The 121896-nt window shown below is 36.7% G+C and overlaps 3 protein-coding genes across 4 annotated transcripts; 2 read left to right on the top strand and 1 right to left on the bottom strand.

Moving 5' to 3' along the window:
* The first annotated feature begins 40776 nt into the window (after positions 1 to 40776).
* Positions 40777 to 41907, top strand: LOC140147529 (galanin receptor 2a-like). Its single transcript, XM_072169311.1, has one exon. It carries the CDS (start codon positions 40777 to 40779, stop codon positions 41905 to 41907), a length of 1131 nt encoding a protein of 376 aa, XP_072025412.1.
* Positions 41908 to 67281: 25374 nt separating this feature from the next.
* On the top strand, positions 67282 to 90022 carry LOC140149234 (uncharacterized). Of its 2 annotated transcripts, XM_072171459.1 has the most exons (12): positions 67282 to 67386; positions 70093 to 70148; positions 72225 to 72337; positions 73404 to 73478; positions 74181 to 74405; positions 77008 to 77159; positions 78096 to 78150; positions 78553 to 78615; positions 81087 to 81218; positions 83764 to 84004; positions 85654 to 85863; positions 86473 to 90022. In XM_072171459.1, the coding sequence occupies exons 1-12, from the start codon at positions 67304 to 67306 to the stop codon at positions 86607 to 86609; spliced, it is 1542 nt and encodes a 513-aa protein (XP_072027560.1). In that variant the 5' UTR covers positions 67282 to 67303; the 3' UTR covers positions 86610 to 90022. The 2 variants fall into 2 exon arrangements, with proteins under 2 accessions (XP_072027560.1, XP_072027561.1); XM_072171460.1 differs by lacking the exon at positions 81087 to 81218.
* Positions 90023 to 91991: 1969 nt separating this feature from the next.
* LOC140149235 (uncharacterized) lies at positions 91992 to 112562 on the bottom strand. Its single transcript, XM_072171462.1, has 2 exons — positions 110464 to 112562; positions 91992 to 93042 (listed from the first exon to the last, which is right to left on the bottom strand). Exons 1-2 carry the CDS (start codon positions 111373 to 111375, stop codon positions 93028 to 93030), a joined length of 927 nt encoding a protein of 308 aa, XP_072027563.1. The 5' UTR covers positions 111376 to 112562; the 3' UTR covers positions 91992 to 93027.
* Positions 112563 to 121896: the final 9334 nt, after the last annotated feature.

Below are 121896 nucleotides of genomic sequence, written 5' to 3' on the forward strand. Positions count from 1 at the left end.
CAGTAACTGCAGTATGTTAGTTTGGAGTTCGACAATGAACCTTCCTAACTTACCTTCAAATAAATTAATGTGGTAAGAACGTTAATTATTACTGGTTGAATGACGCATGACGGGTTTTCCACGGTTTTCCTAAGCAGGCTTTTTAAATGTTAAATGAATGCGGGGGTGAGCACAATTAAGAGTTCAATTTTTTCATTTTCTTCAGAAGTTGACTTCAATTTGTCTTTTAACTGAAGAAGTGTTTTTGTTCTATTCTACATTAAAATGTGATTTTTTGCGCTTCTGATCACAAAGATCAAAATTTTTGGCTCGTACATCGAATTCTATCATCGTAGTTTTTAAATGAATGCCGCGACGAGGATGGAATTTTCCACATGAGGAGGATTGCCGTTTGCAGCTAAAATCTGGATCTTGGCCATATGCCGCAAATCTGTATAGACAGCCTAGTCACTTCACTAAAATGATCATATGAATCATTGTACAACTGAGTCACCTCACTAAAATGATCATATGAATCACTGTCTTTAAAAATATCAAAACGTTTTATTTACGGCATAAACTTAATAACAACAGATGGGGCTATTACTGCACTAAAATGATTGATATGATCATTTTTAAACCAGTTGTAGAATTATTAATATGATCATTTTAATAGGGGACTGGTTTGGTAATAGAGAGGACTAAGTTGGTGGACTGGATAGGACGGAGGCACGATGGAGGTTACTGTTCGTGGCACACGCCGCCTGGAGGGGCCACTATGTATTGACAAGGGGTATCATCCGTGAACATGGATTTTCAAAAAGCACCCTAAACCCCAGCCCTAAACAAGTATTTTTGTCAGCTTAAAAATGCACCCTAAGCAAGTATAATAATCAAAATTGTCTACCCTGAACAAGTAATCGCATTTTTTGCGCCCCTAAACAAGGAATCTGTTTTTTACACCCCTACACAAGTAATCATATTTTTATCACCCATATCAGCATGTTATAACACCATTTATAACTCTGATCAAATAAGATTACGCCCTTGTAAAACACTAAAACAATTTTATTTAGACAAAAAACTGCATGGCTTTCATGTACGCCTATATAATTAACATAAATAAAATAAATGAAATATTTTGACAACCCTAGATACTCAGCACCCTGAATTGGGTATAGTCATTTTATGTGATTTTAAGGGATGGGGTATGAACGTTTGGACAGTATTTATTGTGGGACATTAGAGCACATCAGACATATCGAATTGAATTCTGAATACGAAGAATATCCTTCTGATATCAAATAATTTTGATTTTTTGAAATTCGCAATGTAATACACATTTTATGGCAAATCATTAAAAATTGATATTTTTGATATTTAACAGTACCCGAAGTAAACTTTATCAATTTACTTCAGAACCTCAAGTCAAGTGACCCATCAGGCTGGCATAAGGGAATCCAACTAATAACCAACAAATGCCAGAAAAGGCCAATTATCTCAGTCCTCCAGCAAAATGATGAAAAAGCAATTGCAAGGGCTATAAATGATAATTTTGCCTCAGTCTCACAAAGTAGACCTCCAATCAACCCACAGGCGCTGCCTGCCTTCCTACCTGCAAGATTGCCACCTCAGATCCAGGTATGGGATATGTACAATGCTCTGAAAAAACTGAATGTTAAAAAAGCAGCAGGACCTGTTGGTCTTCCTGGGAGGTTGATTAGAGAGTTTGCCTGTGAGTTTAGCATCCCAGTAACATATATATTCAACTCATCTTTAAAAGATGGAATGGTCTCCAAGTTTGGAAAGATGCCACAATTGGCCCAATTCCAAAGGAAACCCCTGCTACAATCTCAAAACGCCAATCCCTTTTGGCAAAAGTATGTGAGGGGTTTGTTGCAAATTGGGTGCTTGATGATATTTCTAGTGCAATTGACCGCAACCAATATGGTAGTATCAAAGGATCGTCTACTTCTCATTGTCTAATTGAAATTCTTGATGTTTTTTTTCAAAGGTACTACAGACAAAGGAGGAACTGTAGGAACCCTAGTTGTGACGGACTTCTCCAAGGCATTTGATTGCATCGACCATACTTTAGCTATCCAGAGACTCTACGAGCATGGTGTCAGAAGCGAGTTACTGCCGTGGATTATAAACTTCCTCACAGCTCGTCGTCAACGGGTGCAGTAGCACTCTGCCCTGTCAAAATGGGAAAATCTCTCTTGTGGTGTCCCACAGGGCACAAAGCTGGGCCCCATCACATTTCTTGGTGTAATCAACAATGCTTCTGAGGAGTCTCTGACTAAATCTCACCCTTGGAGAGGTTCGTCCTGCTAAACAAGTCAGGCAGATTGGATCTGATGTTCAGGACTTGGATGCTTGGGCAAAAGACCATCATCTCAAGCTCAATCCGAGTAAGTGCAAGGTGATGCAGGTTTGTTTCATGAGGGAACCTCCTGTCCCTCCTAGTCTTCACATTGCTGGGATTGAGCTTGAGGTGGTGTCTGAGACTAAGCTCCTGGGGCTGTCTGTCCAGTCTCAGGTTAACAATATGGTATCAAAAGGCAGTCGAAGGTTGTACATGCTCTCACGTTTCAAACGCTTTGGTGTTCCAACTGGTGACCTAGTCTCTGTTTATATTGGTTATGTTCGCCCAACATGCGAATATGCAGCCCCTGTCTGGCACGGTAGTATTACCAACGACCAGGCACATCAATTAGAGCGCATCCAAAAGAGGGCTTGTCGCATTATCCTTGGTGCTAATTACTCATCCTACACAGATTCCCTTGATCAGTTGGAACTCCAAACTTTGAATGATAGAAGACTACATCTCTGTACACAGTTTGCTCAAAAATGTGTTGAATCTGATAGGTACTCAGAATGGTATCCACACAATATGAGGACACACAATATGACCCTTAGACAGTGCAATAAGTATCAGGTCCCCAGAACCAAAACAAAAACTGTGATTTTATGACAGCATTTTTATCTTGATGTATTCAATTTGTCCCTTATAATTTGGCTGGTCCAATTTATGTGCAATATTTTGTTATGTTATTTATTAATTACTGTTTTATTAAATTAAATTCTTTAGTACATCTGTGGTGTGTGTGGGGTGTGTATATGGAGGGCTGATAGTTTGGGTGTGGGTGTATGTAAGGTGTGTGTGGAGATGGAGGGGTGTGTGGGCTGTATGAGTGTGAGTGCGAGATTTTGCCTCAACAAGTGCAATTAATTTCTTTGAGTAATTTTATGGTGTTTTTATGTATATTTTATATGTTTTTTATGTCTTTTAATGTAAACAATGCAAAATGTAATATTTCATGTAATTTGGCCTACGGGCCACGAATTTGAAATAGATTTAATCTGAATCTGAATCTGAATCTGAATAAAAACAGCTTCTAACAATCAAACTGGGAGACTAAGGGGCTGTGCAGTAATTATGAGCCTGGGAGTAAAATTTTCAAATGGCTTGCCAAAAATTGCTTCCCCCCCCCCAGTTTTATTTCGGACGCCCCATTAATGTGTGCCAAAAATCGCTTCCCCCTCCCCCGCTTGCCATAATTACTTGTACCACCCCACGGCTAGCCAAAAATTTAAAATTTCTAACCCCCTCCCATTTTACCCTCCCACCAGTTCTCATAATTATTGCACAGCGATTGGAATACCATCCATAAATACAGTGTAGGCTACACAAGAATCTGTGTAATTTGCCGCACGTTTATGTTGGCGCAAAAGTTAATTCTACCTTGGTGCATGGACGAACGTCGATGATGAGTGCGTCTCGTACTTCCATGCTTGGTCCTTGTGGTTAGGGTCGGGACAAAGTCCCTGGGCAAAGTCCTGCTCAAAATCCAAAGTACATTTGCGATTCCAAAATCAGACTTGTTCAGTATTAAAAGCATGGTAAGTAAGCCCTCGTTATCATTATGCCAAGATATGTTGCATTCGATAACATACTGAACGTAAACATGGTAAAGGCCTACTTTACTTTTACTGTCACTAATTAGGCCTGTGTAAACTGTTTAGGAATATTGAAAAGGTCCATTAGGGGCGTAGCAAGCGGGGAGACAGGGTGGACAAAGCGAAAATTTAATAAGGCCTGATAATGGAGAGCAGGGCGGGATTTACTATTGGGCCAGACGGGCCAGGACGGGCCAGGATCCAGTGCCCCCAAAATTGCCCTATACATCTTTCTTAAACCCAAATAACAGTATCTGGGGCTAATAGTCTGAAATTGAATTTTGTTCGCGTGCTTTCGTGTCCTAGTAACATCGGAACAAAATATGTTAGTCCCCCTCTATATTATATACGTAAACCAAAACTTGGCCACTGACTTGATTGCGCATGCCTTCCTCGTCAAGTCAGTTCGGGGCCTCCAAAATTTGGCCTGGCCCAGTGTCCCCATAAGGTAAATCCCTCCCTGGTTAAAAGGGCCCGTACTACTCCTTGTCCACGGGCCCCTGGTGCTCTTGCTACGCCCCTGCTCAGAATGTAGCCAGTAGTATCTATAAGCGATTGTCTTATAATTCAATCACAAACCTTGAGTCTATTTGACAGTAAGTTGAACTGTTTGCACACATGCTAACAAATGAGTCCTTCCGGCGTGTCCTACTAAGTCCTTTTAATTCGATGTACTCATTTTGTTTGGTGTTCGTAATCTGAAAAAGTAAATTCGCCTTCCATGTCTGAGCATGTTTCCAGCAGCTTTTCTATGATCTATAAAGTAAAAAGCCTAAAATTACATTAGATGCATTCGGAATTAGACTCGTTCTGTTTTGGAAATATCACGTTCCATTCAGGAATTTTGCGTTAAGTATCAATATCGGTAAATCGGTTCGCTGAATTCGAATCTCTTGTCTGCCAAGCAATATTTTGAGAACGTGACCATAAGACCCCGAAACATGTCAAATTATTCGCCATGGATCCCAGAAATGCTACCGAGTTCACTTAACAGCAAACACGCAAACACACTGTTTATTATATCAAACAACTTATGATTATTTATTAATTACTGCAGTATGGCTGTCAATCAAATTACAAATTTTTTTTTGCTTTTTTTACATCAGAAATGCAGAATCCATTGTCACTTTTAAGAAACTGGTTAAACACCACCTGTTTGGAATTGCGTATAAGCATTAACTTTCGTTGTAATTGTGTATATTTTATATGTATTTTTCATTTGTTTGCATATGATTGCTCTGTGTATGTGTCCCCAGCGCCTTAGTGCAAGTATTCTTGATTTTAGGCGCTATTGATTGATTGATTGATTGATTGATTGATTGAACTAAGCCAGGAGATCTTGATTGGCTGACTTTCTGATGAGATTCCTTTGATGGTCTCAATTCTTGATCCAAGATCTGGCAATGTCCAAGATCCAGTCTACCCAAGGGGAACCCCTGGTCTAGCACAGTCTCGGTCCAAATCCTGAAGACGATGTTTTCACCATCCTAGCTGCTATGCTAGTGTTTTCCAAATAGTCTTCTATGTTGACCGTAAGCTCCTCTCTCGGAAATCACTTGAGCAAGCTATCTGCTCCACTTAACAGTCAGATAACAAACTATGTTAGTCCAGCAAAATATCACAGTTCGTTGATGGAGATGTTTCAGTATGTCACTTCTTTGAGTCGACAAGGCAATCAAGCACTATTGGCTTTCACTACCGCCTTTGGAGTATTTTGAACCGAAATTGAAGACTTCATTCAATTATGGTAACTTTTGTACCGCGATAATATACAGAGTTCACTGTCAAAACTTTACACTGCTGCTGCTGTTTAATTATTCTCCGGACCTTATATTTTACAACACATTACATCATTTCTAAATATAGCCCATTACATAACCACAAGCCAATCAAAATCTTTAATCTGTATAGATGGTTACTGTAATAGCGCCACCACTTATTCTTCCAGAAATTTCTACGTATAACTTAATATGAATATCTTGTTCACTTTACTGAATAGAATTGTCCATGACAAACTATAGGCTATAACTTTCAATAAATATTATGGAATATTTTGACAGTATATAACACAATGAATATCTTCATATCTTGGTATTTAAGGGCTGGGGTATGAACGTTTGGACAGTATTTATTTTGGGACATTAGAGCACATCAGACATATCGAATTGCATTCTGAATACGAAGAATGTCATTCTGATATCAAATAATTTTGGTTTTTGAAATTCGCAATTTAATACACATTTTATGGCAAATCATTAAAATTGATATTTTTGATATTTAACAGTACTCGAAGTAAACTTTATAAATCTGATGATTTATACTTAACGTGTATGTAGGTGGGATGAAATGCCGACGATCAATTGAAAATTTTGACCTTTCGTATAGAAGATATGGATTTTTTTTCCAAAACACAAAAAAAATTAGGTCTTTTTGGGAAAAAAATCTATATCTTCAATATGAAAGGTCAAAATTTTCAATTGACTGTCGGCTTTTCCTCCTGCTACATACACTTTAAGAATATATCATTAGATTTATATAAAATACTTCGAGGACTGTTATATATCAAAAATTTGAAAAATATCAATTTTTTATAATTTGTCATAACATTTGTATTATATTGTGATTTTCAAAAATGAAAATTATTTGATATCAGAAAGACATGCTTCGTATTCAGAATGCAATTGATAGGTCTGAGGTGCTCTCATGTCCCACAAAAAATACTGTCGAAACGCAATAAACGCTCATTTTAGATCCCTTAAACTAGTATTACGCGCATAAATGTTACAACAAAAATGTTTTGTGATCCGAAGCATCAGACGAATGAGTTTGGATCATGTTTAATTTTTGTGTGATGCTATACGCACATTTTAGGGTGATGGGGGTTCAAATACAGCTTGGCAGACAAAATATTCGAATTCAGCATTCCCAAATAACCTAATTACATTGATTGTCATCTTTTACTTAAACTTGCCGAAAGACACATATTTCGGTTTGTCACATGGTTGCTGGTAAGGGGGCTTAGTCTTGGCAGAATTCCAGATATCATGATGTGCGCTGATGGAAATATTTGCAGTGTAGCATTTTAATAAGTGATATCGCCTCGCTTTACAATCCTCAACCGATTCCCATCTGGCTTTCAAAGTGACGTGCTTGAGACTGTCAACTAAACTCAACCCCGAAAGTATCGAAACGATTATAGATGGTCTGATATATCGGGAACTGAAATATATAGCAAAAACTTATTTAATGTATATAAAGCGCAGCTTTCTCCTGCGCATTTTGATACCTTTTTTGTTGCTCTACGATATCATTTGGTCGAGTTATGGGCGCTTGAGTGGCTTCAAGTCGGATTTTGAAAGTTGCACTTAGCTCCTATTCAAGTCAAATGCGTTCGTCGTGTACACACACGTACACCCCTACCCATCAAGAAAAAGGACACCGATGTGCTCTGTTTACTTAACCACGAACTTTACTTTATTTTACTTCTCGACTTCCAACTTCAATACTTGCTACCCTTTACTTATCTCTGACTTATCTCATGAACTCTTTCTGCTGATATCTCAATACTTGGTGTACCCACCATAACTGTCTATCATTTGAATTTGGCGGACAAAAGCAATGGTCATTTATTGTTCACAGTACAACGCATTTGGCTTGAATAGGAGCTAAGCGCAACTTTCAAAATTTGACTTGAAGGAAGGAAGGAAGGAAGGAAGGAAGGAAGGAGGGAAGGATTTATTTCAAACTTTAATGGTGACCCGCAGGTCAAATTGCTAGAATTGTACATTAAACACACCTAAACAGACACAATGCAATTTAAGCAGCAATATTAAGGGGTACTACACCCTGTGGTAAATTTAGTGACTATTTTTGCATTTTTCTCAAAAATAATAACACACTGGTAACAAAAGTTATGTATATTATTGGGGCAAGGAATCCACTGGAATTTCAGTGACTCAAGACAAGCTGTTCGTTATTTATGATAAGAAAAGAGGTACATCCTACCGGTACCTTATTTCTTATCATAAATAACGAACCGCTTGTCTTGGGTCACTGAAATTCCAATGTAGTAATTGGATTCCTTGCCCCTACAATATACATAACTTTAGTTACCACTGTGTTATTAGTTTTTGAGAAAATGCAAAAATAGACGCAAATTTATCGAGGGGTGTAGTACCCCCCTTAATCAGCGCCAATATTGCAACATTGAAACAATCAACTATACAAACATCCAATCCAACCCAACCCCATCCCCCCAGTAGACAATGAGGATAAAGTGCCTTGCCCAAGCACACAACACGTTGGCACGAGCGGGGCTCGAACTCGATCGCAACCTATGGATTATGAGTCGGCGCCTTATCTACTCGGCCACACGTGCTCCCACTCGGCCACACGTGCTTGAAGCCACTCAAGCGCCCATAACTCGACCAAATGATATCGTAGAGCAACAAAAACGGTATCAAAATGCGCAGGAGAAAGCTGTGCTTTATATACATTAAATAAGTTTTTGCCATATATTTCAGTTCCCGATATATCAGACCATCTATAATCGTTTCGATACTTTCGGGGTTGAGTTTAGTTCCTTTACATCAGCCAATGCAGCTCCCCTTTTAGCTTACACTTTCACTGTCCTACCTTTATAAAACCGTTGTTCATCAAAATCAGAATGTTGTTCATCTAGTATCGATTGTACCACATCATGAAGTCAACATTTCATTTAACCATCCCCACAAAATGTACCTTTAACATAATTACTTTCAACAGTGTACCCTCGACATGCTGACCTATTTACTTTCACAATAAATGGTTTGGCATACACAACGAATGCATTACTATCTGACTATAGAACTTGAAAACACTCATTTGGCAGAAGTAGCCAGAGGTGATGTTTAATTAATGGCAGTGACTAATTATGAACTATAAAAAATAATTCCATGCATGTAACGTGCAATACACACCTTAACAACAGGAATATATATCAGTCAATGCAATAACTATTTTAATAGTACATTTAATATGTGTTACATGTAGTGTCATTAATGCTGCCAAATACGAAACATGTAACAGGTGTTAACATAATTAGTGTTTAGAGGTAATTAGCTAACAACCGGTGCACAATATAAATGCACGATTCTTCCACCCGATGATAGTTTCACTACACATGCCCAACGTTTTGTTTTACTGTGTCTACTTACAGAATTAAATAATTTTTATCATTCATTAAACTCTGCTGTAGCGCTAAGTTACCTTTAATAATGAAATCAACACATACACCTCCGATCAACTACCATCCTATACCCATAATACTCGGGACACTGCAGCTGAAACTGATAATAATTATGAACATTTTATGAATAAAATCAGCAGATTAGACATTTTGAGACTGGTAAGATAAATCTCATATGACACTACAGCTACAAACAAGTAGCAGGTATATTTGACAATACAATCATAATGACCTAACTAAAGAACTAACCGTTTACGGTATTTGAAGAAAAAAGGGATCTTTGCATGAACAAAAGTATCATACGTATTTTTCAACATCCTACTGTATATGCTTCATATTTCTGTAGAACATTTGAACGTATTTTGGTGTTAAGCTTAGATGTGCAAAAATAGATAATGTATGCATAATCTTCTTCCCTAAATATGTTATATGACTAAATATTATTATGTTCCCATTGTTTCATCTTACGCATATCTTATATAGATAATTAGCTTCTTAGAGTATGTTCCTCTATTGTATCATTTTAGACATTATCTTAGATAATTAGCTTCTTAGATATTATGTTCCCACTATTGTATCATTTTAGACATTATCTTAGATAATTAGCTTCTTAGACATTATTATGTACCCACTATTATATTATCTTAGACATTATCTTATATAATTAGCTTCTGAGACATTATATTCCCACTATTATATCATCTCAGACATATCTTAGATAATTAGCTTCTTAGACATTATTATGTTCCCACTATTGTTTCATCATACACATTATCTTAGATAATTACTTTTTTAGACATTATTATGTACACAGTATTGTTTCATCATACACATTATCTTAGATAATTACTTTTTTAGACATTATTATGTACCCACTATTTTATTATCTTAGACATGTCTGGTTCAAGTCACTTTAATAATTGAGGTATCAAATGAACCTTGTAAAACAGGTAAGTGATCATTATAATAATAATATTGGAATTAATGATATAATCATCATCGCACCGGAATGCCTCCGAACCATGTCAATTAACCACAGTTGTCACCTGAAGTCCCACTATGATGTTAAGGATTATATGGAGATCAGTATTGTTATTGGGAGACGGCAGTAGTTCCTCAGGGGCTTTGGAATTCACTCTCTGCTTCAATAGGTTTAATATGAGCTCCAAATCCCGCCTGCTCGATATGGGACATATGGACAGACCTTCCGCCTTGTTTGCAATGACAAATACTTCCTGTACTCAAATCTAAAAAGAGTTCCCAACCCGGGCTGTATTAATTAACGCTTTTATTCTACAACTTCCGTCTGCAGAGAGATGTTCAACTAGCTACTGTAGCTACTGTAGATCGTTGCATTTGCGTTAACCAATGTGTTCTGTGTCGTTGAAAGTGGTATATGTGTGGCAACTGAGAGAAAAGGTGACTGGTTCAACATGGTACACTGTGGGCGAAATGTTGATAGATCTTGTAATTGCAGCGGTTATCTGATTCATAGGTAGTACATGAATCGCCTCCATATCTACGTCAACTGATGAACATGATGAACAAAGACTTACTTGTGAATAGTGAAGGTCAAAGGGACGATCATCATAATGCTTATCTAATAAAAGAATCTCTATTAGATTGTCCAATGCGTAGAGTGATCATGGTTTCTTAATGCACACGGATTATTTATCACTCTTTCTGACAATTTTTTGTGATATTGTTCTATTTATCTGGATTTTACCTACTTGAAGTGATTTTATGTACCCCGGGTATACATTGATTTAAAGAACACCCTATTTAAACACGATCAACGCAATGACAGTATGCAGTTTCGATGGACTCTAATGAGCAGCCACTCCGTGGACTTACAGATGATTCTTTGGACTTGGATACTTATCCTTGTTACAATAACAGGCGCAATGAGGATAAGTAATGATGGGAAAGTCACTGCAGTATTTTCCGCTACAGAAGGTGGATCTGTGACTTTAAAATGTCCTTGTAACAAGTACACAGCAGCCTCAAATTTTGCCTGGCTTTGTCCTAAACGGGAGTACTTTTCTCAATTTTCACAACAATTTACAAATGATCGTCAACACATTTCTGGAAATATAGGTAATCACGATTCACACAGACACGGTCGACAACGGATAACAAATGGGACGTTAGAGATCTCAACCGTATGTAGTTCTGATGCTGGTGTTTACAAATGTCTTGCTGAAAGTGAGTGTGTAGATTGTGCAATATGCCAAGCAACTGTACGATTGGAAGTAGCCCGTCTAGGTGATGGTGCACAGGTTGATCTTTCTGCATGTGCTAAGCATCCTAGACAATCATCAGAAACATTACACCATAGTGACTGGACATATGGAGCTCTGATCTTCTCAGCAGGTTTAGTTCTTGGTTTAGCACTTGCAATGTTCATTGTTATATTTAGAAGGCGAAGTCGAAAGAGATTTGGTAGCAGACGAAGTAATGTATCTTCAAAAGATAGCTTTATTGGTACAAGTATTTTAGAAAGACATAAGGCCGACAGCTTAAGGCGAGCTGCGCATTTGTTGCAAAAAACACGGACAATAAGTCATAGGTGGCTGCCAATAAGAGAGGAATCATTTCAAGATTGCCAGTCAATGATGACTGCTTTCGAAGACACTGAATACGGAATGTATGTCAATCCGTTACGTACAAGACAAAATAGTCGTTGTAATAGCATTCCTAGTGGACCACCGCCTCTTCCCCCAAGATTAAAATCCAAAGAGTCTTTATCTGAGCTCTCACATACTACTTCTGATTATGAAGAAGCAGACACTGGTGTGGTAAGAGATGCAGACTTAGAAGAAGAAGATGAAGATAACCTTGAAGACAGCGATGGTTATGTAAAGATGACAATACCATCTCGGCCCAATAGCGAAATGCCGAATTTGGGAAGATGTACTGAGTTCCATCCAAATTCATCTATCTTGAAAGACTTTGCAAGGGCAATGAAAACTCCTGAAGTTCATGTATCGTATATAGAAATGGTTACATGATGTCAACAGTGGATATTTTATATATTATATTATATGTACAATTGTATCGTCTGTGTGTCTTTTTGGATTCCATATTATTTCAGGAATACATCAGCACTCAATATTTGAGTTCATTGTCATGATGTTTCCGGTTACCCACCATTGTTGCCAAATTTGCATGTCGTCTTGATAACTGCAACATTTGTTACTATAATTATGACTAATACCATTAATTTTAAGCTATAATGTATTAGATTTGTTATTATTTCCGTGTTTTAAAATTTTTTAAAGTGAGTCCGAGGTTTCACCATAATCTCTGACATCCATAATTGCAGTATGAAGTACTTTAAAGTCTGATTATTCTATTATGAGAAGCAACTGCTACTGTTACTGTTTTAAAAAAACGCATATTTATGCGCATTGCGGCATCTATATTTTGAAGAATATACAATGTATATTATACATTGTATTTGTGTGCAATACCTTAATTACAAAATTAATCCATTTTGTGTGGTGTGTGGGGGTGTGTGCCCATACGGATCCGTGGAAGAACTGATGTATTATGTTGAATCTGATTTTTACCCTATTTAAATAAAGTTTTGAAATGAAATGAAATATTTGAGAATGTTTAATTGTGTCTGGACCGATCAGAAATAGCACTAGGTTTTTCTCCATGTCTTTCTTTGATTGTTGTGATCTTTCAACAGGGTTTTCCGTGAGCAGAATGATGCAATGAATAATTCATTTACTGAAAATTGGTTGAAGACGTAACTTTCAAAACTATTGCACATTTGAAAAGGATATTCAGCAAATAGAATAACAAGCTTCCAAGCTTCTAATTAAAGATGTTTCCAATATGTAATTTTAAATTAGATATGGAGCTTTAAAAGTGTCCCGGGTTTTCTATGACACCCTGAATACAAATAAGTTTAAAAATATAGTGATGTTCCTACGTACTTAATTTCCCGCCGAAAATGTATGCGAATAAGTTTTGTAGATCTGTAGATAACACTGCTTAAATGAATGATTAAAACCAATTAAAATGTTGCTTATTTTAACGTTATCTAATCAATAGTCATGAGAGTACGAGGTTACATTAATCTCCTCATAATCCTTATACTTGCAGTTGTTGGGCTTTTCGTTTTTCTGGATGAAATCCCGGGTAGGGTATGCAATGACTGCCAGATAATGCCTACGCAATGGTAAACCGAGCGAGGCCATTTTTCTTCAAACAGGTGTCTTCCTGATGTCCTATCAGAAAACTGACCAATGTAGGATACAGATCTCATATTGGCGTCACCGAGGCCAATACAGAACACATTGCCATAACTATGATAACAAACAAATACAAACCTACCAGTATAAACGTACGTGCCATCTTGTTTGAAATCTTAATACTGATATAATACTAGTATTTCCTTATACAATCTGCAAATCATCCCAGATGCGTTCATTTCATCCAAAAATGAAAACATCGTGACAATATTTATTCGCGACATTCGCCATCGTAAAACTATTTAGTTGTAACAAATAATGTCGTGAGTGTTTAGGCATATTCAATTCAAGATATTCAAAAGAAATGCTCATTTTCAAATTTCGCTTTACGTTACAAATACATAGATTTACATAGATGGTTTGTGAAAAATGTGATTATTAGTTGTTTTCATTATTAAATCATTACCATTATATATATATAATATCATTGATATTGGCTTGACAAATTGTTTTTGTATTTTGGATATCATGAGTGTGTCTAACTTGACTTGACTGCGCATTGTAACGTAACGTGAAGTTTAAAATGGAATATCTATTGAAAAATAATACAGCTGAAAATAATGCTAATTTAATATAGGCACAAACACCTAGTGACAGGAAGATGTCATTTATTTCATTTATTGCTGTTGTTCCTTGCTGTTGGAATCAATTTCCATCCTACACATTGATAAAAGGTGATTAACATAGGGTGACCCAAAAGCAACCTCTCCGTTTTTGATTTTTTTTTGTAGAAAAAAAGTGGTTTTAACCACTTCTACAAAAAAAAAACACCACCACATTATTTTACTCTCAAACGAAAGCTCAAGCTTGGGAGTTTTTCCCATGGCAAATTGTTGGTTTCAATTACATTTAAGATTTTAATAACTTAGAGTGTACTAACAATCGTAACATTGCATGATTGTACTGTAACATTGCAGAGATGTTGCGTGATCTGACATCAACATATTGTTGCGTGATCTGAATGACACCTTGTAATTGGTCAGTTTTATTTCTACTTTCTCTAATTGTTGATAATGATCGGCCTTTTCAAGTTGTTGGTTCTACATAGGCTTTTTTGTTCAATTATTGAGTTGAACATGTTGAAGAAGCTGTGAAAACCTCTTTGTCATAATTTTTACATTTATTATTCTAAATCAATATATTATTGAAAAATAACACCTTGATGTTTTGCAGAAGTTCAGTCTACAAATCATATGTAACTGGACACTACGAATTAGCCGAAAACTCGGCCCGGTCAATTTTATTTTATTTCGTGTTTAGAAAATATATAATAATCTTTAAAATAATGATGTGGTTTCAGCCCTCTTTACAACATAACTCAAGAACTACCGGACCTACAAAAGCATAACTGTGACATTTGAATCTTTCTACACGCTCGCTATCAAATGTTCAATGCAATTTTTGCCAAAGCTCACTACTATTCGCAGAATGCTGCGAACAACCAAATCGCAACATTTTAAAATAATTTACTAACCTTAATTATAAGGCGCATGAAATTATAGCTCCAAAAACCACACGTCTTTTTTTAACTTTCGGTTTAACTTTTATTATGGTCAAACTCTTATTTTGGTCTCAATAAAAAGTATTGCTTGAGATTTATATTCCTTGTCACGTTTATTGTATTTGAATGTTTAGCTATTGAAAATTTTCTTGAAAGTGTGAAAATGCGAGCCTGTAACATAAATTATGCGAACGTGCCTGACCTTAGTGGTCTGAACAAATGACCATACGGGGACGTGCCGCAATCATGGGTAGCATTTTCAGCCTTCTGGTATATCAATGACCCCTTTTTAAAAGCCTATTTTGGTATATGAATGGGTCATTTTTTCAAAATTTTCTCAATTTTTTCGGAAAACAGCCCAATTTTTCCTTAATCTAGCTAAAATTTTCCCAAAATTTTGGGAAAATTTGTAAAATCTAAGACAATTTTGGTTAAATTCGGCCGAAAATTTTGACTTTTGGTATATCAATGGGTCCAAATTTCTTGAAAAATTGGTATATTTATGGGTCTACTTCCAAAATCTCAGCGGCACGTCCCTACCAAAACCAAACTTGAGTACTTTCGGGGGCCGGACAATGTCTCATTTGACCAAATTAATGTTTGATGACTATGAGTGACACAGTTTAGCTGGATTTATGTTGCTGAATGTCCCGTCTCTAAATAGAACTGAAAATTCCCAAGCTTAGAGGCACTATCGGTCATCTTTGCAAAGGAGTCAACATATTAATTTGTTTAGCAATGCCTAAAGTAAAGGATAAGTCATAAATTGTCATTAAAGGAAGTCTCCGGCAATCACAACATTATTCCTTATATGTTAGAAAAATAATTATCAAGCACGAATCACATGGTTTTATTTTAAACAAACTCATAGTGACCATAAAAACGAATAAAATCATCCGTTTCTCAACACGCGATATTCAAAATTCCCAGGCGCCGAGTGCAATGACGTCCCAGTAATACAATGAAGGCTGACGACAATTGAACACAAATAATCATTACGTCATTGCACTTAGACAATTTCGGCGCGGGAATTTTAAATATCGCGTGTTGAGAGCCGACTGTTTTTATTCGTTTTTATGGTCAATATGAGTTTGTTATAAATAAAACAATGTGATTCGTGCTTGATAATTATTTTTTTAACATATAAGGCATAATGTTATGATTGCCGGAGTCCCCCTTTAAGTGTTTATTCATATGACGAAAATTGTGGAGACTGAATTCAAGGTTGTATAATCCACAACAAAGGTAATGATCAAGTATAGGTGTACATTTTCCCCACCCTCCCTGCAGTGCTGCAATTTCAAGTAAGAACTTGCTAAACAGTATGCTTCAACTATATTTATAAATACGTATAAATACGCATGTGACCTCCGCGCTGACATAACAGCTTGTAGACAGTAAGTCTCGAAGTGACCTTCTACATAGCGGATGGCTTTGCTGTACATTTGAAACAACACGAGAAGTGTCTATTTTGCTCAACTTTGTGATTATATTGTAAACGTTTCCGACGACAAATATTTTTTTCAGTCAGCAAATACTTTCAAAATGTTGTTTTTGATAAAATATTACAAATTCGGAATACCCCACGTATAATAATTTTGCTATTCAATTAATACTTAAATTTGATGATATTCATCTAAAGAATTCCTATCCTTTTCAATGGCATGAGGATTTGGTCACGCTTGCTGGTCTTGGTATGTCGTGCCCATGGGTCACGTGCGAATACGTATTTATATATATATAGTTGAAGGTAGCTGCTAAAACACTTCATACCATTTGCACTTTGAATTTTGATTTCTAAAATTTAGAATGGCCTGTCTCCAAATGATATCCACCAGTATAAATATACCACAGCCATATCGAAGATTTCACTAGCCGTATTTTATAAAAGTTTTTGTTGAATTTTTGAAAGCCAATAATATACTGTTGTAAAGATGAATCTTGTACAAGTTAAAAACAAGAGTTGTTATCTTCATCATATGGTCCAGAAAATAATGAATGGAAACTGTAAAATACATGGATGCTAACCACTTTGAGCACCTTATATTTCACATTGACACTCTGCTAATCAGTCGTGCTAATAACAGCGAGACATTCACTAACTTTTTGGCATCGTTTCATTATCCATATAATGAAATTACGCCATATTTTAAATAATAATTTTACATAATTTCACCATAAACCATTGACGGGTTGACATATAATGTTAAAGCTGCATAATGCAAATTACTGATTCATAAACAGAAGACAAGAGACGGACGCATGATATTCTCTTTATTAACAGATTGGTGCTATTCAGTGTTTTAATTTGCTCCAAAAACCGATTTTAAGTGCGCGTTCTTTTTTGCATAAGTACCTGCATGTTGAAGTGAATAGGTGGACTCAGCTGTATCAAATTCGTTACAAAACCTTTGTCATGCAATACAAAAAAACTTGAACCAAGCACGTGACATGCATAAATGATATGATATTTATTGAAACAAAGCTTTTACAGTAGCTTAAGAAATTACCTTAACCCCCAAGAAAAACTCAATACAATCAATAAGTGACATCCTCGCTTATGAATGTCTGATTTTTTTAATGGGGGGAAACGGCGTTGGGGAGCAAAATATCTCTATTTTTAAGATATGTAAAACACTCAAAATTAATAACCTGGCCAAAAGTGTCTCTTTTTGATATACCACGTCACATTTAGTTAAAGCCATATTATAACATTTGCTGAAAAGAACGCCCTCAAAAAAAATTTAAATTCATGTTTTTACACGATTGTAATGTACTTTAGTAAACAAAGATTCTCTGCAAAAATCAAGACTTTAGGTGCTGTAGTTTTGTCAAAATCCGAGATTTTCAATAAACCGCCGGATTCAGCGTTTTATTATTACGATAGAAATGTTACTCGAACGCGTATGCGATGTCAACACCCACCTACGTACACGGCGTGCGGGACACACACAAACACGCCACAGGATCGTACCATATTGGCGCTAGTTGTAAATTCCAATTTTCTTTGCTTTACCTCACAAAATTAAAAGGGAACATATCTGACAGTAAATGCTAACATTTTATTGAAAATGAATACTAATCTATTTTTGAAGAAATGTTATAATATGGCTTTAATTGAGCATAGCGTTTGAGCCCAAACTAGAAAGAAACCAAGTCAAGTTTTTCTATGTTACTGATTCCACTGCATATACTATTGTTGCCGTGATCTCTCTTTTTTTTCTAAAAAGCAACATTGCAATTGTATAATTTTCATTGTTACAGCCTGTAAATGAAATATAATGTATAATGTGTGTCTTTGAAATGTCTATGTTCTTGTACAACAGTTTGTAAGAGATAATTTTGGTACTGCAAATAATTAATAAAATCATCATCTTGAATGATCTTCTAATAATGACTGTTTTGAACTTTTTTTTCACATTTCTTGTGAACTTACTTTCTTTTAATTCATTAGCACGTGAGTGTTACTGTATGTGCTAATTACCATAATAATAGACATCCCGGCCCACTTCATAATGACCTCTCACTTATGTTAGGAAATAATGTATTTACCACGAGTGACAGTTATAAACATTTGCGTACATTAACAGAAGTAAAGTGCTGGGATTGAACTGTCATAACATGCTAGTATTGCTCATCAAATTTAAAGTATTTATTACCAAAAAATGTCACAAACAATTATCTCCTTTGGTGCATGATTCACAAAAAATAGGTATTTAGCAGACGGCAATGTCGATATGGATCCAATTATTGTTGAAGATAACCATGATACAGCAGATAAACATTTGTGGCTTTGTTTTGAAGAATCCACGCAACAGCTGCTTTTTTAAATAAAACAAAGTTTTTCTTTATTTTCTGTATGTGTATGGTGTGCAAATTGTGCAAAGTGCATGCAGGGATACAATTTAAGAACACTTCCCTCTAAGCAACAGGAAATAGTGAACCTATATACATGACTGTTAAAGAAAGGCGTATTGATAACTTCCGAAGAGCTTTTAAAATTTTAAAATTTTGATGTAAAGAAATCATAACATAAAAACTGGTATATAAACCATGTGGATATGATCTGACAGTTCACGAGTACCGGTATTTGGGTAGTATCATTAAACGTTACAGGATAATCCAAACCAGTGCAATGAAGGTGCATGGATTCACATTAAAAGGGTTGGAAGTATAAAGGAATATGACCATGAAATTTCGTGAACAGGTGCTTTGCTAATAAGGGAAACAAAATTACAAAACACTAAACAATAATAGCAAGTCACAACATATAGCTAGGATTAAACTTAATCTTAGGTCACTAGTACGAGCCATGTTGTTTCCATCAAGTATGAAGTAAAATTTGGACTTAAAATTGGACTCAATATTCTATTGGTAAGTTTTGTTACTGTGAACATGATTAAGCAGCTACTAAAATCCATGAAGATCATTTTCATTGTGTATGCTCTTAATACCCAGGGGCGCGTCAGGCTCCCTTGTACAATTATGTAATTATCTTGTCTACATCCCTAGACGTAAGGTCCGGAAGTCCTAAGGTTTGCGGGTCGCTACAGTCCGAAAGTGCGTTTACTTTAATCCCAAACCCTAACTCTATCCCTAACCCTAATCCTACACTTTAAATGTAAAAGAGTGAAAAAGTCACTCTGAATTGGGAGTGAATCCGATTTAGCTCTTTTAGAGCTGGATTTCACTCTGAAAGAGCCACACTTTTTTACTCAATGATCCTCGCAATTTCACTCCCGTGAGTGGTTACAAAAAACAGCTCAATTTCTGGAAGCGACTGCTGTGTGTTAGTACTTGGTCACTCGTTTCGAGCTGTGTTCCAGGGTATTCACTCTTTTTGCTAATCTATATTCATTCTCGCTCAGAGCGAATATGAGTCGCTCTTTTGCAGGACGACGTTGACACGTGACCATTCACCGCGATTATTTTTCGTGAAGATGGCTGACGTGTCTGTGACGAGTGCTGAGTCGGGAGTGGAAACATTGGGTAAATGGCTGCGGGAGGCAGGCTTTGACGAGGATGTAGTATAACTTTTAGACTATAACTGGCCCTTCTTATTTTGGGACTTATGAGCGATCAGTCCTCAATTAAATAATGCCGATTAGTGTTCAATACAATAACATAATTATTCGAGCGTTTATACCATTGTAATTTTCTGTTGTCTGACTGAGATATTCCATTATCAGGAGCGATAAGATTTGTTATTCTTAAGGGTACTTGCCCATCAATTTCATTCAGGGGCGTGTTTGAAAAACGGCACAGCGCATTAGTAAAAAGAATAAAAAATACTAAAATTTTCACCGGGGTTCGAACCACTGCCAATTGTACTATGAATGCTAAAGATGTGCCACGGTGACTGTGGTTAACATTCGGCGATTTTAAAAGATATACATATCAACACGTTTCTAGTGTATTGAAAATCAGATTTTGGTAGGAATACGGTCATAGAAAGACATATGACTCTACTTGTCTGTTTGTTTTTCATTTAATACAAATTAATTTTGATGAATTGAACTGGTACGACTCTTAGGACTCGTGATAAACGACGATTAATTTAGTAATAATAAAATGAAAACGCTGGGTCATTCACGACGTCATTTGTAATTCATGTCAAAACCTGGGGAGGACCACACACATCCGTGTTGCATATGTATACGTGCGCAATCGATACTCAATGATCCAGACAATAGCGTTTGAATATACCGCCCTTATGTCACTTGCGGGAAGATATACTATAGGCCTACCCTAATAGCTTACAATAGATACCCCACCGTAAATAGCTCTCTTCATTACCTCGCTGTGCCAGTTTATACGCGTAGCGTACGCACTTTTGAACCATATTTTGTTCAAAAATGATAGGAAGGGACTGTTTTCAGCTAAAATGTTGGTTATCAACAGATGCTTGATGATACCGGGAAGTGTTGCAGAAAGGTAAGCGTACTCTTTATTTTTCAAAATATCACATATTAATGAATTTAAATTGGAAATCCAAAAAGGAAATGTCAGGTCAAAATTTTCACCTTAGAATTATTGTGAAATAAAATCAAACCAAATTTAGGCTCCGCAAACAACGTCCAATTATTCCCATTGGTGTTTGCTACACGTGCATATAATAAATTATGATTTGGGGCTAATTTGAGAAGAGTTAATGCCTCCAGTTTCAAAATACACCGAGTGATGTTTTTTGATCAAAAACATCGACAATTCAAGACACTGTAAAAACAAATCAAGAATTTTCTGGGATAATTGCAACTAAGTATAATGAAAGTTATGATCTAAGCTACCAGATGCATCATTAATTTCCTGACTATGATATTTAGTTGTGGGAAAAGATTACTTTAATGTTTTGGCGGGATTATTTCCCGCCAAAAATTTCAACCAAAAAGAGCCTTAAAATAAACCTACTGTAAGCTCAATCCAAGTTTGCCTGATGTAATTCGTGACGCATTTCAAAATAAGTCTGTATCAATATAATATCTCAGTCATCCATCTTTGCAAATTTGCAAAATGTCAAAATGATAATCTATTTAACTGGACTTACTATAATGACATAGTTAGTTATGAGCACTCATTGATTAAGTGTGAAAATCAACACCAATTATAATTATCAGTAATTAGTCAAAGGACTCAATAAGGGCTTTATTGAATTCCTCATTAGGAATAGAAGCTTTTCACTAGTATTATCGTACCCGTAACACTACCGGTAAAGCCATAATGTGTGATTTGCTCCGCAGCGACGCAATAAATGGTGTACTAAAATACCATGTAAAAACTAAGCCTTTTTTTTCATTCTACCTCATTATTTTACCTTATATTAAAACCTCTATGGCAGTAGTTTCTAATATTATACAATATTTTTTGCCAAAGAATAACAAAAATCAAATTTAACCGAAACCATACGTCATGTACATTATGACTTAATAAGGGAGTTTCGTGATTCTAAAATCCTCATTTATGGTATGGTTTCAGCATGTTCCACGAAAAAAGCTTATCTTTAACATTTCAGTTGATTCCAATTTTGCGTTTGCGAGGGTTTTTTTTATATTTTAAACATGAGTCATCATTTGTCCAAAAAGGTATGGAATTGTTCAGTGAAACGTGTTAAAAAATGGCCCAACAAGAACATTTGTGGAAGGTTGAAGTCCAAGTCCAGGTTTTTGGAAAGTCACGCACCTCCCCCACCCTACCCCACCCAAAACAAATACACCAAATACCTTCACGAGCCTGCATGAAATAAATCTTATATTTTTTTAAGTGCATTACTTCCAAACAATTTGAGTTGTAAATATTTATGGGGACAGTACATCTATTAATAGTTAGTTGTAACGTTTAGTCATGTGTGTGTGGTGGTATTAGACTTAATTGGAGCCAATTTGATCCGGGATAAGACGGTGGTATAAATATATGGCAACATATTAACACCCTACGCATATATCTTATCAATGACTCGATTTAAAAATTTAACAATATTTGACTACGCATTATTTTTATACCGGGGCTTTTTATTATATCATTCACCTTCTGAGATCACTGAATGAATTTTCGTACAAAACGCACCCTACATAGGTCTAATCACTCTTTATCGATAATGATTTCTGTGAGCTAATACTTCCATACTTTGAAGCGATAAATATCGTCAATACATGTATATTTAACTTTTCTATTTACAGAAGACCGTTACTATCAGTAATGGTGTCAACTATTGAAGTATACACAAATATCAAAGGCAACAACTACTTTAAAGTAAATTGGACTTTTCGCATAGACCTGGGGAAAAAGAGAACCTGTCTTCCCATTATTCACAGATGAGTGTACATTATTAGAGCAACAAGTTTTGTTGTCTTTTCATGGTTGAAAATGGTTGGGACACAATGTCCAATCCCTGTCTGCTGCTGCCTGAAAATGCTGAGGGGCGATCTTCTATCCAATTACAAAGCTAATTGAAAACAGTACGGTCTAGTCAACCCTTTCACGCCAATTAAATGTGATAAATTAATTATAACCTTAATAATTGCTCAAATTTTGGTCCCCCAATTAGCTCTTCAAACCTAGTGTAAAAGCGCCCATTAGTTTGCCATATTCTCTTTAAAAACACAAACATCAATGCTATTGTGACCAAGGAGTGTGTATGTTTTTACTAATTTACTGTTTCGTAACAGATGGGGATGGAAAATTATCAAATTACCAAAATTATTTGCTATCAGAAGACATTCCTCATATTCAATATGCAATTCGGTCCCGAATTCGGTGCGTCTGATGTGCTCTCAGATCCCACAAAAATACTGATATAAAATTGGATCGATTGAGCCCATATTTAAATATAAATATTTGGCGTAAAGCATCCAATTTTATCATTATTATGTTTTGGATCCAATATTTTCACTCACTTGGATTCATCAAAACATAATAATGTGCAAAGGTGGGTGACCGAGCCCTTAACAGAGTTGTTTTTACACACAATCATTATGTAGCCAGAGGTTTCAAACGGCATAAAAATCTCACCTTTTGAGAATAAGTAGCTGCTGAGGCTATGGCTCACGAAATGCCCATTAACAAAGTGCAACTTCAGTTTGACAGAAATCATTCTAATGACTAAGGAAATATAAGGAACTGATGATGTAATGCGTTTCTGTCAATTGTCTGCTTTAGAGAAGAAAACCATATGGAAACCTCTTATTCTAAAGTGCTGTGCACCCTTCAGGGCTTCAGCAGTCAGAACCCACTCTGTTCAGCACAATATGGTGACTTACAAATCTGTGTTACTGAAATACACTGCTTTTAATCAGATGTGGAAAAATCCTTATAAAATATTCCATATTCTTCACCAATAATTCACCGACGAATGCTTATTAGAGCAACAAATCTTGTCGCCTTTTTATTGTTCAAAACAAAGGAGCACAATTTTTATTTAGACGTGGGACACAAAGTCCAGTCTCTGTCTGCTGCTGCCTAAAGATGCTGAAGGGCGATCTTCTATCCAATTACAAAGCTAATTGAAAACAGTACGGTCTAGTCAACTGCGATATTCCATGTACGCCAATGTGATAAATTAATTCGAACCTTAGTTATAGATTTTTGGTCCCTAATGTCTTAATATGTCGCATTTGATACATTATAATATTATATATATATCAGACTTAAGCTTGACAGGGTTGAGGCCAAAAAGCGGTACTCCATTTTAATGTCTCGTCAACATGGTCAATCTGAAGCTGGCCGGCTAGATGGGGAATTACACCACCACCTAGAAAATCATTCACTCGCTTTCTGGGAAGAACTCAAGGAAAGGGGTAAAAGCCCGGGGGGAGGCACTCCCTATCTGAAATGGCAGGGATGTGCCTCGGCCATGTTAAAAGTAGGGGGCATTCAGGTCAAATGTACAATTACAAAAATATGGGGTCATTCAGTACACAACCTGAATACTTTGAAAAAAGGATGGTCATTGGGGTAACAAAAAGTAAATGGGAGTCATTGAGTACAGGATTGCCAAAAGAGTATCATTAAGTACACATAAATAAGGGCCAAACTGCGTAAAAACAACTTGGCCACCTTGGAAATGTGAAAAATCTCATTATTTCTGGAGGAAAACACAAATACCACCTAAATTTGGGAATTAAAAGGGGGGTCATTGGGTATGGCAGGAAATAGAAAAAGGGGGTCATTGAGTACATGAATTTTTTTAAGGGGGTCATTGGGTAATAGGTAGGATCATAACACAAAAAAGGGGGTCATTGGGTACAAGCCGAAAAAGTTTGAAAAATGGGGTCTATCCCGAGGCACATGATGCATATCTGTCATGGAAGTGCCCCCCCGGGTAAAAGTCAAAAGAGTCTTGGATCAGCCCCAACCAGTGACCATGAACTGCTTGAAGATTGGAAGGAATATTTTAGCTCACTCTTTAACAACGACAGTGGCACAGCAGCTTCAGAACTTCCTGCACCAGCTGTCGAAGATCTTCCTATTATCACTGAGCCCCCAACCCGTGAAGAAGTAGTCAAAGCAATAGCAGCCATGAAGACCAACAAGGCAGCAGCATTAGACTGTGCTATAACTGCTGAAGCACTTCAGGGAGGAGGGGATAGCATGATAGATATGATTATCGAATTCTGTATGGAAGTATTCTCAACGATGACACCGCCACGTCAATGGGTCACAAATGTAATCATTCCTCTACCAAAGAAAGGCGACCTCTCTCCCATGACAAACTACCATGGTATTTTGCTTATGTCCATTGCCGTAAAAGTGTACAACAAGATCCTCTGGCTTTAGACCAGGTCGCAACTGTGCTCAGCAAATAAACATTTTGGGGAGGATCATGGAAGGCTTCAAGGAGTTCCAACTTCCCATGAAGTCACTTTTGTGGACTTCAAAAAGGCCTTCGACTCCATCAACAGGCTCGTCATGTTTTCAGTGCTGCGGGATTATGGAATGTATGGAAGGTTGTGGTCAATGCCATCCAGGTGCTCTACAAGGAGTCCTAAGGTGCCGTTATGGTAGATGGAAGTATCTCAGAGCCTTTCCAAGTAACAACTGGAGTGCTTCAGGGTGATGTGTTGGCTCCATTCCTGTTCATTATCCTGATAGACTACTTCTGAAGAAATCAACTTCTGGAATTGACTCTGAAATTGTTACCTACCCACGTCAGTCAAACAGGTATCCTCGTAGGATGCTGAATGACCTGGATTTTGCTGATGATATTGCCCTGTTGGCCTGTTGGAATCTTCCATAGCCAGGGCCCAGTCACAACTAGGACTGCAACAGCAGATCTAGGCCTTGTCATCAGCGCACCTAAGACAGAATATATGACTGCAAACTGTAACGCCCAGCCAGCACATCAAGCGTGTGGATCGGATTCCAAATGAAACCATCTACAATCTGACCAACACCACTCTACTGGTTGCCAGAGTCAAGATTCATCAACTCAAATTTCTCGGCCATATACTGCATCTTGAAGACGAGGAGCCTGTGAAAGAATATGCCCTTTATATTCCACCACATGGGAAGAGGAAACCGGGACGGCCGCGCACACTGTACTTACAGTATGTCCTTCAGCACCTCCTGGGAGATACTGAAGAAGAAATGCTGTAGCCAAACAAAATTGTTTCGCTTGCCCAAGATCACAATAGTTGGAGAAAGCTTGACTGATGATGATGAATATTATATTATATTACGAGCCGAATTATCTGGAAATCTATAATAACTCATCTGTTTGACCTCGCACGAAAACCTCATTTGAACCCAGCTCTCCCTCAGTAACTGTTGCCGATGCCTTATTATATATGCAATGAAAGAGCAAAGGCGTGGCGAATCAACAATTGACCTCCCAGTCCGCATCAAATGTCCTCAGGTTTTAAACAAAATGTTACGTTTAGCCAACAGAGGAACGTTTCATTGATAAACCATACAATACCTATTGAAGTATGTTGCTCCATCAACTCGTAAATAATATAAAAATATTGAATGTTTATGAGTACAATGTTAAGAATATTTTCATGAGGTGCAATATGGACTGTTCTATTCAACGAGGCTTTGCCGAGATGAATGCAACAGTTCATATTTCACCAAATGAAAATATTCTTCCATTGAACGAATAAAACATAATTATGTTTTGTATAACTCATATAAAAATTCTTTTTCTTCCACTTTATTTTATAAATCACCAGAAAAATAAAATAAATTAAAAAAAATATTACAAACTGTATTTATTTTAAAAGCGACACCCACCCATATATAATTGGCGAGTCGCGTTGCTATATGGTAGCTGCGTGTGAGCGCAATGGGAAATGGACAATTGCACTCGCGCGGAGTGCAATAAAGTATTTTTATATAAATAGCAAAATCTTTGTATGAATGATTTAAAACATACTTTCAAACAATATCCAAAACCGGGATTCTAAGTTGTCATATATTTTGGTGAAGCCGTGGTAAATGATCTTGTGTTGTACACTGAACTAGCACAAGTTGGCGCCTTAACCGCGGTGTTGGCAATATTGTATTTATTGTATAGCTTTTGTTCTCGGATCGATCAAGATTCCAGTTATAAAAGGATAACTAATATTCCGTGTTCATACAAGCCACGCATTCAACACATGGATGGTGCTTTTGATAGGAAGATGACGATTATAGACAATGATAGATGCACGACAGCGGCTAAAAAACAATAGATTTTTTTTAAATGCTCTAAAACTTCTTGGATTTTGTCGCCAGGTGACTCTGACGTTCTTCTTCGATTATATCTGGCCGGAATATTTGGCCATTGTCTTGCCAATCCGTAATTATTGCTTCTTTCTCTGGATACTCCACAATAAGCGTCTTTAAAATGCTCTATAACGGATTTGTTTGTGCAGTATACTGTAGTTCATTGCTTTAAATCCCATCCAAAGATTACTTTAGCTAATTATAGCTTGGGAGTGTCTTTAACCAAGCTGCATGGTCAGTGACTTTTTATAAAGTGTGTTGAAACCGTGTGTGTTTCGCATAATAGTAGAATCATGGCATTTATGCCAATTCTCATCTTCACCAAAGTCGTAAACTTTGTCCTACTTTATAACGTATATTCGAAGTACATTTATTTTACTGATAATTAGTGAACGTGAGAATTAAACTTTTTACACACAGTGCTTACTTTATTGGGTGTATAATATGGACGGTAATTAAACAGTAATCGTTTATTTCCTTTGTTGACTGTTGTCAGGATAGACATTATGTAACTTCACTGTTCCTACATCCAACTTTTCAAAGGTAACTAAATAAATTCATTATTTTGAGTGAAGAAACGATAACTATAACTATGGCTAATTATCATAATTCTTCCGCACGTCTTACAAATGTGCAAAGAGTCACCACAATTCCATTGATTTACACCAGGAAAGCAACCCAGCAAACACAAAAATGTTCTTAAAATGTTTATTCAAAACGTTTTAATAACATTTAAATGTCGGCTTATATAAAGATCATGAATACGTTTTTAAAACGTTATTGTAAAATATTTTGGACAAACAGTTTGCAAAATATTTTGTCGACAGTTAAATAACATTCTGTTAGACTGATTTGCATCACGTTTTCATACCCTTTATATAACCCGACATTTAAACCTTTTCTATAAAACGTTGTGTGTTTGGTGGGATAGTGCCTCTTTACAGCAAACCTCGTAGACTTGCAAACTAGAAGTCTATCTTTGTCTGTAATAGGCCTAATGTAAGCAACTTCACGACTTCTAAATTTCCAGAGCGTAAAGTTAATAATGTTGTGGCACACCATAATACAAAGTTCCCTGGGCACACGTAATGTTGCGGAAGTTATCAACATTATTTCAAGGTCGTCACATTTGAACATTTGCAGCTGGCTCCATGGAATCCCAGGGAATTCTTGCCATCGAGTGTTTTCAATCATGCCAACTGCTTTTCGAATTGTCTGTGACAATGGGTTATAATCAATGTGTTTGTTCTAAAAGTATTTAGATAATCTTCTTTATCACTGTTTATATAATATTATAGGAACATAATGTATCGATAAATTGAAACGATTAATAAAAAAACCTTTGTACGTTGTTTGTCAAATTAAATCTAACAGCTGTCCAAAAAAACTACTTTGAACCATGGAATGAATTAGTACTACAGGATGTATGAAACTAAAGTATACAGTTCGAAAAATGCCACTAGGTTAATAAGTATGAGGTATTTGGTCAGAATACTTGGATTGGTAGATGAATCAACATCTTGTCCTCCCATAACTGTAAATCACTGGCGTGTGACCATTAATAAGGACTCAGTAGCAATTTTTGTGAGCCGAGTATAAATGCAGTTGCTTGAAATCAATTAAAATCAAAGCAACATTAAAATCACATGTTTAACCACTTTCTTTACAGTAATTAACAATCTTAGTCTTCCACATGGCCACCTGGACATGGCCCTCATTCCTCTGTATGCATATTTCAGTTCTCCTCAACGTGGCATTCACACCACGTCTTATGAGAGGTCTGTCCTGTCTGGGGACGTCAACCATGTCAACTTATGCAATCATGTATCTCTGGAGTTCATCAAGGTCTGCAGGAGGACTTGTGAAAACCTTTGCTTATAGCCCCGTAAGACGAAATCTAGAAGTGTAAGCTCAGGAGATCTTAGGGGCCATTCCACTTGGTGCTTCAAATCATTCACACGATTGCCAAACAATTCAGTAAGGTATACCGTCAATTACTGTAAGGAAAGTGGTGAAACTGTGATTTACGTACAATTTAAAGGCCCATTCAGTGATTTGCTCATCCGGACGATCGTAAAAATCATCAAAATTCAGATTTTGGTACCTTTGTCATTGTCATAGACATGATAGATGTGCTAACATAACCTGTGAGTGGGTCAGTCGAAAGCCGCGTATTTAAGACAAAATAAGACATTTTACACGAATCTGTAATTTAGTAGCTACATGTATTTGAATGGGGCTTCAACTTCGTCAGTACTGCTGTTTTCTTCGTTTTTTGCCAAATTTGTTATTTCAAAAACACCAAATGACAATTTGAATGACTTATCATTCACTTTTAAGCATTTTATAAACAATTTTAATTTTTTACACTTGCGCTGGGATCACTGAATGGGTCTTTAACACGGCTCACAACAATAGCCACTGAGTCCTTATTAATGGTCACACGCCAGTGATTTTATAGTTGTGGGAGGACAAAATGATGATTCAGCTATCTACTTAAGTATTTTGACCAAATACCTAATTTATTTTTGATCTACTGACATTTTTCGAACTGTATACTTTTATTTTGATAGACCATACAAAAACTGCGTTTACTGTAATTAAACAATAATATATCTAAACACATTTCTGCTGAGCATTGATGGAGATATATTTAGCAGTTGAATATTGATGTTAAATAATGTTTAGGTCAAGCAACAAAATTGCTTAGTACTGGTTTTAGAGTGTCATAGTAGATATGATTAATCAGTTTTTGATATCATTTGCGTAAAAAGTTGGGAGGATTTTCAAACTTCCCATTGGCTTCCTGCCTGCCATCAAGTTACAGGCCTGGTTAAACACGCCTCGGCAACGTGTATGCCTACAAATTGTAATTGTAACACCTGTATCACTTCCCCCATAAAACTTGGCAACAGGCTGTAATATTAAGTTATATTATGATGTACTATAAGGGATGTTCCGCACTAAAAGCAACCCTATTAAAGATAAACATTAATGCCGATTCCTTGGATGTCAAAGTTTACAACCTCAATCTGTATTATGGCTTGTTAGTAGATTTATAAATCGTGCATGGTAATGTGTAGAGTTGCATTTTGTGTTAGAAAAGCGACCGACGTCATCTCACAATTCGTCAATTCATTTCCTTAAATCACGAGTGACCCCCATTACAAGTATAGGCATAAATCCGGTCTGCCACCCATCCGCCCATAGAGGCCATACTCCATCCCTGAACATCTAAAACATCAAAGATCCTGCTATCATACAGAATTCATAAATCCCTACGTCCAATCCAATTGTGCGAAATGGCGGTATCACCTAACAAGTTCAAGAAGATCACGAAGACTTATTTTCATCTAAATACCCTTGGAATGTCCTAAATGTCCTTGGAATACTCCAGTTAGATCTTAGTCACAAAACAATGTATTAAACTATTATCCTCAGTCTCATTATGTGTTTATATAAATTATTTTGGTCAATGAATGTGAGTTTCAAAATAAAACTGGAGAATAAAAAAACATGAAAATGGTATAAGAGAGGGCCAGTGTCATATAATTTGACGTTTTGCGCATCGCGCGGATTTTTGCGAGTGTTTTGCCATTACGACAAAATTGCTGAAATGACCAACTTAGTTCTTTTAGTGCTTTTCCCTGCAGTTAACAGCGGCAAAACTTCAATGTATATAGAAGGAAAGCTAAGAAAGTCCCAAGCAACACTTTTCTTCGTGGCAATGTAGATTCGAAGATTGCATGCGTTTGTTGCAAATTACAATAAAAACACGCAAAAACCCTTGGACTTATACCAAAGAAGACTTATCACCATATCACCGCAATGCACCATGATTGAGCATGTACACGAAGGAGGGCTTTACAGCAGCAATATCACTGCATGTCATGATGTGGCTCTTAGGTTTTGGATAGTATTTATGGGTAACTGGTGGTCTCATCATGTCCGGTCTTATGTACTCATTAACAAGTGTTCAAACATTTAAAGTTCACGAAAGTAAGAAAAAAGGGTTGTGAAATTTGAGAAATTTGAAATAAAAAATGGGAACCAGTCATGTTTTGACTTCTCTTTTGATGTTCCCTGGTGTATGTAGACAGCGACTTTCAGCGCGTAAATTTCAGAAGGATATTATAGACGAATCCAACGAGCCAAGTCATGGTCAGAATTCAGTCAGCCATTGCTGGGTCCCGTCTACACCAAACTGGTGTTGTTACTACCCTGTTGGGTGGATTAAATCCGCTTAAAAATCGATGTTGAATGGTATTGTGTTGTAAACTTTCATCATTCATTTGTCTACGTGTAACACAGGTGAAGAAATGCAATTTAATATCCCCGCCAAGGCCACGTCATTTCACATTTAGGTGAGATAGACCTAAGGGGAGACCCAGCTATGGCTGCCATTGAGGTGTAGGAATGCGTGAAATTAGATTCGTCTATAGCATAACAAAAGGGTAGTTCCTGATAGATGCACAAATCCATTAGAGTGTGAAATTGGTTATTTGCACATAAAATAAAGAACATTATAATCCTTTCCCGGCGCATGTGTTTATAAAAGATATGTCATGCTTTTGTTTGGCTGAGTCCGGCAAGGCCCGCAGAGCTGGCATAGTATTTGTTCGCGGGCAACCCAACCCAAACCTCCACGTGGTGTCGGATGGGTAACGCAAACTTGGGCAATGGGGAACAGGCTTGGATGTGAGGAAGTCAAGCTAGCAGAGGATCATGTAAAGTTTTGACCACGTCTAGCCCTTCCTCGGCTGACTCAGCCTGGTGTGGCTCTGAAGAGATACCGTTTGTTTTTTAAGAAGACTGCAAGAGAAGAAGCATATACAACGTGGCAGCAAGCTGAAAGGAAATAACTAAGATGCAGTGAAGCATATAACGTTTTGTGACTGAATGAAGATATACAGGTGCAATTTGACAAAGGAGTGAGTACTGGCGCAAATAACCTTTTGAGTTGAAAGCGCCATTCAAATGTACTAAAAACAAATTCACAATTTCACATAAGTGGCATTTACTAGAGCACTGTGTACAAAGGGTCCCATTACACACCCCATAGCAATGAATTTTTAAAATGAAGAAGGAGGCGGCCTATATGCTTCACCCTAGCAGGGCGTAAGACAATGCGAAACACAAATTAATATATGCGAGGATCGGAAATAAACGATGCAAGCTCGAAAATATTATAATTTAAATGGCGTGATTGGGGCTCGAGCAAACTGGCATATGAAAATATTGAGAGAGAAAAAATCAGGACTCAGCGGTAATCCAGCGACCGGGGTTCAATCCCCGCTGAGTCCTGATTTTTTCTCTCTCAATATTTTCATATGCCAGTTTGCTCGAGCCCCAATCACGCCATTTTAATTTTTAAAATGATTAAATATGCGGTCCATTTTTATTGGAACCACCCTAGTTCGCCCAAATATACTGTGTTGTCTCTTTTTAAGTGATTTGAGGGTAATCCTCATAGCCTGTAAAAATGTTTAGGATTTAAGCGTAATGACAAATCAAGTATCATATAAAAGAATTTCAATTTCAATTTATTATTTCCTTATTAAAAACAATACATCAAAACGATAAACAATTAAAACCTTATGGAGGAGTAAGCTGGAAAGCCAATAAGGCCTGATAAGAAGAACTAAAGTTACACTAACAATCAATAACAGAGAAAAAAGACACAGCAAGGACTGGCTCAAAGATCGAGGATACAAGTAATATTGACATTTTTGTGACATTCCTGGAAAATTGGCTCACTATTTTTCAGGGTTGTGGCAGTGACGTCAACGCGACGAGGCAGCTGTTTCGCGCCCGCCTAATATGCTCACTGATGTCACCACCACATCAGGGTGAACAATGTTACAGCATGTGGAGGCATAGATGTTTAATTTATTAGTAATGTTTAAAAAGTGATCGATTTTAGAACCTGTTTGAGTCTTGTTTCAGCCCCGTTAAACTTCAGGAATAAGTCATAATTGATATTTATCTATGCTACGATGAATTCAATCCGTTGTCGCTTTATATTAGATCAGGAAATGAGATTAGACATGTAAGCACATTGTGTGGAAAGCTTGACGCGATGAAAGACGTCGGGTATTAAATGGCTATCAAATATTATGATCATAATAATGTATATGATTACTCCACCGATGACGATTAGATTCAAATTCTAGACATTTTCCTTAAGGATTCTGATAGCAACGTTTGCACAATATTTTTGTGGGACCTGAGAGCACATCAGACACACCAGATTACATTCTGAATACGAGGAATGTCCTGATGATATCAAATAATAATGTTTTTTCCCCGAAATTCGCGATATAGTACAAATTTAATGGCAAATTATTAAAAATTGACATTTTTTTATATTTTTGATATCTAACAGTCCTCGTACATGTCGAAGTAAACCCCTAAAACTTGTAGGTGGGGATGTATATCTTCAATAGAGGCCTTGCATGTGACGTATCATCCCGTAAATATGGCGGCCTAGTCAAATGCATTCAACAAAAGCATGATTGCAATCTACCGTGACAGTTCGTCCCACACACATAACCCTGCACTACGATCAAATAGGTTGATGACAACATTTGATTGAATGGACAAATCCTTTGTTTGGAGCCAATCGATAATTTGATGCAGGGCCTCTATACGAAAGGTCAAATGATGGACGGCTTTTCCTCCCAAATAAATACACTTTAAGTGCATATCATTTAGATTTATGAAGTTTACTACTAAGGACTGTTAAATGTCAAAAATGTCGGTTTTTAAAAATTTTGCCATATAATTTGTATTATATCGCGAACTTAAAAAAAAAATCAAAATTATTTGATATCAGAAAGACATTCCGCGTATCCAGAATGCAATTTGATGTGTCTGATGTGCTCTCATGTCCCACAAAGATACTGTGCAAACGTTGCTATCCGATCCCTTAAGAGCAACATTATCAACATTAAAGGTCCGCAACCCGATCAACAGCATCATCCCCCCGATTTTTCTCATTGTTGATGAGTTTTTGATATCATAAAATGAATCGTATTTTTCTCATTACCATCCTGCAATTTGACGCTTCGAATCGATGTATTTCCGAAGAAATCTTTAAAAAAAACACCTTGTTACCAGTTGGTCGCATTTTACACGACACGGGAGTTTTGGGTAGTCATAGAATGAAATCGGAATAGATTCGGAAGACTTCACCCCAGTACCAATTCGTCCGCAAAAATACTATAGATGGCGCTATAATGATATAAAACAAAAAACAAAAATAAAGAAATACATAAGAGGCGAAATAAATAAGAAAACATGACCTATATTGTCAAGCATGATACGAGGAATATGAAAAACATTATGAGAGCACCCCCCCATTAAAAAATTAGTTAAAAAATAAAACAAAGAAAAATTATAAATATGTGAAAATGTGCATGATATAGCTAAAAATAAAGAAATAATTAAGCGAAGTAAATACAGCATGGGCTATCTTGTCAAGAATGATAATGAGCGCAGTAATATGTAATGTTTTTAAAGATTAATCAGTATGAATAGAGGGTATAAAAGTGTACAGGGGCGAGCCGGTTTTCAGTGCCAAGGCGAACACTTCCTGTTTCCACCGGGACATGCACTCGGCCGTTGTTTCGGGATGCCTGACCAGAATGCAATTCACGCGTACCAGTGTATTGGCTTGCTAATATGCTAATTATTCACATTAATTATGCTGAAATTGTTCCCGTTTTCTCACATAGATGGATAAAGGGGACAATATTTGACATTGTATGCAAGTTTGAAGAGAATCCATATCCTAAACCGATAGGGTTACCCCTTTTAATATAAGCATCTTTTTGTTGGATAACTTACACATCAACAACATCATGATGATAATCAAACACTAACCCGTGATTCATGTCAACAGTTGATCAACTAAGAATTGTGACTTAATTCAAAATAACACTCGGTCTTTCAAATATTGAGTTTTAGTTTTGGTTTTGGTTTTTTTTTTGGTCATGTGGTTTCATATTAGCCTGCCTAAGCTCTTGACTGACGTCATTATTGATATCTTTGTACCCTTTGTAGCAAGGAGATTCGGTTTTCATTTCAGTTTCTTATATAATCGTGTGAATAACATAATCACTTGGGTTGAAGTTACCTGATAAAGTGTATAAAAGAAACGCAGTGCAATATTCACGAGCAGAGATATCGAGCATGTCAATCTACATTTAAAAACGTGGATTAGAAAATTCAATCAGCCTTGTCTATTCTCGCTGTGAAAAAATATAGACCATCGAAATATTTGCATTCGACATTACAAAAGGGTTGATCGCATGTAGGAGGATCGATATTATTTATTATCTGGATGTAGACATCAGACATTAGTTTTTACTTGTTCTGATATTTATCTCCATTTGTTTGTACATGGAATGTTCTAGAAATTCAATGGAAAATGCTAGTTATGTAGAAATTTCTGGAAGATTAATTATTGGCGCTATTATAGTAACCATGTATACAGATTAATGATTAATTCTGACTAGACTATGCCATAGTCGATGTTATTAATCATGATGAAAGCATTCAGTTCCGGGATTCAGTTGAACTCGAAATTATACTGATATTTATTACATCAAAATACTAGTATAAAATTGTGAAGAAAAAGTTTATATAATTATATTAGTGACAGTAAAAGTATAGTGTACGTAGGCTTATATTATTGAATGCAACATATCATGAATCATAATGTCATAATTATATTGGCACTTCAATACTGAACAATTCTGATTTTAGAATCTACGAGTTAAAAACGACTATGGACATTGCATTTTAAAACGGGACTTTGAACGGGCAAAGTCCCTAACACATGCACTGTCAATCATACTTGTTTATCAATCCAATCTAACCGCAAGCAAATACAAGACGCGCTCATGTACTTACTGAGAGTTCAATGTTCCCACCAACACAAAGGCCGCATACATGTGTACCATGTAGTTATTATGGTAATGGCAGGTGCCCGGAGGATTTAAACCATAACGAGATCTGGGTGACCAATCACAAGCCAGATCCAATTAAAGATGCATTTACATCATGGCCAATTTTAGTTTAAATTAAACTCTCCATAGAGTCCCGTGTTAAAAATGTTAACCGCAAGTCAAAGTCAGTAGTCCACTTGGGAAGCTAACAAACAGAGGGGGTACGGTAACTGAAAAGATCAGTTGTGAAAATCTATCAATTGTGCACACATAAATTAAATCAGAGTTTTAAGCTCAAATACAATATCCAGAGTATGCACAATGGGCAAGTGGACCACGGAGTAGTCTAGATTCTGACTGGCCTGCGTAGAGGTAATGAGCTATATTTTGAAATGATGTAATGTGCTGTAATATGCTATACTTAGAGGGTGATTATTCTAGAATGGTAACAAATTATATATAAAGCCTGGATAATATATGTTTGGGCAGCAATTTTAAGTTACAACAGGGAACTCTGTGAAATTTATGTTAGGCCACTATGTAAAATACCACAGTTCTTTGATGGAGATATTTCAGTATGTCACTTCTTCGAGTCGACAAGACATTCAAGCACTAGTGGCGTTCACTACCACCTTTGGCGCATTTTATTCTCTCCAACACACAACAACAGCGAACCGAAGTATGAAAACTTCAATTGCTATCTGACTGTCAAGTAGAGCAGATAGCTTGATCGAGTGATCTCCAACAGAGGAGCTTACGGTCAACATAACAGATCATTTGGAAAATACTAGTAGGCCTATAGCAGCTAGGATAATCTTCACTCTTCAGGACTTGTGCTGAGACTGTGGTAGACAAAGGGTTTCCCTTAGGTAGACACGATATTGGACCTTGCCGGATCGTGGATCAAGAACTAAGACCATCAAATGGATATCATTAGGAAGTCAGCTTACATAGCAAAAGAAGTCTTTTTAGTAGGCCTACATGTATATAATTGAATACCTGAATACAAAATCCACCAAGTTCAAACTTCCACCAAGGCCAAATTGAGTTAAGCATGGGAAATTGTTGCTTATACATAGGCCTATCATTATGTATAAAAGAACAACTCAAATCCACCCTCTACGTGCATCTATTGAGCATGTGAAATCCAGCATGTATGAACGAAGAACCCAAGTCCGCGACTTCAGACTTGTAACACATGAAATCCAATATGTATGAAAGAACAATCCAAGTCCAGGACTTGTAACACATTCATTGCTGGAGAGAGACTTTTGAAAAAATCAGTTTAATCAAGGAAAGTGTGTGGTTTATATTAAATGACAGTGTGCTTTTCAACATACATATCTGTGTGGTTTATTTTGTATTATCTTACTAGTGGTACTCCCATTTTAACATTGTTGTCTTTATGTGTGATTCAAATAACAACACAAGTCCGGCATATAAAATAACACCCCCCCCCCCCATGTCCCTGAAATCGTCATACCTAATACAGTTTAAATCACTCATTTACATGTAAAACTTGCCCTATTGAACAGGTAAATCTAACTGAAGGTATTACAATGATATTTTTAGTTTTCTCAAAATCACTTTCCATTGGGTGGGTTTTGTATTCATGTATTCAAATGTAAGTTTAATTCCTGTATGATCTTATATTATAATATGATTGACAGCCATACTGCACTAAGTAATAAATTATCATAAGTTGTTTGATATTTAATAAACAATGTGTTTGTGCGTTAGGTGTTGAGTGAAGTCGGTAGCAGGCGATTTTGGCCTGGGTCATTTTAGTGACCATAGCAGTATCCAGCAGCGTATGAATATACCGAGCCGGGATACTGAGGTTTGAGTACATCGTATAGAGGAATCCAAATTCACGCATTCCTACACCAGACTAGCAGCCTTTAGTTGGGTAGCCGTCGGCTACAATGCACTCAAAATGTGAAATGATTCGGCCTTGGCGGAAATTTTAAACTGCATTCCATCATCCGTTTTACACCTTCCGCGAAAACACATGTAGACAAAAGAATGATTAAAGTTTACAGCACAATATGCCCTATAGTTCCCTTCGGCAAAACACACAGCTTCTACATGGTTTATTCGCTGCCCGGATTCGCTGTTGAAGTGACATAATAATCGGATTAACTACACCATATCAAACGCTACAAATGGATGTAAAAGGACTATGTATGAATAGATGCGACAGGATTACCTGCGGAATTATCTCTATTGTATATATTATTCTATTAACCCTCCTAGTCCTCGCATGGGGCGCTCAAAACACCAGGTTGGTGCTAGCGGCTACCCAAAGATGGCCGACCAAATCCTGACCATGACTTGGCTCGTTGGATTCGTCTATACGATAGCCCTTGTATGCGTACCAAAACTCTTGTTGTTTATAGTGAGGCACAGTTACCGCACAAATCATGTACCATCAAACATCACCGAACATGCGCAATGACCCCATGTCACACTTTGAAAGCACGAGGAATGTGTGAATATTGTGGCGCGAGCTTTTAACAACCCGTCCAACAGTGTGTGATCATGACGAACCTACATGTAGCTTCTGTTTTGATAACTCTTGGAGGTAAGATGTGAATGCCCTGCGCGCATCCATCATGAAGAGGCTGCTACTTCCGTTAACTACAGCACACAATTTATTCTCATGTGATTATATTGCAAATATCTCGGACCGGTTGAGAAGGATATTGATGTACGGTACATACCCGTTACGGCTAGTTGTTATAGTAAGCAGGTGTCATGAAGCTGTATTATTAATGTGTGTATGTGAGATTATGAAATTAGTGTATAAGTTGCGAAATTACAAAATTGCTGACCATTGTGGAAATATTTCAATGTCGTTTGCATGTGACTAGCATGAGAGACAGGTGGGCAACAGGAAGGAAATGTGGGAGCCTGTGATTGGTAGAAAGTTAGCTTGACCATGAATGGAGGATTAGGGTGAGTGAGAGGAACAGGTGTGAGGAGTGGTGTGATGTTGGATGTGGCCAGAGGAGGAGAAGGAGAGCAGAGAGAGATCAATTGGAGTTTGGGTGTTAGAAGGCGAACATGCTTCTTATAAATATGATTTTATAGATAGACTAGATATTGTATCACTGGATTCTTACCTAGAAAAGAACTGAGAGATGATTGTTTTATATAATATATACAATGTGTCTGAGTCTGATAAATCCCTATTAACTACTAACTATATACACCCTCCAACTCCATAACAGCAGGTTTCCGGACAATTTCTGACCGGATACAATTTATACGCCAATGTACCATACATCTGCTCCCACTATTAACACGCGGATAGATAAACGCTTTGCTTGCTTGCTTGCTTGCTTGTTGCTTGCTTGCTTGCTTGTTTATTTATTTGTTTGTTTGTTTAACTGGTCGGTCCGGGCGGGCACACGCTTGGGTCCTAATAGGATCAAGCTCAAGCAATGGAAAGAAACAGGATTGAGGAAAGAGAGCAAGGAAAACGAATGCCACTCCGAACCAATCAATTGTACCATTTTGCTCTTAGCCCTTTGGTCAAGAAATAAGGAAATAGGAATTCTTATTCCGTGCCCCGATAAAAAAAAATCAGTTTAAGGGCTGTGATGACTGCCTGGATGGATCTCAATACTATGAAAAGCTTTTTCATAGTCATTGATTCCCAATGCTGTCTATATGCACCCATCTTTTCAACAATTTGGTGACATGAAGGTGATCTAAAGTAGAATAGCCGCCCCGAAACTTGTTATTGTTTGAGACAATGTAGTTTGCATACATATGAATACGTGAATACAAAAACCACCGAAGTCCATATTTTGGGCAAAAAATTGAGTTAAGCATGGGAAATTGTTACTCATACATAGGCATATTATAAAGAACAACACAAATCCACCCTCTACGTGCGTCTATTGAGCATGTGAAATTCAAAAATCACCCAAGTCCTTTTGCACACATATCTTGCCCCGTTTGCCCTCACAAACAGGGCAAGATGGCTGACCTGCTAAATTGAGGTGATAGCAACAGTGATGACGAAATAAGTAGTAAAATACGCAGAAATGAAGCTGAATGGGCACAGAACAAGAAAAAAGACTGAGTGCAAAGAGTAAAGAATACAAAACCACCCACGAGTGTCATACCTACAGTTTAACCCACACATTTGCATGTAAAACCTGCCCTATTTACCAGGTAAATCTAACTGAAGGAGTTTTTTTCTCAAAATCACTTTCCATGAACTTGTGTGGCGTGGGTTTTGTATTCATGTATTCATATGCATCACGACTTACACGCCCTTATATTGCATTGGTGTTACTTTTACACTCACCTCGTTATGAAACTTTTATTTCTGTTTACAAAATATCTGTTCAATTCACACCTGAAATGCATGATTTGGGAATTTTACGTGTTCAGTTACTGATTAGTTTGCGTTCACAATTTCTTTAATTATCATTTTAAATTAATCAAGTTAGGTATCAAAATCCGTACCAGGGCATTCTACGCCTTCTATATTATGCAAATTGATTTCATCAGGGGTAATTATTTTACCGCCTATACGAGCGAAGCAAACACTATCACAGAAAAATTAAACACTATCACAGAAAAATTATTAGCATAATTATCTAATTATTGCTTAACCAGAATATAAAACTGTGGACATCCAATCCTAGATCCAGATGTACTGCGCTTATTTACAACATGGCAGCGGCAAACAATAGCTCCATCTGTACGTCTTTGAATACACTTGTTCTCACTGCTCCTGAAGAAGCATCTGCATGGCTTTACACACAATGGGAAACTATTTTCTATTTAAGTTTATTTATATCAATCTTTACTATTGGTGTCATCAATAACTTTGTATTCTTCTACATGTTAGCACGAGTCCCGAGAATGCAGACTGTAGTTAACATGTACCTAGCACACTTAGCTGTTGCAGATACTGTGTCTTTGGTCGTGAACATTATCTACTATGCTTTTGGTATCCTCAATTCGCCTATCAAAGAAAACTTACCATTTCGTTTCAAGTATACTTGCGTTTTAATGTATGGGCCGGCGTTTCTTACATACTACGCGTCTGTAGTAATTATTACTTTGGTGACTTTTGACCGTTATCTTGCTGTCTGTTTTCCTATCCGCCATCGATTGCTTAAACCCAAAAGGCTTGCTGTTAAGGCATTGTCTGTCACATGGTTGCTGTCCATCATTCCAGCTACATTCTCAACACTCCGCTTCGCCAGACAAGCAGAACTTTGCATCAAGTGGCCACGTCGCGACTTTTACCAGAACCTGCCCCAAACGATGAGCCTTTGCATACCACTTGTTCCTGATACGGACATTAATCTAATCGGTATGAACGTGTTCCTTGTTTTCGGCTTTGTGATAATGCTCGTAAATATCATCATGTACGGTGGAATTATCACTGCTCTTAACCCTAAAAATCGCACAGGAACCATGGGGACTGGCACTACAATGACTCGTGAAACACTCGTACGAAATCAGGTGGCACGAATGTTAGTGATTGCTGGCACCTTTTTCTTCATTTTTCAGCTACCTCTACGTTGTTACACTATCGGTAACATAGTCCGAATACTTGGTGGCAAACCCGTCCTTAGCAGTAGGCAACATTATATGTTGGTGGTCATTGGACGCATTTCACTGTTAATCAATTCCAGTACGAATAGCTTTATATACGGATTTACATCCGAATATTACAGAAAATGTTTCTTTGAAGCATTCCGCAGACGTTCTGTTACCAACCATGCCAACAGACGGCCAAAGCGAGTAAAAACGTCATCTGTGTCTGGACGGTTAGCAGCATTAAGGCGATAGAGACTTTAGAGACTGCACTGATAACCATGACAACGAAGATCTCAAACTAAGCTCCTCAAAAAGTTTGGAAACTTTCCAAAACGGCTATATATCAAAAATGTTTGAAATCTATCTCCATATTGTTTCATATCAATGAAAACATTGTTTTTTCCTGTCAACAATGACACCTCATTTCTTATTCCACGGCTGAGTAACTTTCTTTGAAAGACAGAGAGGTTTCAAAGAAAATGTGCCAAACTGACCATTGTCTGCGCTCATCTCATTGCTTTGAATGAACGAATGAGTGGGTTAAGGGTATATACGATGTATTGTTAGTCGAAGCAGCAGAAAAAAGTAGTTCACAGCATCTTGCGAATGGTAGTGAGCTTTATTGCATTGCTCAATTCATAGCGAGCGTGTAGAAGAATTCAAATATCACAGATATACTTTTGTAGGTCCTGTGGTTCTTGAGTTATGTTGTAAAGAGGGCTGAAACAACAACACTTTTGTTAAACGTACATAACTCATTAACAACAATAAATTAAGCAAGTATAAGATTTGTAGAATGAACTTTTGCAAAACACCAAAGTGTTATTTTTCAATAATATATTGATTCAGATAATGAAAATTGTTTTTATTTTTGGCTGCTTCGACCAACAATACCTCGTATACCCTTAATGCATGAATAAAAGAATTAATGAAAAGTTGTTTTCAGTATACATGTATCATTTTGAATGGAAGGTGCTATGGGATTAACAGTTCCACAGGTGGATCGAAATGGATCAACGTAAGTCAATCTCTCTTGCTGGTCACTTCGTCATAGTGGCCATTTGCAAGAAAGCTCTAATCAACCATGGTTCGATTATTAGATCTGGATAAGGCTCAAGCTGGCTGGCATACCTCAGAATCAGGTTGCGACGACTTTTGGAGTTTCCCGCAGTATGATCTCCAAGTTGCGTTTTGACCGGAGATGTCAAAGACAGACCCAGAAGTGACCACCCAAGAAAAACAACGGCTGAAGAAGACCGGTACATCAGATTGCCAGCACTTCGAAACCGTAGACTAATGAAACAGTGTGATATTCCTTACTCATGTTTACTGATGCAATGGCGCAGACAATGACAGATTTGGCACATTTTGTTTGAGATCTCTTTGTCTTTGAAAGACAGTTACTCAACCATGAAATAAGTTATGGTCACAAATTTGGTGTCATTTTTGACAGAAAAGAACGATGTTAGTATTGATATGAAACAATTATGGAAATAAATGTCAAATATTTCTGATAAATAAATAAATCCAAGATATACATCCAAGATGGTTGAAATCATCCAAAGGTAAAGTGCTCAACCAAAAATGGGAGCGAAATAATTAATTAATTGGATTTGATACAGCTACATAATGCTTTACAAATCTGTTTCGTAAGGCCACAGGGCCTCACTCTTCAGAAGCACATAACCATATGAGGTAATCACAAAATATACACACTGCCTAGCTATCATGGTGTCACATGATACAACTTAAAATTAAAAGGATTGCATAAAGTTACATAACAATAACAATAACCAGTGTACTAGACCATCATATTTTGAATGGACATACTTAACATAATATTTTGAATTGTCATACTTGACATTGCAGACAACTTAATATGACGAGTCAATACTCAATATAATAGATGGCCATAAAAAACACTTGACTGGCAATTTGGCACTTCAGATAATATGATGCCCATTCATGGGAATTATAGAGAGTTTGTAACATTAACAGTCACTTAATCAATAACGTCAATTAACAATATGTTAAAGAAACATTATTTATAATTGCATAATAAGTGTTTTTTCCTATGTCTGCATGCACTCATGAGTTCATTTCTTTTGTTTAATGAGGACAAGTCAGGTCTGCGAATGATAAAGTATTTTTCTTCAATACACAGGTTGCAAAGTTTACGTGATGTGGAGTAAGCCTTAGCTCTGCTTAGCACTTTCCATTTGATTGTATATGGTACATTTGCATCTTTTAGTGATCATACTCACCATTCATGAAACCAAATAATAACCCACTTTATGTCAACAGAGAGAGCAACCACCCCCCAACCATCATCAGGAATATACCAGAAAGTATAAACAAGCGACTTTCTAAAATATCCTCCTCTGAAACCACCTTCAAGAATGCCACGCCTGTGTACCAAGAAGCACTCAACAAAAGTGGATATGCCCATGAACTCAAATTCAAGTCAAACAAAAGGAATAATGATAACAACTCTCGTAAACGTGCCCGCCGCATCACCTGGTTTAACCCCCCATACAGTGAGAATGTGTACACAAACATCGGGAAAAGATTTTTCCACCTTTTGGACAAATGCTTCCCCCCTGGTCACCAACTGCACAAACTAATCAATAGAAGCACTGTTAAACTTAGTTACAGTTGTATGCCAAACATCAAGCAAGCAATATCTTCTCACAACAGCTCTATACTAAGAAAATGTGAACCAAAGACTGATGCCAACCCCAAAACTTGTAACTGTAGAGATGACAACAATTGTCCTTTAGAAAAGAAATGCCTCACTTCCTGTGTCATTTACCAGGCTACAATCACAAGACAAGACAACAACCAGGACGAGACCTATGTCGGACTGACTGAAAATACATTTAAATCCCGTTTTAACGGACATATGTCAAGTTTCAGGAATGATAGCAATAGACATGCCACAACTTTAAGTGAGTATATCTGGACACTAAAAGATGCAAATGTACCATATACAATCAAATGGAAAGTGCTAAGCAGAGCTAAGGCTTACTCCACATCACGTAAACTTTGCAACCTGCGGTGTATTGAAGAAAAATACTTTATCATTCGCAGACCTGACTTGTCCTCATTAAACAAAAGAAATGAACTCATGAGTGCATGCAGACATAGGAAAAAACACTTATTATGCAATTATAAATAATGTTTCTTTAACATATTGTTAATTGACGTTATTGATTAAGTGACTGTTAATGTTACAAACTCTCTATAATTCCCATGAATGGGCATCATATTATCTGAAGTGCCAAATTGCCAGTCAAGTGTTTTTATGGCCATCTATTATATTGAGTATTGACTCGTCATATTAAGTTGTCTGCAATGTCAAGTATGACAATTCAAAATATTATGTTAAGTATGTCCATTCAAAATATGATGGTCTAGTACACTGGTTATTGTTATTGTTATGTAACTTTATGCAATCCTTTTAATTTTAAGTTGTATCATGTGACACCATGATAGCTAGGCAGTGTGTATATTTTTGTGATTACCTCATATGGTTATGTGCTTCTGAAGAGTGAGGCCCTGTGGCCTTACGAAACAGATTTGTAAAGCATTATGTAGCTGTATCAAATCCAATTAATTAAATATTTCTGATATATATATAGCCGTTTTGGAAAGTTTCCAAACTTTTTTTGATTGAGTGATTGATTGATCGATTGATCGATTGATTGATTGATTGATTGATTGATTGATTGATTGATTGATTGATTTGCCTATTAAATTTATTGCATTTAGCTCGAGAGCCGATAATTTGAGCGTGCACGTATTATTTAAAATCTATTGTTTAGCGTGTGGGTTTCAGATAATGCATTGTTAATGAATTATATTAATGGTGTTTATAAAAGAAATGATGTGATTTAATGTTTGTAACACCTGATATACTCTATGTTGAAACACATACATCATTATATAAAGTAGTGTTAGATAATTGGGGAATTATTATGATCAACATGGTTGTGAAATGAAAGTGTTCAAATGTCACCTAATGTTGTGACTATATCTGATCTTGTAAGGAAGGCTATTTGAGCCCACTGCCATCTCCAATATTATGTTAGTTGTATATAGATAAAGTGTTGTTAAAATTAAAAGCAATGTAAAAAAATGCTGTATATTCGTAGTCAATGAATCCAAGGCACAGTGGCTGTCTATATGTACCCATCTTTTCAACAATTTGGTTAATGACATGAAGCTCCGAAATCTGTTATTGTTTGTGGTAATGTAGTTTGCATACATATTAATACCTGAATACAAACCCCACCCAAGTCCATACTTTTGCCAAATTGAGTTAAGCATGGGAAATTGTTGCTTATACATAAGCCTATTATATGTATAAAAGAACAACACAAATCCACCCTCTACGTGCGTTTATTGATCATGTGAAGTCCAGGACTTGGGTGGTTTTTGCACACATATTATAGTGCCCTCGCAAAAAGGGCAAGATGGCTGACGTGCTAAATTGATGTGATAGCAACAGTGATGACGAAATAAGTGGTACAATGCGCAGAAATGAAGCTGAATGGGCACAGAACAAGAAACAAGAAAAAGACTTAGAGCAAAGGGTTAAGCCCAGGGGGGTAAAGAATACACTTACTGTGTTATTAAAAAAAAGTCCGGCATACAAAATGACATCTCACGAAGTCCCCGAAATGCTAATCGTCATACTTAATACAGGTTAACCCACTCATTTGCACTCTTTACCAGGTAAATCTAACTGAAGGAATTTAAATGATATTTTATAGTTTTCTCAAAATCACTTTCCATGAACTTGGGTGGGTTTTGTATTCATGTATTCATATTCATCACAACTTACACGCCCTTATATTGCATTGGTGTTACTTTTACACTCACCTCATTATAAACTTTAATTTCTGTTTTACAAAATATCTGTTCAATTCACACCTGAAATGCATAATTTTGCAATTTTACGTGTTCAGTTACTGATTAGTTTGCGTCCACAATTTCTTTAATTATCATTTTAATCAAGTGAGCTATCAAAATCCGCACCTCTACGTCATATGTTGTTGTCTTGTTTACGGACAAATAATTGTGGCAAGTTATTAAATTTTGCTTTTTAAATTAGATTTTTATGTTGGTGTCCAAACATACTACATGTAAATTATTGCAATATTGGACTTTTAATACCATATCATGTTTAGGGGAAATAAGACTGAGGTAGAAACATTAAAAGCTATTAAACCAAGATAACACTCATTGAAGCAGCTCAACTGATTAAATCAGATCTTCTCTGGTTGTGCACACGTGTCTGTTTTACATGTGCGACATCGCAATAAAGCTGGTATTATAGCTTCAGTTGGGTAACCGATTATAAAGGAAACGAAAGGAAACAATGGTATGTGGACCTTTGTTCACGAAATGAGACAATGACCTGCTTTTTGTTAACCAGCATTCTTCAAAATGAGCAACATAATGATTGTTGACTTAACACGGTTAGGAAATAATTTCTTCATATTTTTGGTGTTATCTGTCGTTTACATATCCTTCCTAAAACACAAAAGTGGGACCTCTCCAAACATCTAAATTAGCTAAAAATTTAGGACATGTTACAAAACTATATTTTCTAGAACCTATTTAGAATAGTTTAAATGTAGCTTGTACCGTTTTTTTGTGGCATCCTTCAGAACGGAGCGGTCCGTTACCAATATAGCTCAATATTTTCGGTCAAATCTCCATTCAATTAACACGGGGAGTTGGCTAGCTATGAGCTAGCTATGCTTTGCCCTCACTCATATTTTACAAAAGTGCGACCATTTCTGAACATCTAACCTAGCTGTAATTTTAGGTCATGTTAGAGAAACATATTTGCTAGAAGTTTGGAGAATAAATTAAATATTGGCTGGTTATTTTTCACACAGTGATGTTAACTAGGCAAGTGTCCATTCTTCCAACATACATCATTTGTAGAGGTCACGCGTCAATGGTGAGAGCACTGTGTATTGTGTATAGGAAAACGGACAGTAACTGCAGTATGTATACTCATGACGCGTCTGTTGCTCTCATTTGACACTTCGTAACTAGATTATCATCAGGACCAGTGGCGGCACCAGGAGTTTTTTTCTGGGACATGGGGGAGGGGGGAGGGCAAAGTGAATTTCAGTGGGGGGGGGTCGACGAATCAATTGCGCAAAATTTCCGTAAAAATTGGAAATGTACGTAAATTGGGGGTGGGGGTGGGGGTGCCTCAAAAGTGGCGGGGGCAAACGGGAGGGGAAAAAAATTTTGGGGGAATGCCCCTTCCCCCCCGTAGCGCCGCCACTGATCATGACAGGGCTAGAACCTGGCCTGTTAGAATTTAATAGTTGAAAGACACCTGAAAACTTGTAACATGGCTATTAGTTGACCAAGTGTCCTAATATAATATAAGTGTCAGGTCTTTATCCTCTCCCAATAATTCCCGGAGCTGCCACGTTGAAAATTTGTTGAAATGAAAAATTATTTTATTTATATGTCAATGGGCCGGCATGTTGATAAAAAGTGTGTGAGCCGAGATGCTGATCAAGATAGCCTACACCCTATACATACATCATGAATTTACACTTTATGAACGTCACAGAACTCCAACATGACCATCTTCTGACTTTAATGACTAATGATTCCACATTTGTAATTATAGCTTAAAGCTTGTTGTTGTTATAGACGATGTTATGAATGGCGTTTCCTTATTGTCACACACATTGTAGCCCGAAAAAACACCATGTTTTGTGCCAAAATATAGTACCATTGCAAACTTTTGAGCGCACTGGCCCATCAAATACCAAAATTCACCTTCATTGTGGACTTAATTAGTTTGAAATTGACATTTTCTTGTGGGCTATCTCGAAAAAACACCATGTTTTGTGCCAAAATATGGTAACAAACTTTCACCTTGTTTGTGGATTAGTTTGAAAGAAAGAACCGGCCAGTCAAACCGGCCAAATAATGCGCGTCCTTCGAAATACCAATGCCTAGTTTCTTTCAAGACAATTGGTAAAGATTTTTTTATTCCGAAAACAATAATTATTCCAAGAAGGTTCGACACCTTCTACATTATGCAAATTGATTTCATCACGGGTAATTATTTGAACACCTTTTCGAGGGTATATAAAACTGTGGACAATCCTAGATCCAGATGTACTGTGCTTATTTACAACATGGCAGCGGCAAACAATAGCTCCATCTGTACGTCTTTGAATACACTTGTTCTCACTACTCCTGGAGAAGCATCTGCGTGGATTTACACAGAATGGGGAACTATTTTCTATATCACTTTAGTTTTATCAATCTTTACTATTGGTGACATTAATAACTTTGGATTCTTCATAGTGCAGTTACGTCCACGGCAAATTCACCGTGACCTTTCCAGCCATAAACCCGCTTATTGAAGATTAAACCGATATATCATGTATGTACGTCATCCACCAGTGGAGCTCCTGCGCCCCTCCGCAGAACTTCCGGTAGTGGATGTTCTGCGCTCGGGGGCGCAGAGAATCCACTGTCGGAGTTGCTGCGCCCGGGCGCAAACCCTTATATGTAACGGTGGATCATTGCTGCGCTCGGGCGCAGAACATCCACTGTCGGAGTTGCTGCGCTCGGAAGCAAAATAATAGATTTTCTTATTATAATAACGGTGGATCATTTCTGCGCTCGGTCGCAGAACATCCACTGTCGGAGTTGCTACGTTCGGAAGCAAAATAATAGATTTTCTTATTATAATACCGGTGGATCATTGCTGCGCTCGGGCGCAGAACATCCACTGACGGAGTAACTGCGCTCGGAAGCAAAATAATGGATTTTCTTATTATAATACTGGTGGATCATTTCTGCGCTCGAGCGCAAAACATTCACTGTCGGAGTTGCTGCGTTCGGAAGCAAAATAATAGATTTTCTTATTATAATAATGGTGGATCGGGCGCAGAACATCCACTGTCGGAGTTGATGCGCCCGGGCGCAGTCCCTTATATGTAACGGTGGATCATTGCTGCGCTCGGGCGCAGAACATCCACTGACGGAGTAACTGCGCTCGGAAGCAAAATAATGGATTTTCTTATTAAAATAACGGTGGATCATTTCTGCGTTCGAGCGCAGAGAATCCACTGTCGGAGTTGGATTTATAGTTATTATACGCATGCCTATTATAATAGGCCTAATACTATTAGTTATTATACGCATGTATATTTATTAATATAGGCCTAATAAGAAAATGTATTATTTTGCTTCCGAGCGCATCAACTCCGACAGTGGATGTTCTGCGCCCCCTGAGCGCAGAAATGATCCACCAGTATTATAAAACGAAAATCTATTATTTTACTTCCGAGCGCAGTTACTCCAACAGTGGATGTTCTGCGCCCGAGCGCAGCAATGATCCACCGTTACATATAAGGGACTGCGCCCGGGCGCATCAACTCCGACAGTGGATGTTCTGCGCCCGAGCGCAGAAATGATCCACCGTTATTATAATAAGAAAATGTATTATTTTGCTTCCGAGCGCAGCAACTCCGACAGTGGATGTTCTGCGCCCGAGCGCAGCAATGATCCGCCGTTACATATAAGGGACTGCGCCCGGGCGCATCAACTCCGACAGTTGATTCTCTGCGCTCGAGCGCAGAAATGATCCACCAGTATTATAATAAGAAAATATATTATTTTGCTTCCGAGCGCAGCAACTCCGACAGTGGATTCTCTGCGCCCCCGAGCGCAGAACATCCACTACCGGAAGTTCTGCGGAGGGGCGCAGGAGCTCCACTGGTGGATGACGTACATAACTCTACTGCATGATATATGCAGTACTAAACCATTATATAGTAATCTATTGTTCAATGCAAATTTATTACCACATGATAATATTAATCCAATGAGCGACCGAATTGTCCGCTACGGACGACTAATCCAATCGATAATGACGCTATTGACATGTACGAGCGGAGCTCCACTGACCGAGTTTTGGGGTATTTTTTGCACTGAAAGGCAGCTGTTTGCTGTCATTTACTCATCAAGGCGGACCACCGTTATTATAAGGACTATGCCAATTATTTAAAGATTGACATGTAGAGAATAAGCCATACTTGATTGACAGAAAGTACTAAATTTGTACCTATGACGGTTTTATGACACCAATCTTCCAAATATGACCAAGCCAGGGCTGCCCGGTGAAGCAAAAGGTGCATTGGAATAACACGGCAAGTTTGGATAGATGGTAGGATTTCTTTTTAATAAAAATGTATGTTCCCACGTTATTAAAGCTTGTACCGGGTTGAAGATTCAGATATTTTGAAAAGAATAAGTAATTGAAATATAGAGCAAGTACTAAAATCATAGTTTTTATACTTTTTGATATATGATGCTAACTAGTTCATCCCCTATAGCTACAACACAGCGCTACCAGTAGGATTCAATTGCCTATTGTGAGTGCCCCTGTGTTGTGTGCATACATGTAGTTAACAATAACTGCATGATGTTTACACTAGCACGAGTCCCGAGAATGCAGACTGTAGTTAATATGTACCTAGCACACTCAGCTGTTGCAGATACTGTGTATTTGGTTGTGAACATTATCTGCTATGCCTCAATTCGCCTATCAAAGAAAACTTACCATTTCGTTTCAAGTATACTTGCGTTTTAATGTATGGGACGGTGTTTCTTACTTACTACGCGTCTATAATAATACTTTGGTGACTTTTGGCCGTTATCTTGCTGTCTGTTTTCCTATCCGCCATCGATTGCTTAAAGCCAAAAGGCTTGCTGTTAAGGCATTGTCTGTCACATGGTTGCTGAATTTGACCTGAACCAATTGACCTATAACCTGACCTTTGATGACCTTATAGCCTTTTTTTAATCTCTTTTCCTAACAACACATTATAGAAGATACATACATGGTGTAGTATTAAATTGTCTATGTGGAAGAGATTAGGCCTATTTAATTTATTCAGTGTTATAATCAGTGAGTACATTTCTATAGATAGTATAACAAAGGATTTAATGTATTCTATTCATGTATTCTACTTGGACATGTTGAATAGAATAAATTATGATTTGTTATGAAACATACTTCTGAGTTACTAGGATAAAGTAAACAAAAAAAATATATAGGGCTAAAATGATTTTCTAAAATGGTTTAAAAGCACTTTGTATGTAGAGATATTTTATAAGTTCAGGACATGAGGTGATGAACATATTTGTATACTTCATAAATTTGCAACAACAAAAAGAAGATGGGTACTGATGAAAATCAGGGTATTATACCCCCCTTAACCCTAAAAATCGCACAGGAACCATGGGGACTGGCACTACAAAGACTCGTAAAACACTCGTACGAAATCAGGTTGCACGAATGTTAGTGATTGCTGGCATCTTTTTCAATTTTCAGCTACCTTCACGTTGTTTCACTATCGGTAGCATAGTTCGAATACTTGGTGGCAAACCCGTCCTTAGCAGTAAGCAACATTATAAGATCTTGATCATTGGACGCATTTCGCTGATAATCAATTCCAGTACGAATAGCTAGATATATGGATGTGAACATTACAGAAAATCTTTCTTTGAAGCATTCTGCAGACGTTCTGTTCCCAACAGACGGGCAAAACGAGTACAAACACCGTCGTTGCTGGACGGTTAGCAGCATTAAGGCGTTAGAGACTTGATTGATTGATTGATTGGTTGATTGATTGATTGATTGATTGATTGATTGATTGATTGATTGATTGATTGATTGATTGATTGATTGATTGATTGATTGATTGATTGGTTGATTGATTGATTCATTGATTGATTGATTGATTCATTGATTGATTTGTCTAGGCCTATTAAACTCTCAGAGCCCTATCCTTTTTAACCAAGGGATTCAAAGTTATGACAATCTATGGACCAGCACTCCCTAATGGTCTATTGCTGACTTTGGGCTGATTGGATAATGTGAGTTCCTATAGTCATGGTAGTGTAGTACGTTCTTTGCATTCTTTGAGTAATCTATGGCCTGTAGTCATGGTAGTGTAGTACGTTCTTTGCATTCTTTGAGTAATCTATGGCCATACTCTCCCTTTTAAAGGGAGTTTTATTCAACTACCTCTATGTTGTTTCACTATTGATAGCATAGTCCGACTATTTCAAACTCGTCCTTAGCAGTTGGCAACATTATATGATCTTGATCATTGGACGCATTTCACTGTTAATATAATTCCAGTAAGAATTAGCTTTATGATGCGCTAGTCCAGAAATGAAAACCACTGCAACAGTCCGACAATGCGCTATAGTCTGAAATATAATTCTGGAAAACACTCCGATAGTCCGATTTTTTTCGGAATAGCGGCATAGTTTTCAGAATTTTAATCAAACACGCCGTTTATATAGCTTGATGGTCCGACAGTCCGGATCTGAAATACACTGCGCTAGTCCACATGCTGCTAACGTCCGAATATGGAAAACACTTCTTCAATTCGACACTGCGATAGTCCGAATCTAAAAAACACGGCGCTAGTCCGAAACTGAAAATCAAAGAGCTAGTCCGAAACTGAAAACCACAGCGCTAGTCTGAATCTGAACAACACTACACTAGTCCGAATATTGGAATAGCGGAGCTGAATAGCGCAGTGTTTCCCAAATTCGGACCAGCGCAGTGTTTTTCAGGTTCGGACTAGCGCAATGGTTTTCAGTTTCAGACTAGCGCAGTGTTTTTCAAATTCGGACTAGCGCAGTGTCGGACTGGAAGCGGTGTGTCGGTCTAGCGCATTGCATTTCAGTTAGCAACTATTTTGCACTAAACTTTGTTCAACCCAAAGACTAACTAGAGCTTGTTGCGCCTGAGGCTGCACTGTTACAGGGCTCTTAACATCTGTCAGTTTTCACCAGTTTTTACTGTGTGATGCACATTGAAAAGTACATCATTCTTTTGATTGAAATGTGGTGATCATTCTGAGCTACAATATATGATATCATTTGGAGCTGTTCTTGGATGATTTATGATTACAGAAATTTCAGATCTGAATATTATAGTATTCAACATTACTGATATTTACTGCAGTACAGGTAGAGTGATTGACTAGTATTGATCTTTTTACACTTGAATTGATTTAACTTCACTTGAACACCCATGGCTGGACTTGCTGTGTATGCCTTGTTTATAGCACCTTTACTTGGCATGACTGGGTCTATTATGGCCCCCAATACATCTTATAGCTATACCCGTGAAGAGTTATTTGGATTCCAACCTGATAGAACTAGTGTTAATGGTCGTGTTTCCCATTCTACCTACAGAACTTTACAACTTGACATATGTTCTGATATCCCTACGAAGCGTGGGTGCAGAGGGGGTAAAACTAGCATATATACCCCTATATCAAGAATCATTGATAATACACCTGTACAGAATAAACTTAACCTCAGCGTGTGGAATGCACGATCTGTTTGTAATAAAACTGATAAGTTGTGTGACTATGTAACTGATCATGATATAGATGTCTTATGCCTAACTGAGACATGGCCAAGGGGGTGACACTAAATTCACGGTTGTTCTATTAGCAACGCAAAATCTATGAAAAATTCAGCTGGTTTACTAGCTAGAAAGTGAGGCCAGTTATCGATCCGTTATAGCTCGTTATGAATAATTCATGTTCGACCCCTTGGATCATGTTAATTGAGTTTGGCAAATAACAACGTTGTTAGTTTTGCGAACTTTGCCTGTTCAATGAGAGTATAGCGCGCCCCCAATACATCTGGGCACAGAACAGGCGAAAACGATCCAGTTTAATGAAATGGCGGACGGGTATTCCCATCAGGCACCAGTGATATGTTTTTTCAAAGAAAGTCTACTAATTTGATATGAAATGACATTTTGCAATAGCAAAGTCAAAATTAGGACTTGCTGTCAATAATATGAAGGAAATATGTGACAGAGGCAAGGTGGGAAATACAAGTAGTATTTAAGTTATAATAACCTTTGATACCCGACCTGACCTTCCATCATGGCGCCTTATTCATCTTTATGTATTTCTATTATGCTCTCAAGTAAAATAAAATACCAATCTGCTCTGAGCAGACAATGTTACTTGGCTCCCAGCATGAATTATTGATTTTTTACGGAAGTAAAGAAATGCACAGTGTATGTGCATGATGTGCAAGCATACTCCAAATATTTACGGTAAATCTGAATAGTGGTCACATGTTAACATATCATGTGTTCGGGAAATCACGTGGCAACATTTTAAGATTTCAGGCTTGTTTACTAGTTAATTGCCATTTGTACTCTTTATTATTTATCTTTGTTAATTAACATATATTTTAAATGCTGATAAATCGTGGTTGGCTACCCATGATATCTGTTAAATTCAATGTTTTATGAATATAATTCTACCACGCAGAGGGGGTCACGCAGCAGAATTTCACATCACCTGACTTAGCTACATTTCGAAGCTCTGCTCTTCAAATTCATGTAAATTTCAAAGTTTATACATTTAATATATTTAATATGATACTAATTTTTTGTTATAACCAACTGGTACACGAAATATACTAGCTTATTACCTATACAGAAAGGTGATTATCAGCCTTCACTCAGCAAATTGACATGCCCGGCATATGCAGCCATTCTCCGTCTGGATAACATGACTGTCGCCCTCAATACGTCTGGGCGCAAATTTAAATAACAATACGCTATTTACATATCAATGCGGCCTCATGCTAATTAAAGCTGCCCCATCCAGGAGTTCATCTATGACATGGCTTAGGCCAGACAGGGTCTAATTCTGCATAAAACCGGGCAACGTTATTTCTATAGATCTGCTGCGCATTCAAATTGCATTGTATTGCATCGTAATTTCATTTGTGTCTATGCTAATTATGTTTACACAACATGAACTCACGTGTTTTCAAGCAAATTCGCCGATAATAGGTGATCAAAAGCGATCGGAATGTTACAAAAGTACAGATCGCATTCAGCTTACTTCATATGAGATGATCTTGGGAAAAATACGGCATAATTTGTCTTGGTGTTTGCGGAATGCCATGCAGTAAAATATTAATACGTTGCGGCAATTCATGATTGACAACTAACAATCGGCGTGTCCTTCGTATCCTCCACTGTCAATTTCTTATCCACTCACTAATCCTCACAAAAGCTTTGTGTTGATTACGTAATGTGTGGAGGCAAATTGCAATAAGTACAATGAAATAATGAGTAGGGCGGGCTCCGAGGCGGGTTTCTTCTTCATCTTACGTAACAGTATTGTTCTCCAAAAAAACCCGGAAGCTTGTCGTTTGGGGCTCTAGCTGAAATACAGCAAGATAATATAAGATAGTAAATGTAAACCTGTATTTTAGCTAGAGTATCTCGAGCTAGCTTAGGCCAGATGATCCTGTGGTTATAGGAGAACTATCTCCCCCTGGCTACTCCTTCATAAATGTTCCCCGAAACTCTGAAGTAGACCATCATGGTGGTTTAGGCATCTTGTTTAAGTCCCAACTACATCTTGGACTCAGTGCAAATGTCCAACTACCCACATTTGAAACTTTTGAGTATACTGTGGTATCCAACACATCTAGAACATTTACCATCATTGTAGTATACCGACCACCACCCTCCAAGGTAAATAAACTCAAGTTAGCCACCTATCTTGAAAACATTGATGAGTTTCTGAGTGGAGTAGACCTACTGCCTGGGAGAATCCTTCTTGTGGGTGATTTTAACATACATTACAATAAGCCAAGCAAGTCTGACGTCAGACAATTTTCTACCATCCTGGCTTCGGCAGGCCTAGTTCAACATATTATCGGTCCTACCCACAGGTGTGGAAATACACTTGACTTAGTAATTACCAGGCAGGATGATCTCATAATGAAGAGATACATTATTGATAGACGTCATTTTCCCAAGGATCATTTCATGATCAATTGTGTCTTGGACCTTCCCAAACCATCGGCTGAAACAGTGACATACACTGTGCGTAATTATAAGCTTATTGATCATGATGATTTTTCTAATGATCTTAATTCAAAGATGTGTCATATCGCCAATCAAGAATATGACAATGTTAATGCTTTGCTTGCTGATTACAACAAGGCATGTTCTGAAGTCCTTGACCGTCATGCCCCTCCCTCCACAAAATCAAGGAGGATTAGACATCGTCCTGCCTGGTATGATGAGTCTGTAGATAATGCCCGAAGAGAGCATCGTCGCAGTGAGAGAAAATGGCGAAAATCAAGATCTGATGCCAACCGCAAAGAATATCTTGTATCAAAACAGGTCGTTAACGATGCAATACGCGCAGCAAAAACTGTTCATTATTCAGACAAACTTAATAACTGTAGTGTCAAGGACATGTTTAAGACCGTAAATGAGCTTCTTAATAACACCAATAAAGCTCTCCCTGATACTGACTGTCCAGAAGATCTTGCTAATGAATTTGGCAAATATTTTGTTCAGAAGGTAACAAACATACGTAACGAGGTGGATGGCTTGGTGTCCAACTGTAATACAAGCTGCAAGTCATGTATGAAGTCAGACCCAGTTACATGTTTGTTCCTGAATTTAAGAGTGTTACTGATGAAGAGTTACTTAAGATCATTAAGAAGTGTCCAAATAAGTCCTGTGCACTTGACCCTATGCCTCACCTGGTTGGTTCAGCAACACATAGATGTCTTGCTTCCTATTTTATGTAGAATTGTAAATGCATCTTTGCTCTCTGGTGTGTTCCCAGATAATCTCCATAAAGCCATTGTTACTCCTGTTCTAAAAAAAGTCCATTCTCAATCGTAATGTGCTTAGTAACTATCGCCCAGTAGCAAATTTACAATTTACTTCGAAGGTGTTGGAAAAGTGTGCTTCCTCTCAATTAACTGAACACACCAATGCCCATAGTCTATCTGAGCCTTTGCAGTCAGCCTACAGGAGTCAGCATAGTACTGAATCTGCTTTAGCCTGCGTCCATAATGACTTCTTGCGCGCCCTTGATGACCAAAAAGCTGTTATGCTGCTGATGCTTGATCTATCAGCAGCATTTGATACGGTTGACCATGGGATTATGCTGCAAAGGCTTCAAGATGATTTTGGTGTAACTGGTTCTGCCCATTGTTGGTATAGTTCTTATCTTGAAAGTAGATCATGTCAAGTTTTTGTTTCTGGTGCATATTCAGAAGACCTTTACATGGAATATGGCCTTCCATAAGGTTCAGTTACAGGACATTAATGGGTTTTGTTTACTATACCCATGTTGTTGGTAGAATATTACGGTATCATGATGTAAACTATCACATTTATGCTGATGATATTCAGATATATCTCACCCCTGATCCCAGCATTCCTGGTGATGTCCAATGTGCCCTTTTTAAACTTTCTAAGTGTGTTGCCGACATTCAGCATTGGATGATTGAGAACAAACTCAGGTTGAACCAAGACAAGACGGAGTTTTTCATCGCTACTTCTCTGCATCATCAGAAGAGATTGGAAAACATCACTCTTCTTCTGGATGGTGTTGAGATATCTCCGTCTATGTCTGTTCGGAATCTTGGGGTTGTTTTCGATCATCACATGTGTATGTCTGATCATGTAACGCAATTATGTAAGTCTGTCAACTGGCTGATAAGAAACATATACAGAATTCGCCCATACATTGATTATGATACTTGCCATAATACTGTTAGAGCTGTCATTATATCACGTCTTGATTATTGCAATGTGTTACTTAATGGTATATCAAAGAAAGATCTAAATCGTTTGCAGAAGTTGCAAAATAAGTGTGCACGTTTAATATGTCTCTAACCAAAATTTGAGCATGTTACCCCTCTCTTGAACCAACTTCATTGGCTCCCTGTCAGTGAGAGGATTGTATACAAGACGCTGCTTTATGTGTTTAAATCTCTGAATGAGCTCTCTCCCCAGTACTTAACTAACTGCCTCACTGTGAAAAGATCATCCCAGAGCGCAATGAAGACCCGCTCGGCAGATAGTATTTCCTTCCTTGTGCCTCGTTCTAAGAAGGGTGCTGGGGATAGAGCTTTTTCAGTGGCAGCTCCACGTTTGTGGAACACCTTACCGGTTCATATCAGAAATGCTGCTACTCTTGAATCATTCAAAACTATGCTCAAGACATATCTTTTTCCATAATGTTGTTTTCTGTATTTGATCATGTTTGTTGTTCTTTTTAATATGCTTGTTGCGCTTTGTAGCCACAGGAAAAGGCGCATTATAAATTATGTTAGTTAAGTTAAGTTAAGTTTAAACTGTTGCGATTTGGTAGTTCACAGCATCTTGCGAATGGTTGTGAGCTTTGGAAAAAATTGCATTGATCATTTCATAGCGAGTGTGTAGAAGAATTCAAATATCACATATATACCTTTGTATGTCCTATGGTTCTTGAGTTATATTGTAAAAAGAGGGCTGAAACAACAACACTTTTGTAAAACGTACGTAACTCATTAACAACAATAAATCAAGCATGTTTTCCAAGTATATGATTTGTAGAATGAACTTTTCCAAAACTTCAAAGTGTTATTTTTCAATTTGTCCTTTAAAAAAAATCACCCCTTCTCCTAATCGCGGATCAGCGCGGATCCGCGTTTGCTTTTCAAAACCACCCTAAATCTACGTTTTCTTTCACGCGGATGCTTACAAGCCCGGGGGAGTTCCCTGGTTGATCATGTTGATGGTATACGGGGATGTGCCACGGTTTTGGGTATATCAATGGGTGAATTTTCAGTGGAGACCAATGCTAACAATTAGGTGCATTTGGGCAAAAGTGCCCTTAAGGTTATACAGGATTTTGAACTCTTGTGTAGGCAAATTGGCTGCACGTAGCCACCTAAAATATTTTGTTTTTCAAAAAATAAACATGGCAGGCCTAAAAATCATACTTCATCTTAAAGTTGATACTCTAATGATTATTATTGTAATACTTTTAACGTCATAGCTCATACACAAATGTACTTTGTAAGTGTTTCAATTTGTGTTCAATTTCATGAGCATGAGGTTTTTTGGGAAAGAGGCCAGGAAAATATGGGGAGAGGGTCCGATTTCATTGCGATTTCGCATATGTGTTACAAACAAACCAATGAAATAATGTACCTATTTATTCTTTCGATAGGTCCTCCTGATTTAAAACAGTAAGCTTACATGTTCACAGAATGTCAATGAAAATGATGGGGTAAATGTCGTCGTTTTTGCAACAACAATATTAATTTAGTGTGCCAATATATTGACACAATTATTCCCTACATTATTTCTTTGAAGTATCAGCTAACACATGCATATCAAAATTTTATGAATCAGCTACGGGAAACATTAAAATAATTTATTTCATCTCAGCATATCAGGCCAAATGGTCCAAAATGGAGTTCTGAGATATCCACACATTTAGTTTCAAGTACTCACATTTTCTGCTATTTCACAGTATCAATTCACAATCCCATAATATTCCAGGTGCAGTGCTCCTGTATTACTACTGATAATCCTTACTGCATGGGAAGTATCAATTGATTTTCACAAAACTTGCAGAAATTGACAAATTTCTGCCAAAACTTCCACACTATCTATTATCATGTTCAAACCATGTGCTAACTTGTTTACAATGCTAGTTAGTGTTGCCAGGGCCAAGGTGATAGTACTTATTTTATTGATTTTGTCTAGTATAGTGCTGGTTGAATACTCATGCTCCACTGTGCATATGCTTCAGTGATTTTAGCAATCAAATGAAAATGATAGGGTTGCCAGTTCATGCACTGGAATAATAATCACTATAAGGGGCACATCACTAAATAAATGTCCCATTGAAATACATGTGAAAATACAATAAAGTAACTAGGTGCATAATAATTATGAGTCCTGGGGAGGGTAGAATGGGGAGGGGGAGCAGTTTTGGCAAACATTTACAGTGCATCTTTATAAGGCTTAGGAAACACTACAGAAACATTCAAATCTGCATCATAATATCTAGGCCATTTAAAGTTTCCACATTGGCAAAGTTAGGCTGGCTGAGAGCAGGGCCAGGGGAGGATGACAGGAAATGTTGGCATACCTTTTAAAATCTAACCCATGGGCCCCCCATGTATATTTGGGATTCCCCTTCCAAAGAAAATGATAGCCCTCACACCTTCTCTTTCTTCCATGAGTTACACCAAATGCGGAAGTATTTAGTGTAGTGCCCCCTTATAACAAGAACTGTCTTTAAAAAAGAATTAGTGCTGTGGGATATCTAGAGCAAATATTGATACACAAAAATAATTTAAAAAATACTTTGTTGATACAATTTTTTCAATCTACATCTCTGAGATGTTTAATATATACATATACTTCATAAATAAAAATTAAAAAACAAAAGACAAGTTGAGTGGAATTTTCACCCTCCGTAACCTTAAGGGTAGACGATGTAGGCCTATTGTTGGTCGAAGCAACCTAAAAATCGATTTTCATCATCTAGATCAATATATTATTGAAAATTAACACCTTGATGTTTTGCAAAAGTTCATTCTACAAATCGTATACTCTGCAAACTTGCTTAATTTATTTTTGTTAATTAGTTATGTACGTTTTACAAAAGTGTTGTTGTTTCAGCCCTCTTCACCACGTAACTCAAGAACCACAGCACCTATAAAAGTATATCTGTGATATTTTAATTCTTCTACACGCTCGCTATGAATTGAGCAATGCAATTTTTGCCAAAGCTCACTACCATTCGTAAGATGCTGTGAACTACCAAATCACAACAGTTTAAAATAATTAATAACCTTAAAAGCGCCTAATTAGGAGCTATTAGGGCAAATTTGTATGCTTTTTTTTTTTTTTGGTGTTTTTTGTGCAAATTGCATACTGATGGGTGACAAATAGAGCAAAAAGTAGGTGTAGAGAAAGTCATCATCTGCAAGTCGTAGCGTGCCACATCCAAGTACAACCACCCCCACCCTGGCTTACAAGTATTATTCTGATTGCCCCATCCCGGGCGGGGGAGGGGGGTCGTGGAGGTAATAGAATATGATATCATAGGCTGTAAAAGGAAGAAGTGTTGAATATTATGTTAATGGTGGTTGTAAAAGATGTGATCATAGACCATGGAACCATGGTCTATGATGTGATTTAATGCTTGTAACACCTGACTCTATGTTGAAACACATACATGTTGTGTACTTCTATAATCTCATGATATATAAATTGATGTAAAATTAAATAAGTGTTAGATAAATGGGGAATAAATTATGATCAACATAGTTGTGAAATGGAAGTGTTCAAATGCCCCTTTATGTTGTGACTATATGTAATCTTGTCATGAATAAAGGAATGCTATTTGAGCCCACTGACATATCCAGTATTATGTTAGTTGTATATAGATAAAGTGTTGTTAAAATTAAAAGCAATGTAAAACAAATACTGCATATATTATATTTTTAATGATAGTTATAAACTTATAATATTATAAAAGAATGTTGATTAACTGCTTGCAGTAATACATTTTTGACAGGTGATAAACCTGGTGTTATCTTTACCATCTTGTGGCGTAAATACTGAAAATAACATTATTTTGTCTATTTTGATCTCATGATATAATGTTGGATGTAAAACATGTAAAATATATTACCCAAATGTTATTATCAAATGAAATAAAACGAAGTATCTAATAGGCGAGCATGCATATATTAGCCTACACTGGCTATCCAGGCTTGTGCATTTGTATGAGCTTGGAACGGTGGAAGCTCTATAGTCCGACGGTTCTTTATTCCGACGGTTCTTTAGTTCGAAGGTTCTTTAATCCGACGCTTCTTTATTACGAAGGTTCTTTATTCCGATGGTTCTTTATTTCGAAGGTTCTATAGTCCGAATTTTAAAAACGGTTCTTTAGCCCGAATATGAAAATAGGCTCTATAGTCCGAATTTAAAAAAGGGTTCTATAATCCGAATATGGAAATAGGCTCTATAGTCCGAATTTAAAAAAAAGGTTTTATAGTCCGAAATTGCAAAAGGGTTCTATAGTCCGAAACGGATACCGTGTTCTTTAGTCCGAAATGGTAAACAGGTTCTATAGTCCGAATTTTATTTTCATCATTTGTTTCAGTGTCAAATCATCAATTGTTAAATACAAATCCGCTAAAGTTTAACATGGTTGCTTTTTCTGGATATTTTACGTAGCATACATTGACGTTTATCTTCATTCTGGTGGTATTTTCTTCATTTTCATCTTTTGTTCATTCTATTATAATATTATATATTTCTTTATATTTTATTGTTTCTTTTATATTATTGTTCTTTCATTTGAACTTCCTTTTAGTCTTTATTCAGTTGTTTCATTTGTTCTTTCGTTTATTTTATTTCATTGTGTCTTTCCTTCTTTTTTCTGGTTTTTTTTTGTGTGTGTGTGTTTTTCGTACTTTTTCATGTTTCTTTATATTTTTGTTCCATTCTTTATTTTTCTTTTCGTTTCTGATGGTCTAAAAATATGTCAACATTTGATCGTATTTTTAGGATCTTTGTTTACAGTAAGTTGGGGGATATTAGGGGGGGGGCTAAAAGTAGTGTTATCCCGTTTACCATAAAGTTTGCTATTATCTAGCTAGAGGGTGCAGTAAATGTTAATGTTATGAACAATTCGGACTATAGAGCCTTTTTACTGATTCGGACTAAAGAAAACGGTATCCGTTTCGGACTATAGAACCCTTTTGCAATTTTGGACTATAGAACCCTTTTTTAAATTCGGACTATAGAGCCTATTTTCATATTCGGACTAGAGAACCGTTTTTAAAATTCGGATTAAAGAACCTCTTTTAATATTCGGATTAGGGAACCCTTTTTAAAATTCGGACTATAGAACCTTCGAAATAAAGAACCGTCGGAATAAAGAACCTCTTTTTAATTTTTTTTCGGACTAGAGAACCTCTTTTAAAATTCGGACTAGCGAATGCTATGAACATATGTTCGGACTAGCGAACCTTCGGACTAAAGAACCTTCGGATTATAGAAGCGTCGGATTATAGAGCAGTCCCCCTTGGAACGGTCCATGGTTTTCCATGGATTAGCATGTGTTCCTCACGGACCAACCTGGGTAAACAAACAAACAATCAAACAAAGTGTTTTAATGTCACCTGATGTATTGTGACTCTATATCTGATGTTGTATGTAAAAAAGAAGATATTATGTGCCAACCATCTCTAGCTGGTATGTTGATATTATAAAATGAAAGCAATGTTGAATATACCATGCACATGTATAATGTTGGTGTAGTCAAGTTAGCTTAATCGATAAGGCGTTCAACTATTGTGAGAATGTGGGTTCGAACCCTGACCGTGGTTCAGTACGCTTCCATGAAAACTTTAGAGAGTTTGCGAAATGAAGTTTGAAAATTTCCTTCATCTTTAACGCCAACTGCACATATATCGATTGGTTTACTACTGCCCAATATTATCTTGTCCCTTAAACTTTTTACATATGCATCAATAGGCGATCAAAAGAATGGCATATGTAAGCGACTGCTCCCTTTTGTTTGGTCAAGTGGGTTATTGGTCACACTTCAAAAGACCTTCAGCGCTTCGTTTGAATAAACATGAATGTACTCGTAAATAAAAGGCGATTACCTCCTTAACATCTAGGGATTATGTCGGGAGCTAGCGCTAATCTCCTTATTTTTAAACTCATATTCTCCCCCTCCCCTCCATCTATCCTTGCTTTGTCAAACTTTACCCCCTCTTATGTGACCCAGCTCCCACTCCTGAGCACTCCCATTTCCCCCTCCAGAATGGCGTTGTCAGGGTTTTTCTTTTAGGATGGCATGGAGGAAGTGACTTTCAATGGAAAACATTATTTAAAACATTGGCAAAAAGACCTAAAAACGTAAAATAGTGTAAAATATAGTGGCGTGTTTTTTACCCAAACCAAAAGAGATTTCCAATTATTGGTCTTTTAACTAGGTAAATAACTAATTTTGTACTGCATGAGGAAATATTAAAACTATTGTTCTTAAATTCGTGCATAATTTTCTTCAAAACATAGATTCATTTCTCACCAAAAAAAAAAAACACCCAGATCCATCCCTACGTATGGCTCCCATCAGTCATGTGACATAGATTTCTTTTTGACATTGGGTGAAATTTGGTGAAATCTGTGAAGTAGAGTAAAGTGAATCAATTGTTTTCGCTCATAGAATAACTTTTCAAGAAGAAATGCGCACAAAATACTTACCAGTTCGAAGGTAAAATAAATATATATGATAAAAAATGGGAAAAAACTAAGCAGCTCCGAAATGCTTTGATTCCAAATGGCATTGCCTATTCGGACATGTCGGAAGGGGCATTTGTCCAAAAATTGTATCGTGCGGGCAAAACCCGGCTGGCTAATGAGTCTAAACTACTGCGCCGCGAGCCGGAGCAAGTCAATCGGCAAAGACCCTGAAGTTATAAAAAGCCCTAATTTTGTAACATTTTAGTATTTTCTGAAGTACGATATTGACATTTTACAGTGGTTGCTTCAAAATGATTTCATTTATAGAATGCAGTATTCAACCTGCAACTTGTAGGTTCATTTTTTAAAAGCAGCTGTATCGCACTTTGATTCTTTTTTATATGAAAATCTAGCAAGTCCTAATTTTTTATGAAGAAAAATATTTCAAAATATAAAAATAGATTTATTCAATATCCTAGCAATGTCGCACCCCAGTCCACAACCCCATTGACCCGTGATAGCGACGGCCATGTGCCCAATGAATACGGGTTGGAATTTTCGATATTTGACACTTACGTTAGAGGGGAGGGGAGGGGGTTAGCCTTTTAACAAAAGGAATCGTTTATAGGGCTTCATCGAACTTTTGGGTTGTTCCCTAAGAATATTGGGAGTGTTCATAAATACTTTGGTGGGGGTTAACAGTAGCGTGGATCATCATATGGGGGGCACCGATCATGATTGGGGGCACCGGGTCTGATGGGGGGAACAAGCCGGTTTTCGGCCATTTTCCTATCATGTGGTGGGATTTTTTTTAAATTTTAGATCGATTGGGGACACGGGGGTAGCCCCCGGGGGGGGCACTCACATTTCCCAGCTATACGGGTATGTGCCGCGGCGACGACCCCCTTTTTCAGAGCCGCTAGCCGTTCCTTAGACCCTCTGAATTCATTGATTGCCCGCTCTGAAGCCCCGAAATTTTTCTAGCCGTTCCATAGACCCTCAGATCATCGATTTCCGCTCTCATTGGCATCTTGACAGGCGTGTTTTCTGTCCTACTGTTTCAAGCCCAAAAGCAACATTTGCGACCCCAAAAACTTCAAAGAGAATTTTCCATAAATTTCTTCCCCATTGAAACACATTGTATTAGGAATAAGGTGAACTTTGGGCGGGAGTTTGGGCTCCTTTAGTAGTGGCAACACTGGTTTGTTTGTAAACAGCACTGATGCACTGCCGAGTGCCTGCTGCCGCGATGCCGATGCCTTCAGCTGATGAACATTTTGCTAGAAATAAATGATTTTGAGATCTCTTTTGGGAATAAAATTGCCAAATATGAGGAAAAGTACCTCAAATAATTGTGTGCACATCCTTGCAGCTGGCCATAACAGTGAATTAAAAGGTAATTTACGATCTACTGGTCTAGTGGAATGGTGTCAAATTCTGCACACTTCACTCAATCATCTCATGCAGTTCAATGTAGTCTGTAGTCAAAATGTTTTTCTTTTCGGCACTCAAAAAAATATTCTTGTGGGTTTGTTTTTATGGTGGGCTTTTTGTAATGCTGCTAGCTGCTGCTATAATTATCAGTAGGCTAATAACATAGATTGTAGGTCTGCAGGGTCTAGTAATTTTGATTCGAATGCTGTTTTGCTTTGCTAAGATTTTCATCGTAATAGGCCAAAACAGACCTATTTTGCATTAATGGTTTTCCTGATTTAATAATTAAATGCACAATTCAAAGTGAAATCGATTCCTTCAAATATCTGTGGCAAAATCGCAACAAAATTGAACCCTGGTTTGGCCTGCATGGTTTAGTTTCCGAGATTTTTCAGATTTTTGCGGCTGATCAGTTCTTAAGACCCCCCCTTTTGGCCGGTCAAATAGTTCCCAAGACCCCCCCTTTTTGACCGGCCGATCAGTTCCCTAGACCCCCCTTTTTGACCTGCCGATCAGTTCATTAGCCCTCAAGTTCGAAACTGGCGGTGGCACACCCCTACCAAAAAAATTTTTGAGTGCCCCCCCCCCCAGCCTACGTGCCCCCAATCGATCTATGACGCTACGCCATGGGGTTCGAAAATGTGTAGCTGGGGAGGGGTCAAAATAATTAGGGTCCGAAAAGGGGGGGGGGTCAAAACAAATTCAGTCCTTAATAGGGGGATCAAAAAAGATTAAGGGTAAAAATCCGGGCAGGCCTACGACAAGAGCTGAAGCACATTCCAATGGTAGCCTATTTCAATTGTGCCTACTCAGGCTTCAAATTAACAAAACGCACTCTTTCTTTTTTTCAGGACATGAAGGGGTCCAAAAAAGTTAAGACCATGAAGGCCAAAAACTTGACCGTCACTAGGAGCTACTAGGGATCAACAAAAATTTGATATCTGAAGTTCCAACTTTTTCAACTTTTCTGACCCTGCTGTCTGCCTGCTGCCTGCTGGCTGCAATGGAAGTGAATACTGCCCTCACTCGTTTGCAATTAGCGACACACAACACTCCCCGAAAATGGCGATCAGCTTCCTGAAACACAAAACCGATTTGGAAACAGCCTGGAAATCAGTGTGTGATGTCGACAATGACATCAACTGGTAGGTTGACGTTTTGGATAAAACAATTACTGCGATAATTGGTATAAATTTCTAACCATTATTTCCTGAATATCTTATAATAACTGTTGGGCAATGCAGCACACATACACAGCACAGGTTTCCAACATGTACACACAGTACAATACAAGATCCTGTCACTTCCGGGTTGTAAATATAATTTTGTTTTTATTTACAATTACAAAATAAGGAATTACTCGGTAGTTCAAACACAGTTATTTAAAATGTTGCAATCTGCAGATAGAATATGATAGAATACAATATTGAACATGCTGTAAATTGCGTTCAATTTTAATGAAACTAATTTTAAGCTTAACAAATAAAAGTCATACTTTTTTTTAAATTATGACTTTATGTCGAACTTTGCTCTGTTGACCTAAAGACAACAAATTTGGCCGATTCCATTTAGGTGCAAGTTTGCATGTGTAAATATTACAAATATTACAAATCAGTTGCAGTTGCATTGTTCATGGCTAACACAAGGTCCTATGCATACACACGAAGGCATAGTTGGCAGTGGTGATACAAACCCACCCTTTTTATTTTAAACCCACCCTTTTTATTTTATACCCTTTATACCAAAACTCCGAAACCCACCCTTTCTAAGCGTGGTTACTAATCATAGATAAGTGGTTATGATGGTCCAGGAGGTGCAGATTTGCATCCAAAGAGAATTACCGGTACTGAAGTTTTAGATGACCAAACACTACAGAATGGGATTTCAATGTTTTTTTTGTGTTTCATTTTAATAGTGTCATTCAATCGGAAATTACAGTAAGCTTTGAGATTGCAATTGTTGATTTCTAAACCCACCCTTTTTATCAGTGACCACCCTTTATATTTGGACACAATTTTAACCAGAAATTTTTCAAACCCACCCTTTTAAACATTTTGTGGACCTCTCAAACCCACCCTTTCTAAAGCGTGGGTTACCAACAGTGCCAGTGGAAGATATAGGTATAAAAGGCGAATTCAAATTGGTCATCAAACCACATCTTTTTATATACCAAATTAAAGCCCTTCAGTAAAGAAAGCCAAAACTGAAAACCATTTTGTCATAGCACTTTCCGTAGCAAAGTTACATAGCTTGTCAAAGATTGACTTTTGTCAAAAACGTTCAGCCAACATTTAATGCATCAATTACAAAGCAAAATTCAGCATAGTCTCATGATAGAGCAGCTTTTTATATATGGAACTGCTATTAAAATCTGTCTAAAATTCTATGTGAGATTCTAAAATACATTATATTTGGGTCAAGTGAAGTATAGACAACATATATTTATAGGTTTCCTTTTAATTAATTTTAATTTTCTATGTAAAGTATTGTGTTTGGGCCAATTTGGCTGACTAGCAAATGTGTTACCGGAACTTACCGGTAACTAAGATTTGCCTTTTGTACATCTAGTTATTTAAAAAGGACCTTAATTTTAGTTAGTAAAGTTGAAGTAAATATCAAAAGTTAGTAACTTCAAGTTGAAGTCAACAAGTCATGCATTATGATATACCGTAACCACTCGGTATAAGCCCAACCCCCCCTAGATGGCAGATTTCACTTCAAAAATGGGGGTGGGCTTATAACCAGGGAAGGGCTAGTTCCTGAATTTAAAAATAAGAACAATCACCCCCATTTGTATATATGCCCAATGTACCAGTAATTTCTATCTTTTATACATGTCAATTTCTTAAAATTATAAGTGTGGAATGTTAATTATCAACTAATATGTTTTATATTTGTTATTAAATATGCGAGCAAAGCATTGATTTGATTTAAAAACTTGGCCAAAATTTAGTACTGGGCTTATACCTGAGTGCACCCTTGTTCCCAGAATGTTTTGAAAAATAGGGGGTGGGCTTATAGCCAAAGGTAGGCTTATACCCGGGTGGTTACGGTAATTCTATATAGTACATTGCAATTCTTTTTCCTTTTTCCACTTCTGTGTTTACGCTATACACGCTCTGTCGCTAAAATGTAAACAAAGTTGTTTCAAAGTTGTTCTGCCATTCTTATCTGCCACAGACTGTAAGTATGGCAAATAAATTAACATCTGTTGGCACATTCCAAAGGTAATACTTATTTTAGGGGTATCACCAACTCCCACATCTTGTGCGTTCTTACTTATGTGATCAAAATTTATGTCTTTTGATTTCAATCTCAATTGAGGATTGAACATAAGATGTGTACCGGTACCGGTACTTTGAGTTACTTGAGTTGTAATGGCTTTCAATATCAACATTTGGTGTGCTTGTGAAAGCCTTTGACATATTGTAATGGTCAGTAGCTTTCTTGTTTGTTTCAGTAGATACGGCAGCGAAAAAACTTAGTGTATTCCCAATATTATTATTTCTGATTTTGTGTTTGCAGGTTATGCAATTGCATGAAACTTTGGATGTTGACTTTTTCTCATATTGCACTGCATGTTTTGGCCTCTCTTTAGCAGCTGCTGCTGTATTTTGAATCAAACAAATTGATCTAAACTTGGGTCATAACTGCACTATGGAAACCTCCATGTAATGATGGAATTCCCTAATCAAATAACCTATTTGTGACCGATGTCGTTGTTTGTTTTGGAACAGAATCTGTCTGATGATGACAAATTGAGTGTGTGAGAGACACTAAAAAGAATTGTGTATGGAGAATTCAACAAATAAAGGACATATGTCTAAACTATTTTTGATGTTATTTTACAGGGCTGTGTTTGGATATGAGGGTAAATCATATGATCTCAAAGTGGTAGACAAAGGAGGTAAGTTTTATTACTTGTTATGAAAACTCATTACAAAGACCAAAGTCTTATGATGTAATCAACAAAAGCATAGTTTGCGATGTCTCGACTAATGTCATCCTTCAGATAGCATTTATTTTACTTCACACTTTAACTGACTGTGGGGATAAGACTAATTTATTTTTGTTCACTCTCTTATTAACAGGTGCATTAAAGTAAAATAGATGATACAAAATCTATCACCACTAGTATTAAGGACCTAAATTTAAGGTGGCTTTATTGGTTTTGATGAGAAACTCTTACTCTAAATTTAAGGTGGCTTTATTGGTTTTGATGAGAAACTCTTACTTGCCAAGTTGTAATTTTGTTCCAAAGAAGCATTTTTGAAACATGATTTTTGTCATCTCAAAATCCCAGGGAAGGTTTTTAGACACTTTGCCATGAATTTCTCCAAATAACCAATTTATGTTTTAAACAAGGTTATATTGAAACTGATTCTTCTCTCCTTTAAAGTTTTTCTCTTTTATAGTTTTCATTTTGCTGCCAATATATCACAGAATAATACAAACCAAGTTTATTATTTAATATATATTTAAAGTGAATGTTGTTACTTTTTGTGTTTACTTAATTTTTTCTAAAAACACTAAATTACCCAAATTCTAGATTTTTTAGCCAACAGGGAAGGTGCTATTGTTTCCAGGGGGGCCGGCCAAGATTGACTGAATTTTGACGTCGTCATTGGTTTTACACGTAAACACGAAAATGTCTCAATTTATTCCAAAAGTGTATGCATGTTATTAAGCACTATTTTATCAGTCTAAATCCATTGAGGTTCGACAGTGAACCTCATTGTAAGTACTGTTTTTTGAATGTTTTGTATGAATAACGCACGATATGTTTATGATATACTAAAAATTTCTCTCATCGTGTATCAATGCTTGCTTGGTCTAGCGGTAAGGTTTTCGCCTCCCACGCAGAGGGTCCCGAGATCGATTCCCACTCCCGGCTATAATAATTTTTTTTCTTCACATTCATTTTGAATCCAAAAATATTTATTTTCATGTGAAAATGTATACATTGCACTGAGAAATATATTTTTCTGTAACGGGGCCACTAGAGCTAAAAACGCACCTCAGCACGGGGCGTCCAACGTCCAGGCAGTGTTGCCGTCATATTATCTGTTTTGTTTACGCTATTGGCTGTTGCCATATGAATAATGTCGGCCACCATCGTCTGATTGTTTCCAAACTTTCAGGGGTGGTAAATGGATTTAAATAAATGTGATTGATTTGGCATATGATCTATTTTCCTGCAAGGGTGTAGTATCCATGTAAGCTACCTTATTAAGGCCTCAATGCTGCCAGCAGATGCTGACCTTGTTGACTGTTTGAACATGGACTGTGTTTCTACAGTCCATGGTTTGAATCTGTTATTGCATGCCCCAATTGTGTAAGACTATAATCCAATGTGCCAACTACATGTATTATTGGGAAAATTTTGGCTATCAACTTATTCCTTCCTATGCAGGAGCTTAGCCAGCTTTAGTAGTCGGGGGTAAAATAATAAAATTCCTGGTTGCATCATTTTGACTTGGGTGTTATCAGTGGAATATATACCGGGTTTTTTACAGAGACTGTACATGTAAATTCTTTGAGCTTCCAAAAAAGGGCTTTATTGGGACATTGTGTATGCTTACCAATAATTTTGATATTTTACACAATTTTGGCTCATGATCGGGGTGAATTTTAGTGGGAAACAGGTTCCTTGCCGCTTTTCTTTTCCTTTGCCTTCCCGATTTTTCTCTTTCAATTTTTTTCTTTTTTTTTCTTCATTTTTACTGCTCATATGCATCAAATGCGTCTTGATGTAATATGTATCTAGTCCATTGGATGCATAAATCAAATCTCATTGAAATATCGGAAGGATAGATCAGCTACTTTCATTAATCCTGAAGGTCATTGCTGCAGACAATTCCTTTATTCTTAAATATATGAGCAGCCAGCAGCAACTTGAGCAAGGTATAAATGTTGAACACCATAATCCATGTCTGTGAGTGCATTTTTATTATTAATTATTAATCTATTTATCATTACACAGAGGATGGCATAGAGGAGATGGCTGATAGTCTATCTGGAAGCAAGGTTCAATATGCATTCTGTAGTGTCACAGATCCAAATACAAATCTTCAAAAATTGGTGCTAATTAACTGGGTAAGTATATAAGCAGTCATTGTGGAGTTTCTATACATTTACACAGAATACCCAAGGAGCTACTCAAGTTTCAAGGTGTACACATTAACGGTCCTTGTCAGAGAATGATTGCGTTTTCAAGAAATAAGGTTTATTTTTAAACATCTAGTTGGTGTATTTAGGTATCGTTTTAGTGTCACTACCGGGTCCCCGTAAATGGGAGCGTTTCCTCAAACAGGAGGAATTAATGAACAGTTAGACTCATAGAAAAGGTGAATTTTATTTTTCTAGACCTGTCCCTTCTTGCATTTCCTTTTTAGCTTCTTTCTTTCTTTTCAGTTTCTTCTACATGGGCCTATTTTGGTCCCCCTCCCCCTTTTTTAATATTTGCTGCTTATAGCTTGTAATTTTTGGTTTCCATGTTATTTATTTAACCCCGTTCCCATTTCTTTCTCTCTTTCTTTCTTTGTTATTTTTGCTTCCTTCTTTCCTCCTGTACCCTTACGATATTTATAGTCTTTGTAGGCCTAACCCCGTTATCCTATCCCGTATACCATAAACCATCAAGTTGGCTATGCGCATCCGTGCGTGCAAGTCAAGTGGTGCGCGTCGTGTACGCCAACATGCTAATGATGGCACAGTTTATGCTAGACATGTGGACGCATTGGTTGGCATAGGCCGTAAACACCTATTGTCATCTTTTGATAGGTGGAACACAATGTAATTCTCTCTGACAGTAGAATACTTTGAATTGAATGCTGCTTATAGATATATTCTGCATTGGGCTATTTCAGAGTACCCCAATAGAAGGCAAACAGATTTTTACAGAAAGTATTGTGATTTCCCAGTGAATTTTCTGAAAAGTGCTTTAAAAATTGGGAATTCCCTGCGGCACAGCATACATTTTGTTTTTGGATTCCCTTGTTTTTATACCATTTCTGAAGAAACATTGCCCTTTTACATAGGAATTCCCACAGGAAAAACTGACTTTTTTTTGGGGGGGCAGGGAATTCCTTTATGTTCTATAGGTGGTGTACCATTAATTTTTGGATTAGCCCATTATAATACTTTGATTTGCCTTTTATAGAGTGGAGAAGGAGCTCCAGTGAGTATGAAAGGCACATGTGCCAGACATGTACCAGATGTAGCCAATTTACTAAGGGTAAGTACTCACAAATCATATTTGTAACATTGAATATAAACTTTTACAAACCAGGTTAAATCTTTATCTGGAGCGAAATTATTCACATATTGCTCTTTGATGACTAATTGCAGCATTGGCCTATTGAATGTGTCGTTTGCATAGTGTTTGCTTCACCAGAGTGGTGTTTCACTGTGGCGTAACTAGGGGGCGCCAAAATGATGGTGGATAAAAAAACCCAATCAATTTGGTGCCCCCTCCAAGTGGTGAAAGTGAAAATTTCAGCACAAATAGTCATTTAATAGATCAATTTAAGACCAAAATTCAACTTCATTGTAACCAAATTTCATTAAAGTGGTGTTTGTGCAAATTTCCGCACACTCCGCGCACAATTGTTTCAAAAATGGGTGCGGGGGGCGCCATTATAAATCCTTACCCCAGGCGCCACAACCCCTAGCTACGCCACTGGTTTTTCACTAACATGTATGATGCATCATACATGCCTTGTAACTCAAATGCATGATCAATTAAGATGTGGTGGGTTTCGGTGGTGTTCATAGGTATTGGTATGAAATCTGAACCAATCAAACTACAGTAAGGCTATGAATGAAGTCCCACTCAGGTCACTCAAATCACTCAAATTTAGCAAATCACTGAGTTTTTGGCCATTTTGGTCTTGTATTTTCTTGTTGACATGTTTATTTGTCCATTTGCTTGTGACAGGGAGCCCATGTAACAATCAATGCAAGGACAGAAGATGATGTAGAAGAGGATGTGATACTGAAGAAAGTCTCCTCCTCATCAGGTTCTAATTATAGCTTCCATAAAGAATCCGCCAAACCAGCAGACTTAGCACCATCAGGACCGGTGGGATCCGTCTATAAGAGAACAAATGCAGCAGCAGAAATTAAAGCTAAAAGGAGTGATGATTTCTGGAATAAGCATGATGTATGTGTGTAATTTAATTAGGAAATATAATTCAATGCAGAAATTCAAGGAATTGTCAAGATTGTGGTTTGGCCTGCAGTGTTGAGGTTATATAATTGATTTGTAATACCAATGATATTAGGTAGTTTTAGAAATGTCAAATGAGCAGATTTTCGAACCAAAGGGCCTTTAATGGCTTGTGAAAAGTTTGGCTATAAATATCTGACACTGCCTCTTGTTGCTAATTTTAATTTTAAGTCTTTCAACACAAAATGCAGATTTTTGCCTTAATATTTTGAACATAATGAGATACACATATCTAGTGATGTTGTGATAGTCAATCAGAGATAGTCACCATCATTATCTTACCATAGTTACTGGATTTCTCTTGCCTCATTTGGTCATTACTGCTCTGCTAATCATTTTAGTCTGTGTTAAAAGTGTGTTAAAACTTCAATGTGATTTGATCAAGCTAGATGAGGTGTTTTAACCCATGACACTTAACGCGGCTGTGTACTCTAGACATTGTTTCTTTCGCGAAATTGAGCTTTTTTGAAATGTATTTACTTTGTTATGTTTTTTATAAATACAAGGAAAGAAAATACAGATTTGTGAACTCTAACTGCTCGATTTTATGGATTTTATTTCAATATTTCACTCGTTTCCGCACTTTAAAAGGAAAGAAAATCTTTGTTGTACCATCGGGGTACACGCGCGCAACAACGCATCGCGTTTTGTAGTCGCGCAATTTGTTAACGCACAGATACGCTACGCATACGCAACGCTTATCTGCATGCGCTGCGCATCTTATGGAAGCATCACGGAAGCACTGATTTCACAAAACCCTAGCGTTCAAATGGCTCCGTTTTAGCTGATAATAATGTGAATTTTTTCAAGTTCTTTCCCCCGATTTAAACATCAAGATATGAATAGATTTCGCCCAAACTTCTCAAGGGGCTGTGGATTTACCCGATGTTCACGTAATGTAAGGTAGACAAACGAGAAATGCCGTATTCTCCTGTGAGCTTTGATCAAAGTGCAAAATGTGACCACTTTAAACTTCAACGGCCTTTATTTCAATGTTCATTTTCTCGGTAAAATGACGATTTAGGTACACGATAACTCAATAAATACAGAATCTATATGTAAGCAATTATGCTCATCATAAAAAGCATGATCGACTTAAGAAACGGTTTTCTAATTTTTTTTATATTTTGGTCTATTTCCGATTCATTTTGTGCAAATAGGCGTTTGTGATTTTTAAAAAGTTAATTTTGATGCCTTATATGGTCAATATCTCAAAAAATAAGGCCAATATCAAAAAACTAAAAAAAAACGTTTTTGGAATGGTGCCTCAAGACTAAGAAAAAACAAAATAAAAATTTTTGGAAAGAGTGTTTTTTTGTTATGATGTACCGAGCAAAAATGGCCAAAAATTCACTTTTTTGTGATTTTCTTCATAATTGTTATTTTTACACCAAATCTGTAATTATATTGAGATTCATTGATTTCTTGCCTTAATAAAAATGTATACTTTTATATGTCTTGCGTGAATAATTGCAAAGTTATGGCACTTTTACTACATGCATGTCTGAGAGTACACAGCTGCCTTAAGATGTGTTTCCTTTAGATTGTATGATGGTATTCCACATGTACTATTCTATAGGTCATTCTAATGCATCCTAATATACAGAGAGCTGCAACAAGTTAATTCAAAACTTTAACACAGAATTGATTATTTTTGTTATAAGCTTTAATGTAAATTCTTAAACACTTGAGAATATTCTTGCAATCTTATTGGTTCTTACCCCTGTGATATGACACATTCTTAAACACTTGAGAACGTTCCTACAATCTTATATTGGTTCTTACCCATGTGATATGACACGATATCACACAGGTTAGCGTGTGTGCATCGACGCGATACGCATACTCGCTATTTGAACCAACCGGAGTTGCATAGCAACACCGGGACTGATCGATTTTAAGCCCTAGGTAATTCCTTGTAAAATGTAGAATTTAATTTGATTAAAATTTGTAATACTTAGGATATTTTTATTTGAATTGAAGTGTTTAAGAATGAGAATAAAGGTATTATATTTAGCCTCTGTCGTGCTCTATCGTCTCATATAACAGGTGACATCATTATTTTTGGCGTGAAACAACTCGGCTCTGCCTCGTTGTTTTACTTAAAATAATGATGACGCCCGTGTTATATGAGACGATAGATGCACTCCAGCGGCTAAAAACAATACCTTTATTCTCTAAATATCACACACTTTAGCAAGTGCGTGTTGATGCGATACTCGTATGCACTATTTGAACCAGTCGGAGGTGCATAGCAACAACCAGACTGATCGATTCTAAGCCCTAGGTAATTCCTTGTAAAATGTTGGATTTAATTTGATTAAAATTTGGTATATTTATGATAAATATATTTATTTGAATTGAAGTGTTTAAGAATGAGAATAAATGTATTGTTTTTAGCCGCTGTCGTGCATCTATTGTCTCATATAACATGCGGCATCATTATATGAGACGATAGATGCACTCCATCGGCTAAAAACAATACCTAGAAAACAGCGATCTTTAAATATCGGTTGTCTTTTGGTTTGGTTGACAGGAAGATGACAAGAGAAGAAAACAGCAAGAACTTAAGAATCGTCAAGCAGAAATAAAGAAACTGGATGATGAAAGAAAACAGAAAGAATCACAGGATGCACAAGCACGAGATAAACATATGTCAGAAAGAATGCACAATGTTTCCCAACAGAAGTAAGTTAATCCTGGCATGCACATTGTCAAATATGTATCTTTCATATCCCTAGCACCTACTGGAACATACTGAAACATAATTTGATAATAAATAAACAAATGCCATTGTGATATGTTTTCTAATGTTGAATTGGTGGAAATAGAAACTCAGTCATACCTTGACATGTTGATTAGTAAAAGGATTGGTTCCTATTCCATTTATTGTTTGTTGTGATTTTAAGTTGGTAGAGCAGATTTCCTTTAATCATACAAGGTACTGCCCAATTCAGTATCAAAGTTAGGTAATGTTACTATGTCAACGGGATCACGCTCTTGAGTAATGAACCACAATTGAAACAATCACTACACAAAGTATATGGCACTCGAAGGCATACCAAAATAGCGTGATCCGGTAACCAAGAGAATTACGTAACCACTTTGATGCTGAATAGTGTTGGGTGTACATTTTTCCAAATTGACTCATTGTAATACCAAATTACAAATCGGTGCCAAATCTACAGGATTACAGGACAATATCACCAAATCAAAATTGGTTCTGATTTAGTAATGCAGTTAAAAATGCATGAGCTTTAATGTTTATTTAACAAAATGGTTTATGATTTGTGATATTATTAAAAATGTAACAGCTTTAGTGCAGTATGATTTTTTTTTCAAGTGAAAGAGGTATGACTTATACTTCCTGGTTGCAACCAGAAAGTGTTTGAAAGAGGAGAAATAGATGTTTTATAACAGCAGAAAAACAAGGCAGGCAGAATTGAATTTGTAATAATTGTACATAATGGTATGAACAAGACCAGATGTGAAGGTATTTAGTAATTAAAAAGATCATTACTGATCATAACTGCTATCCCAGTTGCGTGACATGTGGGGGAAATTATAACACAGTTTAGTATTTTATACATATATTATGTATATTTCTTTTAATCGTTTCTGTAGAATTCAAGAAAAGAAAAGGATTGAACAAGAAAGAGAAGCAGAGCAAGCTAGATGGGTAAGTTAGTTGGTGCAAAGATGTCAGTGGCATAGCATCGAACCTGCTCAATCATTGTGACAAATTGGTGCCCCAATTATTCTAGGTAGCCCAGTTGTCTTTCGTCAAGACCTGATACAACTGATGCCATTAAATAAACCAATAATCAGCAACTCGGTCATATGAGATCTTACAACTTTTCCTTCACATGCATCAAATAACCGGCAATAAAAATGTGAATAGTGCCTTTCCACTACAACCTCCATAATTGCCATGTGCTTGTAAACCATGCATTACCAGCAAAATTAATTGTCAGATGCCATGTGCTTGTAAACCATTATGCATTAACAGTAAAATAAATTAAGCTGTCTCTATATTCAATGTTAACTGTATTCTTTTTCTAAATATCCTATACATGTACAGGAAGCCAAACAGAACCAACAGGAATCACCAAAAAGAAATCCACAAGGATTTGAAAAGAGACAGGTATTGTGTTTTCATTTGATTATGCCCAATCATACATACAAAACTAAAACATTGATAGCTTTCACCACCCAAGATTATTTCATGGTTTTAATATGGTAACAAGGCAGTGATGTTAGTGTCCAACACCTTCAGGGAATATAGTCAGTCAAGCATAGCATGGGATGCAAAAAAGAAATTGATAATTCTAATGAAGATACTGCTGCTCATGAGTTGGTGTACATACGAAGTTAAGTATGATTCATTGGGCATCCAGCCCTCCTGCCAAAAAGCAAAAGCCTAGGGATTCATGGTATGGTACACATTGGCATTAACCACAAGCCTCAGCACACTTCACAGTGGCAGGTAACTCTGCTGTTGGGTGGATACAATTTCAGACCTATGTACCCATCTGACAGGTAACAATTTTAGATTAGTGGGAATAATCCAGTTAGACCAGCAATTTTTTGAAATTGGAGTGGTAACTTTTTTTTAAAAAATGCTGGTCCAACTGGCTTGTTTCCAGAAAATGTACATCCCTGACTTTTTACACACTTTGCACATCACATGTATCAATTAGTGCCAAAGGTTCTTCTTAAAGTACTACATTGACATGCTATAGTCCATATACCTTCATCAAGTCAGTAAAGTAAAATCAAATTTTGAGATTTTTTTCAAAAACTTAATTTTTGCAGGAATCTGTTATGCTAGTTGGATTCCTTGCATCATTTCCTTTCTGAAAATGTATACTTTAATATACTTTTCATCATTTCATTTAGAGATACAATAAAAAAGAGTATCTAAACTACTAACTTGAGGAAGGTATATAGACTATAATGATGGTGTTTGAGTTGCAACAAACAAAGGATTTGGACGCAACATTGAAATAAAATATAATTAACAATCATATAAACCAATATTATGGTTTCATTGTCATAAGAATTACCTAACTGCATGCACACCATCATTTTACTAAATACAAACTCAAGGGCACTTACCTATGTTATTCCCCAATCACACACTCATTAGGCTTCCTTGGTAGTGATGTTACTGCGTGTTTTAGGTTGCATAGCCTTGAAACACGCTTGCCGTTCTCGAAATCACAGCATAATGTACTGATTTGTAAAGGCTGCACAATCCAAACATTCTCTGACATACAGAGACTCTTAATTCACTACCAAATGTTAGTTAGTCAGAGTTCCAGTCCAGACATTTTACATTGGTGTACTTGGATATATGTACATTATCCACCTCGGATAAGGTCTCGGGAATAAGCTGGCAGAACTTTTGAAATATACAAAAAGCAGGTATTAAAAAAGAGAAATGGAACCTAGAATGGCACTTTTACTTCCATGATTATAACCTTTTTAAATATTCTTGACATATGTCTCTGTGGGAAAAATTTAACAAAAACATTGCGCAAACATTTGGTGTATAATTGACATTTAATAGTAACACCAGAAAGACCACTTTTTGTTTGGGAAAGCTTCAAAACAAGATAGTAAACTTTACAAACAAATACCTCTTGCATGAAGCATGTGTCTTTGATTTGGCTGAATATATTTGTTAGTCTATGTCTTTCTCAACAGACTTTGCCAGCTATTTTTCAGTTGTCCTTTAAAGAACACCCATAGGGAAGGTGCATGGTTGTTCTTATAATAAATGGAGCTATTTTCATGACAATATTATGATGCCGATAACATAGTGATCCTACCAGTCTCAATATCAACAATTGTAAAACTGAGTTATTTATATCATCGCAATATAATGCTATTACTTTTTATTTTCAAATGGAACCATATTTCCTTTGTTTTCTAATGTTTATGCCATTTTATTTTTGCATGTATCTCAGTTTCATAATTTGTGATATTAGACTGATTACATGTAGATCAGATCACAGTAGTGTCTGCATCAACTACTCTTTCTTATTTGAATTTTCTACAACTGGACTAAGATTTAAAGATTTGTTTGTGGGTGGTGGCTTTTGATATGATTTATAGGACACACCTGTTTCCAGAGTTTCCAGAACCAATTAAGAACCACCTCTGTCCACTAGCCCACAACATTTGACAAATTTCTGGATTTTCTTATATCATACAAATGATAAATTCAGCACATAAATCAGGTTCCATTGCAGTGTGATTGTTCTGTGATGTGAAGTATGAGTGGTATACTGTTGAGCCTTGTCCCATGGTATTTAGGAGGAATGCACTTTGGGGTATTTTAAATATTTGAATGAAATGTTCAAAATATTGTTGCCCGAATCACCCCGATTAGTGTACATTAGCCTCCAAACATGCCATGCAAAGTAGTGACACTAATATGTTCTACGTTATCACAGTAGCAAAATGCTGCTGCTCTATATCATGTAAACCACTAGAATGTCACATAACACAGAACAATCTCCATCAATCTGAATCAATGAAGGTAGCTCCTTTCTCATTCTCATCAGGGCCATTTGCAAGTTAACATCTTAACATAATCCATGTTTATAGGAAGCAGCAGATTTAGTTTCCAGAAGAAAGAGTAATCCTCGTGACTTCTTTGAGAATAAGTCTCGGGAAGCTGCAGCCCCACCACCACCAATGCCAAGAGGGGGAGCTAAAGCACCAATTACATTACCAAAGGTAGGTTGGATGGATGAATAGCTGCAAGGAGTGGACTGCAGCTACAACATCCAGCCTGATTACTACTGATATCACATCACCAAATGACAGTCTCATAGAGATGTGTAATAAATTCGCCTTAAGAAAACATTATTTTTACTTCACAGGAGCGACTTACTGTAAAAATGGACATTTTTGTGACATTAAATTTTTGCGCTTTGCCAATTTTGAACTGTTTCCCTTGTTTTTAAATTCGCCTTATATTGACCTATACACGAAAGGAATATATTCACACGTTGTTATTTTTGCGGCAGCAGCTTGGAACGTGAAAAGTGCAAAAATAAATGTACCACGAAAATGTCCACTTTTACAGTAGTTCTTAGCAACAGCTATGATGGTTGAATCAGCCCTTGCCTGATCTCTCTGACTAGGGCAAACAAAAGGTTGACTGTCATTATGTTTTCCCTGAAGTCCATGTCTGGGAATTGCATTTTCTCCATGCAAAATCATGCTAGAGTTTCCAGACAGAAAACAGAAGAAAAAGGCTGCTAAAAATGTTTAAAAATGTTTAAAAATGTTTAAAGTCTGTGGTACACTTACAAGATTTAATATTACTAATCGTGACCAATCCAAATTAAACCAAAATCATGCGATTTCTGCTCATTTTAATGTTTAATTTATCTGTGTAATATTTTATCCAAGAATTGTAACAGGCAGTAATATTAAGGGCACTCAACCATATTTATATTTGGTGGTGTGAAATCTACTGATAAGGTGTGTCATTTTAAAACATAGTTGGTCATGTTTCTTTAAATCTAAGTTCAAAATATGAAACCACTTAAGGGCTGGGGTATGAACGTTTGGACAGTATTTATTTTGGGACATTCGAGCACATCAGATATATCGAATTGCATTCTGAATACGAAAAATGTCATTCTGATATCAAATAATTTGGATTTTTGAAATTAGCAATTTAATACACATTTTATGGCAAATCATTAAAATTGATATTTTTGATATTTAACAGTACTTGAAGTAAAATTTATAAATCTGATGATTTATACTTAAAGTGTATGTAGGTGGGATGAAAAGCCCGACGATCAATTGAAAATTTTGACCTTTTCATATTGAAGATATGGATTTTTTTCCCAAAACACCAAAAAAAAAAGTAGGTCTTTTGGGAAAAAATCCATATCTTCAATATGAAAGGTCAAAATTTTCAATTGACCGTCGGCTTTTCCTCCCTGCTACATACACTTTAAAATATATCATTAGATTTATATAATTTACTTCGAGGACTGTTATATATCAAAAATTTGAAAAATATCAAATTTTTATAATTTGTCATAAAATTTGTATTATATCGTGATTTTCAAAAATGAAAATTATTTGATATCAGAAAGACATTCTTCGTATTCAGAATGCAATTCGATATGTCTGATGTGCTCTAATGTCCCAAAATAAATACTGTCCAAACGTTCATACCCCAGCCCTTAATGAGTGAAATTTTTAAGTTTGAGATTTGAAATTTTGTACTTAACAAAGTCTATCCCATTATAAAGATGTGACATGTGCCATTCCCCAAACATTTCGTCATCTGAGGGTGTATGGTTTATCAAATGATCATTGTTGTCATAGATTACATAATGACCTTTTCCTCTTGCGGTTTTGTAATGGAAGTAAATTTTGTGTTATATCAAAAGATTGTTAAATAAATGTTAATTTCTTACCCTTAATCAGATTTTCAATTTTTGATACTTCTTAATGAAAATTTTTATTCAAAATTTATTTTTTAGATAAATTGTTTTTTCCCTTAGAAATAATTTGTTAAACATTAATATTGATACAGGGAAGATGATGGGTTTTGTGATATATGTCAATCAGAGTAACTAACAGCTAAACACGTCCTCTTCAAACCAGATATTAACAATATACCATAGGTCATAAACAACCTGCTTTGTGGTAATTTTACAAGCCTTGATTTATTTTTGAGGGTGTTCTGATTTTAGAGAAAGTTGACACTCTATGACCAACTGAGTGTCCCGGACATGTATTTGGGTATGTATCAAGTTGTGTAGATATGGTAATTATTTTACAAGTTGTGGTTTAGCCTTGGTCCTCACTGATATCATTTCATTAAATGATGGTCAGTGGTCTGTCTTACTTACATTGACCACTAATTTTTATGATCCCATAATTTGCTAATTATCACCACAGACTCTTACATTTACTCATCATTCCAAATCACAGATCACTTTATTTTTTTAACATTTGCAAAAAGATGCATTCTGTTTAAATCAAATAGAGCATTCTGTGTTAAATCAAATAGAGCAGGGCATTACATTGATATAATTATGTGATTGCAATCTTTAGCATTTTCAAATATGTTGCTTCACATAAATGATATTGACACAGTACATGCAATGCCTAATTCTATCTGATTGTAACAGAATGCAGTATGAAATGATTGTAACGAGTGTCTCATATTATATGATAAGAACTCAGAATGAACAGTCAAATGTGCAAACAATTCAGGTTATCAACTTTCTAATATTTACAATGTCAGGCAGTAGAGCCAGAACCTGAGCCAGAACCAGAACCTGAACCAGCTTATGAACCTGAACCAGCTTATGAACCAGAACCAGCAGAACCAGCTTATGAACCAGAACCGGATCCAGAGCCTGCACAAGAACCAGTGGCCCCATCGCGACAACCTGCAATGACTCCTCCTATATCTCAGCCCCCAGCACCATATAGAAGAGATTCAGATGAAGAGGAACAAGCTAATGATGATGATGAATGGGCAGGTTAGTAAGACATCATTATGATAGGGTCTTATAATTATAGGTTAATGAACGCATATTACTTGTTGGGAGATAAATTAGACAAAATAATGCATGTGCGCTAATGTTCCTGCATCTAATGCACAAGCCCCAAAGGAGGGAGTGCATTAGACGCATCAACATCAGCGTAAGTGCATTATTTTGTCTAATTTCTTGAGCAACAAGTAATACGCGTTCATTAACCTATTTCCTATACGAGAAGAAAAAAACAATGTGATTTTTGCTGTTTTTATAACAAAATTATCACTAAATATATTGGAAAATAGAACCAAAATAAATGTATCAGCCCGCCCGAAAAATGAATCAAGCCTCACGCGACATTAAGCGCTGTATGAAAGCACTGCATGTAGTAATGCTGAGTGCACAATATACACAATCAATGCATGGTTTGGATTTTTCTAACGCTTGCTCTGATTGGTTCTCGCTATCTAAGAGTGTATGAAGAGTACTAAAGCTAGTGTTGGAGTAGTTGAACCACTGGTTTGCACTATCTGTGTTTAGAACCATGACCAAAATGATCACCCCCATGATCACATACCCATCACTCTACATTTCTACATTTGTGTAACACAAGATAAATGTAAATAATAATATTAAAAATAGCAACTTATTAGGTAATGTAAATCATTCTTGGGCAATGTGGAACACTGGGCGTATACAGCGGTCCAGAAAGATTGCCTGCATGCACCATACAATCTATATTGGTCAAGAACTATTTAAAATACCTATAGTACTATATGTAGTACTACAAGTCTTTACCGATGTGAGTTATAAATAAGTATAATTTACTATTCATTGATTTATGGTAGGCCACAAACAGGTGGCAATATGTTTTGCTATTTTTGGTGATGCAATCAGCTGGTTATAGGATTGAATTGAAGCATATTATCCATTGTTTCTGTTTTTAGCGGTGCACATGTATTGTATATGGGCACCAGATTTTGGCGGATTACAGATTATTTCCCATTAAATAAATATCAAAAATACTAACCTTCGTATTGTCAAAAAAATAGCCAAAACTAATAAGCAGAAGCGATGAAAATTTTATATATGATATTGAATGTTTAGAAAAGACTTGCTTTCATCGAATAAAATGTTGACAGAATCATCATCATCATCATCCTTTGTCTGCGGAGCAGGCGACTAAAAGTTTCCTCCAGCTACATCGGTCTTGAGCCATTGCTGATAGTTGACCTTGACTCAGCATGCTGTCCATATCCCCCAAAAGACAGTAGAAGTATTTCCAGAACAAGGTTTGTTGCCATCCGGGTTTCCTCTTGCCATGAGTTGGGACATACAATGCATACTCTTTTACTGGCTCATCATCAGGCAAGCGGAGTATATGCCCTACAAATTTCAGTTGACGATTCCTGGCTTTCTCAACAAGTGGTGCTGTCTGTCAGATAGTAGATGGTAGTATTTGGTACTCTGTCTACTCTCTATGTTGACAGAATACTAAAGATTAAAGTTTTCCTTGTTTTGTTGGGGAGAGAAAAATCAAAAGACTTTTCTGACCTGCCTCTGTAAATAGACTTTTTTACCTTACCAGTCTTGTATTCCACAATACTCATATGTAGGCCTATATTTTAAACCAAATGTATTTGTTGTTTTAGATGATGCACAGCCAGCAGCTCAAACACAACCAGCAGCAGCAGTAGATTCATATGAACCAGAACCAACATATGAGGAAGCTGGTTCACCAGACCAACCACCAGCAGAACCAGATGAACAACCTTTGTATGAAGCTGCAGATGGTAGTGTACCTCAACAGACTGGTGGAGGTGGAGGCCAAAAAGCATCAGCATTATATGATTACCAAGCATGTAAGTGATACTCTCAAGACAAGTTATATATTGGTAGAGCAGCACCTTAACCCTAACACCAAAAATCTTACAAGGAAAAGCACTGTACATGCATACATCCCACCTAAGTCATATATGCACAGAATCGCTGGCTGAGCCAGGGAAGCCCCCATGGCTACAGGTTGGTGATCCTGTGCTTGGCACATGAGGGGCCTAAGGGTCAATTCCCGGGGGCAGGGATGTAGATACAAAGGGCTGTGGTAGCTGTAGAGCCCACCATTCAGTTTTTGAGCCCACCACTCAGAGGCCAAAATAGCACAATTTTATTAGATTTTGGCAATAAAATGCCATATATGCAAGATTTTAATTAAATGCCACCCACCACTAAAACTATCTTAGCTACAACCTTGCCCAGGGGTACCAAGTGACTTCTTTGTTTATCTTTTTTCCTCTTTTGAAGGTGAAGCTGTTTTTTTTCTATCAAAAATAAAAGGAAAAATATTGATACTAGATTTTATGCTATGGAGAAAGAGAAATTAGATATGTATCTCATTCTCCAATGCTTGTGTCCAATGTTGAAAGTTTCAATTTATTAACAATTGAATTTATTTGCCTTCTTTTTCTCAACAGCTGATGACACAGAAATAACCTTTGACCCTGGCGATATTATCACTGACATTGAACAAATTGGCCGAAGGCTGGTGGCAAGGTACAGGGCCAGACGGCTCATTTGGCATGTTCCCAGCAAACTATGTAGAACTCATTGAATAGAAAAACAACCAGGAATTACTTCAGTTGCATTCTAAGTGTATTGTCACAAAATGTATTGTCACAGTGCATGTGCTAGAAATAATTTGCATTTCTTGGTCTCACCTGATGTGTCTATCCATCATGTAATCATACATGAAAGTAGCCTATTGTCAAGACTTTATAGAGGGATTTTATTCTATAAGCTGTATATGACTGTCTTGATACTAGGCTCACTCTAAGTATGCATGCATGAAGGTAAGACTCATAGAAAGGTACTTGTTAAGCATAATTGCCACAAAATATATTATTAGGTGTGTATGCTCTAAGGCTTGGAGCAATACACAGATAATTGAATCCCGCTCGAAAATTGTGATACCCAGGAACAAAAACCAGCTGCTCGATACCCGAAGGACATTATTTAACATATTTACAAGCTTTGCTTGCAAAGTTAAATGGGCCCATGGTGAGTTGATAAAACTTTGTCTGTGTGGTCCTAGTAGCCACAAAATCCAATTACAAGAGGCCATAGTTCAATGTTGAACAAAGCTGTTGTTTAACTAGTTTACATTACATATTTTACAGGTATATATTTCAATAAATATCATTGCTACACACACAACTGTTTGGAGACCATTTAAAAAAAAGATAAGTGACTTGATCCCTTGTCATACTTGTACTTGTCAATGAATTACATAGGGTATCCGGGCACAAAATTACCCGAAAATCACAGCCTTAGTATGCTCTAGAAATAATTCATATTTTTGGAGTCTTGTTGCTTTATTGACACATAATGTTTTTATTGCTGTGCATGCTGTAGAAAGAAGTCGTCCTCAGTCTAATTGGAAATTAAGAGCAAAGATCTGCAAGAATGATACATATTATCATACATGGTTGTATAATCATATAGCATGATTGCCACATTCTCTTCCTGTTTTTTTAATATTTTTTATATGTGATATATGTGATTGTTGAAGATCTTTTACTCCCAAATTAGGCTAAGGCAGCTCGCATAGGTTGGCTTGTGGAATTGCAAAATATTTATAAGAAATTTATAAAACAAAAATAGTCAACTAGCATTTGTCAAATATTTTATTTTTCTAATTGTCTCCAAAAACTAAAAATGTTTTGCTGAGGTGTAAAAAATGCTAATAGAGTGAATATCATGACGTATTGTGATTGACATTTTATTGAATTGGTTAAATTTGTCAAAATGCTAATAAATAAGTTACAATGTTTATGAACAATAACAGTAGTATATTATATATGTATAAACTAGAGTAATTAAGAAAAGACTGCATATATTATACTGCATAGTTCCTGCATTCCACAACATGTTTTCTTGTTTGTCTATTTTTCTATTTTGATTATGATAATAGCATGCGATGAATTTATTTGTATTTGTTTTAAGGGGCATTTTGTGATCCACAGCCTCATCCAACCACTTGTCTAAAAAAAGTTGATATTTTTATACCACTGGAAACCTGGCTACATAATATTTATGTACAAAAAATGTCTTGCAGATTCATTCGTTAAGCAAAAATATCACCAAATTTGGATTATGTGAAACACAGTGGCGTATAAAGCAGTGTAATACACATAATCATACATAACTCGCAAACACAAAATCGGAATCAACTTAAATTTTGGGAACAAGCCTTTTCATTGATATCTACTGAATAATGTCATAAAAAGAGGATGCTATAATCATGAAATACTCCTTTAAGTAGATAGGCCTTCGTGACTGGAATTCATAACAAGATAAATTATTTCTAAGAGTTTGCTGTCGGTTATAGTCTTTATACCTTTCTTGAGTCTGTAATTTAGATATTGTATCTCTAAATGTAATGATGAGAAGTGTATAAATGTTTACATTTTCAGAAAGGAAATGATGCAAGGAATCCAATTAGCATAACAGATTCCTGCAAAAATGAACATATTTTGAGAAAATCTCACAACTTGATTTTACTTTACTGACTCGAGGAGGCATACAGACTATAGCACAAGACCGGTGCAGGTGGTCCCTGTTCGAATAGTCAAGCTGATGAAGTCAGAGACACATCTGACAACAGCTTGGCTATTCCTACAGGCACCGGCACCCTGATATTACCAACGTACTGGTAGAAATACTGTAACTTACTGTATTTGTTTCTGATGCCAAGAACAATGATTTAACAGGGTTTTTTTATAGGCTAGGTTATGTTAGAGTTCGTAATCATGTCATGTTTTTAAAAAGTTGTATGTGGTTGGACATCTTCTGACATTCAGAAATGATTGTTTTCATATATGTCAGATATACACAACATACATTCGGCCCACAAATTGATCTGTGACTGAACCATGTCCAAATATGGATAAGACTTTTGTGAAGCCTTCCATATTTATACAGATGCTTTGTTTTTAATATACTCTGCATATCTTTTCCCTGACAAAACTTCTGATCTAATAATGATTTTCTTGGTAAGCTCTATTCCTAGTGTGGTTTGCCATTACCTATCTAAAGCTGAAACTGGCTGAACACTATCCCACAGAGAAAGTAAGTTGTGCACACCCGATGTATGGGCTGGATTATATAATGCACCAAAACACACAAAGATATATCTATATTATATATGCACACAAAAGATTGGTATCAGTAGAAGGAATAAATGTGTTGCAAACCTGTAAGGGAACAAACCAAAATATTGATGTAGTCCTACAAATGAAACCTGCTAGGGTGGGAGAGGGTTAACATGCTGTTTACGTTACTCCTATGCTCTGTTACTTTACAGAAGGGGAGGGGGTCAGCTGTTAAATGAAACTACTTTAATATATTTATATATAGTACTTCATTGATATTTTGGGTTGTTTCCTAAAGATATTCAGACTTAATAAAAAGAAGGATATTGTATAACAAATTATAAATTTATAAAAGGGGTTTTTCTGTCTATGTAACTTATGGGCACATCATAGGTTTTTTTAAATATTAAAATATTGGCAATAAATCACACGAATACATTTTTATGTTATGTAGTTCACAATTTGCAATTATATTCATGGAATTATGAATTTTATTTGTATCGTTGAAAGCCTTACTAATTTTAGGTTGTGATGCATTGTGGATTACAAAAAGAGTTTGAATTTTTCTTACATTTAACACTTAATGTTTGCATTACATCATAATTACGCATATAATATTATTTTATGAAGTAGCGCAATTACATTTAGAACATAGCAGTTTAATTTGAAATTGAAGAAAATAAATTTGAAGGCCGTCTTTCAGTAGTAAAGAATCGCCCAAATATCATAATCGATTTATGATTTTTTAATTATCAAAATCATACTAGTTCATGTAATTTGTAATTAAAGGATTTAAATCATGAAAGGAACTTGATTGAATAATGTGATAAGATGTTTCTTATTTTAAGCCAATAAACTTGATACATTGATACAAGATGTTGATTTCATTATGTGTCGTCTGCTGTCAGTAAACAAGTCCTTTCATCACGGGTTCAGTTCCCATGTTCTATTCTATCATTTGCTTGATGCTACAGGCCTCGTAATATCCGCAGTAACAGTCCAAATGGGTTTTTGTGTAGGTCCTTAGAACACTCAATATCCCAGCAATCTATGCCAAAGGTTTTACAGAAAACGTTTTACAGAAAACGCTTTAAATGTCAGTTATAAAACGTTTTAAAACATTTTTGAAAATGTTTTGGAAAACTTTGTCAAAAACTTAGTCAAAAATATTTTTAAATGCCATATTGACAACTGGTGTTTTAATATCTTTTCATAATATATAACATTTAAATTAAAATGTTATTGTAACATTTTGACCAACCCAAAATACGTGTACAGCGTTTAAAAAAAAATAAGTGTTTGCTTGGATGTAATGTGTAATTCTTGTAGTCAAACCTTCAGAGGGGTTGGAATGTTTGAATTCCATCTTCAAAGGACGACACCACAACTAAATACACGTAATACAATCGGAGTACATTATCACAGTTGCGTTTATTCATTTCAATGAGCACACATTATGACGAACATTATTTATTCTTTAAAAGAATAGAAATCATTAAGTATAATGGGCCAACTATTATGTTCTTTGCACCTAACATATTATAATATCCTTTGTTTTAAATAATCTAAGCTATATGATTCCATATCTCATTGCACTTTTATTATACAAGTATAAAAATATTATATTGTTATATCGTGACTTTACATTCGTTATTTCTTTGGGTGTATTTCGTTAACTTTCTATACATTTAACACCCTTATTGGTCCACCAAATTGCTCAGGCATGCACAGAGGAAAATTTTGACCAGTCGTTTTCCCGAGTCGGTTTCTAGGAAACGTGTTATGCGTTATATAATCTTAGTACCATGTATTTTAAGTATAATTAGCCATTCGTTTTGTCATAGATCGTTAATACCACTTTCACTATTTCACTGTGGCTTCACATTTCAATGTTGAGTTGTTGATACAGCAAGAATGTGACACGTTGGATTTGCACCCGCATGCCCAATCAAGTAATTAACTGCTTCAAATTGAATTTATTTAGTTTATATATAGTTTATATATAGTCTCTTTTTGTATTGTTACCTTTTAAATAGGTTAAATATGGGCCCACGAAACGTCGGGTTGCGAGACATTTATACCCATGAATAAGACGGGCACTGCAATAAAGTAGTTTAGTTAATGAGATTTTTTGATAAATGGTTTTGCATTCCAAAAGGTTGGGAACCACTCTTTTATGCACTGAAACACTTGAACGCATGAGTAAACTTATCACAACACTTACGATTTAAAACAGTTAAACATATTGAACTGGAACATTAATAATATAGGCTAATTCAAGGGTATATGGTGAATGTTTCCGTTGATGTTTTAGTGTTGATAACAGAATGTATGTGTACAGTCAATATACCGATCAAAGTTCCCCAACCTTGAAAGTGTAGAATTAAACGCTTAAACTTGAACATTTGTACGGTACATTGGGCTATTCCAGAAAATAAGTGCACACCCCCTATACTAGAGGAGTACATTTTCAATCCAAGAAATATCCGGATTTCCATGTCTGCTTTCTGAAAACGACTGGAATTCCTGTTGCCAATGACACTTGAAAAAACTTAGAAATCCAATTAAATCGCGTAAAAATCGCGGAAATGTCCAAAATGAGCTCTCAAATTGAGGATTTCGAATTTTGAGCTATTTTTCTGCCGGATATTTTTGTCTTTGGACACTTTAAATGTCTGGATTTCCAACAGTCACGACTGGACAAAAAGTCCGGAAATCCGAACTCCTCTATATAGGGGGTGGGTGTGCATCTATTTTCTGGAATAGCCCATTTGACACTTAGAAATATGGGGTCAAATTTGACCCTTCTTTAGTCGGTGCATAATTGACAGTCGCTTGCAGAGTCAAAAAAATGACCCTTTGTGGGTTCTTTTTGAACCCATGCGCGGTCAAATTTGACTACAAAAGTGATCGTTTGCAATGAAACGGGGTCAATTTATTTTTAGTCGGTGCATATTTTGACCCCGTATTTTTAAGAGTTGATCATTTTCAACCAAATTCAAACTTGCTCATGATATTGCACTATTATTGATGAGAACGGTCGTTCGTTAAGGAAAATATTTTATTTGCGGGAGAAGTCAAATCAAATCAGAAATCCCATCATATCACATTCGATGATAAAGGTTCTTAATTAGATTATGAAATTATGTGCTTATTATACACCAATCCGAGAAGCGTTTACTGTATTTGGCCCTCTATTGACGGCAACACAGATGTACCAGAGCGGAGATTTAATTCGTAATTCAATACTCATGATTGTGTATTGAATATCACTGTTGTGTACAATTCCCGGGTACAATTCTGTATAGCACACAATAAATAATGGATGGAACCCCCGACCTCGGGACACCGCAGTTTTACATCGGGGACACCGCAGTAATGGCGAAGTCGGATAGGTGTATACGCCAATTGCCATAAATTGTAATATTTATAAGGACTCTAACTGGTGGCATGGCGTTCCTTTATTAGAGTTTCTCAACTGTTGTTGGAATGTCGTTAAACAAGTAATCACGAAATTATAATTCTATAGGCATATATTCAAATAAGTTCCAACATTTTATTGTTTTTCATTCTAAATCAGTTGTGGTTGGATCTGTGTTGTCGCCACCTTGAGGTTGCCAGGTTAGCTTACATCGTCTGGTTGCAGTAGCCAACTTGTTACAACGCCATCTAAATGAATTTGACAAAATTACTAATATTGGAATATGAGGGCGGTTGCTATACCGGTAGCCAGACGTATTTGGGGATCACTGACTAGCTCCCAAACATGAAGAAGATCACTTCCAACACCTTTTCGAAGTTCAACCGAAATCATGCGTAATGTTTGAAATATCATTGATGAGTAATGGTTTATTGGTCCTGTTGTGTTCACATCCCGAATTAGTCCAGCGGCACCTGCAGAAAATAATGAAAACAGAAAAGGAAAGTGTAAGACGGGAATAAAGAGTATCATTTTAGAGAAATTTAACTTACAGCATCCAGCTTTTGATACAAGTGCAAAATATTGTAACTGGACCAAAATGTGCGCCGTTGTAATTTACGATTTGGGATTTTAAGAGAGTCGTTCAGAACATGTGTGATAAGAGTGAAAGAGAGCGGGAAGGAGAGAGACTTTCACACGCAGTGTAACGTGAATACAAGTTATCTTTGTAATCTTTGCCGAGCGAGCATCTTTTTCATTTGGCTCACTCACGAGTGCACAGCTGTTTTGTGCAAGAACAAGGTGCAATATCGCCTAGCTTACTGCAGATTTCACGCATGCACGGAATCAGTAAATGAAAAATTACATCGCTATCGCTAGCTGTATACGTCCAAAGAGCTGGCTCACGAGATGCATTAACCTGGCTACCGAGTTGTTCGATTTCATGTCAAAATATCACGCAGTTCTTATAAAAATGAATGCTAACCAAAATGGAGATATTGCAATATGATTTTATAATATACTCCGTTCTTCAAGTTCGAGGTCAAATTATATTGCAATTTCAAAATTAACTCTGTCTCAAATCGAATGTGTCTAATATTTTTTGGTAAATTATTACATTATCATGGTTTTAAAAGTCAAATAAATTGTAAAATACATAGTAATGATTAATGATGATGATGATGATGCGCTGAGGATAATAGTAAAAATGATGATGATCAGAGATGATGATGATCAGTGGCGTAGGTGGGTCATCATATTGGAGGTCTGATGGGGGCACTAGCCGTTTTTTGGCAACTTTTCTTAGAGATTTTCTAAATTTTGCAACCGATCGTGCCCCTATGACGCTACGCCACTGATGATGATGATGAGCTATGGTGATGATGATCAGATGATGATGATTCGTAACAGGCGATCTCAGACACGATTAAGTGTCATTTACCGCATTCTATTCCTCAGTGCTCAGCAGAGCAACATCACATAAAAGAAAATCTAATTTTAAATGATAAAGTCGACCTCTTTTCATTTAACAACACTATACATGCTATATGTAACAAAGCCCCATCGGTTGCTATGGATACTAATGGTACGTCCATATTTTTGACCAAACTGTGATGTGCCTTTTTGTTCGCGCCACTGGTTTATAAAAACGGCTCCAGGACGGGTTGGTTGGATTGCCAGTTTGTCACTCATGGCAATTAAAATCATTGTTTTAAAGTATATTTGTCAATGCTCATGATGATGACGCGGGCGTAATGAAGTCGGAAATATTTTGTTGTTTCACAAAGTCACAGTAGTTCTGCAACACTTAGTAGGCCCTACATCTAATTGGAGAATCTTTAGGAAGTTGATTTCACCATCTCACAGATATATGCGTTTTTGTTATGCGATATGGTTGTGGTCTTTTTACAAATCCTTTTGGGTCCAGATATTTGACCCCCGCCCAACCATACCCCAGCCACTGTCCACACACCCCACACAGTCACAAGCACACCCTACACACCTCCATTCTAAATTTGTAACATCCAGGTTGGAAATATAAGTCAAAAGTCACACTCCCACCCAAACGCACCCCAAAAAGACACACCCGCCCACTCCAGGCTAATGTGGTTCAAATAGTGTACAAATACGTGTTCATGACTTTATCTACATATTTTGTAGAACTAATTTATCCGAAATTATATTGAACCGCGTAATACAAGAACCAATAAAAGAACAGCAACAGCAATGTAGTTTTACCGTTCATTGCGATACCGCGGTCTAATACCTCACTTTCATGACTATCATATGTCGTATATATAATTACAAGCACACAATTTCGACTACTTTTGGAGTAGAGACTGTGCTGGAATGGCTAGGTTTGTCATGGTTTTGACACCACAGAATGTATATACCTGTATATGCATTTGTGTTAACTTGAAATCATGACAAATTATCCGTCTGATGATCGGTATACCCAATGATCGTAAGTGAGGGTATGCTGTGAAACTAGTAGTAACGGTTGCCTTTTCCAGAGGTCTATACTTTGAATTTGTTTCTACGCTCACCTGTAATGGGTTTGAGCACTTTTAATTCCAAAGTTAGTCACCTGAAAAATAATACTTATATTACGCCCCCACTATTTATAGTGGTTGAGCACTTTCGACTACTTTTGGAGTAGAGACTGTGCTGGAATGGCTAGGTTTGTCATGGTTTTGACACCACAGAATGTATATACCTGTATATGCATTTGTGTTAACTTGAAATCATGACAAATTATCCGTCTGATGATCGGTATACCCAATGATCGTAAGTGAGGGTATGCTGTGAAACTAGTAGTAACGGTTGCCTTTTCCAGAGGTCTATACTTTGAATTTGTTTCTACGCTCACCTGTAATGGGTTTGAGCACTTTTAATTCCAAAGTTAGTCACCTGAAAAATAATACTTATAATTACAAGCACATATACTTTCACGCTTTTTTCTGTCAAAAATTTAGCTATTTATCAAATTACTTATACGTCTCTCTTTAAAAAACTTGAAAATCGAATTACTTTTCGATTTTCATAATACGTTAAGGATTTACTTTATATTTTAGGAACCAAATTACGAGACGAACAAAATAAAGACAAAAATATAGACTTGATTTTCAGCAAATGTGCACAGCATCTATAATAGTCACAGGTGCCAGTCTGAATGTCATATGTATAATCATATTGATTTCATCTCTACCTCATCATTTGAGAAATCAAAATTAGCATTTTGCGTTTTTTCCTCCGCATATTTAACCAGATGCAATCAATCATTATTTTCATGGCATAATGGTTCATATTAACAAGAGTAGGAAATAATGTACATCCAACTTTAATGAAAATGTTTCATTTTGGCAACTTGTATGCGCCTGCCTGCCCTGAGCGCTACAGTGAACACAAACAGGTGCAAATTGTGCGTACAAAAGACGCGCTCAAGCTTGGGTGATGGCAAAAAGGGCGTCATTCCCTCTTAATCTTCTATCTGCTACAAAAGTGAAAAAAGATGTTTCTCGGTGGATAAATTATTTGCATTATTTAAAGCCATATCTAGTAGGAAACACTGACGAAACTAAAACAATATGGTATGGATAATCTAATGAAGTGACGTTATCGAATGAAAACGCGCTCCTGATGTGCCTTAAAATGATAGACATTAAGACTTATACTTTTATAATGCTATATAATCGGTGTTAATCCTCCTCCTGATGTTACTGGTAGATACCAGGACTGATTTAAAGTTGTACATAGTGTTAAGGTTAGCAACTATTTTAAACTGTTGCGATTTGGTAGTTCACATCATCTTGCGAATGATAGTAAACTTTGGCAAAAATTGCATTGATCATTTCATCGCGAGTGTGTATATAGAAGAAGGTCCTGTGGTTCTTGAGTTATGTGGTAAAGAGGACTGAAACAACAACACTTTTGTAAAACCTATACATAACTCATTAACAACAATAAATCGAGCAAGTTTTCAACGTATATGATTTGTAGAATGAACTTTTACAAAACATCAAAGTGTTATTTATCAATAATATATTAATTTAGATAATGAAAATCAGTTTTTTGGCTGCTTCAACCAACAATACCTCGTCTATACCCGTAAGTGTTCCCCGTCACTACACAAGACACTTTATAGGACTTGATTAAGTGTTGCAATGAATCAATGCATATGTCTTCCACATCATCGCATAATTAATAAAGATTGCACGACCATTGTTGCATTAAAAATGAACGATTTCATTAGATTTTATGATCAGTGGCAATATAATACTGTGATTTTAATGAACACAATTTGAAAAGGACTTTTAATCTCAAAATATACATTAGGGGTGGGGTTACCAACTGGTTACCAAAGAAATTACGTTTTTTGATAAGGACAAGATTGTTGTTGTCTCGATATCAGTCACGAATGGTGTTTAGGTCATGTGACAGATAAATGACATTATAAAATATAGCTCATCACGTTTGCGTTGTTTTTACTTTTGATATTCTACATTCTGGGTTTAGTAGTGAAGGCATTTTCAAAAATGAAATGATTATATAGTGTATTTCTCTTACCACATTTTTGCTGGTCTCAAAGAGCTTATGATTGTCAATTTTGGATTGCCCATACGAATAATATTATACCAATTTGCTATTTTTAAACATGACTGCGTCAAAGTGACATAAGAGCATCTTGGGGTTACAACATGACGGAAAAATTACACATTAGTTCGAAATGATACTATAGTATATAGCATATGCTTGTAATATGTAATTTCAGAATACATTATCATGATTATTGTGTGTGTGTATAGTGGCATGGGTATTAAACGAAACGAAGGTTCAAAACAGATGGTTTCAAACAAATAACCAGATTTAAATTACCATATTTGTGCTTATGAAGCAATGAGCCATGTTGTAGCGATACTTAAATCACCCCTTATCATGCGTATCCCAACTCGATTGTTTGGCATCAGTTTATAATCGAGCGTATACAGAAAATCGTATATTGCTCTTTTGGAAATAATTGAAAAATTATACACCATGCATGTTATTAATGTCTATTATATGGAGGAATAGTTTGCATACTATATGCACTATATAGCAAATATCTGAAAATATGATTAGAGAGAACACCAAAAAATCGTTTGAGGCGAACGCTCTCGCTCGCCACCCGCTCGCTCAAACGCGATTTCTAGTGAGTGATTTTTCATTCGCCATATAGAAACAAATACTAGTATCGCTCGTTGCGAATCGCCCAAAATTACCTTCAAAATATTAAAATTCTGGATAAAACCGAACTACAATTTTATTAGTTGAAGTCAGATTTAACATACAATTCAGCCATTTTACGGTAATTATTCATGCTAATTTAATTAAAAAGAAATCGCAGCTGGTAACACTAGCAACCCGTCTGATTTCATGTAATATAATGTGGCTTTCAATTTTATTAGTATACGCTTAATTAACAAAAGGATGGTTATTTACTGTGGTATACATTAATACACGAACAAAGCCTCCCAGTTAATGAAGATGAGTAGGTCATTATGGTAACTAACTATAATGTGCCTTGAAAGGGCAAGTTCGAAAAATATATTATTATTGTTCCAGAAAAATCATTCAATTGTAATATCTTCATAATAAACATAATTTTTCACCAGGTTCGCCGACGCAAATAATAAAAGAGACAAGTAGAAAAAGTGATCCCGTCTGGGAATCGAACCCAGGACCTCAGATTTACAAGACCCGTGCCTTAACCATTTGGCCACGGGAGTTTCGCGATTAGGCTGGTTAATTATGTGTGTGGGATGCGAGGCAGTGTGGTCTTTGACACATTGTATTGGGGGATTGAAATTGCCAGTTTGGGGTCAAAAATGTGATAACAAACAACAACAAGGGCAAATTAGGGGGTTGGGCTTTATTTGAGGGATTCAGAAGTTATGGGGTTACCCCACCCACACCCCAAAGATCACACTGGTATGGGGTGTACAAGAGTTGACGGTCTGTTAGTTTGTCGGAGTGTCCGTGGATGTATTTTAATGATGTACCTGTTTGCTTCACAGATGTGCACTGGTTTGGATTCTTTAATCTTTGTATCTTTGTGGCTTAATATAAAACTTACCCACTCTTAAATTATTGCTTTTGAAAATTTTACCAAATACAATTAGGGCAAAATAAGTTGTTGGTCATATGGCTTATGCGGTGCACCATGTATTTTGAGTATGTTTTCCCCATAATGTTTAAAAGTTATTCATATTCTTAACCCACATACAAACTTTAAACTCCATCCGATATGAATAAAGACGTTATCAATGCGATATGATTTTATTTCTCATAAACACGTTCATAACGATAATTCTACCCATAAAACCGGTGTGAGTTTCTGCTGTAAATAAAACATTTGTTGAGTGACTTAGCTGTGCATGTGAAGTGACATCGTCATCCCTCATCCTGGCATACAACCGTCTCACAGGCATTATACTTATGTCATATAATATCCTATCTATAGAAACTTGTCAGCTACATTCGCTCCCAACCCATGAAATTTTAAAGAAACCGTGGCTGAATTTTATGCATGCATTTCTCTATAGAATTATTCAACAATTAACTTCACTTTCCATCTGTAACTTGTTCTTCGTGCATGCAGCTTATTTTCGTTAACGTGTGTTTCGTTTGATCTGATATACTAGTATTATTTTAATTGCAATTTATGAAGAAATATGACGCTCAGAATGGGTATATAAAAATTACGTATATCTTCATTAGAATCGATTAAAAAATATATATATCCAAATTCATATACAAGGTGATTTAAAATGATCTATACCAAAATTTTAAAAAAATATACTGGCTTGCATTTAAATTTGTCATTTTGCATAATAACATAGTAGGCCTACAATAGTTTGCTATTATGCTATTAAAATTTTTTTTAATTATTAAAAATTATTTTAAAAAAAACCACTATTATTGATGAAACATTCGTGTCTAGGCCTATATCTTATCTAATTTTGAAGACATCTATATACATTGATAGAAAAAACACGAAAAACAAGTTGCACACGAATGAGTATTTTGTGGTACGGTATAACCGTGCATTTTTTATTTGAATTCAAATTTCCCGCCACATTTTCAAATCAAAGGGTCCTTTGTTCTGTTATATACAATATGATATAGTCATTATTTTATAGAAGAAATCATGCTGAGAGAGGTTTAGCATACCTATTTATCTTAATGAACATCGGTAATGTGTAAGGAATTCGACGTAGAAGTAGTTACCGGGATGCAATGGGTGCACACTATCTTTGAATATACCGCCCTCGGGTGTCGCCCTGCGCTATAAGCATACAGGTTGCACAACAGATAGATAATACCTAGATAACTAAAGGACCAATCACAGGACGAGCTAGCTAGAGGATGGCGGGTATTTTTTTTTAATGTCTGAACTGTGCAATTAGTAAGTCTTAATGTACGATTTTTTTTCAGAATATACCTTTATTTTTTTCAAAACCGATTTTTGGCATATTTGCAATACTTACACATGTTCCAACTTACATCTATGAGCAAACTGTCAAATTCGCCCTATTTGTAGTAAAACGGGATGATTTTCTGTTGGTACGACATATTATCATAATTTTCAGATTATGATAATATGTCGGAATTATCGCAAATCTTAGTCTCCTACGAAGCCAGTTTGGTTACGCTTCCTCCACAAACTGGCTGCGTAGGAGACTAACTCTGAGGCCGCACTCGGCGTCCTAATCCAAAACGTGCGAGATATTTTGAGTGATAGAGGTGAAGTTTATGATGTTGTTTCTTCGCCAATTTCCACTGTTTTTCGTGTCCAAATGTATTGGGATCTTTCATAATGATTGCACATTAACTATTTTATCATTTTGGAAGAAAAAAAGAACAATCTAAAAATTTAAAAAGATCGTACATTAAGGCTATCCGTGTGATAGCGCTGATGTGCTGGCGCCAAGATAGTTGTTAACCCCGCTTGAAGCTAAGCCGATTCTGGTTGGAGGTAGTTTGACCAGGTAGAGCATTCCACAGGTTACTGAGGATGGAAGGACTGATCTCTGGTGGCTAACCAGGTTGGATCATGGACTTTTGATAGCTTGGTCGTGGGGTCTGATGGAGCGCAGCAGACGAGGATGAATGATCATACGATCTTGTAACAGGTGTTGAAGGAGTTTCGCCATAGAACATCCTATGAAATAGAGTGATGCTCCCACCGCTCTTCTATGTCCCAGGTGTTGTATTTGATAGGTCTTTCCATCTTCGTCTGGGACGCCAATGATCCGTACCGCTCTTCTTTGATAGCATCAAGTTTAGACAGGTGGAGCACCCATCCATGCAGAGCTGGCATATTCCATCTTGGATCGGATCGTAGTCTTATATATCGTTGCTCTCTGAGAAGGAACAAGGTAGGGGCCGCACGACGAAGGAGGCCGAAACGTTGGCTGACTGTTCTTGCCATCTTGTTCACTACAAGAGTCTATGACAAGTCTTTGTTTACAGTAAGACCAAGCAGGTCAACACTATCTACCTCTTCCAAAGTTGTTCTGGAAAATGGAGGCTAGGATGACTAGTTGGAGCATCTCTTCGGTTGGAAATAGTGTTGGTCTTGCACTTCGAGGCTCCAAACAGAACATTCTATGTATTTGCCCATGACTTTATTCAATTTCTTACCTTGAAGTCTACATCCGATGTCCAGTGATGTTGCAGCGCCAATTCTATCTGCCTTGGACATGATAGATGACATCAGGGTTACATCATCTGCATAATGGATTAATGGATTTGTAAGTCCGGTAGGGATGTCGTCAACGAAGATAATAAACAGAAGTGGTCCAAGGATGGAGCCTTGTCGGACACCAGCATTAATAGGTTTTTCAGTTCATGAAATTCCATCCATCAGTGAGATTCTCAAAGAGCGGTTTGTGAGGTAGTCTTTCAACTAATTCAGCCGCTTACCAGTTAAACCAAGAGCAGACAGCTTAGCCAATATGCCGGGGTGCCATGCCCTGTTAAAAGCTTTACTGGTGTCTAGGCAGGCAACTCTACTTTCTTCTCTGTCGTTGATGGAGTTTGATAGCTGCTAGGAGACATATATTAGGACATCGGAAGCGGAATATGAGCTGATGTGAGTCTATATAGGTGGCGTATATCAGTATCTCCATTACTTAGAACAGTGTTGCTGGGAGAATGATTGTCCCCTTTCTTGTGGCATGGAATGACATTGGCAACCTTCCACTTGTTAGGCACATGACCTTTGATAAAGCATATGCGGAACGGGAGGCGGAAGAGACGAGCAAATGTGGGAGCAAGCTCAGTGGTAGCGGTTCCAAGCACAATGATTAGAATACCATCTGGTCCAGAAGCTTTGTTGATGTCAAGTTTCTTCAACTGTTTGACTTGCTTTGGCCAGAATACATGTTGCCACACTTGAAGGCAGTCTTAGTTGGAATATTGGGGACTGGCTTACAATTCTCAGCATGAGGGATGGTTGATTAATCACTGAAAATGTTGCAAAGCATTAAGCTTTAGCCTCTGATGTTATGTAGGTATTGCCATCAAATTTGAGGACTGGTAATTCACTCTTACCCTTTTTGCATTTCCATGAGCCGATGTGCGGTCCACCACCAAGACTTTGCTCCTGTCTGGAGCTCGACGGGCATCTTCTCCTTAACTCTCTGGACTTGTGAGTAGATGCCGCGCTTTTATTGACACAGATGTGTACTTAGTCCTGGCTCTGTTATATTTAAGTCGGGTCTCATGAGTCTGGAGGGATCTCCAACATCTCCACTTGTCGTCCTTCTTAAGTGCAGTTTCACAGCCATCATTCCACCATTCTGGGTAGTTAACATAGGAGTGCACAGATCTCTGTGGTATAAACCCATGCATTGACGCACAGATGACATTGGTCACATTGTCACATGCAGCCTCCGGGTTGTTTTTCGTGAGCAAAGTGTTCCACGGAGCTGCTGCTAAAGCACTTCTGAGTCCGTTCCAATTTGCCTTTTTGTGGAGCCATACTTTACTGGGTGGTGGTTGTTCAGATAGAGGTTGAGCTTGCAATTATTTCTGGGTAAGGAAGTGGTTGGAGGTACCAATGTTGTGATGATGACTCGAGTGAACAGATTGGGGCATCTGTAATGATAAGGTCTAGACGGTTACCAAGTTGGTGGGTGGCTTCTGAAACAATCTGAGTAAGATCGTGTGTACAGCAGAAGTCATGACTGTGTCATCCTGCCCTCTTCATCGGTAGGAGAACTGCTGAAAAGCCATTCGCGATGATGACAGTTGAAATCGCCAGCCAAAATAGAAATGTTGGTTTTGGTTCTTGTGATTAGGCGGTCCATGTTATTATCATACACTCCAAGGTTTTGATGACTTTCTTTTGAGGACAATACAAAAGAGAAAACAGTATTATTCTACTCTTGATTTCCATGGTGAAGACCATTACCTCATGCCTCTTTGGCTCTATGCTGTATTCTCTCACTATTGGCAAGCCATTCTTGTAATAGACTATGCAGCCACCCCACCCACTGTTGTCATTCCTGTCTCTTCTCATGCCAGCTATAAGGAAATGGATGGGCTATCTTTAGGGATTGCAGATTCCAGCTTAGATTCAGTGATGAGGATGAGATCGGGCTTGGACTTTACATCTGATGCTTTGCCACTTAGGACAACCTTTAACCGTCAGTAATCTATTACGTAGGTATAGTCTGTATTAACCAGTCATGGAGTGTTCAAGTGAAACCAAGTGCAGAGAGTTTGACCAGGAGATCAGGATGACAGACACGAGCTCTATTGACGTCAAGGCAGACACCGCGAGCGTCTTCCATGTTGTTGTATTGATGTGGGATTGTGAAATGAATGCATTGAAGGTAGAGTGCCCAGCTCTAAAGCCGAAGTGCCAGTTGGCAGTGTGTTAAATCGGTAACACAATGCATATATTGTTTAATAACTCCTTTTGTATGTAGATGTGTGTGGTGGGTGGCTGGGTAGGAGGTGCCGCGCGTATGGGTGTGCGAGGTTGTTTGAGGATGAGAGTGTGTCTAGTACTGTAGTGTGAGGATGCTTGGACGCGCGTGAGATGTGGGATGGGTTTGTGTGATGTTATGTGGATATGTGCAGTTGCATTTTGGTGCGCGGCTTTGCGTGTGCAGGTCATGAACTGACGGACGGTTACGTTCTGTTCATGACAGGACAGTAGTCCATTGACTGACAAGTGTGAAACTTTCACGGTCAACAACGACACACTCTCGAATCCGTGCAGTATAAAAGCAAGCATTAAGTCAGGCAGCAAAAGGCCAACAATCAGTCATTTTGCCACTGTGACACTTGTAAGTGTTACTTCATTGGTCCAAAGAGACGTATTTCTTACAATCGTATGTCTTCATGGTCTTAAGTTTGCCTGAACCCTTTTAAGCCAAGCTGTGTTCAAATGAAATTATTCTGTACTTCATTCGTAAATTTTGTTCACCGGCATGAAAAAAACAACTTGAACAGATCGATAATATACACTGGACTTGCATATACAATGTACCTTTCCGTTTGTATTAATGACGCCCTTTGTATAATAAGCTTACAGAAATTAAAAGCATGGATATACTATTCTAATATGCCTATTAAACTTGTTTCAATTAATAATATTTTTGACCCCAGTTCATAATACTACATATCGATAAATATCTGTAAGATTTGGCATCGATGGAGAAGGGCTGTTTCCTGCAATTAGTCCATATTGATCGGTATTAAACTTGCTTTAAAAAGGTGGGTATATTATATTGAATTGCAGGTGACACATCAGGTCACTAATGACAAACAAATACACTGCAAACACGGCTCTTACCATAATGCAACTAGCAACTGATGTTAAAAAAATTACACAACTTTGTTTTAAATTTTACCCAACTATTTTGCAACCATTGAAAAGGTTTAGGGTTGTAGTTGTTTCGATTAACAGTGCCATGCCTAGTAAGTTTTGGGATGTGTTAGTCACGAGACATCGATATGCATACAATATCTTAATATTTTTAAGTGATTTCTTAGGTAAATTAATACTAAATTGGGTTACACTGTCAAAACGGTCTAGTTCATTTGACAAGCTGACTGTTTTTATCAAAATAAGTTCAACGAATATCAGGATAACGAAAAGTGACGTAACGTAAAGCTATGACATTAATTTGTTTGTTTTTTTGTAATGAACCCATATATTTGTATCTTTGACTAATAATTATCGATATGCATTAACAGCAATGTCATGTATCATATCTGTTTCGGTGTATTGGATGCCTTCGTGTAAACGAGGTCTGATGTTTAACATTAACAAATGTTACACATTTGCCAAATCTATAGCTGGCTGGCTAGCTTTAATTCAATTATATGACAAAGTTGATGATTCATTTGGGTTATAGTGTTAAAATGCACGGCAAATTTGGTGAATTAATATGCAATAATTATGTAATTTTGAACTAAGAGGAAGTTTTAGTGATTTGTATTCCTTACCAAGTATAAAAGGCGCAATGCGCTATACGTATTTCCTGTGCGTCTTCGCGATGCCGGTACTTTTTTAAGTATTATTTTAAAAATATATGGAAATAGTTGTAGTAATAATATTTGAGTTGTCCTTGTACAGATGTATCGGCATTGATTACATGCCTATTTGTGAATACGTTACACATGTTCTCTCTATATGTTTTTGCAGGAGTTTAATTATGAAAACGCACTGAGGCAGGTGAACCGGATCTTGCAGGAAACAGCTTGCGAGGGTTATGATGGCACATTGATAGATGGCTAGATAGATACTTGGCACATTACCGTAACCAATGACATACTACAGCTGGTTAACACAGTGTATACAGAAAGCAAGCCCCTTAACATATGATTCATGCTCAACTTGCTCAATCATACACTGATTAAATCAGAGAACCTTGTGTTAGAAAAGGTGAAATCAACCAAATGGGGTACAGTAAGCTTTAATAATGTTAACTGCCATGAAACCACTTTTCTAGACTATTCGTATAAAAAGAATGGTCTTTTGGACACATGGTAACAGATGGAATATCATAAGAATAACGATTTTTCACAAGAAAAACCTGTTTAAAATTAGAGGGAGAGCACCCCACCCACACCTCATTTTATTACTTTATTTCTTTATCTACCAAATGTCTCTTTAGCATATTTAGTGAAGTCTCATCTCCCTTTCCAAGAATTCTGAAGTAGTTGTTCTGTTTTATCTCTTCTAAACCTGACACAAAGTTGATCACTCTTCCTAAACCAAAGGAACCATATAAACTCATAACTACTTGCTATCGGCACCACACCTGTCATGTGATATAATAATACTGTACATATATTTAGGTGACATTTGCCCTTTTAGAATAGAGATGAGCTTGTTTGAATCTTAGTCAATTGAGTTAATTGTTACGACTAAAGCAAAGTGTGCCCGTGAGATATCAGGTGGGTGCTTGTATTAATTGGATATTCACCATGATACGCCGTAATACTCTTATTTACCTTCTTAGTGATATAACATAAAAAAAACCACCTTATACTATTGATTATGATTAACACTTTCAATCACTTCCATCTTGGCTCGGTTCAAATATGTGGTAATCAATATTAGTTTTCAAAAATGTTGTATTATTATATATTTGCAGATGTTTTGTTATATCATGTTAATTAGGATTAAAAGTATTTAAGTTCATAATTTCAACTGGAAAATAAAATACAAAGATTTGCTATTTCTTTTGTCTGTCGTTGACAAAATCTATGCGAGAATAATTTGTATGATGGTCTGATGTTTCATGGTTGGTGTCTCGATTTATCCTCACCATCTTACTATATTACATTCCCTTGTTGGTTTATACCAGCTGCTCAACTGTTCTACGCGAATATGATGAACACTCACGATTTAAATTACATTTGCTTGTAGTATCTTACACAGAAGGTGCCCTTGCACTGCAATGTAAAAATCATTATTGATACATGACACTCGCCATCTGCTGATATCATGTACGAGATCATTCTTCTGTATTGGATACAATTTTGTCATGATGTGAATGTCTCATCTTTAACCACATGCAAACTAAAGATAATATTACTCGTGCCACAATATATATCGGGTTGGGCGATATCGTTTCCTTCTTTTCCCGATCAGTGTCTGATACCGGGTTAAACTGTAAACTGAAGTAACCTCAAATCCTCACCTGGTACAAGTATATCGCTTAAAGTGTTTTCCTTTACCGTTTACTTAAATCAATAGAATGACCTACAAAATCCTCCACAAAATCGACAGAATCGAACAAATGAAGTCTTAGAGTTCATCTGCTGAGTATCTTGCATGCGCCGTAAATTTCGATCTTACTATACATATCGGTTGTGGCTATGGGCACTTTAGAGGTGCGCAAGACTATACCAGGAGCCTCACTTGGGGTGATAGAATTATATGAAAAGGTGATGCCATAAATATTGTATCATAGATAGCTATCTATTAAAGGCATTTTGTATGATCATGATGAAAAGAAAAGATCTTTAAAAATGAGGCAAAGCATATTTATCATAACCAAGACATGAAACACATACCTTAGATGGCATGATGTTGAAGTAGAGTGATACAAAATAATTGGTAGAAGCTTTCAGGTGATGTTGGAGCCGGCTCCTTTAGAGACTATTTGACTTGGAGGGATCTTGCGGGTTGGAAGGCTGGCACCATTACAACTGTCAGGTGCATTGTTAACAAGTACTTGAGGCGAGTTTATGACGATGTGTAGCTCAGCTATAATTGATCATTATTCCTTCAGCTTACTTGTTTTACCACGAGGCTAAATCAGATTAAATAATTAGACAACCGTGTTTTCTATACACTTCTTATAATACTAATTGAAAAAGTACTCAAATTAAAGTATGCTATCGTAACTCTATCACGTCATAAAACTTCGTAAAATCAAGATTTTTTTTTCATAATTTCAGTGCTGAACAAAAGTTAGCGTTTTGATTACTTAAATTTCACCCATTTTGTTAAAATGTGCACGCGTCTTTTCATCTAAACGAATATAATAACCATATCTATTCTGAATTTCACTATCTGACGAATGGTCAATACATTTTTCCCCGTTACTCAGTTTTGTGTTGTAATTATAGTTGTAGTTTGCTTGTTTTTGTATGTGATTTGTGCCTGCATTATCAATCGATCAAAATAATCAAATCAAACAATCAAATCAAGCCAATGTTTCGTAAAACAAAACAACATTTTTCTAATCAATACCCATGTTATACGACACATACCCTTTGTTTCCTATAGCGGTTTACCAAATTGTAAGTGTCACAGATTGGATTTTGTGGCTTTGGCTTGGTTCAAATTTTCCTTATTACATAACAATAGTTATTGTAATGTCTATTGTTCTATTGTTAGGTTCCAGACTTGACAGGGCCCATTGATGATTGAAGTGCTTGGATGATGCGTGAAACATCTCAATTGTAACTGCTTTTGTTAAATTCCAAATTTGATTGATACCACTCCATTGTAGATCAGATTTGCTTGTTAGCCCCTTTGGAAATAAAAAGTGAATAAAATTACAAAAAGCTTTATTTAATGAGGCAAAATACCAAAGACCTGAACCAGCAACTGCTCACGATGAAAGTTATTGTAATTGTTAATAATCATGATATTATCAATACTTTGATAATATCAATAATAAATTTTCATCTCCATGACTAAGAAGATAAATAAGAGATTTATCATGGTGAATATCCAATTAATACAAGCACCCACCTGATATCTCACGGGCACACTTTGCTTTAGTCGTAACAATTAACTCAATTGACTAAGATTCAAACAAGCTCATCTCTATTCTAAAAGGGCAAATGTCACCTAAATATATGTACAGTATTATTATATCACATGACAGGTGTGGTGCCGATAGCAAGTAGTTATGAGTTTATATGGTTCCTTTGGTTTAGGAAGAGTGATCAACTTTGTGTCCGGCTTAGAAGAGATAAAACAGAACAACTACTTCAGAATTCTTGGAAAGGAAGAGGAGATGTGAGACACTTCACTAAACATGCCGCTGTGGTAAATGAAGAAAAGACGCTGCATACAAATACAAAATGCATAGTTTGGCTATGATGATGGTTAGGTTGTGTTTAGGTATGGGTAGGGCAGGTAGGGCTGTGGATAATTGTGAGTATATTCATGATAATTATTATTTTATGTTGGTACATTGAGTTTGTGAGTACATGAAGTACGCGTATAGTTTATGTAGCTGAGACGGACCTGGTGTATTTCTCTATTATTATTCGGAAATCTTTAGTGCGCTGGTTCGATACCCACCGGTTCTGATTTGTTTTCTCTCTGAATTTACTTATGTCAGTTTATCTGAGCTTCCCCAGCCCTTCCTGCTCTTTTTATGTAAACCATGTGAACGTGTTTATCATGTGGTACTGATAACAAATACAAGTTAACATATTTTTTTAAAACTTAAGTATCAGTATATTAATGATTATCATGTTTATTATACCAAATGAACATTACGGTAAGATCTAATTTAGTTAGTTATTCAGACAATTATGTATGGAATTATCTGAGGTCCATTTAATTGAATATAAAAATAACTAGAATGGCACTCTCATTGACCAGCTAAATCTAATATATCAATTTTATGAACAGTTTTATAACCAGTGTTTTACACAAAATTAAATATTATCAGACAGTCAAATGATAATGAGTGCGCACAATTTGTGTATAATGGTAATGGTTTAAACTCGTATCTTAAACACAATTACGTTGTCCCAGCTGGTCGAGCACAAGCTCTATGTCAGTCAAACATATTTTAATATTAACAAAACAGTTCATCTTCGCTTGCAAAATGGCTGATGATTGAGCTAAAATAATTAAATTTTACTCTAATGAGACAAAATCCACGCTGTCGTTGTGAAACATCTGCAAGCATAGTGCATGCAAGTTTGTTTGGACTGTATGAACAAATGCATCGCCATATTATATTTAATAATCGAGAAAATCAACACGAGGAAAAGGTTTTAACTGATTTTGAGGGAATTATTGATATTATCTTTGGCACAATTTAGAAACTTTCAAAAAACGGAAATGAACTTACAATGAATAATAATAATGAAGTAAGGCAATACCTTCAAAATACCTCCCCACACTCACCCCACACACTCCCCACCCCACACACACATTTCATACGGGCACACGCTTAAAACGCTTAGACAAACAGACACACCCCACCCACACCCACCCCCACACACCAACTCTTAGACTATCCATACCTAGCTTGGACTCTATTGGATGGATCTAAAACCAAACAAAAACAAATGATTTATGTATCTTTTTCTATCTCAGCACAGAGGATCTGTGATCTCAGTAGGTCATATATTTGTTTTTTGCTTATGTTCTTTTCAGAAAGAAGGATCTAATAGAAGGATCCAACCTCATAAATACCTAAAGAGAGTGACAGGCAGTGTATATAGACAGAGACCCCGGCACACACACCCACCACCCCTACGTACCTCCCCCCTTCCCACACCATCACTGACACCCATTTCTGAGAATTATACTAAACTCCATAGCACAACACCCCCCCCCCCTACTATAGGGCCTTTTAAATACACTATATCCGCTGGGGAATAGCAGTCACAGGGTTTAGCAGTTCTCTGGATATAGCCAAGTTTTATGATTTAGCATGGTTTTGGATCACTACAGTCAAAAGGCCCTATACTAGTAGTAGGGCTACAACACACGAAATACACCACCCGCACACCAAAAAGAAGTGTACTGCACCACTTTAAAAACCACTAGAACTAGAAGCACGCGTGGAATCTTCAGAAGCATGACCTGTATGTAACCATACAATGAAGTAAGTAAGTGGACTTACCTTTCGTCGCTTTGATCTTCCTTCAGATTGCAATGTCTTTGTACACATATCTACACATTCTCCAAAGCTTAATTCTTCAGTTTGATCAGGAGTATAGTCTTTATCCGCCAATTTAGCTAAGGCTAATATATAGCTGCATGCAATCCGTAATATGGCAAGTTTGGAGAGTTTTTGATTGTGTGAATAAGATGGTACAGCACGTCTCAGTCCTTCAAAAGCTGCACTGATAGTATGAACACGATTTCTTTCTCTCGCGTTTGCTACAATACGTCGAGATCGACTCAAATTTTTATAAGATCGTTGTGATTTTTTGGATCCCCGATTTGTTCTGATACCATGATCACCGTCCTCACTTGTGGGCGATCCATGAGATCCGCCACTCATGGATTCATGTAACCCAATGTCACCTTCTTCGTCTTCATTGTCAGGACTATGAAATTGAAAAGGGTCCACTTCACGCCCCTCTTGAGGGGTTATGGGTCGAAATTTATTACGATTGGTAATAAAGTCAGTCTCGTCATCAGAATCGGTAAATTCAAAGCGGCTACCAGCAGCAGCGCGAGCCATCTGAAGACTCTTCGCATGGATCTGCTCTTCAAGGACATCAACTGGTTCTTCCTTGACGATTTCTTCTTTTACGATCTGCGGCATGACCGGGTTGCTAATCCGCCGTGGTTCACGCTGTTTCCGTTTATGTTTCCTGGAATGAGTTTGTAAGTCGCTATGTTGATGATTATGTTCTGGATTGTCCGATTCCACAATAGATGTTGACTGTGCTAGAGATTTGTTCAGACTACTATCAACACACACAGTTTTTCCACCACTAGCACTGGGGCTAATCTCCCCTGCTGATCGCCCCTGACTAGTCGCCTGTTGTCGCGCACAGGTGCCTGACTTATCTGCATTGGCCATAACCCCGAAGGAGTTTAAACTCGACTTGTCCTGACCAGACAAATTGCACGACTATAAGCTTGATGTAAAGAGGAAACCCTGTAAACTGATCTCTGATTGAAAGCTGAATAAATACAGTTCACACTATTTGCAGGTAACCACACCGACCAAACCATACAGTGCTGTTTGATCACGGAACTATAGCCAGTTTGCTATATCAGCCTTGCTATCTTGCCTCTTACCTACCCACCACCAGTCTAGTTATTATTAATAGACAAGCGCAGAAATTGGCTAGGGTTTAGTAGCTGTCAACCACTCCAGATGTTCAACGTTCAAGAATTCATAATATCACGCCTGTAATGCATAGTATGCACGGAATATAATCACATTGCGATTGCCATCAAGGCGTTATATAAACCCTGGGTAAAATGATCGCTGCTATAGCTGGCGTACTTATATCAGCATAACATAATATATATCCAAGACGTAGTTAAGCAAGCAACGCAATATATATCAAAATTTCAACGATTATTAAAAAAAGCTTGCCCAAGTTAGCTGCGTGTGATTTAATCAAAACTGCGTTGACCACAAAATATTGTATTTTTATATCTCGCTACTGAGTCAGTCGTAGTAGCAGAGTGTATATGAAATGTATTCGACAAAAGTTCAACTAAGCTAGTTAAGTCCCAAAGCATTTATGGAGTGAGATATCCCACGAATTAAAATAGCCAGTCTATCTGTCTTTCTATACATCCATTGAAGGTTTGGTTGAAATCTCCCTCAGGCCGAACAGTTAAAATTAATGTGCATCGCGCAACCTGTCTACTACACATCAATTCCTCTTGCTTCCTCCTTATACATTTTCATCCGCCTCACTGAGCCCGAGATAATTTTTCATCCGCATCCCCAAGAAACGTCTCATCCCACCATTGCCGCGCCAGATGTCATAACCGAGGGCACGGTCGTGTGTTGTATTTAATACTAGCAAAAAATAATGCAGCTTCACTGAGACTAGGTTGGCCCTGCCTGGCTTTTATATATTTGTCATGATTGTATCACCCCGGCCGGCCGAATCTTGTCTCATGCATCAACGTTTGACTGTGATTACCATTAACCCAGCTAACTCAAGCTGTAATTGATACACATACGCAATTCGTATTCCTAATAAAACCAGAGGCGGTTTTGTTTTTTCACTAATTTGCATGGGTTGCACACTACCCAGCTTTGACAACATAAAACAAGTTTCAGACAAATCTTTTTCTAGTAAGGATGTGACATTTTAAGAGGTAGCTGTCAAATGTAAGATCAGTTTGCGCAGTTGAGGGGTTAATTGCCTGAAGCCACCTGTGCCCATATGCAAGCAGCCTCGTACAGCGAGGCAACTAGCTAGAAAGAGAGAGAGAGCTGCTATAGACGCAATCAAGCCATACCCTGCCTAGCCACAATGCCAACCAATATCGCCACACAATATTTGCTGTGTATAGAATAAACACGGTCTGCCTGCCTGCCAAAGGCCTCCCTCGCAAGCTTTCTACAATTGGTAACTGCAACAGCAGCAGCAGTAACGTGGCTACCTATTAGCCCTTTATATGCTTAAATTAAACAACACTTTTTGTTCCATTTTTGAAAAGGTTGACATGGTTGAAGGTAATAATTAACATGGATTACTTTAGTAATACCGTACAACATGTGCAAAGTACAGCGAACTGTAAGGGCGTATACTATAAAACAGCACACGCACACCCCTACACAATCCCAACATCCCCATACTTTTCCACCATGCACTCATTCCACACACCACACCCCATCCCACCACACCCACAAACCATCAAACAAACTATATAATGCACAAAATTTTGGAAAAACATTAGATATGGCATTAGAAATATATGTTGTTGGTTGTTGTTTTTTTGTTTTGTTTTGTTTTTGTTTTTTTTGTCTCGAGAATTGATGAGAGTAAAAGACAATGGAGCTCCAGGAAGTGGTAAAACTACTTTGCTTACAGATTTGTTTTTGTTGCTGTTGTTGTCTGTGCATAATGGGGTGGGGTGTGTAGGTGGCGGATCATGAGGGCGTGTTGGGGTGCGTTGGGGTGTGCGTCTTTGTATATTTGTTTGTGGGGTTGTGTTTGTGGGTGTGGTGTGTTTGTGGGTGGGGTGGGAAGAGTTTGGTATGTGGAAGAGAGAAATCTTTCAAGAGATAAATAAAAGAAATAGTTTTGGTGTTCTTGTACTTATGCAGCTTACGAAAATAGAGAAATATTTGGCGTTGTATTTTATAATATTGTGTTTACTACTCTTGTGTTTGAAAGTATCTTATGATTTAGACCATCCAGGTCATTTGTCTGCAAACCATACATTTTGATAATAGAATATGGCATTGTAAAAAGATTGACGAGATCTACGTATTCGATGTCAGTGAGTACCTAAAATAAAATGTACAAAGGAGGCTTTACGATATAGTATGATTGCATTAAGCAAATACAAATTATTGCGGGTATTAATGTATTAAATTGACGTGTAAATTGAATTATTAGAGAGATATTCCAATCAATACGCAATATCTTTATGACTTTCATTATTTCAATCAAATATTTTAAATATATTTTTCTTATATAAAACAATCTTTTAAACACATTTCATGTACTTAAATCTCACTTAACAAATTTGCTAGCACTTGATTTTAACTTTTGATGATGTTATCAGCTTTTCTACACAATTTTAAATTAGTTTGAATTTGCATAGGTGTATTTCGCTAAACTCCCTTTTGACTGCAACATAAACCATGTCAAAGCGCTTCGATTGGTATTAAGCCCTGAATTTCAAATGATTTATTAATTGGCATGCTTTTTATTTTTTAATGCATTTATAGAATTTCGCCTTGGGTACCCCCAGTGTCTTATTGACAGTTTTCGTATGCAATAACACGTAAATAGCAATGCCCTTTTCAAACCATCAGTTTTAAGTTATCTCGTTTGATGGCACTGATAAATAAAGTGCCATAGCTTTCGATTTGATGTGTCATAACACATCAAAATAGTAGGTATAAGAGGCGGTCGCAAACAAGGGACCGAGTCAGCAAAATTATTGGACTTAGTTGTGTATTGAATGAACTAAGCAAATGCAATAAATGAAGGTTGTAAACCGATGTTAACCCAGAATATTATACATAATGCATGTTTTGATGATTTTAATGATATGGAGTGCAGAATGTATGACAACCAAATTGTAAATGTTTTAAAGAAAATGCATGAAATACGTAAAGGCAAAATAAAAGACAATAAATTATGTCAGGACGCACAGTCAGGTTATTATCCGTTTTTGGATCAATTATACAATTATATGTGAATCAAAATGTCCATAACTAGAGTTGACAAACGCCTTTTCTTTGTATTTCTAAATTATCATAATCAATGTGTTTGAAATCGGTACACTCAGTACGGTATGCAGTGACCACAAAAATAAGGCAAATAGAACCGGTAACTCCTGTTATCAGAGAAATGTGTCTATAAATCCTTACTTGTACAATTCAACCAAACATTGAACATGTTGATGTAACCAAACTGATGCAACACAACGCATTCTCCAAAAGCTCCGTCAAGACTTTTCAACTATAAACCCTTAAACAAAAAGTTGTTTTTTAAGTTTTTAGATCTGTTTTCCTTGATCGTTGAAAATTTGTTTACAGAGAGTAGATATCTGATGTAAAGAAAAGTTGGTATCAATATATTATTTTCTAGAAAATCAAAAGCACTCTATCTATACTTAACAAGGAAGTCGTTGCTTGCTGTGCGTATATACGATAAACACACGCCAATGGGGATGCTGTTAGTGTCATTGGTGTTCATGCAAGGCCCATCACTGAAATAACATTTACGGATCTTGAGGGTTATTTCTTGATTTCACCGAGTTACGATCGATAGAGAGAGGCATGGTTAGGTTTCACACGGGGCAATACTCCCTAACTAATCCATTCCTAGAATAATTGTAACAGACACTTGTGTCTATCCTAACTCAGAAATAACAACAATTGTAAGTTTAGAAACATCAAGTTTAGCTAGTCACTACTTGTTAAAGTTAAAATGATGGATTATTGATCCAAAAAATAACTTGGATAGGAACAAGAGTTGAAAGTGGCAGAAAAGAATATACGGGAGATTTAATAGTTTTTTGAAATAAAACTTTGTACAAGCATATTTTATGCCCTGACTCTTAATGGGTGTGGCCCCCGGTTTATGGAGGGGTGGGTTGTTGGGGTGTGGGTGGATGGGGTGGATGGGATGTGGGGGTGTACGTGTACATGTATTAGTCAGTTATTTTAATCCACACATACATAGCATTTCTATAATAGCGTTTGTACATTTAAGGTTATTCATTTTTCTTTCAAAAGGATATTAAATTATATTTCTTTCAAAGGTATCTCAGTTATTATCTATTCAGTGGATAAATATGGCAGTTCATTCCTCTAGGTAGTATCATCCGTCATTTAGGAATGCACCAAAAGATAATATATAAATAGGATAAAGGTGGTATCTACAAAAGCTAGTGTATAAAGATGCTATCTACTGAAGAAAGTAGCGCATAGAGTACATAGTAGCACATAAAGATGCTATCTATTGAAGATAGTGGCGCATGCCTAAGGATGCTACCTACTGAAGATAGTAGCGCATAAAGATGATATCTACTGAAGATAGTAGCACATATCTACTGAAGATAGTAGCGCATAAAGATGCTATATATTGAAGATAGTGGCGCATAAGGATGCTATCTACTGAAGATAGTAGCGTATAAAGATGCTATCTACTGAAGACAGTAGTGCATAAAGATGCTATCTACTGAAGATTGTAGTACATAAAGATGCTATGTCACCATTGTTATATTTAATTATTGCTTAATGTTTATATTTTTGATTTTTTGTGTTTTGCTTAGCAGCGCTTTGAAACATTCTTGAAAAGGCGCTTTATAAATGTTGTAGTATGTAGTATGTATATCTACTGAAGATAGTAGTGCATCAAGATGCCGCTATCTACTGAAGATAGTAGCGTATAAAGACGCTATCTACTGAAGATAGTAGCGTATAAAGATGCTATCTACTGAAGATAGTAGCGCATAAAGATGCCATCTACTGCAGGCAGTAGCGCACAAAATATGCTATCTACAGATGAAGGTAACGCATGAAGGTGCTATCTTCTGAAGATAGCAATCTACTGAAGATAGCTATCAATGAAGATAGCGTATAAAGATGATACATATAAAGGAAAGTTTAGATAATGATAATAAATATTTGTACATTGTAACTCGCATTATTACATTTGGCTTCAAAGCGCAAAAGAGGGTATTTTAATCACGTGTAAGATCACTCCATAAAGCTGGACCAACACGATAGGAGAAGCTCTTTTGTCCATAGTATTGAAGGTTAGCATTCGGTTTACACACATGATGTTATATACAGAAGAAAGTAGCGCATAAAGATGTTATCTACATAAGATAGTACGGCAGTAGTGCATATTCTATCTACTGAAGAGAGTAGCGCATAAAGATGTTATCTATACATAAGATAGTAAGGCAGCAGTGCATATGCTATCTACTGAAGATAGTAGCGCATAAAGATGCTATCTACAGAATATAGTAGTGTAGATGATACCTACTGAAGATAGTAGTACATAAAGATGCTATCTACTGAAGACAGTAGCGTATAAAGATGCTCTCTACTGAAGATAGTAGCGTATAAAGATGCTATCTATTGAAGACAGTAGCGTATAAAGATGCTATCTACTGAAGATAGCTTATAAATACGCTATGTACTGAAGATAGTAGCGTACAAAGATGCTATCTACTGAAGATAGCTTATAAATACGCTATGTACTGAAGATAGAAGCGTACAAAGATGCTATCTACTGAAGATAGCTTATAAATACGCTATGTACTGAAGATAGTATAGCGTACAAAGATGCTATCTACTGAAGATAGCTTATAAATACGCTATGTACTGAAGATAGTAGCGTACAAAGATGCTATCTACTGAAGATAGCTTATAAATACGCTATCTACTAAAGATAGTAGTGAATAAAGATGCTCTCTACTAAAAGGATAGCGGATAAAGATGCTATCTACTGAAGATAGCTTATAAATACGCTATCTATTGAAGATAGTAGCGTACAAAGATGCTATCTACTGAAGATAGTAGCACATAAATAAAGATGCTATCTACTGAAGACAGTAGCGTATAAAGATGATCTCCACTAAAGAAAGTAGTTAATAAAGATGCTATCTACTAAAGGGTAGCGGATAAAGATGCTATCTGAAGATAGTAGCTTATAAATACAAGAGAGTAGCGCATAAAGATGTTATCTATACATAAGATAGTAAGGCAGCAGTGCATATGCTAGGCCTATCTACTGAAGATAGTAGCGCATAAAGATGCTATCTACAGAATATAGTAGTGTAGATGATACCTACTGAAGATAGTAGTACATAAAGATGCTATCTACTGAAGACAGTAGCGTATAAAGATGCTCTCTACTGAAGATAGTAGCGTATAAAGATGCTATCTATTGAAGACAGTAGCGTATAAAGATGCTATCTACTGAAGATAGCTTATAAATACGCTATGTACTGAAGATAGTAGCGTACAAAGATGCTATCTACTGAAGATAGCTTATAAATACGCTATGTACTGAAGATAGTAGCGTACAAAGATGCTATCTACTGAAGATAGCTTATAAATACGCTATGTACTGAAGATAGAAGCGTACAAAGATGCTATCTACTGAAGATAGCTTATAAATACGCTATGTACTGAAGATAGTAGCGTACAAAGATGCTATCTACTGAAGATAGCTTATAAATACGCTATGTACTGAAGATAGTAGCGTACAAAGATGCTATCTACTGAAGATAGCTGATAAATACGCTATCTACTAAAGATAGTAGTGAATAAAGATGCTCTCTACTAAAAGGATAGCGGATAAAGATGCTATCTACTGAAGATAGCTTATAAATACGCTATCTATTGAAGATAGTAGCGTACAAAGATGCTATCTACTGAAGATAGTAGCACATAAATAAAGATGCTATCTACTGAAGACAGTAGCGTATAAAGATGATCTCCACTAAAGAAAGTAGTTAATAAAGATGCTATCTACTAAAGGGTAGCGGGATAAAGATGCTATCTGAAGATAGTAGCTTATAAATACGCTATCTACTGAAGATTGTAACGTACAAAGATGCCATCTACTGAAAAGAATAACGTATAAAGATGCTATCTATTTACGATATGACCTATAGTAGTGTACAAAGATGATATACATCACTGAAGAGAGTAGTGTATAGTGCATTCTATCCACAATATAATCATAGTGAACGCATTTCATGTAGGCTACTTGAAACACAGACTTGAAAAGTAGGCCTACTAGAATTTTATATACAAAGTTTGTCCACAACGTGTGAAATAGGTTGGATGGAACTCACATACGTGATGAATATTTCCGTACCACGCAACATGTACAAGCAGGTAACATTATACGGCCACAATGCTATAAATGTAACAACTATAGAAAGCTTCAGTAAGGTGATTTGAGCCAAGCATGCAAATTTAATGCTTCATAAGACGACTGAAAATCCAGGACAAGAGGCTGAGTGAAACGTTTTATATGCTACTTGCATGGTAAGGCCGTGTAAAATTAATATTTTGGTTCTCGTCCCCTCCCTCCTCAATTTCTGGGATTTGTCAGATTTTTGATTTTTTTTAGATTTTTCAATTGTTTTAGACTTTGGAATGATTTATGAAATCTTCATACATATAAATAAGTTTATTAGAGAACAAGCATCACTTCCAAGTCTTTTTGTGGTACTCTAGGGGGTTTATCCCTCAGAATCTCACATTTGAAAAAAAAAAGGGCCTCATCGTTTCCTCGAGCACTGTTGGAGAAGACCGAAAACTACTGACAATGCTAATTTTACATTGAAAAAAAAAAAAAAAAAAACACCTCCCTCCCTCATCAATTCATGAAAATCCTCTGGACGAGAACCAAAACATTAATTTTATACGGCCTAATACGTGATTAATAGATTTCTTGGGGTTAATACTGAAAATATTTCCAGTTTTTACATGGCTCGGTATTCTACAATGGTATATCTGATCAAATTAAGACAAGGGAATCAACTGAAAGAAGCGAAACAAGAAACAGGAAGAGAGGCCAGTAGGCATAAACCACCATGACTTACTCAACAATTCTATCAAAATAAGGAATGGTGCTTTTTGAATGTGTAGGCCCTACTTGGTTTGTGCAGTCCATTGAAACAATTTGGATTGCCTTACGAAAGGGAATCCAGTGCACGCTTTTGATAAAATGCTGATTTTGACACTCAATTGAGGTATTTAACGTAAACACGCAAACAGAACAAAAATGCAACTCTTTTGTTTTAGTTACACGGAGCATTCCCCACCGGATGTACAAATATTTTATTCATGTTCATGATTGTTGAAACAAATCTTCACTAAAAATACCTTTCAAAAATCATCGAGGCACTCAGAAGTATTATTCTAATCGAAGTTCCACGAGTAAATATGACAATCTTGTAGTTATTATTGTAATTCAGACAACTAACATGACTAGCAAACCAATCAAGTAGTAGAGGAAGTTGATAAATCTCAGCGCTTTGAGTGTAGCAAGTATCGCAACGCTAAACTCCTTTGCCCTGCACTCATCGCCTTCAACACTGGATTTAGTTACGTTCTGTAAAAACACACTCGAGGAATTGGGCCCTTGGTGTAAACATGATAATTACAGTTCTTCAACAAACACTGTACTTAATATATCCTGCATCGGAGAAGAAAAAGCCCGTGTTTTGTTAAGATTAAAAAATAACGGTTGTATATTGAATAAATAGTTTACACGGACGGTTTTTTAAATTGATTGCGGAAACTCCGAGGGAATGGAATAAATAATGCACATCATACATCTACACACCCCTACCATCTACTACACCCCCATGCACCCCAATATAATTCTAGACAATAACATGTTTAGGGGTTATGTGCTATCTACAGAAGATAATAGCACATAAAGATGCTATCTACTGAAGATATCGACTAGCAGCGTATAAAGATGATATCTAGTGAAGATAATAGCACATAAAGATGCTATCTACTGAAGATAGTAGTACATAAAGATGATATATACTGAAGATAGTAGTGCATAAAAATGCTATCTACAGAAGAAAATAGCACATAAAGATGCTATCTACCGAAGATAGTAGCGTATAAAGATGCTGTCTACTGAAATTATTAGCACATCAAGATGCTATCTACTGAAGATAGTAGTACATAAAGATCGGCTCACAACTTTTGAAGATATGCTCTTTTAAAGACAAGTACCCGTTTTTCACTCTGTCCACGGATAGCAAACAGAGTGGTTGGGATGGGTCATGCTGCGGAGTGGCCTGCAAGATCACCAGACCTCACTCCACTTGATTTCTTCATTTGTGGCAAAATCTAAGATCTTTGCAAACGTATTACTGCTATATTCGCAAGTATCCCGCGCACAAGGTTGGTACGCAACGCAATTGATGCAATGAGAACTAGGGCTGAAACCTGTATTCGTCAAATAGGCAACCAGGTAGAGAGCAGAGCAGCACAATGAACTCACTTCAAAAGAACCAAAGACAAACTAAACAGCCCTTTTCAGGGCTACCTTTTATTCCAAAAAGATAAATGACTTATGTTGTCAATAAAAATAAAGCAACAAACAATAAAGTAAGAAAGTAAGAAACATAATAAAACAAAAAGGCATAAAATAACCGAGAAAACATACATGACATAAGTAATTGCAAGTATAGCAAACGAAGTCCCATCCCACATCAATTTCGCCCAAATTAATGACACTTAACAAAATCCATAACCCATAAGCCCACCGGTAAAGCCCATTCCCTAAAATAAAGTTGTTATTTTATAAAGTTATCATCGAGGAATGTTTTATATTCATGCATGGTATATATGCACTTTTCAATCTTTGAAGTAGCCAAACCTCCTCCGCGGACAGAGTGAAAAACGGATACATTTCTTTAAAAGGGCATAAGTTATGAGCCGATTGAAATAATTGTTTCGGTTTATTAAAGCTAACGGGTAAAGGCTTCTTTACATACCAACATATACTTTTTCTGAAATAGGAGAAAACGAGGGCGCAATTAGGGGCCTCTTTTTTGGACACCCTGTATAAAGATGCTATCTACTGAAGATAGTAGCGTATAAAGATGCTATCTACTGAAGATAGTAGCGAATAAAGATGCTTTCTACTGAAGATAGTAGCGCATAAAGATGCTATCTACTGAAGACAGTCGTGCATAAAGATGCTATCTACAGAAGATAATGCATAAAGATGCTATCTACTGAAGAGAGTAGTGCATAAAGATGCTATCTACTGAGGAGAGTAGTACATACAAATGATATGTACTGAAAATAGTAGCACATAGAGATGCTATCGACAGAAGATAGTAGCGCATAAAGATGCTATCTATAGAAGAGAATAGTGCACAAAGATGG

The sequence above is a fragment of the Amphiura filiformis genome, chromosome 3 (assembly GCF_039555335.1).
Source record: "Amphiura filiformis chromosome 3, Afil_fr2py, whole genome shotgun sequence".
NCBI classification, from domain to species: domain Eukaryota; kingdom Metazoa; phylum Echinodermata; class Ophiuroidea; order Amphilepidida; family Amphiuridae; genus Amphiura; species Amphiura filiformis.

Excerpts from the sequence above, each read along its gene's own strand:
- LOC140147529 (XM_072169311.1), top strand. The coding sequence starts at position 40,777 with ATGGCAGCGGCAAACAATAGCTCCATCTGTACGTCTTTGAATACACTT.
- LOC140149234 (XM_072171459.1), top strand. The coding sequence starts at position 67,304 with ATGGCGATCAGCTTCCTGAAACACAAAACCGATTTGGAAACAGCCTGG. Across the intron at positions 67,387-70,092 it reads GTCGACAATGACATCAACTG|GGCTGTGTTTGGATATGAGG; the intron begins GTAGGTTGACGT and ends GTTATTTTACAG. Across the intron at positions 78,151-78,552 it reads AAGCAGAGCAAGCTAGATGG|GAAGCCAAACAGAACCAACA; the intron begins GTAAGTTAGTTG and ends ATACATGTACAG.
- LOC140149235 (XM_072171462.1), bottom strand. The coding sequence starts at position 111,375 with ATGGCCAATGCAGATAAGTCAGGCACCTGTGCGCGACAACAGGCGACT.